The sequence below is a fragment of the Gavia stellata genome, chromosome 4, assembly GCF_030936135.1.
Source record: "Gavia stellata isolate bGavSte3 chromosome 4, bGavSte3.hap2, whole genome shotgun sequence".
Taxonomy (NCBI): domain Eukaryota; kingdom Metazoa; phylum Chordata; class Aves; order Gaviiformes; family Gaviidae; genus Gavia; species Gavia stellata.
Window position 1 is genome coordinate 54,344,088 of NC_082597.1, and position 141,189 is coordinate 54,485,276.

General features: G+C 46.6%; 6 protein-coding genes across 9 annotated transcripts; 3 read left to right on the forward strand and 3 right to left on the reverse strand.

Moving 5' to 3' along the window:
• Positions 1-2,506: 2,506 nt before the first annotated feature.
• On the forward strand, positions 2,507-25,039 carry LOC104257057 (solute carrier family 23 member 1). Its single transcript, XM_059817042.1, has 12 exons — positions 2,507-2,560; positions 5,870-6,019; positions 7,373-7,530; positions 12,442-12,601; positions 13,952-14,133; positions 17,517-17,637; positions 17,971-18,127; positions 18,331-18,584; positions 21,845-22,009; positions 22,367-22,475; positions 23,524-23,619; positions 24,771-25,039. Exons 1-12 carry the CDS (start codon positions 2,507-2,509, stop codon positions 25,037-25,039), a joined length of 1,875 nt encoding a protein of 624 aa, XP_059673025.1.
• A 5,940-nt stretch (positions 25,040-30,979) lies between these two features.
• Positions 30,980-45,230, reverse strand: STRA8 (stimulated by retinoic acid 8). The gene is made up of 8 exons (XM_009811721.2): positions 45,039-45,230; positions 43,251-43,326; positions 41,673-41,757; positions 41,124-41,276; positions 37,758-38,040; positions 36,404-36,480; positions 34,587-34,698; positions 30,980-31,054 (listed from the first exon to the last, which is right to left on the reverse strand). Exons 1-8 carry the CDS (start codon positions 45,228-45,230, stop codon positions 30,980-30,982), a joined length of 1,053 nt encoding a protein of 350 aa, XP_009810023.2.
• A 1,199-nt stretch (positions 45,231-46,429) lies between these two features.
• Positions 46,430-66,440, forward strand: WDR91 (WD repeat domain 91). The gene is made up of 16 exons (XM_059816502.1): positions 46,430-46,552; positions 48,303-48,482; positions 49,944-50,151; positions 51,015-51,097; positions 53,240-53,364; positions 55,856-56,033; positions 56,304-56,462; positions 58,055-58,056; positions 59,395-59,586; positions 60,035-60,185; positions 61,695-61,789; positions 62,114-62,282; positions 63,088-63,196; positions 64,050-64,162; positions 64,917-65,114; positions 65,896-66,440. The coding sequence occupies exons 1-16, from the start codon at positions 46,430-46,432 to the stop codon at positions 66,058-66,060; spliced, it is 2,250 nt and encodes a 749-aa protein (XP_059672485.1). The 3' UTR covers positions 66,061-66,440.
• A 19,585-nt stretch (positions 66,441-86,025) lies between these two features.
• On the forward strand, positions 86,026-87,204 carry CYREN (cell cycle regulator of NHEJ). The gene is made up of 3 exons (XM_059817212.1): positions 86,026-86,150; positions 86,244-86,325; positions 86,678-87,204. Exons 1-3 carry the CDS (start codon positions 86,035-86,037, stop codon positions 86,915-86,917), a joined length of 438 nt encoding a protein of 145 aa, XP_059673195.1. The 5' UTR covers positions 86,026-86,034; the 3' UTR covers positions 86,918-87,204.
• Positions 87,205-87,572: 368 nt separating this feature from the next.
• Positions 87,573-93,107, reverse strand: TMEM140 (transmembrane protein 140). Of its 4 annotated transcripts, none has more exons than XM_059816853.1 (4): positions 92,997-93,107; positions 90,889-90,975; positions 90,162-90,277; positions 87,573-89,354 (listed from the first exon to the last, which is right to left on the reverse strand). In XM_059816853.1, exons 3-4 carry the CDS (start codon positions 90,172-90,174, stop codon positions 88,756-88,758), a joined length of 612 nt encoding a protein of 203 aa, XP_059672836.1. In that variant the 5' UTR covers positions 90,175-90,277; positions 90,889-90,975; positions 92,997-93,107; the 3' UTR covers positions 87,573-88,755. The 4 variants fall into 4 exon arrangements, with proteins under 4 accessions (XP_059672836.1, XP_059672835.1, XP_059672837.1 ...); XM_059816852.1 differs by having other exon boundaries at positions 90,884-90,975; XM_059816854.1 differs by having other exon boundaries at positions 87,573-89,351; positions 90,860-90,975.
• Positions 93,108-99,973: 6,866 nt separating this feature from the next.
• On the reverse strand, positions 99,974-127,251 carry AGBL3 (AGBL carboxypeptidase 3). Its single transcript, XM_059816691.1, is given in 15 exon segments — positions 99,974-100,097; positions 100,099-100,186; positions 100,862-101,070; positions 102,291-102,339; positions 107,852-107,924; positions 112,111-112,177; positions 112,907-112,986; positions 113,149-113,246; positions 113,755-113,881; positions 117,952-118,108; positions 119,045-119,824; positions 120,351-120,456; positions 124,332-124,439; positions 126,009-126,163; positions 127,208-127,251. Coding segments are annotated over 15 exon segments (2,265 nt in total).
• Between the last annotated feature and the right edge of the window lie 13,938 nt (positions 127,252-141,189).

Below are 141,189 nucleotides of genomic sequence, written 5' to 3' on the forward strand. Positions count from 1 at the left end.
CACAGTTGAGTAATTTATTGCTAATCCTGTTATATATGCACAAATACACACATGTACATACACATGTGATGTACACAGGCATTTGCATGCACACAGAGACTTGCTTTGCTTATTTCCCAGAGCAGGATATTCCAGACTGGGGCACTTCACATGAATTCCATAAATTTCTACTTTAACATGTACTTTGTGCTATTTCTTCGTAACCTTCTTCTAGATTCCAGATTGTGCCATTAACCTTTTGTTGGCCAGAGGCTGGTACTGTTGAACTCTTCATTTCTAACAGGTCTACTCTGATGTCTAGGCTTTTGGCTAGGTAGGACTTACTCCCTGCATTTTTCATGAAAACCTGCAGTCTCTTGGTACTCTTAAAGTGCATTTTTGGCACATCAGAGTTTCCCAGAATGGCAAAATTGTTTTCTGCCCAGCTTTTTTGAGAAAAGGGATTGTTGTTGTTACTGATTTTTTAAAAATTATTATTATTTTGTTCTTCTCACCCTGTTCACTTAATACTCTTTGCATGGGCAGTTTCACATGCTATTCTAGATGACACAGGTGTTGTTATGCACCTGTGCCTTTGGGTTGTTACACAAGTTTATACAACCAAAGAAGAGAAGAAGAAACCCTGATTACTGAATGCCTAGGTCTCATTTGAAAACAAGGTTATGGCAGGACTGAGGAGTCATTGAACAGGTGCTGGGCTGAAATTAAGAGGTGAAATTTTTTGATGGGAGGTCTCATAAAAGTCTACTGGGAAGACAGATTAGCCCCAGAGGAATATTGTGCTGTGACTTGGCAAAAAAATTCACAATGAGAGAGACTGTGAGGCACAGAGAGTGACTAATTCGTGGAGTGGGGTTAATGGAGGATACCATAATGGACAGATTTAGATGACTGCTCAGAGAGCTGTGCTGTATTCATCAAGAAAGGCAAACAGGAATGTACCTTCAAAAAAGGAATGGAAAAATCCAATGCTCCTTTTCCTAGAGCCTTGCAGTGGTGCATCCTCACTGGTATTGCTTAATGGACACTGCCGATACATACACTGAAACGGTAAATATGCAATGAACTGCAACCATACAGTGCACCGGATAACAAGAGATGCGTAAGTCTGTACAACAGGGGGGGGTTGTGCTGCTCCCTCTGCACTGGGAATTGGTAAAGTCGAGGGTGAAAGTGTCCAGGGTAGTTTGACCAGGGAAAAAGTTCTCACTTAGAGCTTGCAGAAAAAAGTGGCCTCATGCCAAGATCAGTGGGGCTGGAAATGCACCCCCTGCTGTAAAAATACAGGGAGATCCCTATGTAATGAGAGTTCAGAGAGGACATCTGGTAAAGCCGTGAACATCTGGTGATTTTGATGCCTTAAGATTTGGCTGTCTGGCAGCTCATAGCTTCACTGATGGTATCTAGGGCAAGGTTGTCTCACACTGTAATGCAGTCATGGTCTGAAGAGAAGGTCTGAGAATACCAAAGCTCTACAGGAGAAATAAGGACCAGAGTTTATTTCTGTTACACTGTTTCCTGCGTGGAAACCAGGAGATGTTCCTAATGCATGCATGGCCACTGCATGTAGGTGATAGCATGCCCCTCTGCACAGGAGCTCTCTGCAGCTGGTCTGGGAAGTTGACTGCCTCAGGAAGCCATTAAATTAAATAGATACTTTATCTGAGGAGGGCTGGGGTGTTGTGGCTAGAACAGCTTGATGGAGCATTAACACTGTTTGCTACTTATTAAGAGAAGGGTAACTGTGCTTTGGGCCATCTGATGATGATCACCATTCAGCTAGGATCCTTAGCTGAATGGAGATAATCAGATGACTTGTAGTCATCCTTTTTCACTCTTAAGACTTTTAAATCTCCCTGGTATCATGTTCTGATGACTTGATTATTGGTTGCTGCCTTTAAATAGGTTCCCAGTAAAATCCTCATTCTTTTCATGTTGTAATAGGATTATCATACAAGATGATTTGTACCTAAGCCAAAATACACAGCAGTTTACATGTGGAATAGGTGAAACCATCTAGAAATTGAATTTTCTAAAGATCAGCACAAAGCTCTTCAAACAGGCCCAACCCACGCGGAAAATGCATGTTGCTGTTGAAGCAATAATGAAGAAACAAGTTTCAAGGCTGTGCCAGGAAAACAGGGATATGTCTCGCCTCTCTCCCTCGCATCCTTACCTACGGAGGAAGTTTTTTCTGCCATCAGTTACTGATTCACTCAGTCGAGGGAAGGGCTACTTTCCAGTTTAGTTTGAATGCCGGTCCTCTAATCAGCTGGAGAAAAGGAGTCACTTCTTATATAAGCCAAGGGAAAGGAAATGCTTCTGCGATACAGCTCACATGAATAGCTAGGACTGAGTGCTGGTTGACTCCCGAAGTCCAGCTTCTGCATCTGCTCACCCCGTTTCTTTAGGGCTGTGTTGACTGGGACAAGTGGCAATTTGGGAGGCTTTCCTCTTCTTACTGGTCTTTCTTTTTCAAGGCAGTCCGTGAAGGAAAGTGGAAGGCATGACCCCCTCCTCAGACAAAGAGCTCAACGGGCTAGATAACCCCAGCTTTGTGGTGAGTCTGCTCTTCTCTGAAGGGTAATGCTTGCATAAACGGGTGTGAGCCCTGCAAAAGGAGGAGAAAGGGAAAGCCAGGGGGCTCGGACCGGCTGCAAAGATGCTGGTGCGTGGTAAATGTCTGTCTTGGCTCCTTTATCGACAGGAATCTGAGGAATGATTCCCTCACTACAGCCTGCTGCTGCTGCTACAGACTCAGCATACTTTCTACTTTCTGGCATCCTTTTCACTTTTCTCACCATTATTTCTAAAATGATAGCGTAGATGCGTGGCAGCGCAAGTGTATCTGTACTGAAAAGCAAGCCAGTTCGTGGCTTCTTGTGGCTGTGGTAGAGCATTTTATGTATTAATTAGTAAAATTACAACAGAAAATTAGCCTAGTGAAAAGTGTTTTTCTTTGTCTTCTGGATCTATTTCTAGTGGGGTAAATTGGCAGAGAGGTGGGCGAAAAAAGAGATTTGAGAGTCAGCAGGGGAGAGCACCCTGTAGGGTTACAGCAGGGTGGTAAAAGCTGTAAATTATGTGTCAATTCAGGGGTGTGCGGTGCACTGGAAATGCTGCGAGCTGTAAAAGCAGGGCAAGGGCCTGGAGCATGGCAGCCCCCTTCCTATCTCGAGGCAGGGGTCACCTCCATTAGAAACTGAAAGAGCTGTGTATGTTCTGACAGCAGGCGTGAGAGTGGGGTCCTGACACCGCCTTTGTACATGGACCACCATGTACAGGACCACCGGCCCTGGGGGACCTTGGAGGAGGCATTTAACCTCTTGGTGTCCAGGTCTCCCATTTCTCAGATAACTCTTGTAGAGCTGGCTGTGAGCAGTGGGGCTGCTGTGCCATCTGCAGGCAGAGCCTCAGGGAGGTACTCAGAGCAATGCGTAAGTTTTCTTTCACTATTGTTAACAGTCTCAGTTTCTACCTGTTCTGATATACTGCAGATTAGGCTTGTGACTTCCTCTGGTTTGAATCATCTCAAAGAAGGTAGAAGACAGAGACAGTTGCCCAGGACTGTGGCTAGACAGTTTTTAAATATCTCTAAGGATGGAGATTCCACAACCTCCCTGGGCAACCTGTGCAGTGCTCTGTCAGCCTCACAGTGAAAAAGTGTTTCCTGGTGTTCAGACGGGACCCCCTGTTTTTCAACCTGAGCCCATTGCCTCTGGTGCTCTCTTGTGCTGTTAACTCCACTGTACCCATCTCCTGCTGAGCCGTGCTTACTCCTCTCCAGCTCCTGGGGAGGCTCAGGCATTCATGTGATGGTCATGCGGGGCTGTTACTGGCACAGGCTCTGTCCGGTTGGAATACGCTTCCTGGTTAACGTGGGAAAAGTTGCAGTGCAAGGCAAGGAGCTTACTGCTGTCTGCCTAGCTTAGGATTCATCTACCCACGGTGTTATTCAGGAGTAGCTGTCCCCAAATAACTCTGTGCATGGGCAGTCTTAAGTACCTTGCTGTACATTTGTTAATCCACGGCTCAGGCTGTCTTGTTCTGAAATGAAAAAGTCTCCACAAGGAGTTATACAGGAATGCCTTTTGCTGTTGAAATTCATGCCTGAATTCAGTTTGAATTAACTCTGCCTTCACCTATCTATTCTGAAGTATCTGTAATGCTCCCAGTCTGCCTAGGCTGGATAAATACACTGTGTTTTAAAGGTATTACATAGCACGTTTCAACAGTGTGATCTAAAATGGGACTTTGAAGACTCAGCCGTGAAAATGGAAACTGGAGGTTTCAGGCAAATGATGACGTTCTTCAGGATTAATCTGCCACTCCTGCAAAATTTACAACTGAATGTAACATTAATTTTACATCCCTATTCCCTGACCACAGCATTAGCTGTTTGCCTCCGTCGGTAGGTAGGCTATGAGCATTACTGCAGCCACCTTGCTTTGCTGGGCATTTTGGTGTCTCCAGGTTCCAGCTGGACTTGGAAGATAAAAAAAAAGGAAGTTTCATGCTGACAAACTGGTTGAGCTTCTGACAGCAGGTTTCTGTCTCTGCCTCACAGAGCAGGGCATCCCAGCCCAGAAAAGCCCTTTGCTGCTGGCATGCTGTGGACTCGCTGGCTGGAGAAGGGGTAATCCCAAACCAATGGTTTGGGATTTTAATTAGCTTTTGCATTTGGCTCAGAACGTTGTGGCTTCCCAGGTAGCCTCCCTCTACCACATGCGCGTGAGTACAGGGGGGTGTGTGTATGCACAGGCAGGATATGCATGTGTGTGTGTATGCATGCACATGGGCTGTCTGTGTGCCCAGGCAATGTGTGTGTGTGTGTGTGTGCGTGCGTGCATGTGCATGTGTGTGCTCAGGAGTCACGGTGGGTTGGAAGGAGGAGTGGACAACCGGGGACATTTACTTAGCTTAAAAGCAGTGGCAAGTGAAGCAAAGCAATATTTTGCTTTCCTTGGCAAAACACATCTTTGTATAAATAAACTCTGCAAGGTGTGCAGCTCCCTGGGGAGCTCTGGGGCTTCTGGCTGCCTGGGAGGGGATCTGAGCCTTCCTGGGGAGCTATTTCAGACACTGACACCTCCCTGAGGGCCCAGGTCCCCAAGGTGTTTCCTGGTCCCCACTGCTGCCCCCGCCCTGGGGCATCCCTCCGGGTGCTGTTCCCCACAGCTGGTGACCAAGCTGGGGCAGCACCCCAGTAGCCCTGCTTTGAGTCTGCTCCTTTGGAATGTACTCTGGGACTCCCCGTCCACTGGTGTCCCTGTGTTTCACTCGGTTCCTCTGTAGGAGCGAGGTTTTCTAGTAAGACAAAGGGCAGGTGTTGTTTATCGAGGCAGAACGTTTGTAAGGGTGAATGTAAGGAGATTGGAAAGAGAAGATTTAAGAAAACGAAATATAAAATGTGCTTCTACTCTGTAATTAGTGGTGGACAGGTTGTTTTAGCATATTTTATCAAAAGTGCTGTCTGGGTGGGACAGCCAGGAGGGACAGAGACCAGGGGACAGTGCAGCTTTTTACTAATTAACCCACTGCACAGTCTTTCTTGCTTCTGGTTGCAGTTTCTCCATCCGTATCTAGACATTAATCATACTAACACACTTTGTCCAGATGTCCCTTTGAGACTGAGACACCCCCTAATGTTTCTTCTGGTCTAGACACACACATGCATATAAAAATTTTCCATAGGTGTTTTCACCCCAGTTTTCATTTCCCCCCCTTGCTCTTCTTTTTTATCATGCCCTTGTTGAAAGCTACATATGAGGTGTTCCTGCAAGATGCGGAGAGCAGCTGCAAGAGAGGCACCTGCTGGGTGCCTGTGGGGCCGGGCTGTGGCTAGCGAAGGGTCTCTCCTGTTTGCCAGGATGAAGATGGGAGCCACTACAGTTCCTTGCAGGACCACACTGCCTGGGCTCCAGAGGAAGGCAGGGATGTGGGCCACAGTGGCAGCAAGCTTGCCTACACCATCACGGAGATGCCCCCCTGGTACTTGTGCATCCTGCTGGGCATTCAGGTGCGATGGGGGAGCAGGTGGAGGCTGGGGGGTGGGTGGAAGTTTAATGGCTGTTCAGCTGGTTAATGGGGGTGAAACCTGAATTTGGGAATGCTTCACTTTCACTGGGCATGACTGGAGCTGTGGAGCTGGATGTCGGTGACCTCAAGTTCTCCTCATCGCTTCCTGAGCACCGACTGTTATCCTTGTACCCACAGCTACACTGTGCTCCTTGAAGTGCAAATGGGAAGGCAGAGTCCCCTGGGCCAGAGCCAAATAGTTAATAAGAACAGGTTGGATACTTCGGCTGAAGTTAGCCAAATGTCTAAGGCCTTCTGAATGTCTGCCTTCCCACGGCAATAAAAACTAAGCAGAAGTGCCCATGCTGCTTTGGCTGGTGTCCGTGCCCTGGCGTGTTAAATGACCCAATGGATCCAATGCCACACTGGGTATGGAGCCTCAGGGAAGAGAGACCTCAGAGTGATTAAGGTAATGATGGACTGTGTGTGGAGCTTGGAAGGTATTTTGTACTTTGTTTCCTTAAAAGGTCATCTCAGATTTAAAGTGTATTAGGACAAGGTTTTCTGAACACATCTGCATCATAATTTTAATAAACCATGCCTCTAATGAGCACAGTGAGTTTCTGAGTGCCTCCAATTCCACCACTGCAGTCCTGTGCTCTGAGGCAAGAATGGGGAAGTGACACCGACTGAAACAACCTTGCCTTGCCCATTGCTCACCACAATTAAGGTTAATATTAGAAGCGAAAATAAGTTTGAAAAATTATTTTCACATTTAGTAATTAACTGAAAGTCATTGTAGAAATATGTCTGTGACTCTTCAGAAAAATGCAATGCCTGATTTATCCAATTTTTATGGTTGTCCATGGTTGAACTGTATGAGAAAAGCTACTGATAGCAAAGAATGGGTAGCCTTAATTTGCCAGCTTTTTATTCTATCCTTTGTGATGCAAATGAGATGGACTGAAGCATTTGCACTCATTTTGCCTGATTGCTCTGTCCCCCTATCTTGGGATGTCCCCACCTTCTTGGAAGAGTAGCCCCATCAGCTTTGTCTGCAGGTGCTGAGGATAAACTGGTTGCATCTGACAGCGATCTGGGGAGTCCAGAGTACTACAAAAGGTCTTTGGGCGTGGAAAGTTGGAGAAATTTGTGGGTGTGCATTGCAATTTTTGTAGGTGCCTTGGAACAGCCCCTAACAGAGCATTAAAGTTGTCAAACAAGAGAATGGGTAATACTAGTATCACCCAAACGCAGATCTGTGAGTCACTTTTAGATTTCCCTCAACAACATGGGAATAATATATGACCAGTTCTGTGTCTTTCTTCACCCAGTGTTTCTCTGTTGCTCCTAGCATTTCCTGACAGCCATGGGAGGTCTTGTAGCCATCCCGCTGATCCTCTCCAAAGAGCTCTGCCTCCAGCATGACCTCCTCACCCAGAGCCACCTGATCAGCACCATCTTCTTTGTCTCAGGGATTTGCACCCTGCTGCAAGTCCTCTTTGGAGTCAGGTAGGGTAAATGCAAGAAATGGGACACTCAAGAAGTTTGTAGATGCAATTACTACATGCTTGGCCACCAGTCTGCTGCCCAGTTTATCAGTGAGGGTCATTTGCTACCCTTGCGCAATCAGGGCAGATGCCAAAGCATCCTGAAATCACTGTACATGATAGCTTTGCAGGGCTGCCTCGCTGTTCTGACTTTTGCATCTCCTGGTACTTGATGCACCTTTTGCTGGGCTTATAAGGAATCTGTCCTGCAAAATAATAAAGCATTGAAACATGCAGTAAACAGTATCTGCGTGCTCCTTACACCAGGTATCCTCCAGCTGAGGCAGGACCCTTCTGATCTGGGCCCAGGATCAAGGGAGCACAGATCCCATAGGAAACTCTAGGGCACGGGGTAACTGGGAGAAATTGAAGCCCATCTGCCACCCCTTAGGGACTCGGAGAGGTGCTCTGCAGCACATCCTGTTAAGTGGTGCCACCTCCCATGCTCAGGGATTCATGGCACAATCTGAATGTAAGCACGGTAAATCCTCTTTGCTGCTGAGCTGTTGAAGAGCTGGTGGTGAGGACATGAGCATGGAGTTGCCATTCACTACCCAGAAAATGAAGTACTTAATGAGACATGACTGCAAGCACTCTCCCTTGCCACAAAGACCCTGTATCTGCTGGCCTTGCAAAATTTCTTTCATTCCCCTTGTTGTAACTCTGGGCTGCCTCTCTCTTTCCATAGGCTGTTTTTTCTCCCAATATGGTGGGAGTCCGTGTTTCTTGCTTCAAAGGCAAAAATCACACATTCTTTGGCTTCTGAGTGTGAGGGACGCGGTTAAAACTCTTCTACCATCAAATCACTGGTCAGCTGCCAGCTCCACAAAATGTTTTTACTCCTGTTTCTTTCCCCAGTGCAACTTTTCCATCTCTGTCTGTCTTAAGAAGTGGCTGTAGGCAAACCTCTCCCTGGAGGGTGCTCCCCTTCTCCTACATTCCTACAAGATTAGTGTAGGAGGGGGGACACTCTGGCCACGAAAAAGAGAGGATCGGGTTCTCCTCAGTTTGGTTAAATTCAGGCTGGGGTGCATGACCGTGGCTATGGCTGCTGGTGCGATTCAGGCTGGAAACCTCCCAGGCACATCCCAAACTCCATTCAGAGCTGTGTTGTCCCCTGCTAGCTGTTAGCTGAGGATGAAAGAGTAGCAGGGAGCCTCTGCTGTGGCTGAATAGCTAAATGAGGAGCAACAGATCAAATTAAGTGGTAAGGAGTTGTTCCCATAGGATAACCTTGAACGGCTTTTGCTGTGCTGAGGACGCAATTGCCTTGTTGCTGGCCGCAACTATAATGTGTGAGGACATTCCTGCCAGAAAGGTAGGACTCAGCCTGCAGTGTGGCCGGAGGCGAACCAAGCCTGAGGAGACAGTTGGAAGCAGATTTTTTTTTTCTTCTTTTACTGTTTTCTGAAACCCTGTAGTAGTTGATAACCGTAAGTCACCAACAAGACAGCCAGGAAAGTGGTAAATACAAGTTGGAGGGGATGCTTTTTCCTGGAAAACATATGAGCCACTCTCCAAGGCCCTGGGAAACCCTGAGCTAAGCACTCTGCACAGTTCCCAGTGTCTGTATTTAAGAAAGACTAATTCAGAGGAGAAGAGGTATGGAGACAAAGTGTTGATGTGGTATGGGGAAGGGAGATGGTTCATCTTACAGAGGCTGGCCTGGTTAGCCTGGCAAAGTGGTGGCTCAGAGGGGTACAGCTGCAGCCTGCAACTAGTCTGGGAGAGAAATGGGGGGCATCAGGCAGGGAGAAACCATTTCGGCTGAAAGACAATGGTGGCACATGAACGAACTGATGGGAACTGGCCATGGAGATAGGGAGGTTCCCACCAAGAGCGACTGTAGTTTAGAAGCAGCCCTCCAGAAGCAGCAGCCAAGGGAAAAGCCAGACCCACTGCAACCTGCAGCTCGGTCGTGTTACACAGCATGAAAAAGCAGTGACAGGTCCTAGACGGTCATTGGAGACACTATCCAAGAGGCTCCTGAGGGGAGACAGAGGTCGCTTGCCATTATGGTGAGCCTCCCTTAGGCAGATGCTTGGACATCGTGTAGTGATGATCAGAGCATATTTCCTTCTCTAACCTGCAGCTTTACCTCTTGCAAACCCCGCTGGAAAGAGCTTAGCATGTCCCATATGCATCGCCTCGGCACCCCAGTTTGCTCTGAGCCCACCCCTGCCAGCACCGGCTGTGAAATAGCTTGAGGGCCAACACAGCGGGAGCTATAAATCTACTGTTAATTCAACAGTGGTGGCACTGGGCCTTCTCTGTTTCTTTTTGTTTGTTTTTTGCCTTGCCCAGCAAAATCCTTTGAAGGCTGCAACATATTTGGCCGAATGCCGTAAATAAGCGACTCCACAGATGACTGATATTCAAATATAACTTACTGGCAAGCACTGACAGTGCTTCAGTTGCGCATGGCATGAGTAATTGCAGTGGTATAAATATTTGTTTTAGGTGACAGAGACGTGGTGCTGTTACAGCTATGCCGTCTCTTATTTTCCAGTACTTTCCAGAGAATGGTGGAAACGCCTCTGGTTCAGGGAAATGTGTGCCTTGCCAAGGCACTCACCCAGCTCGCTGCCCTGCTGCTTTTCTGAGCAGGTGCCATGAGAGCTCCTGATGCAAGGAGAGGTTGCTTTGGGGGCTGCTCCCAGGGGTGATTTCTAAATGGAGGAAGCTGAGGCACCTCAGAGGTTTCCCTCAACTTGTTCAGAGCTGCTGTGCCAGCCTGCACCCTTGGGCAGCTTTGGGTTTTTCAAGCATGCTAGAGGAATGGCCAAAACAACTTGCACTGAAGTGGGGGCTTAATGCCTGCGGTGGCTTCTCTGTCTCCATTTCTCCCTGAGTGGAAGGAGAAGAGGCTGGAGTAGCTCACAGGGGCACTGGCTCCACTGTACAAAGCTCTGTACGAAGCCAGTGCTGAGCACCTGTCACATTAAAGGGGCAAAGCAATTTGGCAGAAAATAAACCCCCTTGCATTCCAGCTTGTCCTCAGATATCAGAGGGGCTGGGGGCAGCTAGGCTTAGATTCTGAGTGACGCCCAATTCTCTGTGTTACAAGTCTGGTTGTGCTCAATACATATGTATTGAACTCCCACGATTACGCAGGCACTCGTAACGCCATACACTTTCAGTCTAGCCACGTTGCATGAATTTGCACAGCCACCCTTAAGGAATTTGGTCACATTCAATGAGAACTGTCACAGTTAGATTAATGAATAGTAATATAGCCTGGCTACAAATGCGTTAAATCACAAAACAACTCTATAGAGGTTTCTAAGTCTCCCGAGGAAACACTTGATATAGCCAAGTATTCAAATCTTACCCAAAAGCGTCCCTATGGAGGGGAAGAGAGGTTCAGCCCGTCGACTGATCCCAGATGTCAGAGCAGGTCTGCGATGATATCTTCCCTAACATCCCTCCTCTTTTAAGCCTTTTTATACTATTTTTTACTTTACAGGTGGAGCTTGAGTGACTCTAGTCATGTATTTCTTTGTTGTAATTGGTGTAAAAGTTTCTCACTTTGCTTCTAAAGGTATAGACCAAGAAAAATTCAGAGCGCAGGCTCAGTGAGGGGTGGTCGCACCTTGGAGGTGGGTAGCTTTGGGATGGAGGTATGTTTTTTGGTATTATAATGAGATTATAATGAGCAAAATTCACCCAAGGATAGTATTTTATCAAAAAGGTGACAGACTGTGGGCCCATTCCCAGGTACTCCACTACACACCATTACACACACTAAATCGGTTATTGTATCTTTGTACAGTAGCATTGTCTTTGACCAGGTACGTATCCTAATTATCAGGGTGAGTCTCCATCTCATTGTTCCATAGTACCTTCCAGTTCCCGTCTTATCACAGAGCCTGGCCATGGTGTCTCCACTCTGCTCCACCCTCCATACAGTTTCTCTTAGAGTCAGCACACCAAGCTCCCCTGGCGTTGCCAACATCTAAGGTTGCCTAGGGAACTTTGTGGGATGGAACCCTTGCATGACCGCCATACTCCATCCTGAAAGTTTCTTCAATGCTGTACCTTTCCTTAAAATGTGAATATAGATTTAATTTCTAAGTCACCTCCATCAATAATTCCACAGCACCTCTGGAGGTGAGAGCTCCTTGCTAGCCTGAGGGGCTCTCCAGAGTGAGAGTTGCTCTAAGCCAGGAGACACATGATGTGCAGGGAGAGCCAAGGTCTCAGCCAGACAGCGCACTCAGACACCTCATGTGGGTCTCCTTTCTAGTGTTGGTGGAAATAGGGCAGAGTCATTAGCTTTAAAAAACTGTACTGAAAGCCAAGTTACATTTTCCACTGCCTTCAGTCTGAGGATGGTTGTGACGTGGGAAGTAGCCAGCGCATGTCCTTGTGTTCTTGAGCAGGTTGTGAAGAAAACTGAGGCAGCTGAAGGGGACAGAGGAAGCAACTGGATATTAGGAAGATTTGGGCCTAGGTTGATGCTAAGCTTTTCTTCGGGGTCTCGCCATCTTTCTTCCTTGGTCTTCTCCCCTCCTCCAGCTTTTTTCTTTGGTTGTTGTTTTACTCTGTGCTGCTCCATGGTCTAGTCACACCTTAGGAGGAAAACTTTTTCCTTAATGTGGGGTAGCAGAGTTTGACTCCAGCACCGATAAGCCTCTCCATTGGCAGTGTTTGAACCTGAGCTCTTCCCCCCGGTATGTTGCTCTTGAGTGCAATGGGCAGCAATGCCCACCCATGGTCAGTGATGAGGACCTTCCAGAACATTTCAAAAGATACTGCCAGAGGCCTTGCGCAAACCGATTTAAAAATTTATTTCACTTTCCTTTCACTCACCCCTATGGAGCTGGGTTTCTAGCATTCTTGCTCGTCATCTTTTTTTCTTCTTTCTTTCCAGGTTGCCTATTATTCAAGGAGGCACTTTTGCGTTCCTGACCCCAACCCTGGCCATGCTGTCTCTCCCCAAGTGGACGTGCCCTGCCTGGACACAGAATGCTACCCAGGTGAATACCTCTTCACCAGAGTTCATCGAAGTCTGGCAGACACGGATGCGAGAGGTATATTACATTTTCAGTGGCACCTGCTCTGTATCAGGGCTGTTTGCTTTCAGAAAAGCACCTGACCATGACAGGGCCATCAGTGCTGGAGAACCCACAATTCCCAATGGACCTTGGCCCTCACCCTTTTGCAGCTTCCTAAGCATCTAGTCTCCATTAGGAAAGCAGATGCTTCGCTGCTGCTGAACAGGGGACATGCAGACCTCAGGTGATTTATGGTCCCTGCAAAGTCTCCACTTGTCCAGCCAGATCCTTTCTCCATGAAGTGTGGTTAGCCTTGAGGAAGGAAGGGAGGGAAGATTTTTCCAAGGAAGGGACCCTGTCTAAGCACAGGAAAACTAGTAAAAACAAATGCAAGGGCAGAGCTTACTGTCAATATTAAGGAAAAGTGCATTCTTAGGTAGTCAAAAGAGAGGAAAGGTCAGGGATCTCAGTGCCTTGTCCTACATCTATTGCCTTATCAGAGTAGGTGGCTAAACTTGCCTCTATCAATCCATACATTGGGGTGCTTTGCAAAGTGCACGGGAAGCGTGAGCTCATGAAGGATTTGCTGTGCAGCACAGGCTGCCCTCCCTGCTGACACTCGTAAATCTGCCACAAGGACAGTGCTGCCTTCCCCTTTTCAGGCTGCTTCACCCCAGCCCCTGTGTTTCTCTTCCCTTTGGAGCCAGGTGAGGGAAGGTGCTGAGCACCGCAGAGGAGCCAGCCTGGGTTTATTACCAAATCTGTGAAGGCAGAAAGCAGCCTAACCCCTGAGTCCCCTGCCTGGAGCTGAAAGGAGCAGCAAAGGGCATTTCAGGATGTAATTGTTGGCTACTCAGCAGTGATTGTAAAACACAGGAAAGTTCAGGGTGATAAATGTGTCCCCGGAGGGAAGCCGATACTCAGAAAAAAATAGAGGCTGTAATGACCCACCTGCCCTACCAGTGTGCTGAAATGCCCCAAGCCCTTCCCAGATGGGAGGTGAGTGGAGATGATGGCCCTGCTCCCATTTTTGGGTCAAGCGCTTTCCCCCTGTGTTTTGGGGGAGCAGGAAGAGAGAGTGCAGGGAAGCTGATGCATGCTTGGGTGGCCCAAGAGGCTAGGGAGGAAGGGGTGTCTGGAACAAAATTAGCCCTGGTGAGGACTAAAACCATCACCAACATAAGAGTTGGTGTGTTGGTACTTTGGTGGTCCTTCCCCACATGTAATGCTCAGCCAGGCTTTGCTGTAGTCAGTGGGAAGCCTCCGTGCTGGTCCGTCACTGGAGGCCGAGCTTTGCTTTCACACTGGTTTTGCACTGACTTACAAAGAAAAGGCTCAACAGCTGGAGCTCCTTTCAACCTCTGCTCTCTTCCTCCATTTTTCCAGGTGCAAGGAGCTATCATTGTAGCTTCCTGCTTTCAAATCTTCGTTGGATTTTCTGGCCTGATCGGATTTCTGATGAGGTTCATCGGCCCCCTGACAATTGCCCCCACCATCACCTTGGTTGCACTACCTCTTTTTGACTCAGCTGGGGATGAGGCTGGGCAGCACTGGGGCATAGCGTTCATGTAAGTCTTACTTCCCTGTGGGAAAGCTGAGCGGACACAAGCTGCCTACCTCTAATATGAAATCAAGTGTTGCAGTCTGTAGCAGCGTTCCGCTGGGTTTGAGGTTTATTTGTTGAGCACTAACATGAGGCAGGCTTGTGCAAGACAGCAGTGTGGCATAGTTGTCCCCCACCTGCCCCCCAGGAGGTTAGAGCCCTTGGCAACAAAGCAAAACCCAAAAATGAGTTAAAAAAATCTGATTTTTGTGAAAATCCAAAGTTCACAGGTCAGTAGAGAAACAAGTCTTTCTCATGTGTGGTTCCTGGGGACAGTCTCCGTCACAGTAGGCCATACACACTGTCTTACACACCCATTATTTAAGTTAAAAAAAAATTCCTAAAATGACAAAGTTGAGCACTCAGTTAGGTATTCCTTGAGTTAAAATAGCTGGTGCTTTATGTATTGTTTTCACGTGACGAGGAGGAATTGTTTTCTTCACAGGGAGCCTGTAGGGCTCTGGAAATGTCTGTGCATGTGGCTTTGCAGCATTGAGTGCTGTTTCAGGGATATTTGTGTGCATGCCCTTGTGCATGAGTGTACAAGTGTGCAGGATTTCCTTGGTATTTCAGAAACAAATTCAAAAAGCAGAAATGCCATTGCATGGTTCCCCTGCAGATTTGGCACCTTCAGGCCCCTAATGCAGACTTCAGCTTGGGATAACATGCCAATAGGAGTAGGTTGTTATCCTCTCTGTGGGCTCCCATCAGTTTGTTAGTGCTTTCACAGCACTTTGGAGACTCATAGGCCAGGCTTGACTGCAGCCCCAGGAAGGCAGAGTGCTGTTGTGAGGATGTGCTCCAGTCCACCTCTCGCCGTTTCTCTTCTCCTCCCTGCACCTGCCCTCCCAGGCCCCAAAAGCCACCTCTCTTCTCCACCTCCAGTTCCTCGCTTAACTGGTTTCTTCCACCAGCACCCCATACAACCCCAAGGCCTGCCTGCCCCCAGCTTGCCTTTCACCATTGTTTCTCCCACCACATCTCTGTTCTCCATCTCTGATGATTTGTCCTAGCCCTTTGCTTAGCCAGTCTGAATTTTCCCTTCAAAATGTATATCTTTGTCTGGACTATCTCTGTTTTCTGCCTCCTTTCTCCAGTGGCTCCTAACCTCAGTGCCTCGCTTGACCTCTTTGCCCAGCTGTGCTGCTCCATTAATGGGGTCCCAGCCCTGCAGCCCGTGTCCCTGTTCTCCATCCTGGTCACTCTTTCTGTCCTGTTCATTTCTGTACCATCTTCTACCCGTGCTAATCCCAGTCCTTTCTTCCATGACTCAGAAACCTTAGCCCCAGTCTGATCATTGTGCTTGGAGCTGTCTGAGTTTGTGTCCTCTTTTGCTACCTCCATGCTCCTTGGGTGCCATTAGGGAAAGGGGGAGAGGGGTGATGGAGAAGGCAGAAGACAGCAGCCATGTGGCCTCAGCCTTTCTGTCCAGCCCTGTCACATCCCAGAGCCCCCATGACAGGCCATACGTGCTGTTGCCTCAAGAAACTGGTCTAGTGCGTGCTCACTTGCTCTCTGGTGATGGCGCATCACTGGGCAAGGCCTGGATGTACTCAGAAAGCTCAGAATCTTTATGGGCTGCAAATGCTAAAACCTGAGATGCTGACTGTTTGGGACCTGGGATGAATGATCATTGTTACAGACTGATCATAGTTGAGCAGATTTTTGTGAGAAAGAGCAATATCCCTCACCCCAAAGAACAACTTCTACTAAATCTGTAATTTCTGCCCCAGGTCATAAGCAGACCCTGCTACTGCTCAAGGCAAAATGACCTTAATGCAGGCTATATACTCTATGTCCATTTCCTGAACATCACTCTTTGAAATAGCTTTGGGATATATTTTCCCAGAAATATTTGGCCTGAGGCAGATGTTTTCCATGGAAATTTTCATCCTGAATGGGTAAAGTTAGGCAGAATTATAAGCATCTGAAAATAGCATTTGTTAATGGAATATGTCAGGCAACCTGAATAATAAGCAGTGACACCTACCTGAGATAGACGAGGGCTCTGCAGTGATTCATAAGGCTGCCGAGCACCTTTATTAAAGCAAATGCACAAAACGTACGCTGAGGCAGTCTGTCTGGGCTCTGTAGCTTTAGAAACCACGAATGGAAACCAGTTCCTCCTCAAACTTTCTGCCTCCAGTCATTCAGTGCTTTGAATCATGATTGATAGATAACCTTTGGCTGTATGTTGTGGCGTGTCTTTGCAGAGAGGTGAGGTTAGCATTTCCTTTGCACTGCAGGTATTCTGCCTGCCCATGAATATTGCACCTTTTCATGCATGGAAAACTACCAGTTTTCTGTGCACTGTCGGTGCACTTCAGCTGGTGCAGTTTCTCACCAAATCCTATAGAGATTAATTCACTCAATGTGTACAAATCAGATTTGTTTTCAAATATGAGGAGTCCTTCTGAGGCCTGATTAACATAGGAGGAAAATGTCCAAGGTATTCTACTGGCTCAGCAGTCAAGGTGGGGTGCCAGTCCCTTCCCCCTCGCCTCCATCTTCATCTGGTTGCCCTTTTTGCGGGGAAGACACACGAGGGCAGACAGGGCTTGCTGTGAGCACACCCAGCTGTGCTGCCATTCGTGGGAGGTGCATCCTACACAAGGGATGGGACAGGAGCTGCACCTCGTGGTTGCTTCCACCAGAACGAGCCCTGGGTACTGCTGGGGGCACATGTGAGAACCCCTGCCCTGGAGGACCCCTCTGCTGCGCAGCCCTTGCAGACCGGAGGGCTGTGCTCTCCCCTTTTCTGCTGGCTGGGAGGGCTTTGTGGGCGCCAAATACAGCCCCACAGTCCCACTGCATTTTTTTCTTTCAAAACAGGGAGTTGCACAGCCAGATCAAATCCTCTTTCTTTTCTCTGTGCCACCAAGGAGCTTTTTGCCACTTGCAGAGCAGCATAAGTAAACCTGAAATCAGGAAACCAATAAATCCTGTATTTCCAGTATATCTGAATTACACAGAGGTTCAGGGACAGTTTCCTACAGAGCCTGCCTGGGCCTTGCACATCTCTCAGGTCTTTCTTTTACTCAAGTGTCATTTTGAAGCTTCCTGAAACTGTGTCATACTCACTGATGCACTATTTGGGGGGTCAGTCTTGAAACAAAAAGGGGAAAAAAGATATTTGCAAATGCAGAGGAGCTATCAGTAGAGTATGGTGGAAAGCTTGTTCCACCTGAGGCTTGCTGGAGTGGGGAGACACCCTCTGGTGCTGAGAGCCTGTTTTTTGGGGTCCTCTGGAGTCCTGGGTCCTTGGGTAGCAGGTCTTCAGTTAATGTGGGGACAGGTGGGCAGCTGGGCACCCACTTTGTCTCATGGTCTCATTTTCCCTCCTCCTAGGACTATTTCTTTCATAGTTCTGTTCTCTCAGTACCTGAAAGATGTCCCTGTGCTGCTGCCATCTTACCAGAGAGGCAAGAAGTGCCACCTCTCCCCGGTCTACATCTTCCAGATCTTCCCAGTACGTTGGGGTTCCTGGAGACCCAGTGGTCGTGGCAGAGGGACTGGCCTCACCCATCCTGGGCTGCCTGGGCTCTTTCCACTTGTGTCCAGCCAAGTTAGTGCTTCCCAGCCCATCCTGCACAGCAGGGGGGCAGAGGGGGAGAAGGTCCCTGTGGCCCTGCATGTGGAGAGGGAAGGAGAGGGGGAGGGCCACCAGGACCCCCTGCTATCCCTCTGCCTCCAGTTCATGTGCAGGGGAAAGGGTCAGGCAGGGAGACACCTTGTCCCCCACAACTGTGCCGGAGACATGGCCATGCCCTAACCAGACCCTACTGCTGCATGTGATGGGCAGGTGCTGCTGGGGCTCTCCCTGAGCTGGCTGCTCTGCTACGTGCTGACAGTGACTGACATCCTCCCTGCGGACCCCACTGCCTACGGCCACCTGGCCCGGACGGACACCCGTGGGGACGTCTTGTCCCAGGCTCCTTGGTTTCGGCTGCCTTACCCAGGTACCACTGCCCCCCCCTTTCCCCATCCTGCTGTGCTGCTCCCTGGTCCAGCTTGCACCTCCGCTTATGGCTACCAGGGGAAGATGAAATGCCAAAAGTCAGGCAAACACACACAAGCACCCTTGCTGTTCTTCCCCTCCGCCCTGCAACAGATTTCAGGGCAAACATGCCCCACCGACCTGAATCAAGCTCTTTACTTGCAGGCCAATGGGGAGTGCCAACCGTCAGCCTGGCTGGGATATTTGGCATCTTAGCTGGGGTGATATCCTCCATGCTGGAGTCCGTGGGAGATTACTATGCCTGCGCCCGCCTGTCCGGGGCCCCGCCGCCGCCAAAGCACGCCATCAGCCGCGGGATCGGGGTGGAAGGCATTGGCTGCCTCCTGGCCGGGGCCTGGGGGACAGGGAACGGCACCACGTCGTACAGCGAGAACGTGGGGGCCCTGGGCATCACCAAGGTGAGCCTTGCTGCAGCAGGGTGGCTGTGGTGTCCCGGCCCTCCTGAAGGTTTCCCCTGGGGGTGTATGTACAAAGGAGTGGTATACATGGGTATGTGCTGAACCTGGGACATGATCTTAGTCCACCTCCTGCAAGGCACGCCAGAAAAATGTGCCCTGGCACGTTGGTGACCACCTCAGCAGCACTACGAATCATCTGACAGAGGTGGTCAGTCCCCCTTTTTCTCTGCCTATGGTCTGCATATGGGATGAGTGCACACTGCTGTTACGGCACCTGGCTTAGGTGAGACTAAAGAGAACGTGTTACAGCTGAGCTAACCTGGAAACTTTATCAAAGACTCTCTGTCTGTGTGTGTGTGCGCCTGTCTGTCTTCCTAAATATATTTATGAAGAAAGAGGAGAGGATAGGAGAGGAGAGGAGAGGAGAGGAGAGGAGAGGAGAGGAGAGGAGAGGAGAGGAGAGGGAGAGGAGAGGGAGAGGAGAGGAGAGGGAGAGAGAGGAGAGGGAGAGAGAGGAGAAGAAGGAAAAAGAAAATATTTAATAGCGTTTCAAATTTCAGAATTTTTATAACCTAAGGATGGCAGTCATGTGAAAGGTAGACTATTTCTTTGGGATTATAAAATGTGATGGCAAAGGTTTATGTTTTTACCTCTCTATAAAGTTTTGTGATTCCTTGAGTATCTTATTGCTCTCATAAGGGAAAGAAATTTCCAGAGATAAGCTTGACAATCAGATCATAGATTTTCACTAAGCTTTACAGTCAGGGGACGGGTACATCCAGCATCCAACTGGAGAACATTTTTAAATCATTGTCAAATAAGCAATGTCATGTCAGCAGAGCTGTGAGTCAGTAAATAAATGCAGAATTTGACTTACGGCTCCCACTCTATAATATTGCTTATTTCACTGGATTTTATAACCTCACTCACAATTACCATTTTTCACAGACTGAAGCATTAGTGTTTGACCGAGGTGGCTGCTTCCAGCAGCAAGGGCTGTCTGGATGTCTGCATGGAGTCCAGCTTAGCCTGTCACCCCATGTACCTTGTCACTATGAAATCTGTGCATACTGACCATATACCTGAGCCCGTTCTCTCCTGACGTATAGTTTGCTGCATACGTTGCTTGTATGGGATGTAGCATAGTGCAGAAGTGCTCAGACTCATAATTATCAGATTATAGAACGTTCTTCCCATGTACGCTAAGTCCTTCAGGTGGACATGCCATTCTTGCTGATTCAGGAGAGATGTTTCCCTTAGATCCCACCTCTGTTCACCTTGTTCACACTTAAGAGAGCAGAAAATACAGTCTCTCAGTCAACCTTAAATCAGTGTAAAGACTCTGGCTGGGATAGATGGGGATGCTGAGAGCACAAGGCAAATTTAATTTCATTTTTTACATGGGAAACACATTTTTCCGTAACAAATGGAAATGCAAGGGACTTGTTTCCTCTACTTAAACAGAGGTGTCCAGCACCACCTGAAACATCTTTGGATATCTCAGATATCCACAGAGGCTGTCAGATAAGGCAAAGGAGAAGCTGCTGGAAGCTGCCAAGATGTAACATCTTAAATGGCACTAGGGACCTGTGTTTAAGCTGCTTGATCAAGCCCAGCATGCCAGTACTGAGCTCTCAATTCCAAGAAAAGAAGAGGAGGGTTTTAAGGAGAGGTAAAGACCTCAGAGTCACCATATAGATAGTAGGGAACTGTGCAGTTTCTTTGACCTTAAGAAAGAGAACTGGTTTTCTTGTTTTCCTGACATAATTGAAACAAACTCTAAACTAGAGGCTTTAGCAGCATACGGTCACAATTGTGGTATCAGTGGATTAGGTAATTTGCCTTTAAGGCCAACTCCATATACTGGGTTATTCGACATTTTGGCAAATTAAGAATCTGAAACTTCATTCTAATCCTGGAACAAATATATCTGTTGGCTTTTATTAAATTACAGTTTTGATGGTAATGGTGTCCCAAGGTTTTAAACTGAGGAATATAAAAAGCCCACCTGAAGGCAATGCATGATTTTATTTTGAAACTCCCCACCAAATCTTTTTCATTTATCTTTCACAGTCAAGTAAGACTTAAAATACTTTAAAGGGACATGTTTAAGAAATACTTAAAAAGAGACACTACTAGTTACTGGGAATGTTTTTGTTGAAAGCATTCACAAAAAGCCCTTACTGGAAATATGATATTCTTCAGATATTTAAAGGGAGGGATTAAAATATTTAATTGAATTATAAAATGTTTGCAGACGATTACAGTTTCCCTTTCTAAGACACGAACGTTGTAAATCTTAGCATGATTCTTTAAGCTGTTGAAGTTCTGGTGCAGCAAGGTGTATCTTGAATTGAAAGTCTAATAAATATTGCTGCTTTTCTTTTTAGTTTCCATAATCTGTAAATGTCTCTTTCATTCCTTTTTTTGGCAGATACTCTTTTTCTTTCCTATTTGCATGCTCTTAACAGATCTGAATGAAAGACATGGCTTGGTGCTTCATCCCATCTTTGTTGTAGTGCCCAACCAAGAAAAGTCCATCCTGGCTCTTCCTAGGGAAAAAAAAAGAGAAAAAAATGGTTTTACGGAAGCTAGATGGGTGATGAGAGATAGGGGCAGACCAAGAGACTTCATTGCTTCTTGTTAGCCATTTGTTGACCATGGGAGGGATATATCAGATCCCAGAGCTTGTGATCGAAGCAGCCAGCCTGGCCAGCTCTGCTCTCCCAAATCTTGGTCTCCAGGGAATGGAGGGATCGGTGTGGGACACCTCATTGAAAGCCATTTTTAGATGGCAATCCAAACCCTGGTGGAAGGATTGTCCAGTGAATTGACTGGGTGGTTGCAGCTCCAGCCTGTTGGGTATGTCAAGACATTTCTAGGCTGGAGCGAGAGCAAAGCTCTGTGTGTGTATTATTGTGCTCTTAATTTAATAATAACCTTATTGTTTAATAGCAAACTGTTAAAGTCCTGATAACAATAGGAAAGAGGATAACATCAAGCAAATAGGTGTGGATCCATGATCGCTCTCAGAGTGCCTTTCATGATAAATATTTACTAGTCTGCAAATACAGATGCTTCCCGTGCAGTGCGAACATCCCAGCTCACTGGTGGCTGCATCTGAACCTGCGACTGAACGTACCATTGACCGCTTCGGCCCAAGGTGCAATCCCTGCCCGGCAGGTTGGTGCTGGAGCCTGCCATCCCTTGCCTCTCTGCACTGGTCGGTGCGTGACTGCCTCCTCTTCCTCTTGCCCCAGGTAGGGAGTCGAATGGTGATCATTGCTGGTGCCTGTGCCATGCTCCTGAGTGGCATCTTTGGGAAAGTTGGGGCGATGCTTGCCAGCATACCCACCCCCGTGATCGGAGGCATGTTTCTTGTGATGTTCGGAGTTATCACAGCTGTGGGCATTTCCAATTTGCAGGTAACAGCTGTGTGAGTGCTGTTTCATCCCCAGGGAAGGGGACTTTGGTTTCAAGTCAGGTTCTTACCAGGCTGAGTCAGATATAACCACGCTGCAGCAAATGTAAACATTTGCGTTGGCAGTTCCTCAGGTGAAGATGAGGGCATGCACCCAGAGGGGCTAAATCGCAGAGGGCTCCCTGGTTGGGGCAAGTCTTGCTGGCACCAGGGCAGCAGGATGACTAACACCTCAGCAGCACGAGGGCTGCTGCCCGGGTCCACTCCTGCATGCAGTGTTTACGTTCATGTCTCATGAACACAACAGTAATACATGGATTTGGGTAATTCCAAATGTAATGTATACAATTTCTCTATGCAGTACACAGATATGAACTCCTCCAGAAACATCTTTATCTTTGGATTTTCTGTGTTTGCTGGCCTCACTGTTCCCAACTGGGCAAACAAAAATAGTGCATTGCTGGAAACAGGTAAGAAGCGACATCAGAAGCATTTTCTGTAGCATAAAACTGAAGCAAAGGCTGATCCAGACAAATCTTTTAAAATGCAGGTTTCCTGAAACCTGTTCTTTGACTGTTGCCTGTTTCCTTCTAGGAGGGCTGTTCTTGCCCTTTGCTCTGAGGCACAGCTCTGGTGCGGAAATCTCTGTTCCTGATCAGTGACTGCACCTTGCCAGATTCCTGTCAGGCTAAGGATTGCAGAGCTCTTCCTTGGGACACATTCCTGGGATGGGGCTTTGGGCAGGAAAACACTCCAGGGCTGAATCCTGATCAAGATCTCAGTGAATGAGGCTTTCTTACATGGTCATACACAACAAAACTCTGTGCTTCCAAAATGCAAGAGCAGACTCCTCTACTAAATGCCATCAAGTTCACTTTATTGAAATTTCCAGTCCTCCAACAGTTATGCCTTCATTGTATCTCATGTGACTAATGTGTTTGTCACAAAGGCTGTAGTGTCCTCTCAAGGTATATTTGGCATGCTGGGTGGTGTGTTGAAAGAGCTGGGCCCACAAATCACATGCTCTGTAGATGGTCTATCAGATGCTCTATGTCACTGGGCTATTTTGCTCATGTTGAATAGAAACATCACACCTGATTAACTTGTGGTGAAATCTCATGCTAAATATACCTATATTTCTTTGGGATCTGAAGCTTGTGCTTTTGTAGGGAACTGCTTGGTGTTATGTTGTGGAGGTGCAGAACATGTTCGGAGCAGGAGGCGGCTTTTTCTGGGACAGTGCTGTGGTCTGCACTGTTAATAGGCTCTTAATGTACTTACGAGTCATCTCCTGCCCACTGGCAGCTGGGTCAGTGAATAATTAGGCAGAATAAAACTGTAGGTCTGAAACTGGTAGTGAGATCAATCTCCCTTGCGTTGCCAAATCTTAAGCTCTGCTTTGGGATTTGCAAATCTCGTCTAAACAAGCATGCAGTTTGCAGCCTCTCGTCATGGGGTGTGTTGCTGGTCAACATGCGTCTCTCTGCACCACTATCCAAAGCTTTGTTTTTCTGCTAGGAATAATCCAGCTGGACCAGGTGATCCAGGTGCTTCTCACCACTGGCATGTTCGTGGGCGGACTCCTGGGGTTTATCCTTGATAACACCATTCCAGGTAGGATTTGCTGAAATGAGCTAAGCTACTAGTTTGTGCCTGCCCTAGGGTTTGTTTCCTAGTATTTTTTGTCTTTATGACTACTGCTGTATGAGTAGGAGTTGTGCTAGCAACCATGAAACACCATGTGACTGAACTCCCAGAGAGGGGTGAGGAACAGGAAACATCACTTGAAATGATCTCTGGTTGGAAAACAACAGCATATCAAAAACTAACACATTTAAGGTTTATTTGGGAAAAATGTCTTTTAGGGAAAATGCCAGCCTAGATCCATGTTGCTGGTTGAAAGGAGAGAGAAAGGCAACTACAAGAAGTGGAAGAAGCCAACGCATGCCTCCTTATGACAGCTGCTAAAACTGAGGCTGAACTGGTGCCACAGCAGTGGAAAGCAGTAGGAAAGGCTGATGAGCAAAGATAGGATATAGCACCTGCAGCTGGCTCTCACAGACAGCAAAGAGCCTCTGATTTTCATTGAGCCTGGGGAGGGATGGCATAAGAATGGGGGAGGAAACCCTCTTTTCTGCTACAGAAAAAGAGCACGAAGGACACTGCTAACCAGATTCTTTTACCATCTCAGGCTTCTTGGAAAGCCAATCTCCTTTTGGCTTATTCATTTTCTTGTAGCCCTTGATCTTCAGCTCCTCTGGGCAGAATTTCCAGGTGTGCTCACTCCCTTTCCCAAGAGGGACTCAGCTGCTGCAATAATTACATGCACTTAGCAATTCCTTGGCTAGGGTAAATGCCTGTGACTGACTAGTAATTGCTAGTTAAACCTTATTCCCCTACTCCACAGTATCTGGGCAGTTAACATCCAGCCTTGCTTTCCTAGCACTGTATGACCCCCCTTTGAACAGTTCTTGGATCCCCCATGGCTTCTGAAAACCTGTCTTGGTATACTTGATTCCTGTGGAAAGCAGTGGAGAAGACTGCTTATCTGGAAGCTGTTGCAGGAAGATGGGTATTGTCTAGAAGCTTGTTAGTGAATTTTTGTAAAGAGCGAGCTTTGGAGCTAGAAGGGTTTAAGTGCAAGAGATCTGTATGTTGTGCTGGGTCTGCTGGGATTTGAGAAGTGGGTGTGAGGCACACAAGGTAGTCCTATGATCGGAACACCCGCTGTTTTAAACACAACGATCTCTTTTTTGCTGTTGCAGGAACACAGGAGGAGCGGGGGCTTCTGGCGTGGAAGAACAGCCACAGGGGAGAGGCGAACAACTCTCAGCTTGTTTCCAAGGTCTATGATCTTCCATTTGGCATAGGCACCAAATACTGCACTGTCTCTTGGTTTCAGTATCTCCCTCCTTGCCCCAAAAGCCTACCTGGCGGAGAGAGAATGGATGAACTGAAGGCTGGTAGACAGGACAGCAGTGGTAAAGCAAGCTCAGAAAGAGACTCTGAGATAGGTGCTGATACAAGGGTATAAGTACCTGGCAGGTGAACTCATCTCAGAAGCAGAGGTCTGAAAAGCATGTCTGCAGCCCCCATCATTTGAACATGAGCTGGCCGCTCTTAGAGGCTGGAGCAGGAGAATAATGTCTTTCTCTTCCCAGCTCTGCCCCCTGCACCACTGGTGACCTTGAGGGAGTAATTTTTCTCCTCTCTGCTCCTGCCCACCCACCTCTAGGAAGAACATAATCCCTCTTTGGGGAACACCAAAGCCCAAGAAATGCCCAGTAAAGATGTTCAGTTTCCTTCCTTGCACTGAGCCTTGGGGACCCAGAGGAGCAGCTGTTTAGCTGAAGCAGAGCTCTTCCTGTCCCCTATCCTGGCTGCTCAAGGGGCCACAGGAGAAGGCATCCCTGATATGGGCCCTGTACCACTCTCAGGCATCCCTTGGGCTGAGGCTAATCCCCACCACCTTAAAGATCTCTAATGGCAACACTCACACCTCAGCTTGTGGTTTACAACTCATCCTGGCCAAGGGGAAGGAGTGGGCACCTCTAGGTCATTATTCATCTCATTCCATATTCCCATAATTTAAAGTCAGTCAAATGAATGTTGTTGTAAGAAAGGCATCTTCTGAACATGCCTCTCCCACCTTAGACCACAGAGCGAAACTAGAGACCTTACTTAGGTTCTTGACCTAACAGAAAAACTGAGCATCACTGAAATGAATCCCACCTGGGGTGCTGGGAACAGTCTCAGGGGAGCCAGCTTCTCCAGAGCACCAAACCCTACAAAGATGAAGCAATTGTCATCAAAGATGAAGGAGAAAACTCTTCTGCTCGCAATATCTAATGCATCCCTGCAATCTGATGCTATGTCCTGTGTGTCCCCCCCACTGTATCTGTTTGGTCTGGTGTGGTGATTGTGCGGCGACAACCAGTCTTCTGGAAAACAGTTTGCAGAGTCTTGCTCCTTTCCTCTACCAGCAGGAAGAGCCTTAACCTATATGGCCATATATAATGTGACTGCATGTGGTGCTGGTTGCCAGTGGTGTGTAGTAACATTGTTGCTGTAGCATAAGCTTGTGTTTCCTGCACTGAGATTTATATTTAGATATTTTTTGGGAAAAATAAATAAAATGTACAGTGTAATGATATTTCTCAGGGTGATTGCAATAGTGAGTGGCAGGTAGTATTCAAAGAATCACAGAGTAATTCGGGTTGGAAGGGACCTCTGGAGGTCATATGGGGCCAGCCCCTGCTCAGAGCTGGTCCTGTTGGACCAGATTGCAGAAGACTCTGTCCAGCTGAGCTACGGATGGAAAGCCATAGCCTCTTTGGGCAGCCTGTTCCAGTGTCTGACCACCCTCATGGTGAAAAGCGTTTTCCCTTGTGTCTAACTGGAATTTCCAATGCTTCACCTTGTGTCTGTTCCTTCTTGTTGTGTCACTGTTCCTTTCTGAGAAAAGTCTGACCCCATCTTCTCTGTATGCTCCATTGGACAGCTGAAGGCCACAATACAATGTCCCCTTAGCCCTCTTGTCTCAAGACTGAACAAAACCTGTGTGGTTTCAATGAAAAGCCTTTATTCCTCATGCCTATTACAGTCCTGTTCCTTAGTCCTGTCCTGCAGCTGTAGAGGTATGTGGCTTGTTTTATTGGTAGGGGATATATTGGTTTTTTTTGCTTTGGGAGTGAATGAAGCCTGAATAGATCAATTGTGTGACCGTTGGGATCCTGAAGGAGGAAACATTATGGTATAAATAGTTTGCTGTTATGGGCAGCTTGGAGTGCCTCCGTTGAAGATTTTGTTTGTTATGTCTTTGGGAGAAAAAATGATTTGCACAGTTAAGCATATCTGATCCCTCCCCACCATCACAGATTTTACAGAGATGACTAGTCCCAGGCATCTCAGCTCTGGTATCTTCTTCATCCTCCACAACCTTGACTACGTCTCATTTAGAGCCAGCCTATGCTCCCAGAGGATCTAGCAGACAAACCCATGGCCTTACTCATCATCACTCTCGAATTTACTTGTGCTGTAGCACATGTGTGAAAGCGAGTTTTTAGTTTACATCACCCTGTTCCCATGTCCTGTACCGAAGCTGCCAGGCTGCTGCTGACCAGACCCGCCACACACTGGAGGAGTGGTTTAGGTGGGAACAGGATATACAGCTAATAAATGCACACCATTTAATGTACACAAGCAACACCAACAGGGCCAAAACCTGCTGTACTACCTAGCCCTCAGATGCTCTATCTTCCATGTGAGACTTTTTCCTTTGGTGCTACAGTTGGGATCCCTACATGGAAAAAGCGAGGTGGGAAGCACAAATGGGGAACCCTCAGTAATTTTACTGGCTCTGTGTCAGCTCTGTGGAGGCTGCAGCCATATCTTTTTGCTTCTCCTTGTAAGGCATGTTAGGATACTGGCAAGTGCCAGAGGTGTATATTTGCTTTAGACTTGTTAAAAAAATAATATTGGCACAGGTTTCCTATAAAAATCAGTCTTCAGTTGGCTTTTTGTTCCCCACCCCAAGGACGGAGAACATTGCTCATCTGTTGTGACATTTTCCTGCATGCCCAGCTTGCTGCTGTGTCTGTATGTCCCCATCTTGTATTTGGCTTGCAAGCTCCCTGGAGTAGAGCTGGGCGTGATATTACAGCTTCTGGCATGTGGGGGCCAGAATACCCAGTGGAGGCTCAGTTGTTGCCCTGGCACATCCTATGGCCCAGGAGGTGCAGACAGCTGTGTGTGGGGTATGCTGGTCTGGGGCAGCTGGGTCTGCTGTTGCTAAGGCTTAGAGGCAATTTTCAGAAGCTGCTTATGTCCCTATTTCAAGCTCAGGCTCCTAAATGTCCTTTAAATTCCCCTTTTGGTATGTTTGTTATATATTTATAAAATATCGTTTTATTTGCCTCGGGGGGACACTTACAAATTTTACAATTAAGTAGGCAGGGCTTAGGCTGCAAGTGCCACCACTCTTCCAGCTGCACACAGCCACTTGAGGTTTGGAAACACTTTTGGCTTTGCACTGCAGGGACACAGCTTCTGTTTATTTGCTACTTAATGAAAATAATTGAAAATCAGAGGATCCTCAAGTTTAAAACTGAACACCTGAGGGCTGTTCTGGATTGCCTGGAGAACAGCCAGCTACCTGTCAACTGTATTACCCTTTGTGCTACTCCTGAGTCCTGAGTGCAGCAAGACTTAGTGATTTCAACCAGGTGTGGAGTAACCCTGCTTGCTGCTTTGCAGAGAGGCAGACAGCTAATTGCGAAGTCCAGGCAGATGCTCTGCTGTTCTGTCCAAGGAGATCCGGTGATGGGTATTTGTACCTGGTTGCACTGGCTCTAGAACAGCTAATCAGTGGCTCATTTTCACAGCTTTCTCACAAGAAGATGTGGGGCAGTAGGTCTGCCCAATGTTATGCTCACAGTGTTGTAAAGTAAGGGGCTGCCACATTGCAGCACAGCTGTAATTAATGTACCTGGTCCCACTCTGCCCTGTTCAGCTTGGTCTGCCCAAACCCCTGCAACAGCCACACTTCCACTGATACGTTCATGTTTCCCACTCCTTCCTCCCTGCTGCCTTTCTGCCTCCAACTCCTTCCCACTGCCCTGCCTCCATACCCTACTAGCGTACATTTTCCAGATTTTTTCATGAAAAGTTTCCATCAGACTAAGCACTAAGCGCTGCAGAAAGCAGTACCCGCGCACACGTAGCAATAACGTGCTCAGGAATTAAGGCCACTTCCCTGCCAAGGCAGAGCAGACCTCACGCATGCCAGGGCAAAACAGCTATTGTCTGTGTAGTGTTGGCTCTGCAGGAGAGGGAACTGCCTTCCCATGTTAGACATAGGCCTGTGCCCTTGTAAACTAGGATTGTGTGAGAGGAGGAACCAAAGTAATGTGCTCTTCATTTCCTCCTTCATGCCCTAACACCTCCCACAAAGCCTGCTACCATCTGGAGGAGTTATTATTTTCACATTGCCTGAACACACCTGTTGTTTCACGTTGATGTTCAGGCCAGTCTTAACCTAAAATTCTCCTGGTGAAGCATCAGAAGCTCTGACGTGATGATCGAGGGAATGCATCTACATAGTGTATGGTGTCCATTTAAAACTGTCTCCTCTGGTGGGTGGCAGGCTTAAAGTCATTTATAAATGAAATATTCTATTGTTTAACTTCTGTCCTTTACTGTCCTTCAAAAGGGTGGGACTGAAAGGCTAATAAGAAAAAGTTGTTAACCCTTGAACATTATCTACTCCCATGCTGTCCTACAGTACATGCCAGTATTGCCAAGTTCAACCTCAGCTGATGCAGTAATTAAGATGGATGTGGTGAAAGAATCATTAATGTAACAAAACTGACCAAATGTTGCATGGCAAATGAACTGGAGAGAAGTCTGTAAGATTTCTACAACTAAAAGCTTGTAGAAAAAGTAGCCTCAACACTGAGAAAAACTAACCTATTATTTCACCCAAAACTACACAATGATAAGAAAACACAGGCAGAACACTTAATGCAAACACTTATTACTGTAGGTACGTATGTATGTCTCTTGTACTAGCTAAAGGAAAGACTGATTTGACCTTGGTTTCCCTGCAAAGTCTGTACATGTATTTCAACCAGCATGTGTCCCAAAACCCAGACTGCCCAGGGGATGCATATGCTTGGCATTTTGGAATGAGAGGGAGAAGAGGAGGAGGGAGAACCAGCATTGGTTATAGCCTCAAAGCAATGATAGCCTGTACACATGAAACACACTAGAAAGGCCAGGGAAAGGCAAGGCTGCACCCTGGAGAACTCAGAGGGGCTCTTGAACCCAAACAAGATCTGTAATTGGGACCCCCCACTCCCACTTCCAAACACAGCAGCCTGGCAAACATCCACCCAGGAGTGCTACCACAGCCTCAACTGCAGGGACAGAAGTCGCTCTGGAGGAATTATTCTCCCGTTGTACTTCAGCACTAGGCTCCACATGTGTTTGCTTGAATACAGCTGCATGTATCATGCTTTTATGCACCAAGGCAGTGCTGGGCCACAGCCCAGCCCTCTTGGATTCAGCCTAAAAGCCTGTCTGCTGAAGAGTGATGGATACCTGAGCATGCCAGCTTTAGATTTTAAAATAAAATTTTCAGCCTTTCTGTTTGTGATGGCTGTTAGCATAACCTCAGCATAACCACTGTCAGAACACAATTTGTCCAAGTCTGCAGACAGCCTCTAATGATAGCTCTGAGATGTGAAGGATTTTATTCATCTTCACAGCATTTTTAATTCCAAGACACTATCTGAGCAGCACTACTCATCAAAGAATGAGGTGCGGCAGAAGAGCACAGGGCTGATCACTCAGCTTTACACACTTTAAAAAAGTAAATAATCCAAAGTGTATTACTGTGCCTGCACTTCTCTGGGTGATTTGGGAGTGGGTGGCCACTGCTGTTGTCCTCATAAAGAGATAGAAGAGCCCCATCTCACTCTCTGTGAGTAAATCCCTCTTTCCTTGTCAGCCTGAGCTGAAAAATTGTACAGGAAAAGTAATCACTGCCAGGGTGCAGGGCATTTTGTGATTTCTGCAGGTTGCAGTTTGAGATCTGCATCCTATAGGGGTGTGCAGGCTGTCACTAATGTGCCCTCTCTGCAGCTCTTCCACAGCTTATGCTAGGCAAGGTCACCTAACTGTACATGCCTCAGTTACCTGTGAAGTGAGGTTAAACATTAAAAAGCAATAGACAAAAGTATTTCTTAAGATTTTATAAATATCTAAAACCTGGAACTTTTAAAGGTATAAATTACTCAACTGATATATCAAGAAACACTGATGAGGGAATGGGAAGTCAACAGTAACAAACCACTTTAACATAGTGTCTCCACACTCTCCTTGGAGAGGTGCTTCACTGAAAAAGGTGCAGTCTTGTCACATGCCTGGTACTCCTGGCAATGCTTGGCAAAACATCAGCAAACAGAGATACTGTTTAGAAATCTTCATCATCGAAGGTCTCAGTGCACCTCAGCATCACAGTCTCATAATCAAACTGTAGATCTTCTTCCTGAAAGCCCCCCAAAGCCAAGCAGGATTAAAAACTACAGGAGTTGATTGTGTTTCAAATATGCATTTATTTGGTCAAGCACTGGCATATGTCAGCTAACACGCCATGAGCCCTCCCTCCTCTCTGAATCAGCACTTGTGATTTGTGATTTTTGCAGGTTGCAGTTTGAGATCTGCCTGAGGTGCCTGATAAAGAATGGCTCAAATTTCAACCAATTTCAGGGCTCCACCCTGTGCCTATTTACATAATTTAGACAGGTGTTACCAACTGTGGTAGCAAGTGGGTAACATAACAGTCTCTGAAGATATGAGAGCTTCTTTGAGCCCTTAACTTCTGCTGACTTCAGACTTCAGGCTTTGCTGCTCTTTTAGCAAAGGAAGGAAATGGTCTTCTCTTTTGCCAGCTTATAGAGAGTAAGTGGCTCTTGAGAAATCAAAGTCTAGGAGATGAAAGTGTTCATGCCTGCAGCCCATCTAGTCCACCTTCTGCATTGATGCAAGACTGTAGGGCAAGACTGCTTTTAAAAATAGGTGCTATTTAAAAAACGTATAGCTTAAGGAGCACTGAATCCCACTTGCTTGTAAAGTGACTCGTCTAAAATCCATAATTTTAAAAGAAAGTGTGTCTTTGAAGATGCAAAGGTGCTCATTGCTATTTAGAAAAAAACCCCACTGACTTCACTTAGATATTGTAAAACCTTTGGACTTCAATCTAAATTAATTCTTTACTGTCTTTGCTGCTAAGCATCTCTTATGATGTGACCTTAAGACAACAGCTCTTGAAAAACGACAAGATTGCTTAACTAATCTCATGCTCAGAAATATTTCTCTACAATGTAGCTTCCATGCTCCAGTTCTCATTTTTGAGTCACTGTCCTTTTAAAAGCCCTCCCTTTCCTTGTCCAAATGATTTCCTCCCTCCTCTCTTTTGAGTCTTTCTCAAGCATTTTATACCAGTGGGGTGCATGCCCTTGGCAGCCTCGAGAGCCAGGGCAGCAGCTCAAGAGGAGCTGCACTCTGTATCTGTGACCAAAAAACAGCGAACATACACAATCCGACAATAGTACTTTCTACCTGGACAATTAACCAGAAATGCCATAACTGGCACGTAATGACCAGCAATAAAGCCCAACACCTCATCAGCTCATCAGGAAAGGAGACCATAGGCTGCCTTTTGTATTTCAGTCAGGTGCACATCGCATGCCTTGCCTTGGTACCATACCTGCTACCCACCTCTGTATCTTCTACAAGGTGTGTTCACAGTGCACCAGGACATCACTTGATCCTTGGGATAATTTATCCCAGCACTGCTCAAAATCCTGGGCTAGAGTAGCACCATCACAGGTACTACATCAAGGGAAGGGGAATGGTCTGCAGGGGTTCAGTCACACCCATAAGGTAAGCAGGAAGGGCTCCTTTCCCTGTAAAGTCCAGGAGTCTCTGATGCTCCAAGTAGCCCAATTTCTGGGGTAAGGTGTATAGCCTACACTGAGCTCTCTGCTGCTACCTGAGTTGGTGTGTTTCAAGCTAGCTGGAACGTCTCCTATCCGCACTCTGCAACCACTTCCATAAGTGCCTCAATCTGTTTGATTTGAGATAGAGCTGAATTTCTGCCCTCAAAACAAAAAATTGTCAGTTGTTTTTTTTTTTTTTCCTCTTGGCAGGACTCTCTAGATGTGCTGTACTGCAGTTATCTAAACCAAAACAGATTGTGACCTTCACATTATCAGTACGCTCTAGTCTGGGTGATTTCTGCTCAAACTCCCTTTTTATTGTCTTACCACAGACAACTCAAAGTTCCTGCATAAAAGAAGTGTGCGCAGCCTTTTATTTCCTTTTTAATACAGAGAGCTCACTGAGCTGCCAGTTTGCAGTACTTGAGCTTCTTTTGCTGCCCGTCTTCCCATTGTTCCCATTCTCCTAGTTTTATTTCAAATGTCCCTCTTTAAGGCTTGAAAGAAGCACTACCACTTCTCATGCCACCTTATCTGGGACCTGTGAGAAGGACTTGGGCTCGCATATAGCAATGCAGCACCAAGCAGAAGAACAAAATGGGACCACCTAATCCTGCCAGGCATGACATTCACAAAGGAAATTTAAAACTGGAAAACATCGTATCTTGCCTAAAGCTTTTCTTTCTTTTCTAGGCTTGCTTAGTTCATGGTCATTTACATAAACACAGAAAGAGCTCTGCTCTTACGCAGAACATCATAGCTATTCATAGACCAAAGGGCTGTGTAGATCAGTGCCTGGTGGCTGACAATGGCCGGGAGTGGATGTTTAGACAAAAAGTGCAAGAATTGTGCATGCAGTGTGCTCTGTTCCACAATATATGCTCCCACATTATGGCAAACTGTGCTGTGAGGACCTTCTGAGCTGGAAATTGTATCTGGACCTTCACATTTAGTAATTGTCAATGGATTGATGCCCTGGGAGTTAAATCTGGTAATTTGCACGTACAAGTATTTTTTAATGTGTTGTTTGTTCACTTCATTGGGTGCTTTCTAGTTCTTCTGGTGTTAGACGCAATGAATAATCATTCTGTGTACCAAATCCACACCATTTAGGATCAAAATTCTCTCACAGTACCCTCAGTCTTTTTTGCAGAAGAGTCCTACTCCAGTAGCTCCTGTTTAATGTCTTTTGCTGTGCCTGCTGCCATCCTCTGCACCTCCTCTAGTGCTACTGCCTCCCTGAGATGGGGGGAACCAAATGGCACACAGCAGTCACTATGCAATAGATTCAGATAGTGTTGCAACACTAGTTTCTGCTCTGTTTTCTGTCCCAATTACCCCTCATCACAAACACTCTATTTCCTTCAAAGGAGCATCTGCTCAAGTAACAGAGACTGGGTGGAAGCTGGGTGATAGAAAATAGCAAAACAGTGGCTACCGTGGAGGTTGACTATAAGCCCAAACAAGCATGCTCTTGCTGAGGGATATTACCCTTTCGGTCCTCAACCCATGTGCAAGCTCTGAGCCACCTCCTTGGCAGGAGGGCAAGAAGGGGAGAAAGAACACTGCAAACACAATAACTTCAGGCTCAGCGAACCTACAACGGTAGGCTGAAGTTAAGAGACAGCACAGCAGATGTTTATCAGCTCTTCAAGGACACGAATACCCTACTCCTAAGGCCTGCCAGCGGAGGGCTCAAGGTAGGGAACCTGGCACCCAGACAAGCAGAAGGTGGTCCTACTGAGCTCAGAATGAAGTGGCTATGGGTTAATGGAGAATTGCAAACTGATCTTCACCTGCTCAGATGAGAACACAAGCTTTTCCACAAGGAACTTTCATGCAAACAATAGAAAAAAAAATTCCTCATGTCATTTGCTGTTTTGAATAATATTCTAAGCAATAATAATCCCTCACATTTGCCTCTTACAAAGGCAATCCAACTGACCTTTTGGAATGACACATCTGAAGTGACGATCCCCAAGTTCGTATATGATCAGAAGCACAGAAAACTGAAATCCCTTTCTGACAATGACAGAAATACATTGCTCCTTCTATAAGGAACCCTTTAGCAAAGCTTACCTGGCAAAACTGTGTATTAGCAAAAAAGAGGTTTTTTAGGAAGTCAGTGATCTGCAGATAGAGTCCGTGGTGATCCTCTGGATTTTCAGAAGTGCAGCCTGCGAATGCTGAACTGAAAATAGAACCAGATACTATATTTAATTTCCTGTTCCCTCATTTCTCCTCCTACTTACTTTCTCTCCTCCACATTTTACTTATAAATTAAAAGATTCAAATTGTTTTCAAGATGATTCTGATATTAAAGACAATAGCCAAACAAGACAGGGACGTATTGATGAGATATTGTCTAACAAATGCAAGGAAGATATGTAAGAACAGAGAACAGCAATACAAGAAACCAGTACCACAACAAAGAGATCCACTGATACACGACAGCTATAGTAACACTGTTTTTGGGAAAAGTATATATCCATTATAACAGAAAGCAACAATAGTTATTTGGTAGTGTATTTTGTAGGGTTGTTCAGAGGAAGAGCTTTGACTTCTATTATAAAGTTTTTGAGTGAATGCAGTAACATGTGGTCATGAAATGAAATATTAGCTGTCACTGGCAGGTTTGTACTCAGGTTAACAGGTAACTTTGGCAAAAAGCTAAGATATTCATTCTGGACCTCACTTCTGTGTTCTCCCTGGGATTTTACAAAGTTCTGCCATCACACCTCTGTCCAGAATTACTAGGCACAGAGTGATAGGGAAGGAAGGGAACAGGATAAATGTTCACTACTGAAATACTAATCTAATTTGGGACCTAAAACAGAGTGTAAAGATCATGGTAATACATCGCAGTATTAAGGAATACTTAATCTTATTTTAAAAGCAAACAGCAATTGTGACCTAACAAATGTTATTTAATGGATACACATTTGTTAAGCTTTACTACATATTCAAGTATATTCTGATCAACAACCAAAATAACCTTATTTGCAGTCATTCTGTTCTGGAAGTGAAAGGTGGAATGGTGATGAAAGAGAGGAAGAGATTCACACTAAAGAACTCTCTAAATATGGAAAAATAAGTAGAAAATGGGATTAAAAAAACAGATAAAAAACACTATTTGCAAAGAGAAACAATCCTAATGAAGACTAAGTAGCAAGAATGCATAAAAGATGAGTCATAATGTGATTTTTCCTTTTGAGGAAAGCAACCCTTTTCTTTCTTTGGTCTATTGGGAAAAATCAGAGGCAGTGACAGCTTTGTATCTGACATGTTCTTTTAGGTAACTCATCTGACCTGCAGAGGAAAGAGATGTTATTATTAAATAGGTCTTGTGTATCTCTGATGTTACTGTTTAGGTCAACCACACTTTAGCTTGATCACCTCCTTGTGATTGAATAAGGGTACTTGAAAAAGGTAAGGGAGACAATGTTAAAAAATGATAATTTTTTTCTCATTAAATGAGAGCACAGTTTATGATTAGCTGACTTATCCAGGGAATGCCTTATGGTCCTCATAGACCTGATAAGTGAGAGAGAGAAAAGAAAACATTGCAAATATTGTAATTTGAAAAGATACAAAGCTATGCAGAGTGGTGAAGAAAATCAGAGGGAACCCAGTTATCCTGAAGTGATGGAGTGCTCTTAGTAAGTGATTCTTACCGATTCTGCCGTAAATGCTTATTAGTCGTTTCACTTTTGCACCTTAAGAGCCAGTATTATTGTGAGCACAATTGCTGGAGGCTGCTAGTCTAACCATTTACTAAAAATTAGGCACAAAAAAGGAAGCTAGGCTATTGCCTCACCCCACAGCAAACTTGTGGAGTATTGACAGTGGGCTATTAACTTACCCTGTCTAGCAAAAGGGGTGAGTTTGTAATTTACCTTCTGCTAGACATTCCCTGAGTCTCGCTTCTGTCAAGGAAACCAGCAGCAACGTCAAATGCATCTTCAAACATTACCTATCAGAGAAAACACTTCAGATGTCAACACAACCAGCCACCTAAAAGTTTTACCTAGGGCATCACTTTTCATAATGAAGTCTTTAAAAGCATGATATTCTTTCTTTCCATTTAACAGGTACATTTGTATGTTTACAGCTAGAGTAAACCAAGAGGGTTTTGTGAAGGCAGGAATAATAAGGAATAACTGTATTTCATGACTAAGAACCCAAGGTTTATCCATTCCCTTAGGCCTGTGCTTCAAACTCGAGGAATTAGACTTAACATTACATTTCCCAAAAAATCAGTAAAAAACATGAATTGTATCAGTGCTTTAGAGACTTGATTGTGGGCTGCTGCTTATGGCTAGAGATCTCAGCTGTACTGGCCAGTCTCCCCAAATCTGATTCTAGTGTGTAGTGTGCGACCTGGCTTACAAAGGAGTTTAGATGCTCCCTGTGACAGAGCAATAAGCTCATTAGTTCACTCTGCCATAATACAGTTCACACATTTTCTGTGCCAGAAAGTACTGTACATGCAACAACCCCATGACATTTCCTAAGGAGGTCAGCAATATGAGTTGTGTCCTGAGACTCAAAAAGAACTTGTCAATGTAATTACTTATATGCTAAAGGTGGACACCTGTCCCTCCCTTGCAGCTAATAAAATTACACACATGTCTTTGAGCAGCTAGTTGCTTAAGTAATCAGTGCTCCAGGAACAGTTTACAAAGAGTTGGCTGTTATTTCATCTCTTTTTAACAAATGCCCTGGTCTACTCAGTCACTGACTTCTTGGCTCTGCAAAGGTGCATGGCACAGGCAGTCATTAGCCCTGTACCACTGGAACTGGTCTACAAATACTTTTTCTTTCCTACCAAGTTCTTTGATGAAAAAAACGACCCAACCCAAAACACAGCAGGCCTTGGCAAACTGGGTATTCCTTCTGGATTTAGGTCATCTGTGCTCCTTGGAGAGTTTACAGAGAACAGTAACTGTATAATACCTGTTCTTGCTCTCTCCCCCTGGAGCAAGTTAGAGCAAATTTAACTGTTACTTAGCACAAAAACTTTACAAGTCAGTGGAGACTAGCAGAATTATTACCACTGCACTCCTATAGCTTGCTGTGTATCTTACCAAGAGAGAATTTGCTGCAGACATTTACTCAGACTGCATTCAAGAGGTCTTGGGAAAGCTTAATTACAACTACTGTATGTTTCCAATTAAAAGCTGCAGAGCCAAGTAGCAACTGAAGGCTTGGAGTTTCAGAGGCAGATGATGTATGTTACTGAGCACTTACTTCCTCTGGTGTGGAGCCTGAGGAACCACTGGCTTCCTCACTGTTACCTCGGCTGTCCCTCACACTACCTTCAGTGCATGCAGGCTCTTGGCAAGCAGCCTTAGGATCCATGAGGAAGTCTCTCTGGCTACAGTACTGCAAGATGCTGTCTCTCCTTTCTTCAGAAAGCTCTTGCCAGAGGTGGGAAATAGCTGTGGAGACCTCAGGAAGAGGCACCTCCTCAGTGCAAACAATTCCATGCTCTACCAGCAGGTCCACTGTGTGCTTATAAAAATACAGGTATCTGTAATGAAAGGAAAGGGAGCATCTCTTAAGAGCAGGCTATGAGGCAGCCATCTACTGTAAATCAGCAGGAGACTGGTGAGTAGCTCTGATTCATAACTACTTCACTGACTCCCCCCTCTAAGACTTCATACAATTACTGAAGGTTGCCCAACACTGTTTGAAGATTTTAGCAACTCTGTTCTGCCAAGATTTCATCCACAAAAGGCAGGCTCCAGTGATAGCCTCAGCAGGACTGCCTCACAACAGAAGCTCCAGGTGCTGCAGGCTGAACTTGTTGCACAGGCAAACCTCATTTTGGCATTTAATAAATTTTGAGTTACTTGCCTTTGTATTCTGAGGCTTTTACACTCTAAGTCACTTTTTATACTTTTACTGGCATTGCACTACACTTAAAAGCCTTGGCTGAGGTCATATCCTGACTTATTAGGTACTGTACATGCAGATAGAAAAACACTATCCCAGGCCTGAATGCTCTGATTTAAATAAACATGCGAGATCAATTTCAACATTTTACATCTGAGGAAACGCATCCCTAAGATTGACTTCTATGCAGTCTGTAATGAAACTGGCAACTGAACATAAGCATCATAATTTCAGTCCGGTGACTAAATCTCAGAACGAGCCTGCTTCTTCTGTTAGCATTGTGTGGCACAGTGAACCAGGGATAATAATACCTACTTTGGAAAGCAGCACTGAAGGTTATTTCACGTTTATTAAATGCTTAGAGCTTCTCAGATAAAAATAATAAGATCAAAGGAGTACAAACCAAGAGTTCTATAAACAGCAGTCATTGTTACTAAGTTTGGGCTCAAAATGATTCCTTGGAAGATGTCCCAAATGAGCACATTTCCTGATTAACTGAACAGTATTGCATGAGAAAGTAACTCAAAAGAGTTCAGTCTTCTGTTTTTTTAAAAAAAATATTTGTTCCAGCATACCAATATTGGAAATCTTAAGATAATTCTGCATGCAGCATAAATATGTTTAAATGCCAGTTTCCCTACCCTGGAGTATTTTCCATGATTGCTTGAGACAAAATACCAGAAGGGGAATAAGCGTTACTGCGCTTACCAAGGATTCTGGATGTCCAGCTCCAAACAAAGGATCTGGAGTTTCTCAAACAAGAATATGAATCACTATTAGACTGCTTTGCTAAAGAAACTAAGCTTGAACCATGACTTAACTATTTCCTTCCCAGCTGGAAGGAGACAACCGTATTTTGCACTGGACAGAGTACTATGTAGTCCTACCATTGTAGCTCCTGCTGCTGGACATGGAAAAAACCCCAGTCTGTTGAAGCTCAAAGCATTTCTGATGCTGGCCAAATAATGTGATTAGATGATCACCAAAAGGCTGTTATTTTCTTTGCTGAAGAGTCCCTATTGTTTTATGCTTGTTATAAAAGATAATTTTTAAGAAGAATTAGCTATGAACCAACTGCAATCTGCTGTAAGACTGGGTAAGCGCCAGAGCCCACACAGTACAGGCCCTGGTCTACCTTGTCAGTGAAGAAGGGTAAAGTCAGGTGTTTATGGCTCTGTCTTGCAGTTTTTGATGAAATAGATCTTACTTCCCCCAGAAAATCTTGATTCAGCACATTTCAATGTCTTGTAAATGATAACCTTAACTGCAGCCACCTTCAGTTCTCACAGGAGCAAAAGCAAGAACAGTAGCAGGAGGCTGGTGCCATCTGCTGGCACAGCTACAGTCTCATTTTGATGAAAAACTAATAATCCAAGGGAATTTTATAAATAAGCACCAGTTCAAAGCAAAAGAAAAGAAGGAACTGCAAAAGTTTTTGTTGATGATGGTGATGTTGTGGAAGAGGACACCAGCTGCAGCTGTGGATTCTCCTGCACTGCATATTCTTAACTCTGGAATGGTTAGGGTGAAACTAACTCTCCTTGAATGGTACAGGATAGATTAAACACCCATCTGTTTTTCAAATCTCAATTAAATGATCATTCATCCTTTTGGAAAAGCATCCATGACCTCTAAGTACCTCCTAGTGCTGTCTGACAGCAAGGGGAAGAATGTGATGAATAATGTACTCAGTCTTAAGATATCAGTAACTTTGAAAAAAACAGCAATTTCACCAGTACAACCCCAGATTAAAATACACGGACCACTGACATGAGAATAGAGGTCTTTGATTTTTAGGTCCTGCATCAGGCACTTAAAAGCTGATCCTACAGGGGGTTACAGACTCACACCCGCTAGTTGTAAGTGTAACACACAGGTAAGTGTTTAGGTTCCCCTCCTCCCCCCTCACGTTGCAGACATTTTTAGGAGTGTTTTCTAATATCTTCCAGATCACCACTGAGGACTGATCTTCCCTTGTCACATACAGCCTTACTCTGCTCAGATCCCACAAAAAAGGTACTCCAAGCTGCCAGGAGCTAAGGGTCTATTTCTGGAAGGGGCAACAGTGCTCAAGCTCCTCATAACAATGCCATTAGAGGCAGGATGAACATCACTGTGAGGGAAAGTATCTGCCTACCTCTGGTTCCTGCACCTCCCCAGAACACATACAGCTAGACTCTTGAGAATTTCATCTGGTGCAGCAATTTCTACATTCCTAAAATCTAGGCCCATTGTGCAGGGCTACACTTGATAGTGGTATTGATACCACAAACACACGGGGACACGCACCTGCATAAATCATTCTGGATGCATAACCTCCTATTCCACCTGAGCTGGCCTGTTAAACCACTACTGTTAGCAGGTATGTTGCATCTTACTCTGCAAGCCATCAGTGGTAACGCATGGCCACACAGGGACTGACACACTTGAAAGAAAATTCTTTCTCTTTCTTGAGGATGGCTGGAAAATCTTCAGGGACTTTCCAAGGCCTGGAGTGCTGGGGGCTGCTATGATGCTGGAAGTCCATTCACATACAAGTCGCAGGTAAGGGACTTGGGCGGTTGCTCAGCTTCATCACCAGCAGGGCCAAAGTTGCTGGCATAAGGCTTCTGCAAGGCAGATGCACGCTCCAGCAGGGCTGCACGAACAGCAGCGACTGGATGCACAGTGTTAATGCAAACGAATTAAAAAACTGAAGGCAACATGGGGTGCACCTACCGTTCAAATTCCACCAGATCCAGGGATGCAGTGTCTGGAGACTGGATAAATTCTGGCCTCTCATCCTCTTCCGTTGTTTGTTTTTCACATTCTTCAATCAAATACCAGATGGCAGAGTCACTCTCACTCACAGCTTCCGAGGCTGATGCAGTCCTGGAAAGAATAAGCAAGAAAAAAAGCCACATGAACAACTTAAGTGGATTAATAAGGCCCTTGTCATGGGCACTCCAGAGTCCAGGGCCATTCTTCCCAAGCCAGCTTTCTCCTCTTCCTTTTGCTTTGTAGGCAAATGAGAAGTCCTTGGTGGAGATGAGCTACATAGAAGGGAAAGGAAATACAAGCACTGACTGGAAATGAGACCAACAACATTCTTAGTGCTAATGGACTGTACAGGATTATAGGGGTCCAGGTGAAATCTCTTCATCTCTTCCTCACGATGAAAGGCCTTGGCTTGGAAATTCAGTAGCAATGACAATGAGGTTCAGAGATGCTGGGATGGAAGCAAGTGCAAAGCATTATCATCTTTCCTGGATTGGTATAAGCCCTTACCTGTGATTACTGAAGTGCCTCTTGACATATTCCTCCCTGACTTCCTCCAAGTGGGACGGGTTCCCATCCTCCAAGCTGAAGGACTCTGTTGTCAGCAGAAAGGTTACTGTCACATCAGCGGCAGTTTTGGCTTCCCTCTCACCCTCAGCCCCAATAAAACAGAATAATTTCAACAACTGCTCCTTCATGAGCCAGAGCTTTTCATTAGGCAAAAATGATGTGAAAGGAGACACCTCTGCCTCTCCTACAATGTAACTAGCAATATTGGGAGTTTATGATCATTGAGGAACTTAGAATCATTGCCTTCTTCCTAACATTGGTCTGACAGAACTGATGGTGAAAACAACCAGCAAATCAAAGTCCAGGCAAGCACCAGTCAATACAGTATTTTGTGATTGCCATATAATGAACAAATTGCATGTAAGTACCCCTGACAACCAACCCATGATTCAAAAGCAGTACTAATTGTACATATATGCAAGTAAATACAAGGGGAAGTTTACCTCCAAACTCTCTTCAACCAGCCTCACTGCTTGTGATCCCTTCAATTTTGCTCTGTCAAACTATTCCTTCTACCTATGACTGACCTTTATGGGTTATCCAAGGATGTGGGTTCAGAGGAGATTGCTCATTTTAAGCACTGGGACTTTTAATTTATGTAAATTATTGGAGGTGCAAGTTGCATGAATAGCAACATTTTTTTCCAGATGACAGTAATTTGGACACTTGAAGGGACACAAAAGTATGTCCTAGGCCTCAACCCCATCAGCCCCCAGTCCTACTTGCTTCCACTGGACACAGTGGCCAGAACCAGTAAACAGAAGGCACGTTGGCGAGGGCGTGAAGCCCCTCAGCAGGAGCTGCCTCAACTGCTGACAGCACATGCTAGATGAGCATGATGCATGGTGTCGCAGGTGGTGACGGAGGAGTGCATGAAGACGACCTGCCAAGCTGAAAGAAAACAAAACCACAGCATCTCTCTACTACCCGTTTCTATCACAGTAAATTCTTAACTAAAGGCTTCCATTTCCTATACTAGAAAATCCTCAACAGCTTCTCTGTCCTTCTCCTTTAACTCACACCAGAGCCTGCTGTTCTGAAGTTTAAGCTCTGGCTGTGCTGACTCTGGGTGCTCATGATGGCTGTGACTCGCACTGTGTATCGCTGTGGCTGGGAGGAGCACACGTGCTCCTGCAGCCTCTCAGTGGGAGCCCAAGCATGCAGCCTGGGGACTCACGCCAGCCCCACACCTGCTGGGGGTGAATCGGCAGCAGGGTGACAAGGGCACTCTGCCTGAACTGCCTGCTGCCATGGGATACCAGGAATTACTTACTTCCTTTCTTCACTTAGGCTGGGGAGGGGGCAGGAACGACTGAGAGTCAGAGGGAGATTTCTGAGGTTCAGTGCTCCATGCGTCAATAGACTTTTGTGCTATCCCTTGCTTATTGCTACAACTAAAGCCACAGTTGGCTCTAATGCTTTAATGGACTCAGCCGTGTACCTATCTGCCTCTGTTTAACAAGTAAATAAAAAACAAGTCCAGGCACTCTGTCCAAGGCAAATACTTGCATACAGTACCTTCCATCTTCAGCAAAGAACCCAAGGTTTGCTCCAGCTTCTGGATAGATTTCTTAGCCTTACGCAAAACCTGATACTAAACATAAGAAGAAATCAGAACCAATTGCTCTCTGCTCTGACTAGATTAAAATGTTTTAACATGCCTCGGTTGTTTTCTTCACTTTTCCGTCATTTTGACCTTCAGTTATCTCGATGTCTCTGTGAAAACAACTGTGTTGTTTCATCAGCTAGCCTTATCCATATGAAAAGGGGAAAGAACTAATACCAGAGCAATCTTAAATATAGAATATAAATATTTGGGTATATATTATGCAATACATACACATAATACCCAGTCACATAGACATTTGCTACTTAACTCTGATCTTCTTTCATCAGCAACTGGTCTTGTTTGGATCGTTCTCTTCTTGGAGTATGTCCAGCAATACCATGCTGTGAAGTCTTGTTGGATGTCTACCGAGTTTAGGCATAAGACTTTACTAATGATTTCCCATGAGAATTTTGCTAGGAGAAGCCTTTGCCATGTTCTACTCTCAGCTACACTGATGTAAACTGGAATAACTTCAGTGCTGCACATCATTCCTTCATCATTTATAGCGAGCATGGCCAATTCATTTAAACATACACATCTCAAAAATATTTCAATATTTAGGTGATCGGTGAGACCATCCACAATCACCTTAGACAGGATGTCTACCTTGCAGAGCTTTCACGCTGGATATTTTAGCCAGACACGAAGCACTAGGATCATGAGTGAACTTCTGTATTTAGGCTCTTGAAGATATTAATCTTCCTTGGCCCCCAAAAGTCACACAAGGGGCACATGATACTAGCAATTTTTTAAAAGCAATTTTAAGAATTGGTATGTGAGGATAGTCCCCTTAGACCAGACAAAACAAGTATCTGTTTAGTCTTGGCTTCTGAGATCATGGTGACTTCAGCTTAACTTGCATCTTGTTCAGAACATGGTACACTGAACTCTTACCTCAAACTGCATGAGAGGTAAGGGGTTCACCAGGCACAAGCCCCAGATAGCAGTATTTTGCATGTTCAGAGCCTCAAAGCCCTTTACAAGGGCAATTCCTGTCCTAAACAGTCATTACCCTCTCCATTTTAAAAACTGGAAAACTGGAAGTAACCAATCTAACGAAATGAATTGGTGGCAGAGTTGAGGATAAAAGGGCTCCTGTTCATTCCTCTGCCTTGAGCAGGGTAATATCCGTCTTCTCAGTATTTTGGGTCAATTTAATTTTTATAAACAATTTTGTTTTGATTAAATAGTTTCTTAGTTTAGTAGAGACCAATAAACAGTACTGGTGGTTAGTTGTTTCCTGACTTATTTTTCCAGTATCTTGGAGACAGAGTGCACCTCATAAGGCTGAATGAATTTCTCCCTCCCCTGTAACTTCTTCTGTCCCTAAACTCACTATTCTGATTTCCTAGCAAAATGCTGCGAAATCAAGATAACTTCATCATGGGATCCCTTGGTTTGTTTCCAAAACACTATAAAGAAGCCACAAAGCTATAAAGAAACTGCAAAAACCCTGTAAGAAAAGGGCAGATAAGCCACATGATAAACCCATGACCCAGAGACTACAAAGTGAACAATTTGCTCACGCGAAGCTGGCAGCTTTAAAGTAAAAGGGATCCAGGAAAGATGCACACAGTGAAATTACACACATGCTAGCACTCATAAAGATACAGCGGTCATACTAATAAACCTGGTTAAATTTAAACATACCCGTGTATAATAGCGATACACAGAGAAATACAGTCACTGCTCCGCACCTTTGAGACCGAGTTGTCTGACTGGGATAAAACAGCTACCCGCAAGCCACTGAGGAGTCTTGCCAGCGTAGCCCGGTGGCGTGCCTGTGACAAGCGCCGCTTTGCCACGCAGGGTTCTACCTCTTGCAGGCGTGTCAGGGGATTGGGACTCACTCTCGCTTGTGTCTTCCTACAGTCTCCAGCTGTATCCATCAAAAGCTGCAATGCAATATTTACTTACAGTGAATAAATATATAAGTGAAGAAAAAGAAATCTTGCAGCCTCTGTAGTGGACAGACAAAAAATGGAAAGTTCAAGGTGACTGGCAAGAGCACTCCAGCTCATTTTTCTGTACGAAATCATGGAGTTTGAAACCTTCTCTTTGCCTGAGGGATGCCATCTGAAAACACTGACTAAAACCTAATCTACCACTAACAATAAACTGCGCAGCATGAAACACAGCCGAGACAAGCCTCCTACCTCCTGCACCCTTCCCTGCAATGGATGATTTGATGCTCCATTTCCACGGGCTGTCCAGGGCTCGGCTTCACAAAGTGCTGAGACGACTCAGCTCCCCCCGACGTTACTAAGAGACAGACTTCTTCACAGCATCGGAATTTTTTTCCCAATTAACTGTGACATTGGAGCAGGCAACGATACCAGACATACATATGCGCGGGACAGCCAAATCCACGCCCTGCCCGGCCTGCTGCAGCCACCCCGCCGGCCTGACAGAACCCAAGGCGCCTGCCTGGGAAAGTCCTTCCCGGCAACTGGACCAGTGCCCCCCACCCCAGTACCGACCGCAAGTATGGCCTAGAAGTAAGAACGCCTGCCCCTGCTGTTTCTTTTGCAGCCGGGTGGGGAAAGGCCGGGCCGGGGAAGCCCGTGGGGGCTCACGCCGGATGCCTCCGATGATCGATCGACCGACCGACCGACCGACCGATCCCAACCCAACCCAACCCAACCCAACCCAACCCAACCCAGCCCAGCCCAGCCCAGCCCAGCCCAGCCCAGCCCAGCCCAGCCCAGCCCAGCCCAGCCCTACCCTGCCCGCCCCGCCCCGCCCCGCCATGGCCGCCGTCGCTGCGCCTCTGCCCGCCCGCGCCCAGCAACATGAGCCGCACGTGGCGGGGGGCCAATCGGGACGCAGCCGGTGCCCGGCGGCGGCCAATAAGGAGGCGGGAAAAACGCGGGCTGTAGGCGCCCATGGGGAGGGCGGGCAGGCAGGCGGGAAAAGGCGTGCGGGCCGTGCGCATGTGCAACGGCGGGGACTACAAGCTCCGGCGTGCCTTGCGTTGGGCGGGCATGGCAAGGCACGCTGGGAGCTGTAGTCCTTCTGGCGCTGGGCTAGGCTGGGCCGGGCCATTTCTCTCGGGGTCGGGCGGAACTGGCGGCGCCGCAGGGCCCCGATGGCGGCGGCGGCGGAGCGGACGGACGAGCTGGTGCGGGAATATCTGCTCTTCCGCGGCTTTACTGCCGCCCTGAAGCAGCTGGACGCGGAGATCAAAGCGGACCGCGAGAAGGGCTTCCGGGTGAGCGGCGGCCGCGTCCCCCTCCCTGGCGGGGCGCTGGGCGTGGGTGCCCCCCGGGGAGGACACGGTCCCCGGGCAGGCCGCGGACGCCTCTCTGCGCATCCGCTCCCGGGGCTGCGCCAGGGGAGGGGGCCGGGCGGCGGCGGGGCAGCTCTCCGAGCCCCCGTGCTTAGCTCGCCGCACCCCCCTCCCCCCGGCTAGTTTGCGCGCCGGGGGCCGGACGCACAGGCGGGACCCCCCGCATCCCGGTAGCGGGGGCCGCCGCCCGGCCCTGCCGCCGTTTATGTACGCGCAGCCTCCTGGCGGGGGACTTGAGCCGGCTGAGGGCTCTCCTCCTGCTTGGCTCCGAAGCGGCGTTAGTGCAGGGCAGCGGCGGTGGGCGACAGGCTGCATCGCTTTGCCTGGCTTCCCAGCCAGGGGCTGCGGTTCCCGGACATCCGCCTTGCGCCGGCGGTCTGCTCGGCCCGTCCAAAACCGCCGTCTATAGACCCTACGTCCGACCTGCGAACCACCAGATGTTTCTCAGCTTCGTGCCGAGAGGAACGGAGGAGATGCGTGTAGAAGAGGGCAGCAAGCAGGAGGACGTATCTTTGCCTGGATCTTTTCTTGCTCATGAGATTTTTATCCAGGGGCTTTACAGCCCCACTCTTTAGTTTGGATATTTTAAGCATCAGGTACCTTGCTAGATGTGTGGAAATTGGTGCAGAATTTGCCAGCCTCGAAAACACAGTTTCAGTCCTTTGTGTGAGCTTAGTGTTTCTGTAGCAGCAGTTCTGGGCACTGAATGTAGTATTTTGAATGGTCAGATTTTTCTTTAACCAGCAGTACAACCACTACCTTTATCATTGATAAAACATGTTGCTTTTATTTTTAAAAGACCAGCACTTCACTGATGTTTAGAGGTCGGCAAACAGTTGATTTATTTGAGATAATATTGTCCAAGACAAAATTAAGAAGGGACTGCTGGGGTCACAGACTTCTGTTTCCTTTATCTTTAGGAAGCCACAGAAACAGAGGCTGAGTAATGTCCTAAGACATGAACTGATGAGGGGGGAGCAAACCACTTACTAAACAACTTCGGTAGTTGAATTTTGTATAGGCTGCAGATTTTCTCTTTTTCCAATGCCTATCTTGGCCATCGGAAATCACTGAACTAAAAATATATTCCCATACCACTATTCTGCCTTACTCATATTGCAGAAATGATTTTCAGAGACATAATGACAAAAAAAATTTCTGTTGCAAACTTTTCTGCCTGTCTTGTTAGTAGATGATGTTATTAAAGATAAAGGTATTTCGAAGATTGCAGTACAACAGATCTTTCTTCCTTTTTCTGTTGGGTAAATATAGTTTCTTCCTTTTAGTCTGCAAATAATACTATTTTCCATGTGCTGCACTTTAGCTTTCAACATCTAATAACATTATTCCTGTTTCTTCATTATCAACTGACTTTTTAAAAGAAGTGGAAATGTTTTGCTTACTTGCAAAAAACGTGGTCTTTTTGTCAAAATCTGTTTGGCTATGTTCTTTCATGTTTCTTTCTTTTCGTATTTGAAAGGTGCTGCAGAGTGGAATAATGCTAATACAAAACGCAGAGTGTTTCCTGGATTAGGAAAATAGCTAACGCATAAGTGCTGGATTTGTAGTATTATTTGTGCAGTTAAAGCTTCTCAGCATTAAGTTACAGAAAGTCTCTTGTGCCGGAAGAGCGCTCACGTGACTGCAGTCTTCCCTGTTTTGCCCTCTTTAGGTGGATAAGATAGTGGATCAGCTGCAGCAGTTTGTTCAGAGCTATGATCTGGCTGCTCTGCGGGATTACTGGAGTTATCTGGACCGACGCCTTTTCAGCCGTTTGGAAGATGTGTACCGGCCAACAGTGAACAAGCTGAAAACCAGCTTATTCAGATACTACCTCGTCCATACTGTTCAGGTAGTGTTTGATTTTTAGGCTTCTCTTTTAAAAAGATCCTGGTCTCTGAAACCCTTGTGAGCCTCTGACAGGCCTGGTGGGTAAGGGACAAGCAATTCATGTGTCATGTATCAGGAGTGTAGTAAAGTTTGATGCGAACTCAAATGACAAGTTTGTAAGCAGGAAAGGGAAGCCCAGGTGAGAGGGAAGTATGGTTAGCTGGGAGCAAGATATCACACTCAGACATGAAGGCAGGTTCCCCCTCAGACAGTATGGCTGTACTGCTAGCTCAGTCCTGTTCAGCCTCTGTTACTAACTTGGATACCAGGAGAGATCACAAGATTCATAAACACCTCCTTGGGTGGAATTGTCATGAGGATAGAGGAGGACAAGAATAGTGCTCAAAGCAATCTTTGTAAGTTGAAGAAACAGGCAGAAAAAAGCCCCAAGCACCTGTATGGAGGTAGGAGTAGTCAACTGCTCTGATGCAGATTAAGGAATGATTGAGTAGGCAGCAGCAATGCAGGGAAGGGTCTTACTGCAGTGCTGGAGATCAACAAGCAGGATTGCCTGTCCTTCCACACGAACCTTCTGGCAGGACTCAGCCAGTTCTTCGAGGCACTGTAGTTCTTAAAGCATCAAGGGAGTTGGAGGATTCAGAAGAAAAAAGGTGACTTGAAGGTGTTGGAGTTGAGTTTTAGTTTATGAGAAGGGGGACAAGTGGGCTTCAAATCTGTACAAGGTAATGTGGGAGGGAAAACGAATGAATGTTTTTTGTTTACTTTGAGTAGAACAGAAAATAATCTCTGGTCCATTTTAAGCTCATTATCTTGCTGAAACATTAGGAAAGTCAATGGAATATATTACATAGGGTGGGCTTTGGCCAACTGAATAGACAAACACCTGTCAGAAATTCATGTTTCATTTCATACCATTTAGAAGCAATGTTTCCTCCTTGACTCATTCCCTGTCTGAAAATCTTAAATGATGGGTGTTGGAGGAGTCAAAATCTAATGCATGTTTCTGGAAGTGTGTTTTTTCATGTTTTCTTTTGCCCTGTGTTTACCCTGAGGCATGACTGTCCTGTCTGAATAATGTATCAGATGGAAACCTTTTCAGGCTACATCTGCTGTAGACTTGAGTAATTTGAAGTATACTTTGGTCCTGTATATGAATGCTTGTGTCTTATATCAGTGCACAAACTGCAGTGGTTTAGCTGGAAATCAGTGTGATTAGTTTGATTTGCCTCAGCCTTTAAACAAGTCTGTGGTGACTAGAAGGTCGGAGTGAGTGCATTTGTGAGCTTCTCCTAGCATATTTAAGATCCTTTTGTTCCTATATGAATCTGTTAACTCTAACCACTTGTTCTGTTGGGTAGTGAAAGTAGTTGTTAGTGTGTTCATAACCCAGAGCAAATATTCCTAGAATCCACATGGTGGCATGAATGGAAGTGTGAGCCCTGTTCTTCTTGCTGTGTTTCAGACCGGCCGCAATGACAAAGCGCAGGAGTTTTTCCTCAAGCAGGCCTCTGAGCTCCAGAACCAGGCGGAGTGGAAGGATTGGTTTGTCCTGCCCTTCCTCCCTGCACCAGACTCCAACCCCACCTTCGCCACCTATTTCTCGCGCCAGTGGGCAGATACGTTTATCGTGTCTCTGCACAACTTCCTGAGTGTCTTATTTCAGTGCATGCATATCCTTTTTTGCAACTAACAGTTAAATCTCCCTTGCCCTGGTGTTATGCTTACTATTAACAGTGGTGCCAAGAATATAGTATTACAGAACTTGCTGCTTTCAGGTGCATTGTTTAGAGCCAAGACTTAATAGGAAGCTGGTGTTTACCAGAGGATGTTGGAATAGTTATTGTTCAATTATTTAACAATATGTTACATTCCCTGGGCACAAACAATTGTGGTTGTTGGTAATGCTGAACTCATCCCTATGCTAGTGACTAGAAATCTTGTGCATAACATGTTCTGAAATGCTTTTCCTCTTTGCTTGGCATGGTACAAAACAGGCATGCAACCTTGGGTTGTAGTCCATAACTGAACTAGCATCTCCTGTTAGACCCTTCTCTGGGTACTTATGTTCACAACATTGCCTAGTGACAGCTCACTATAATAGGGCAGTTCAATGTTGGCAGAAATAATAGCTTTTGTCCCGCACTTCCGATTTCTGATGTTGTTTGCTTGTTGGTGGGCAGGTTTACACTGTAGCTGCAATACAGCTCATCTTGAACTGTTTCTTCAGTGTGCACTAATGCATAACCTGTCTTGTCCTCCACTTCTGACATGTAAAAGGGAAGAATCTAAAAATCCTTGTAAAGCCTATGTGAAATAGTTCGTGCAACAGTAAAGTACAAAGAAAGTACAAAGATGGGTTGGGTAACTAAGCTGTTGCTAGTCTTCTGGCCTTGCACGTACATACTTCTTGCTAGTAGTGTGGACTGGGCAGCTTTGCCGTCTTACAGGCAAATGGCCAGTATGAAGTGCGGGCTTTTAGAATTAAGCCAGGTGCACGCAAGTTCTTGTCTTGGTTTTCTTTAACATTCCTCACCAGTTCCAGTCATTTTGAACTTTGAAGCTGAATGTCTCAGGAGCAGTCTCATACAAGAAGAAAATGAATCGTTGCGGCATAAGGTCAGAACTGAAGTCACTCTTTAGTTGCTGACTGTATGAGGCTGTGAGTTTTGTAAAATTGGTTCCATCCATGCAAGAAAGTTGTAGCTGTTCAGTGCAGTTATTCCAAGACAGATTCTGGTATAAGTCCTTTGTTATTTTGGTTTATCTTTCAAATGTCTCGGGCAAACTTAGGTTTGTGATCATATTGTGAAATGTCTGTTTAGGATATTACTGTCCCTCCGCTGGATGTGACTGTCCCTTTCCCTGTGCTCTCTGACAAGTGGCTGGATGCTGTGCAAACTCCTTTCCTGCTACACTGCAAAGTCAAGACAAGCTGAAACTAGTGGCAGGTTAAGTGCATATATGGCTGACTTTGCATGGAAACTTGTGACTAGTCACCTCCAGATTTTAGCTGATGGAGCAATAGAAATGGGCAATAACTTCTGGCAAGGAGGCAGAAACAGTTACTTCTGAAATGGCCACTTCACCATGCTTGAAGTGCACTTAAAGCAATTTAGATCAACTAATGGAAATGTTGTGAATGTTTCCCAACTCTAGACCTTGCATTAAACTGTAAGAAGGGCTGACTCGTTCAGACAAAATGTCGACCAGCTCCATGTCTTGTTTTTGACAGTATCATCATCAGATGCTTAGAGAGTTGGTATAAGAATACATAACACGGGTTGGTCCTTTCCCGGTATAATTTCCTATTAGAGAGATTTGGGAAATCTACAGTTTAAGAACTTTCTAAACTACAGATAGCATGTGGATGATCTCATACGAGTGGGAAGCAGGACTTCAGTTTCACTTCCTCAAACATACCAAGTAAAAGCTCTCTGTATGAATACTTCAGTAAAGTAAGTTTTGTGCTTTACCTCCTGTGTTAACAAAACATTATGTTGTATGTTGTGCTTCCCATTTCAACTGTTTTGGTAGCTGATCAACACTGTTCATTTGTCCTAAAAATGTTGAAGTATAACTGATTTCAAAAGGGAGGGGTTTTTTTGCAAAAGAAAAGCGAGGTTTGTCACTGTACTGTATGGAGTCAGTGGATCAGGCAAACTTGGACAGGAGGGTTCTGCAAAGATGGTCAGCAAATAGGGAAAGCAGGATAAAGTATGTTTTGAAACAGAGCTCTTCTATTTCCTCTGATTTTATATTCTGTCCTTTCATTCAAATTAAAGCTGTTTTTTGTTTGTGGTATGTTGATTAATACCACTTACAGACTGCGTAAGTGTTCTCTGGCAAATAGGCAGAGGTAAAAACTAGACTTGCCTTTTTGGAGAACTGCTCAGGTCAGAAAAGGAAGCAGCTACCTATAGAATACAGGTATAAATAAAAAATGGTATGAATAAATACTGAATTCAATGCTAGTTGAAATTATGTAGTGATTCTGATTTCACTATTGAAACAATGCAAATACATGAATAGCAAGCTGGATTCTAAAGCTCCTTTTTCTTGTAATTTCTTTCTTTAAATACTATGATAAAAGGAAAAAGAAGAATTATATCTGAAAAACAAATGTACAGAAACAGAAAAGCCTGAGGAACCCTTCACGTGAACAAGAGTCACAGGCATAAACCACATCCGTCACAGAAAGCTGCATCCTGAGGTTCCTCTCTGCTAAGGGTGAAAAAGAAAAATATCTCCACATTATGGAGAAAGAGACAAATCTCACTGTCATGCTTGGGAGGGAGCTGGGCGGCGTGTGGAGCTGGATTTCAGGGTGACCTGATGATGTTGGCCTCAGTGCATCCTGCCAGCTCACCAAACCCTTGGCTGTGGGAAAAAGATGACCTTCTAGGCTCAGTGCCCCTGTGTCGCTACTGCCAGTCACATGCATTTCCCTGGCCTTGAACTGCCTGCATGGAGTGGCTGATCAGCTCTGCCCTGGCCAGCTCCCATTTCCCAGCACCATTAATGTCCCTGCAGCAACAAGGAAAAGAGTGAAGGGTTTTAAGTAGGCTCCAGTTTCATGTATGTAAAGTACTGATGGTTTTGACTACTTGGACTAATGTGGTGCTCAGCCCGTCAGAGCAGCTTTCTTCCCTCCCCACCCTTCTAGGGCTGTTGAAATAAAAGGAGTAAACAATTTCAGCAAGTGGGAAGGAGGTGAATCTCAGCGACCCTCTGTTTACTGGCTCTTTTCTTTCGTTGTAGCTGTTTGCTTTGCAGGCTGAATCCTCCCGCATAAAGAAAGAGGAACTGGAGGTGGAACAAGCAGTTCTGCATCACAAGTTGCCTGCATATGTGGCCAACATGGATCGACTAGGGGACTCTGAGCTGTGAGTGCCTGCAGGGGAGGAGCTGGGGACAGGCTCTGCTGTTTTTATTGGGTCAGGGAGGCTCCTGGAGGGTCTTTTCCTTGTTCCCTGCCCTGGGAATCAATGCAGAAAGACATCCAGGCAGAAACTCTGGTGACCTAAGTGGGTTTAATGGGGGAATTAATGACATGCATCTCTCCTGCCATTTGGGAGAGAGATTCTTGCCAATTGGTGAGAACCCAAGCACATATGGAAGTGATTCTGTTCTGCTCTCAGCATTACACCAAGGTGTTCTGGGCAGCCAGGGCACTGGTAGCAGTGCAATACCGTGCAGTATTGCTCAAATGAAGTGGATTGTCTCTTGACTCCTATTTTCTTTAGTGTCTGCGGTGTGGTAGGTGAGTGCCCTGTGTTGTTGGAGACACTGTTACTGTATCACCCAAAGGGGTCATTGTTTGCAGACATGCTTTCTTGCTTTTGCAAAGTTAAGGGAAAGGGAGTTTCTCTTCTGCAAGGCTCAGTTATGCACAAAATTCCCCATAAACTTGCTGCAGTTAAAGTGTATTTTATGGCTACATCTATTGTATTCCTATCTGTGGAAATTAGGCAACATATACAGTGATACACCTTGTTTAATTGCTATTTAAACTCTTATTTTTCCCCATTACATAGTCATGCAAAGCAAGTCTGTGTCTCTGAATTCATGGTGTTCCTGAGATTGCTTTTTTTCCTTGCTTTAAAAGGATCTGGAAGCAAATGTAGCTTAGCCACAAGGTATTAGTAACACTGCTGAGGCTTTGGCTTTCTCATGTGCTTCTTTTGTTTCTATTCAGACAGGAGGGGGATTGATCAAATTGTGTTGCTGACAATGACAAATAGAAATTGTAGCAGAGACCACACACAAAGTCTTTGTTTTAGTCTAAAAACTGTCTGATTAAATAGACTTAAGTGTCTGGTGAACTATCTTGGTAACTGTTCTGCACTCTCTGCACAGGACAGGCTACAGAGTTTAATTTGAGATTTTTTTTTTTACTTAACTACTCTGTGTGGAAGCCCTGATGTTCATCCGCACACGCTGGAGAGAGGGACGTGAGGGATGGGATAACTTACTCCTGTATTAATTTTTGTCCATTTGTATTAGAAAAACTTGCCTCAGAAGTGGCATTTCTTGTGTGTGCAGCTTGTCTCTTAATCTGGGAGCCAGTTCCAGTTGCTTTTTCCATGTCTCTGCCCTACCCAAAGCCCAACTTTGGTAGAACAGTTCCTTTTTAGAAGAGAGGATAGGCACAGTGACGGTGATTGTATTCCCCTTCCCCTGGGTGCTGCTGTCCTTCCAGAGGAAGCTGTAGCAGAGTGAGGACAGACAGTCACTTTCTGGGAAGCAGCTGCTGCTCTTGGCATTGTGGGCTGAGAAGGGAGGTGTATGTAATCATAGAAATAGACCTAAACTTTATTTTCTTTGGGTCCAGTTTTTGAGATATTGAGGGCCTGTGCTTTAAAACTGCTGAACATCACTTGCTGAATATCTAAGGGTGTTCAGTGAAACACTGGATACTGAATGCCTCTTGAGGTAGGTTTGTGTTATGCCTTGAATTGGGAATCCTGGCTGAATAGGTTCTTTGGAAATCTGGATTCTACTGCCTTTCCGTCAGGGTGTTTCTAAACTAACCAGATGGAGTGGAAGGAGTTTGCGGGGATTCAGTAAGAGCTGGACCCACTGTCTCAGTGGCATCTCTGAGAAGTGAGCTTTGGTTACAGTAATTATAATTATCTGCTCCAGGCACTACCAGGATGTTTTAAACCAGTTTTTTAATGCATAGTGGTCACAGAATCACTAAGGTTGGAAAAGACCTGTAAGATCATCAAGTCCAACCAAAAAAAAAAAACCCACAACCACACACCAAAAACCAACCCACCCAACACCACACAGCACCATGCCCATCAAGCCACATCCCACAATGCCACATCCACACGCTCCTTGAATACCTCCAGGGAGGGTGACTCTACCACCTCCCTGGGCAGCCTATTCCAATGTTTCACTACTCTTTCAGTAAAGAACTTTTTCCTAATATCTAGCCTGAACCTCCCCTGGCGCAACTTGAGGCCATTTCCTCTAGTCCTGTCGCTAGTCACTTGGGAGAAGAGAGCAACACCCACCTCTCTGCAGCCTCCTTTCAGGTAGTTGTAGAGAGCGATAAGGTCTCCCCTCAGCCTCCTCTTCTCCAGGCTAAACAACCTCAGCTCCCTCAACCGCTCCTCATAAGACTTGTGCTCCAGACCCCTCACCAGCTTCGTCGCCCTTCTCTGGACACGCTCCAGCACCTCAATGTCTTTCTTGTAGTGAGGGGCCCAAAACTGAACACAGTATTCAAGGTCCATCAGCTTGGAAAGGAACATCTGTCCTCCAGTGGTTCAGACAGCTGGCACTTGGCTTATTGGGTGGTCTTTGATAAGGTTGTCTGGCTACACTTTCATATTCTGTTTGGTGTTTTTTGTTTGTTCTTTTAATTAGTGATATGACCTGCAGCCAGAGGAGTACTTCACATTCTCTTCAGTCCCGGGGAGGCTTTCTGTCCTCTTTTCTCTCACAAAGTAAAAAGGGCCCTTCCAGACCAGCCCATCCAAGTGGGGCTTCTCCAATGCAGACTGGCAATATGCTGCTAGGGAAGAAAGAACCAACAAATCACCAGGTAATTCTCAACTGTGTTTGTTGAAAGGTGGTCAGTATCCAAAGAGTTAACTAGCAGCACAGCACTGCTCCAAGCTTTTGCTTCCACCTGAAAAAAAAAAAGTCCTTTCCTTCCTTGCAAGTGTATGCTGGGCCTGAATGCAGCACAAGAACAGCTGATGTTGTCTGGGGGCTTGTGGAGCCCTTGCAGGTGCTTGGTTTCTTTGCCTCCTCTTTTGTTCTGCAGCCTAGCACAAGTGTAACTTTGCCAAATCATTCCTCTGCCTTCCAGAGTGCCAAAGGAAAAGAAGGAACAGTGAGCTGTAAGGACGGAAAGAGCCACTTCAGTGGGTTAGTAGCAGGCGAGTCAAGTTCCCTGCAGCAGCGGCAGAAGCGCTTACAAGAGCATGGGAAGGAAAGAAAGGAGCTACTGTCGAAAGGGACCTTCCAGGTACCAGGCAACACTGCAGGGCTGGGAAGCGGAGGGCTGGTATTTCTGTAGTTTGTTCTGCTAGGTGGTAAACCAAGTGCAAGTGTTCACGTTAAGCTTCTGAATTGCTACTCAGATCTAACTGTATCAAAGATTAATCTCTGTAGTTAATCAACTCCTTCCACGCTCAGTTTATTTCTGTGTCCCTGGAAGGGAATCAGTATTGACATTTCAAATGGAAGAGGAGTTGTCTTTTGTCATGATCTTTTCAACAGTCTGGTACTGGGGAGGGTGTGTTTCACCCACCTTAATGGTTATGTTCAAATACCTTGTTATAATCCCCATTCTTTAGTGGCAATGGGCTTGACTCACTCATCCTGCCAGAGTGAGTTCTCTCCTGTGGGTTCTTACGCTGGTTTGTGCAGGCTCTGTGTGGGACAGATAAAAATTGATAGAAAGCTTTCCTGGATAGGAGTGGAAATAGCCTTCGTAACAATGTTTGCTTTTTGGAGTTTTTTTGGAGTTTTTTTGTACCATATGTTGCAGTTTTGCCTGGGGGTGTGCCCTGCTTTCTAATCTAATGAAATAAAAAAAACTGTGTTGTGGATGTTAACTGCTGAAGGTCAGCAGACTACTTCTGTTCACCTGTGTATTGTCTGGCTTTCAGCAGCCATGTGGTCGAAGGATACAGAGCACAGGAGGAATGACAGCAGCATCTCAGCCATGTTTATTTTGGCTGTATGAGACACTGTGCCTTGGGGGAGAGACAGTGCTGAGGGACTGTTGCCTATCGGCCCATGTGTGTGGCTGTTGTGTGTGTGGGAGCGCTGCTTTACAGAGGAGATGTTATTCCACCACTGAGCATTCAAGGCTATGAGAGAACTTTTTTCTTCATGGCTCATATAAAATATTTTAATTAAACATTGATCAGAAAATTGCAAAGCCCAGTTTCCCAATACGTATCCTCTGACTTTGCTTTTTCTGTGATGTTCCAGGTTAAGACAGTGTTTTCCTGGCTTTGTAAAAGTTGCTTCTGGTTCTCTAGGGGAAGCTGATACTATTTAGCTTTATGTTGTTCTCGACGCATGTGAGCAAAAAGGAAACTGAAAGGTGGCACTGTTTCTTTCACATGTGTCACTCATTGGTTGTTATCTCCCCACATTAACTAATACAGAGAGAGGCATTCTTGAATTTATTTCCCAATCTTCCAGCTTCGTGATTTCAGATTATTTGATTATGCAGTGTTTGAAGCATTGCTCAAGATGTGAAAGCTACTATAAATAAGACAAGGATGAGCTAGGGAACAGGAAGTCAAAACCATCAATACCAATACCATTTGGGGGCATTTCACCTTCAGAGAATGATTTAGCAAAGGAATGCTTGCAGATGTTTTATTGTCTTATGTGTTGTATCTGCTTCTTATTCAGCTTGTGGTGACAAGGGAAGACTAAGCTGCTTTCAGACACTTCTGTGTGCTGCAGTGCAGATCTTGTCTCATTCAGATACCTTCACCTCCTAAAACTCCATTTGTTCTGTCTGCCCTGTCAAATTGGGTTTTAAGCTTTTGGACTTGTGTGTCAACTCTACCGTTGTCATCAGTCAGTTGGCCACAGTGGTTGACGCAGTGCACACAGACTAAATCTCTGGCAGATAGGGATAATCCATCCACTGGGGCTCACCATCCAACAAGAGCTTTTGTGTAGGTTTACTGAACTGCATATTATACAAACTTAACTTACATTGCTGAATGCAAGAATTCCTTAAAATATGTTGACTTGCTTGTGAATCTGTGCTCTAATGGCTCTAATGCAGAGGGATCTGGACAGGCTGGATCGACGGGCCAAGGCCAATTGTATGAGGTTCAAAAAGGGCAAGTGCCGGGTCCTGCACTTTGGCCACAACAACCCCAGGCAACGCTACAGGCTTGAGGAAGAGTGGCTGGAAAGCTCCCCCACAGAAAAGGACCTGGGGGTGTTGATTGACAGCTGGCTGAATATGAGCCAGCAGTGTGCCCAGGTGGCCAAGGAGGCCAATGGCATCCTGGCCTGTGTCAGAAATAGTGTGGCCAGCAGGAGTAGGGAAGTGATCGTGCCCCTGTACTCGGCACTGGTGAGGCCACACCTCGAATACAGTGTTCAGTTTTGGGCCCCTCACTACAAGAAGGACATTGAGGTGCTGGAGCGTGTCCAGAGAAGGGCGATGAAGCTGGTGAGGGGTCTGGAGCACAAGTCTTATGAGGAGCGGCTGAGGGAACTGGGGTTATTCAGTCTGCAGAAGAGGAGGCTGAGGGGAGACCTCATCGCTCTCTACAACTACCTGAAAGGGGGTTGCAGAGAGGTGGGTGTTGCTCTCTTCTCCCAAGTGACTAGCAACAGGACAAGAGGAAATGGCCTCAAGTTGTGCCAGGGGAGGTTCAGGCTGGATAACAGGAAAAATTTCTTTACTGAGAGAGTGGTGAGACACTGGAATAAGCTGCCAAGGGAAGTGGTGGAGTCACCATCCCTGGAGGTGTTCAAGGAACGTGTGGACAAGGCATTGTGGGACATGGTTTAATGGGCATGGTGGTGTTGGTTGATGGTTGGACTTGATGATCTTAAAGGTCTTTTCCAACCTTAGTGATTCTGTGAAAATGGGGCTCTAATGTCAGCCGAGATATGCCAAACAGATGTTGTAGTTCCTTTAATTCTTACAGGAAAGTGTATGGCTGGGCACATGGAGGGGGATATAAGGGACGCTACAACCAAGGAGGCCATATTAAATGGTGTAATTGTGCAACATGCTATCCTTGTGCTGAGAAAGGTTCCTGGCGGAAGGGGTGTTGAGCTGACAGTGCTTCTGTTTCAGTGCAGCTTCTTGGTTTTTTTCTGCCAGCAGGCTGGGGTGGCTGAAGAGCTTGATCTGGAGCTGCTGCTTCCTTGTATTTCACACGGGATTTCTTCCTTCAGGGCCAAAGTGCTGAGAAGAAAACAGATATTAGCACAGCTGAGACAGAGGCATGCTCAGAGCTGCATGCTGAGCAGATGGAGACTTCAACTAAAACGCCTACCAGCAGTGCAGAGGCTGTGGGGGTCCGGCAGGAGCAGCCTTTCATTGTCCTGAGCCAGGAGGAGTATGGGGAGCACCATTCATCCATCATGTACTGCAGGTAATGGACTGGCAGAAGAGGACTTTCTTGTAGAAGCCTCTGTAGAGGACCAGCTGTGTCTGGCCTCTTTCTCCCAGCCTCTGTTCTGTCCAGCACATTGGGCATGTACTCTTAGTTGTAGAGCAGTTGAGTTGGCATGACTGCAAATAGCCTGTAGCTTGTGCAGTGGGAATGGACAGAGATTTTTGTGCTTGGGAGATGCCAGCCAGGAGGAAACTCCCTGAGAAAGCAGGATGGTATTGCTTAAGGGCATTATGCTTTGCATGTGGAGCTTGGTGTGCCTCATTGTGCCAGTTATTGTAGACTGAACAGGAAGTGGTGCAAGGAAGTTCTGATTCCTGCAGGAGGAATTGGTGTGTGGTCAGAAGAGGAAGGATTACTGGGGTATCTGCTGACATCTAAGAACTTCAGGGAGAAAAATATCCAATCAGTTTCCTTCTGCACATAGGGTTGATTGTTCTGGACGGAGGGTGGCCAGCTTGGATGTGGACGGGGTCATCAAAGTCTGGTCTTTTAACCCCATAATGCAAACTAAAGCTTCATCCATTTCCAAATCTCCGTTGCTGTCCCTGGAATGGGCGACCAAGCGTGATCGGCTGGTGAGTAGTCTGCATGTGGAGCCTCGAGAGTCACAGCAGATGATCTGGGGCTGTGTTGCTATGTGTTGCACATTAACTTCTAGACAGCTGCATTGTGGATAAGATCAGGGCAACAGTTGGTTTCCACTTTAGTCAGACATGGGGAACTGAAGCCTGTAGGGTCTAAGAAAAACTAGAGTGGGGAGTGTGCTCTGTGTATTGAGCAAGGAATTCACTACTGGTTGCCCTGAGACAGAAGTTCCCAAGCTGCAGTGCAGGTACAGCTGCAAGATAGAAGTAGCTCCTTTAAGAGAAGTGCCTCTCTCCAGGCAGAGCAGGCAGCCACTTGTAAAGGCAGGCAGAGGCAACCTGGTACAACAGCCCATGGGAACCCTGCAGCAGGGAGCTGTGGAGCTTTACTCACACCCTAAGCTAGAAGCAGAGAAGGGAGAGCAGGGCTGAGGAGCAGGGGTGTGGTGTCGGCATTCTGCTTGTTGCAGGTGTGAAAAGGGTTTTGTAGCCAGCTTTGTACTGGTGCCTTGTCAGTTGGGGGTTGGTGTGTGCATAAGGAGCTTGGGACTTGTTTTAAAAACCATGACAGTTTAAATGTTTCCAATAGGACTTTTTCTCTAGTTCTGTTACTAGAGAGGAGCCTTAAATTATATGCATTCTTCTGAGTCCTAGAACTGTTGCTAGTGTTTCATGCCCTCCCTTGGTGAAGAGACAGGGCTGTGTGAGAAGGCAGGCCTGCAACTGAAGGAATATTGTTCACACCCTGGCACTGACGATGTGTTGCTGGTAACCCCAGAATACCACCTGTGAAGAGCTGGTGCTGCAGCTTGTCTCTTTCTTTTCTTTTGCTCTTAGAAAGGAAGTTGTCCATGCAATTGTTCTGATGGGTTTTCTGCTTTGTGGAGTTTATTTTCTGCTTGCTGATAGAAAGATTCTTCTTTCTGAAATATGGGGATTCAGCAGCAAATCAGGCTCTGAAGTGAGAAGGATCTGGCTTGCTTAATTTTCTTTGATCATGCATCCCTCCGTGGTTTTACTTTTGAAACCTTTTTTTAATTTTTATTTTTTTTTAAATTGTAGCACCACTGATTAAGCATGTGTGAGCCCTTCTGAATGATTTCATTCTCACCTGGATGAAAGGAGGTGGCTTCTACTTGGTTTTCTCTTAAACTTAGATTGTTAGTTCTGTGTTACTCTTTTTCCTTGCTCCCCTGGATATTGAGACTCCACATATGTTTTGTATCCTATAATGCTGAGCCATACTCTAGAAAGTGGCTTTTACTCCACCTTGGTGCCTATCAGATCTTTTTCTCACTGGAAAGCAGTGCTTGACTTCTGTGGCTCTGGGGTAGTCCTACTCAGCATGATATGCACAGAAAGACAAGATGTACCCTAATGGAGTGATATTTAATTTGAATGCATAAGTAGAAAAAAATTTACTCTGTGGTGTTGATGGTTGTTGGACAGCATCATTGTACTCACTCACACTCCTTCCATCTCCTCCTTGCTGGTTTCAAGCTATTGCTTGGCAGTGGGGTTGGGACGGTTCGTCTTTATGACACAGAAGCAAAGAAGAATCTCTGTGAAATCAGCATTGATGAAGACATGCCCAGGTAACTGTGGAATACTGATTTTTTACATATACATATATATATGTTGTTGGCTTTGACTGTGAAAAGGTAGGTGAAGGCTCAATGTTCCTGCTGCTTTCCTGCAACTGCAGGACTATCTAGCATTCATCCAGAGGGCAGTGCCGGTCTGAGCAGTGTAAAACTGCCTAGATAAACGGGAGACGCTCAAAATCTAAGAACACAAATCCTGCCCTCCTTTACGGTGCACCCTGTCTTGCAGGGTCTTAATGGGAGAGCTTGTACTTGAGTGTTGTGCTTGAGGCAGCTGCTGGAGAGAGGCAATTCAGACTGTTTGCTGTGTTTCAGGATTCTCTCGCTTGCCTGCAGCCCAAGTGGTGCCTCCTTTGTCTGTTCTGCGGCATCCCAGAGCCCCCTCTCCCACATGGACTTCTCAGCAGTCAGCTCTGGGGGCAAAAGCATGAACCAAGTTCCTGGGAAGCTACTACTGTGGGACACTAAAACAATGAAGCAGCAGGTACTTCCCAGGTTTCTTTCCTTTCTCAGTCTGCTTGCTGAGAATGTGTCTTCTGTTTCAATGTATGTATAGGAGCCCTCTTTCTAAATTATGCTTTCTTTTCAATACCCTTCTTTTTCCCCTTTCCTTCTTTCCCCTCTATCACATGCAGGATAAAAACGAATAGTGTAAGTAGCTCCTGGGCTTGGATTGGAGTATTTTTGTTTTGTTGGTGTGTTGGTTTTTTGAGGGATTCTTCAAAATAGTCCATAGCCTTGTTTCTATCCTGCCTGCACAGTTTGTGACTGGAAATGTCCCAAGTGGATTGAACGATGCTTTGCTCAGGCTTCCTCCAGTTGAGCTGTATTGAAGGGTTTTCTTTGCTGCTATTTCCCCTGCCCTCCCTGTTTGAAAGAAGCACTTCACTTAAAGAGGTTTGATCTCATGTCATCATCTCTATTTTTGCAGCTTAGATGGGTCAGATTCTGGCAGGGAATCTTCGTCCCATCCCTTTCTTTTGCCCTTAAGAAATGCTGTCCCTGATGTGTAGGAGAAAGCAACATACTGAGGCTAACGCCTGCCAGAAACTGGTTTTGCAGCCTTGGCCATGGCCAAGAAAGCTGTGGCTTGGCTGAGGTGAATAGTTGGTTTAGTGTCACAGTAAAATGCAGCTGCCAGCCTTGAAGTCTGTAGTCATGAGAGGTGTAGGGCTCCAAACTGGAGGAGTTCTTGCTATTAGATACCGTCTTTCCTCCCTCTCCTGGACATCAGCTCCTCAGCACCCCCAGCTCCATGTCTTGGCATTAATGTAGACTTTCCCTTCCAGCTGCAGTTCTCCCTGGAGCCTGAGCCCATTGCTATTAACTGCACAGCCTTCAACCACAATGGCAACCTGCTGGTCACCGGGGCTGCAGATGGGATTGTTCGCCTCTTTGGTATGTTGAAATTGGGCAGTGAGGTGGCCCCTCGGTGTCCCCAGCTGGCTGCCCCTAGCACCCTTCTGCCAGCAGGGAGGCAGCTCTGGGACATGCCTGAACACCAAGGTGGTGGCTGTTTTCTCTCCTCCACAATGACTCTCAGGCGTGAATTGACATAAGCTTTCTCTGGGGGACATTGGCTGGAGACCCTGGTAATGCTGCTGGATTTGTTGTTTCCCTCCTGCTGAGGAGCAGAGTTAACTTGCCCTTGAGCCATGCGGTCTTGGCTGTGCCATATAGCAATGCCAGAGGCTGAGTCTTGAGGAAAGGAATTAATGTGTGATCTTCTAGTTGAAGGCAAGGGCTTCACATCAGTCCTTCTTCCCTGAGCAATTTCTGTTTCTCAGGTTTTGTCTTCTTCAGCCTGTCCTTGTGATAAAGGCAGTTTGGGCCTCCCTCCTCTGTGAATGAGGGATCTGCTTCTGGCCCGGGTGCTGAGCTGGAGACTGCAGTTTGAGGTCTGTGGGAGGACAGAGCTGGCAGCAGCTGTGGGGGTGGATAGGATAGCAAGGGGAGGAGAAGAAGAAAGGTGGCAATGAGGCTTGGACGCAGAATGCCTGCAGTTGACAGTGAGCATGTGAGCAGCCCTGTGAAGCTGGAGGAGGAAGTGACTAGTTACAGGCCATGATTTTTGAGGCCAGTGTAAAAGCCACATGCTGGAGAATAAGCACAGGGTGCTGGGATTGGATTGGGCTCCCCCAGGCTGGTTTAGAGGGCTGGGAGAGAGACCTTACGAACATAAAGGGCCTCACTCTTTTCACCTCAGCTCTGTGCAAGTATGAGGAGTGTTCAGTACTGGTTCTCCCCTCAGATATGCAGCAGCACGAGTGCGCCATGAGCTGGAAGGCACATGATGGGGAAGTCTACTCCGTTGAGTTCAGCTATGATGAGAACACAGTCTACAGCATAGGCGAGGATGGCAAGGTAGGCTCTGGGTGACCTACTGGTCAGCTGGCAGTGAGATCCCTTCTGGACTCTTCTCCATATGGTGGGGATAGCAGTAAAAATACCCTCAGAATCTGGAGGATCCACGGACTGCTAACTCTAATCTTAGGTGTGCAGCACCACCCTGCTGCATGCGGTCTCTGCGGAGAGAGTGGCTGGGAAGCATATTAACAGCTGGAACTGTTTTGAACCTTGTCTGTAAATCCTACTGTTGGTGACATCCCCTTCCTAGGGAATCCATGTGAAGATGACCTTTCTGTGCCCCTGAGATCACCACATTTGAAATCTGGGATTCACCAGGGAGCAGATCCTTTACCACTTTGCATAAATTTCCTTGTCAGCAGCTCCCTGTTGCTTATAATAAAGGCTTTTATTTCTGCTGTTCCAGTCTTCAGCAGTAGAGGTGTGGCTCAGGGAGGGAGACTGCCTGAAGGTGTGGGTCCTTGGCTGATAAGAGTTATGTGAATTCCCACCAGGATCCTGCATGCAATGTGGAAGGACACATAGGCATCAGTGCTTGTGGAAGGTAGGGCATATGTTTGCCTGGATAGTAGGCACTCTTAAAGCCTTAGCAGCCTCTGTTTTATAAATAGGGCCATTTACATAGATGTCAAAATGCCATCTTCTGTGTTTAAGTAATAGCCACTTTGCTTAAAAACGACAAATGGCCCCCTCTGCTTTCATCTTAGTCAATTTAACTATGGGCTTTTGTCATCTCTTTTTGTCATTCTAGTTTATTCAGTGGAATATTCACAAAAGTGGCTTGAAGGTGTCTGAGTACGATCTTCCCAGCGAAGCTACAGGTCCTTTTGTTCTGTCTGGATACAGTGGCTACAAGCAAGTCCAATTCCCACGAGGAAGGCTTTTTGCTTTTGACTCTGAGGGCAACTATATGTTGACGTGCTCTTCTACTGGGGGAGTAATCTTTAAGGTAAGTCGGAGAAGTGAAGGGGAGTACTCTTACGCATCCATACAAGCTCTTGTTGTTACAAGGCTGCAACAGCAGGCACTGGAAGTTCTCAGGCAGCACCTACCCATCCCTGCTCTGTCAAAAGCTGCTGCTCAGTTTCATGAAGTATGTGGTGTTTAGCAAGTCTTTTAATTTTTTTAATATGTTGGTGCATGCCAGTTCAATGCAGAATGTGTGATTGTTGACTGATGCTCATTTTTAATCTGCCTTGTGTGCTTGCTGGTGTTATTTTTAGTCCCAGCCTGATTCTCTCCTCTTACTGTGTACTGAAGTGAAATGAAGGATAAGGCTGAATGGTTCCAAGTACCCAAATTTCTGTGCCGCAGTAACAAGTGCTTACTGATCGCATGCCCCTTGCCTGCCTCCTCTTGAGTCAATACCCATCAGTATAAGCCATTGCAAGGCAGATGGGATAGAATTTTTGCTTTGCATCTGGGGCATTCAGAGCACCCGCACTAACATGAGCTATAGCTTAGGCTTCTGTGCTCTTAGCCTGCCACGTTCAATTACTGCAGCTTCTGACATCAGCCGAGCTGCTTGAGAACATGTGCTTTTGTCATGAGACTGGAAATTTGCTTCCTTGTTTGTGCTACATACATCTCAACATCTCTCTGATTTTCTGCTTAATTATGTATGCTGATAGGGATATGGAGTTTGTAGCAGGCTTTGGCTTCTCCAGTGGGTGCACTGCACCCACTGCAGAAACTTGCCTCCTTAAAATCTTATGCTTTCTTTCTTTTAGTTAAATGGTGAGGAAAAGGTTCTGGAGAGCTGCCTTTCCCTGGGAGGACACCGAGCTCCCGTTGTCACAGTGGATTGGAGCACAGCCATGGACTGCGGGACCTGCCTCACTGCTTCTATGGATGGAAAGATTAAATTAACAACCTTACTGGCTCAAAAGTCTTAACCTGGACAGTGCTGAAGGGAAAGAGCAACAGACTTGATAAAAACTGTATTAGCTCCACAGGAACAAACTGCATGGGAGAGAAGGCAAACCACAGTCCCTCTTCTCATTGTAGCTTTTGCCTCTTGACAAATGTTAGATACATTTGCCAAAACCACTGTGCAATAGAGTGGCGGTATGGGACCGGATCAGTGGCAGCACTGAAAAATAAGTCTCCACTGACCCATTGTGGCAGCTGGACTCCCTCCATTAGGGACTCTTGAGTAGCTCGTGGCTAGAAGGCTGCTGGGATCACATCAGGGGTTCTGCAGGAGAAGGTGAGGCTGGAGGAGGCATGCATGAGGCAGCACAGTGCATGGTGATAAGGTGGCTCAAAGTGGAAAGGCTGGTGCGAAACCAGAGTATTCTTTTGGTATAGCATTTGTTGTTGTGCTTTTTTGTTTTGTTTTTGTTTTTCCATAAAAAGAAAATACCCCCTTGCACTTGATTTCTGTGCTCTGTTCAGTTGTTGCTGCAAAACATGGAGGGTGGCTGGGGCAGTGATGTGCCAAGAAAGTTTCCTGCATGGAGAAAAGAACTCTGTGCTGTCACTAGGTGCTTCTGGCACTGACACCCACACACAGGAGGCAACCAGTGAAAGACATCCAGGAACAAAAATAGTTGCGTTTGTTTGGATGTATTGCGTTCTCTTGCGATATCTGCTACCAACTAGAGGAGAGATCCCAAGTCAGACTTCTTGAAATGCTTGTGCTGGAGTTCAGAAGCTACATAATGCCTAGCAGCTACCTGATGGCAGATAGGAGGAGAGAGGGCCAGAACCAGTCTGGTCCTGTATAGTGCTCTCTGTCACTGGAGCTGTCTACCCCTGCACCCCCCAACATCAGGGCAAGAAGTGCTGTGCTCAGGTATTGCAGTCTTTGAATGGACTGCTAAGCAGCCAGATTTCATCTGCTTACACATTCCCTTGAAGCGCACTGCTGCTTACATCCTTGGGCTTTACTGGGAGTTTGCAGTACTGTTCCTTGGCAGAGCTCTCATTCTCAATTATATGAACAGGTCCATTTTATTGTTTGAAGATACCAAAGGTATCTTCCAAAGGCCATTTTGGTGTTAGAGCCCGGACATCCATTCACATTCACCGATGTGAAGGGTGATCGCCTGGAGAGGAGGTGGAACAACATTTCAGACTGGTTTTGCCAAGTGTGCTTTGGTGTATTTGTGAAGAGCGGCTTGTCAGAGTTGTAATGCCTAGCTAGCTATCTCTTTCCATTTGAAGAGATGGGGCTTGGATCAGGTGGACCTCCATAGCTGGCATCTTCCACTGCTGCCTGGCCAGACCTGGAACGTGATGGTTCTTCTCCGCTTCCACGTCTTGAACAGCACTGTGGGAAACAGAAGTCCCAAAAGTATAAAAATGCATCTGTCAGCTTGTGGCAAGCTGAGTGAATGTATGCAAAAGCAGATGACTGCAGCTATTAGCAGAAAGCACAATGAGAGACTAGAACAATTCTGGCTAATTGACACTCCAGGACTATGATACAGCTGGTGTTGCTTGGTGAGCAACTGGTGTCGCAGGGCTCCCCTTGCTCTGTGTGAGGCTGTGGCATAATTTTTGGCAGTAGTTTAAGAAATGGCCCCTTTTAGTTGCTTGTTGCTTCCCTCCTGCTGCCTTCTGCATTGAACTGACAAAAGCATTTATGCAGTGGCAAAGGGCTCTACCTGGGGAAACTGTTTCAGGTAAGGGAAGGAGGGAGACTAATTTCTTTTTGCCGTAGCCCTCATTTCCACACTCCTGGCACTGCATGACTTGGCCCTGCCCTACAGAGGTGGCACCCCAATGCCTCTAAGGTGCCTTAACAGTTTTTCTGAAGGTGCACAGAAGAGATGAGGAACTGCTGGTTGGGGGGGTGGAGAAGTCCCCAAAGGCTCTTTCCTCATGACCTGGGCTTGGAAATCAAGGTGTGCTGGGCTAACTCTATGGCCGTTCTTCACTGGTGGCATCACACCTCACAATATGACTTGGTGTGTGAGAAGGATGTTGCCATCTTTGTGCCTGGAGATGTTAGGTACAGTCTGTGGTTTTTTTGTCTGTTGCATGTAGCCCAAGGAAGACTACAGTTACAGCTAAGATGAGGTCAGACTCTGGGAAAAGGCTCATTAAAGCAGGCAGGAGGTCTAGCCGAATAAAACTGGGCCTGCAGTGTGAAATTTCCAGATCACTGGAGACGCTTGTGCCTTGAGAGCACAGCATCACGGAGGTTGGAAGGGGCCTCATCTTGTCTATCTCATCTATCTCTGCCCTGCTCAAAGCAGGGTCAGCCAGGGCAGGTTGTGCAGGGCCACGTCCAGTTTGGAGCATCTCCAAGCAGGGAGACTCCACAATCTCTCTGTGGCACAAATAAGTCACCAGCAGGCTGAACTGGGGCCTCCAGCCCCCAGGAGGCCCACTGAGGCGTAGGCAGAGCTGAGCTCTGTCATGGTGTCCCTGTCTCCAGCTCTGTCTCAGCTATGCCTGTGCCTGGCCAGGGACCTTGCTGCTCCAGGCCCCAGCCTGCAGGCTGCCTTCCCGGCCTGCCCTTGGCCTCCCTGTGGCCCTGCCTGGCCATCAGTGGGCTGCGTCTGACCTTGCTTGCCGCCACCACTGGGCCTGAACCCTAGCCCGGCCTGGCCTGACTTCCTGGCTTACCCTCAGAGCTGCTGCCTTGCCAGGCTCTTGTTTGTCCCTCTGGGCTCTTGGCTGTCCCAGCTGCCTGCCCCAGGACTGCCCTGCTCCCCTCGCTTGCGTAGGCCGAGGCTGGGCACTGCCCTGCTGGCTGTGGGAACCCCTTTGCCTCCCCATCCCTGAGGGAGCAGCAGTAAAAGTAATCACCTCAAATCCACCAAACAAACCAGAGCTCACCTTTCTTCTTAGTTTACGAACTTTGTTGGCCACCTCTGAACAGCTGTTCTTCATCTCTCCCCGGACACTGAGCTGGGACTCTCTCTCTCTCCCTGCATATACCATCAGCTTTATCTGAGATCTCTCCAGAAGCATCTTCAACCTGCACAGTAAATTAGTAGAGGAAAGTGTGAAGCAAAGCAATAATTGGCCTTTTTCACGCACTCCTATGTAAGCAGCACAGTCGTGGCTTGCTTCATCTGTAACGTGTTTGACAGGCCAGGAATTACTGAGAACAGCCAGCCCTCCAGCACCATACATCTCTTGGAGGACGCAAAGTTCACCTGAACAGAAGAAGAAAAGACTTGCTTCCCTCCCAGGACAATTGCAGGCAGCCTGCGTTTGCAAGGCCTTTTGCAGCTTTTTAAAACCATAGGCACATGCACAGAAGCACCTTGCAAGATCAAATGTGAGGCTTGAATTTGCTTACAAATGGTTATGTACATGCTTTTACGTGAGAGTTCAGTAAAGCTTGACTTCTACTCAACGTGATATTTCTTTAAAGCACTAAAAAGGCATGCCTGGTATGTTCTTCTTCCAGTGCGACGTTTCTTCCCTGCATTTCATCCAGAAGTGCTTCTGATCGGCATTTCAACTTGGCCAGCTGCTTCAGGTCATTGCTTTCACTCCCATGCTTTCAAAATAGAAAAGATACATCACACACAGAGCACAGGAACAGGATCCACATGCAGAATGTGCAGACTGTTCTCCCCAAAGAAGATAACATGGATCTCCCAGCTCCAGTCTCCTCTTGCAGCTCTCAACCACAGATACCTCTCCTGTCCACAGCACACAGCCTACCCATCAAAGGAATTGTGCTGATGAATGCAAGTGCCCACATATGGTCCACCAAGCAGATTGAAAATGCAGTAGCACCAGGGGAATGAGGAAACATACAGACTTTTCCCCTGAGGGTGCCCTGCCCAAAAACCTGGGCGGTTCCCCACAGCCCACCTGGTCTTTTCATAAATTACCTGCCCACAAGAAATTCAAAGACTAAAACCCGTCATTTCCAGAAGCCATTCATATACCTGCTGATGTTGGTTTTCCTTTGTAGTCCGCGTTGTCTGAAAGGCAGTTATGAAGTCCTGCAGGCCATTACGAGCCTACAGCAGCATTAAAAGAAGAAAAAAGAAGTCACGCTAGGACTTTCCCAACTGAAGGGCACGCCTCACGGCCTTTTTTCTTCTCTTGCAAGCATCAGTACAACACAGTGTTTGCCTGCCCTGCAATGCCACCCAAGCACACAAAATACTGCCTGTGGAGGTGTCATTCCCTTATTGGTTGTGGATTTTCACTTTCGGAGGTCTTCTTATTGCATTATGGACCCACACCTTCTGGCCAAGGAATCCAGTCACCAAAATGGCAAGATGACCAGAGTACAGGCAACTGAAGAATTCCTGTCATAGTCTGATGATGCCAGTCAGGCCTCCAGAATGAAGCGCTCAGCACCACCAGAGCCCAAGGAAAGTCCGCAACTGAAGGTACCAAATCCCTCTATGGCATGACTGTTTGAAGCGCTGCCTGAGGTCTCAATCTCATGAGTGGTCTAAACCAGAAAATACTTAAGCCAGTGCATTACTGTCAACTCCTTAACAAAGATGGCATTAAGTAGGACTTGCTACAGTCTCATGGGACAACTCTCAAAGCCAGAAAGGTGGGGAATGGGCCAGCCGGACTTTCAGAGCAGCCTGTAGTCAGTAGAACAGAGGAACTGAGCTCTCCTAGGCTCTCCAGGAAAACCTCATCTTAAAATTTCCCCACATGAATATGGAACTAGGTTCTGTAGCTCATGAAAAGGGAAGACTCCGACTAGCTTACTGAGGCAGAAGCTTGCAGGTGTTTCTGAAAGGCTTCAATGGTCTTGGCTTGTTGCTGGGCTGTGGCTTCCAGTCTGGCCTTTTCAACTTGGAGCCTGAAAAAGGAGCACAGGCCTTATCACAGAAGTCCACAAGAGCACAAATCCCAAAAGAGGAGAGTGAAAGAACCTCATGTAAAACAAAAGCATCTTTGAAAATTGTGTAGTATTATCTTGCTGGGATGCAAGAAGACAGTCCTTTTATTTTCACACAATCGCAGAAGGCAAAGCCTTGCTCCACTGTGTTACTTCCTTACCGTTGTATGCGTTCTTCTAGCTCTGGGATAGCCGCAGTTCCAGAAGACACAGCCAGAAGGCCCTGCAGGTTCCTGGAAGTTGTTAGTTCCCTCTCCTTATTCTTCATGGCAGTCTTCAGGGACTCGGCATAATGTTCAGTCCGGATATGCCGTTCTTTCAATTCCTGCAGCTGCCAAACCGCAAGAAGAATCCCCAGGAGTCAGCTTAGGTTTTATAAAAAGGAGTGGACTGCTTTGACTCTCATGTCGACTCTCAAAAACTGTGTTACTTCTTCATCTTTTATACTCGTCCCTCTCCTGCGTCTACATTGATTTCCTACAGCTTTTCCTAAGCATTGCCACAACACTCCTCCTCCTCTCTCAAGGATGCCGAACAGCCTTTGTAGCCACTTGTTGGCTACTCCAACGTGGTTAGAAGCTCCTCCTGCTCCTAAGGTGACTTTGCAACTCCATAACAATGATGACCTGATGAGGGAATACAAAAAAGCACCAGTGCAACACTCCAGTATGCCTACTCTTTCCCCGTCAGCACACACTCTGCTTTGCCAAACACAAGAGAAGCAACAAATACACCTGCTCTGTGAAACTTGAGAAGCAGCTTTTTGAAAGGAATACACACACCCTTCTCCAATTAAGGACAAAGCGACTTCATGGTTAGCGACCTTTCTAATCATAGGCACCAGGCTTACAAAACAAGGACACGTCACTCAATCTACTCCTGTTGCAAAGTTGCCTAGTGTATTAAGACCACCTTAGCGCAGCCCTCCACTGTTAATTCAAGCGGTGCAAATAGGCAGGCACCAAAGGCAGCAGTGCTGTTTCCTCCCAGCCCCCTCATCACAGCTAGCCGCACGTTGAACCATCCTGGGTTGCACAAAATCCCCAAGAAAGGATCAGTTCCCCACTCTGGTTTGCTACAAAAAAGGCCTGGCCCCATGCCAAGAGACAAGAGACAGGCTTTCTCCAAACCTTAGCTTTAGACTTGTCCAGTTCCTTCTGCAACTGCAGTTTCTGTTCCTGCAGGTCCCTGCTGTAGTGCTTCTTAGCTTCTAGTGAAGCTTCTGCCACGGAGTTCTTTTTGAGAGCGTTGGCAAGCTTCTGCTGCAGCTGCCTGACCCATCGCTAAAGAAATGGTATTCCATGAGCATGGAGAAATCAGTAAGAAGATGACAACATGAGAGATGCTTTTACTCATGGGATTATATCATTAGAACGGTCTTCAGGGTGGCCAGCAGGTCAAGGGAGGTGATTCTCCCCTTCTACTTTGCTCTCATGAGACCCACCTGGAGTACTGCATCCAGTTCTGGGGTCCCCAGCACAAGGAAGATGTGGACATGTTAATGCGGGTACGAGAGGAGGGCCACAAAAATGATCAGAGGGCTGGAACACATCTCCCATAAAGAAAGGCTGAGGGAGTTGGGGTTGTTCAGCCTGGAGAAAAGCAGGCTCTGGGGAGACCTTATTGCAGCCTTTCAATATAGAAAGATGTAGAGAGACTTTTTACCAAGGCCTGTAGTGACAGGACAAGGGGCAACGGTTTTAAACTAAAAGAGGGTAGATTTAGACTGGACATAAGGAAGACATTTTTTTGCAATGAGCATGACGGGACACAGGACCAGGTTGCCTGGAGAAGTTTGGATGCCCCATCCCTGGAAGTGTTCAAAGTCAGGTTGGATGGGGCTTTCAGCAACCTCTTTATGCAGCCCTTCTAACTCAGAATGGGAACGAAATAAGGTCTGAAATACAGTTCAGGTCCAGATTCAATCACCTCTCAGCAGCACTCCAAAATGAACTCAGCAGAAAGATCTCCTTACATGACAGGCTCTATTTATGGATATGTGCATCAGCCTCTAATACAGTCACCTGTCTGTCACCTCGACAATCTGCTTGAGTTGAAGCATCCTTCTTTAGCTGAAGCTCTTCTCTCCCCAGTGCAGAAACCTAAACAAGTGAGAACATAGACAGACAGAAATTGAGGAAAGGAATCCCCAGCAACACTGCAGCATCACACTGAATTTCAGCACTAGGACTACAGGAGAGTTACTTCTGCCACAGCTAAAGAATTACTCCCGGAAAAGAAAGTAGCTTAGAGGCAGAAGGGGGGTCATCATCTTCTTCAAGAAAGATCTTCCTAGCAACAAGTCCTGTGAGGAGCGGCTGAGGGACCTGGGGAGGTTTAGTCTGCAGAAAAGGAGGCTGAGGGGAGACCTTATCGCTCTCGACAACCACCTGAAAGGAGGTTGTAGCGAGGTGGGTGTCGGTCTCTTTTCCCTAGTAGGAATTCATAGGACAAGAGGAAACGGCCTCAAGTTGCACTAGGGGAGGTTTAGACTGGATAACAGGAAAAATTTCTTCACTGGAAGGGTCATCAAGTACTGGAACAGGCTGCCCAGGGAAGCGGTTGAGTCACCATCCCTGGAGGTATTGAGAAGACGTGTAGACATGGCGCTTAGGGACACGGTTTAGGGGTGGACTCAGCCGAGTTAGGTTTAAAGTTGGACTCGATGATCTTAAGGGTCTTTTCCAACCTAAATGATTCTATGATTCTGTGATTCTACCTCAGAATCAAAAGGGGAGTCATCGTCTTCCTCTTGTCCTGCTCCTGCCGCTGGCAAGACACCTACAAAGGAGGTAAGAAGAGCAACGCTGCTGTGAGTGCTTATTTCACTCTGGGTTTCCCCATCTGCCTCACCCCAGAGAAGCTCACAAAGGTAACCATTTAGTCTGTCAGGAAATTACCAATGCTGCGCTGCTTTGCAATGGACTGCACGCACGCTCCGTGTCCGTCCGCCACTGGAAGCAGCACGCTGGCTGACGCTTTCCTTGGACCTTCAGAATCCGTCTGCGTGATTTAAGAGACATGCGTGAGAACTGGCACAGACTCCTCCTCAACCCGCTTCCACACACAAAGCTCCCGCTTCAGCCAACATACGTAACGTGGTATCAGGTGACGGAAAGAACGAAAAGGGCAAACACAGCCAGCGTGTTGGGCATCTCTGTTGAGCAGGACTTTCAAAAGGGGCCAAAGTACACCTGCCCAAGATAGAGAGAGGACCTAGGCAGAAGCAGCTAAGCATCTAGACTGTAGGACCTACGGGCCACCGTTTGACACTGACTGGATCCGGAGGAGAGAGCTGTGTAGTGGAAACCAGCAATCCTCACAGCACCAGCCTTCTAGGATTTCAGACGACTGTAACCGGCGGGGAGCTTTACTACTTCAATCCTGTACTAGAAATCCAGGTCAGAGGCCAGCTGCTAGGAGACCCGGGTCATTAGCTTGACCTCACTTCGTCCCAGTCCTAACTGAACAGCTTGCCTGCAGCACTGGCATGTCAAGGTCCCAGTTACGAGCGTGTGGTGGAAGCAGCATCAGAGGGAAAGGAGCCCAAAAGCAAGGGAGCCCAGTGGGGGCCCCACTGCCTCCTTCAGAGAAGGGGAAGAGTGGCTGGAAAGCTGCCCGGCGGAAAAGGACCTGGGGGTGTTGGTCAACAGGCGGCTCAATACGAGCCAGCAGTGTGCCCAGGTGGCCAAGAAGGCCAAGAGCATCCTGGCTTGTATCAGAATTAGTGTGGCCAGCAGGACTAGGGAAGTGATTGTCCCTTTGTACTCGTCACTGGTGAGACCGCACATGAATACCGTGTTGGGTTTTGAGCCCCTCACTACAACAAAGACACTGAGGTGCTGGAGCGCGCCCAAAGAAGAGCAACAAAGCTGGTGAAGGGTCAGGAGAACAAGTCCTGTGAAGAGCGGCTGAGGGACCTGGGGAGGTTTAGTCTGCAGAAAAGGAGGCTGAGGGGAGACCTTATCGCTCTCGACAACCACCTGAAAGGAGGTTGTAGCGAGGTGGGTGTCGGTCTCTTTTCCCTAGTAGGAATTCATAGGACAAGAGGAAACGGCCTCAAGTTGCACTAGGGGAGGTTTAGATTGGATAACAGGAAAAATTTCTTCACTGGAAGGGTCATCAAGTACTGGAACAGGCTGCCCAGGCAAGCGGTTGAGTCACCATCCCTGGAGGTATTGAGAAGACATGTAGACATGGCGCTTAGGGACACGGTTTAGGGGTGGACTCGGCCGAGTTAGGTTTAAAGTTGGACTCGATGACCTTAAGGGTCTTTTCCCACCTAAATGATTCTATGATTCTGTGATTCTACCTCAGAATCAAAAGGGGAGTCATCGTCTTCCCCTTGTCCTGCTCCTGCCGCTGGCAAGACACCTACAAAGGAGGTAAGAAGAGCAACGCTGCTGTGAGTGCTTATTTCACTCTGGGTTTCCCCATCTGCCTCACCCCAGAGAAGCTCACAAAGGTAACCATTTAGTCTGTCAGGAAATTACCAATGCCGCGCTGCTTTGCAATGGACTGCACGCACGCTCCGTGTCCGTCCGCCACTGGAAGCAGCACGCTGGCCGACGCTTTCCTTGGACCTTCAGAATCCGTCTGCGTGATTTAAGAGACATGCGTGAGAACTGGCACAGACTCCTCCTCAACCCGCTTCCACACACAAAGCTCCCGCACAAAGCTCCCGCTTCAGCCAACATACGTAACGTGGTATCAGGTGACGGAAAGAACGAAAAGGGCAAACACAGCCAGCGTGTTGGGCATCTCTGTTGAGCAGGGCTTTCAAAAGGGGCCAAAGTACACCTGCCCAAGATAGAGAGAGGACCTAGGCAGAAGCAGCTAAGCATCTAGACTGTAGGACCTACGGGCCACCGTTTGACACTGACTGGATCCGGAGGAGAGAGCTGTGTAGTGGAAACCAGCAATCCTCACAGCACCAGCCTTCTAGGATTTCAGAGGATTGTAACCGGCGGGGAGCTTTACTACTTCAATCCTGTACTAAAAATCCAGGTCAGAGGCCAGCTGCTAGGAGACCCGGGTCATTAGCTTGACCTCACTTCGTCCCAGTCCTAACTGAACAGCTTGCCTGCAGCACTGGCACGTCAAGGTCCCAGTTACGAGCGTGTGGTGGAAGCAGCATCAGAGGGAAAGGAGCCCAAAAGCAAGGGAGCCCAGTGGGGGCCCCACTGCCTCCTTCAGAGATAGGGAAGAGTGGCTGGAAAGCTGCCCGGCGGAAAAGGACCTGGGGGTGTTGGTCAACAGGCGGCTCAATACGAGCCAGCAGTGTGCCCAGGTGGCCAAGAAGGCCAAGAGCATCCTGGCTTGTATCAGAATTAGTGTGGCCAGCAGGACTCGGGAAGTGATTGTCCCTTTGTACTCGTCACTGGTGAGACCGCACATGAATACCGTGTTGGGTTTTGAGCCCCTCACTACAACAAAGACACTGAGGTGCTGGAGCGCGCCCAAAGAAGAGCAACAAAGCTGGTGAAGGGTCAGGAGAACAAGTCCTGTGAAGAGCGGCTGAGGGACCTGGGGAGGTTTAGTCTGCAGAAAAGGAGGCTGAGGGGAGACCTTATCGCTCTCGACAACCACCTGAAAGGAGGTTGTAGCGAGGTGGGTGTCGGTCTCTTTTCCCTAGTAGGAATTCATAGGACAAGAGGAAACGGCCTCAAGTTGCACTAGGGGAGGTTTAGATTGGATAACAGGAAAAATTTCTTCACTGGAAGGGTCATCAAGTACTGGAACAGGCTGCCCAGGGAAGCGGTTGAGTCACCATCCCTGGAGGTATTGAGAAGACATGTAGACATGGCGCTTAGGGACACGGTTTAGGGGTGGACTCGGCCGAGTTAGGTTTAAAGTTGGACTCGATGACCTTAAGGGTCTTTTCCCACCTAAATGATTCTATGATTCTGTGATTCTACCTCAGAATCAAAAGGGGAGTCATCGTCTTCCTCTTGTCCTGCTCCTGCCGCTGGCAAGACACCTACAAAGGAGGTAAGAAGAGCAACGCTGCTGTGAGTGCTTATTTCACTCTGGGTTTCCCCATCTGCCTCACCCCAGAGAAGCTCACAAAGGTAACCATTTAGTCTGTCAGGAAATTACCAATGCCGCGCTGCTTTGCAATGGACTGCACGCACGCTCCGTGTCCGTCCGCCACTGGAAGCAGCACGCTGGCCGACGCTTTCCTTGGACCTTCAGAATCCGTCTGCGTGATTTAAGAGACATGCGTGAGAACTGGCACAGACTCCTCCTCAACCCGCTTCCACACACAAAGCTCCCGCTTCAGCCAACATACGTAACGTGGTATCAGGTGACGGAAAGAACGAAAAGGGCAAACACAGCCAGCGTGTTGGGCATCTCTGTTGAGCAGGACTTTCAAAAGGGGCCAAAGTACACCTGCCCAAGATAGAGAGAGGACCTAGGCAGAAGCAGCTAAGCATCTAGACTGTAGGCCCTACGGGCCACCGTTTGACACTGACTGAATCCGGAGGAGAGAGCTGTGTAGTGGGAAACCAGCAATCCTCACAGCACCAGCCTTCTAGGATTTCAGACGACTGTAACCGGCGGGGAGCTTTACTACTTCAATCCTGTACTAGAAATCCAGGTCAGAGGCCAGCTGCTAGGAGACCCGGGTCATTAGCTTGACCTCACTTCGTCCCAGTCCTAACTGAACAGCTTGCCTGCAGCACTGGCATGTCAAGGTCCCAGTTACGAGCGTGTGGTGGAAGCAGCATCAGAGGGAAAGGAGCCCAAAAGCAAGGGAGCCCAGTGGGGGCCCCACTGCCTCCTTCAGAGAAGGGGAAGAGTGGCTGGAAAGCTGCCCGGCGGAAAAGGACCTGGGGGTGTTGGTCAACAGGCGGCTCAATACGAGCCAGCAGTGTGCCCAGGTGGCCAAGAAGGCCAAGAGCATCCTGGCTTGTATCAGAACTAGTGTGGCCAGCAGGACTAGGGAAGTGATTGTCCCTTTGTACTCGTCACTGGTGAGACCGCACATGAATACCGTGTTGGGTTTTGAGCCCCTCACTACAACAAAGACACTGAGGTGCTGGAGCGCGCCCAAAGAAGAGCAACAAAGCTGGTGAAGGGTCAGGAGAACAAGTCCTGTGAGGAGCGGCTGAGGGACCTGGGGAGGTTTAGTCTGCAGAAAAGGAGGCTGAGGGGAGACCTTATCGCTCTCGACAACCACCTGAAAGGAGGTTGTAGCGAGGTGGGTGTCGGTCTCTTTTCCCTAGTAGGAATTCATAGGACAAGAGGAAACGGCCTCAAGTTGCACTAGGGGAGGTTTAGATTGGATAACAGGAAAAATTTCTTCACTGGAAGGGTCATCAAGTACTGGAACAGGCTGCCCAGGCAAGCGGTTGAGTCACCATCCCTGGAGGTATTGAGAAGACATGTAGACATGGCGCTTAGGGACACGGTTTAGGGGTGGACTCGGCCGAGTTAGGTTTAAAGTTGGACTCGATGACCTTAAGGGTCTTTTCCAACCTAAATGATTCTATGATTCTGTGATTCTACCTCAGAATCAAAAGGGGAGTCATCGTCTTCCTCTTGTCCTGCTCCTGCCGCTGGCAAGACACCTACAAAGGAGGTAAGAAGAGCAACGCTGCTGTGAGTGCTTATTTCACTCTGGGTTTCCCCATCTGCCTCACCCCAGAGAAGCTCACAAAGGTAACCATTTAGTCTGTCAGGAAATTACCAATGCCGCGCTGCTTTGCAATGGACTGCACGCACGCTCCGTGTCCGTCCGCCACTGGAAGCAGCACGCTGGCCGACGCTTTCCTTGGACCTTCAGAATCCGTCTGCGTGATTTAAGAGACATGCGTGAGAACTGGCACAGACTCCTCCTCAACCCGCTTCCACACACAAAGCTCCCGCACAAAGCTCCCGCTTCAGCCAACATACGTAACGTGGTATCAGGTGACGGAAAGAACGAAAAGGGCAAACACAGCCAGCGTGTTGGGCATCTCTGTTGAGCAGGGCTTTCAAAAGGGGCCAAAGTACACCTGCCCAAGATAGAGAGAGGACCTAGGCAGAAGCAGCTAAGCATCTAGACTGTAGGACCTACGGGCCACCGTTTGACACTGACTGGATCCGGAGGAGAGAGCTGTGTAGTGGAAACCAGCAATCCTCACAGCACCAGCCTTCTAGGATTTCAGAGGATTGTAACCGGCGGGGAGCTTTACTACTTCAATCCTGTACTAAAAATCCAGGTCAGAGGCCAGCTGCTAGGAGACCCGGGTCATTAGCTTGACCTCACTTCGTCCCAGTCCTAACTGAACAGCTTGCCTGCAGCACTGGCATGTCAAGGTCCCAGTTACGAGCGTGTGGTGGAAGCAGCATCAGAGGGAAAGGAGCCCAAAAGCAAGGGAGCCCAGTGGGGGCCCCACTGCCTCCTTCAGAGAAGGGGAAGAGTGGCTGGAAAGCTGCCCGGCGGAAAAGGACCTGGGGGTGTTGGTCAACAGGCGGCTCAATACGAGCCAGCAGTGTGCCCAGGTGGCCAAGAAGGCCAAGAGCATCCTGGCTTGTATCAGAATTAGTGTGGCCAGCAGGACTAGGGAAGTGATTGTCCCTTTGTACTCGTCACTGGTGAGACCGCACATGAATACCGTGTTGGGTTTTGAGCCCCTCACTACAACAAAGACACTGAGGTGCTGGAGCGCGCCCAAAGAAGAGCAACAAAGCTGGTGAAGGGTCAGGAGAACAAGTCCTGTGAAGAGCGGCTGAGGGACCTGGGGAGGTTTAGTCTGCAGAAAAGGAGGCTGAGGGGAGACCTTATCGCTCTCGACAACCACCTGAAAGGAGGTTGTAGCGAGGTGGGTGTCGGTCTCTTTTCCCTAGTAGGAATTCATAGGACAAGAGGAAACGGCCTCAAGTTGCACTAGGGGAGGTTTAGATTGGATAACAGGAAAAATTTCTTCACTGGAAGGGTCATCAAGTACTGGAACAGGCTGCCCAGGGAAGCGGTTGAGTCACCATCCCTGGAGGTATTGAGAAGACATGTAGACATGGCGCTTAGGGACACGGTTTAGGGGTGGACTCGGCCGAGTTAGGTTTAAAGTTGGACTCGATGACCTTAAGGGTCTTTTCCAACCTAAATGATTCTATGATTCTGTGATTCTACCTCAGAATCAAAAGGGGAGTCATCGTCTTCCTCTTGTCCTGCTCCTGCCGCTGGCAAGACACCTACAAAGGAGGTAAGAAGAGCAACGCTGCTGTGAGTGCTTATTTCACTCTGGGTTTCCCCATCTGCCTCACCCCAGAGAAGCTCACAAAGGTAACCATTTAGTCTGTCAGGAAATTACCAATGCCGCGCTGCTTTGCAATGGACTGCACGCACGCTCCGTGTCCGTCCGCCACTGGAAGCAGCACGCTGGCCGACGCTCTCCTTGGACCTTCAGAATCCGTCTGCGTGATTTAAGAGACATGCGTGAGAACTGGCACAGACTCCTCCTCAACCCGCTTCCACACACAAAGCTCCCGCTTCAGCCAACACGCGTAACGTGGTATCAGGTGACGGAAAGAACGAAAAGGGCAAACACAGCCAGCGTGTTGGGCATCTCTGTTGAGCAGGGCTTTCAAAAGGGGCCAAAGTACACCTGCCCAAGATAGAGAGAGGACCTAGGCAGAAGCAGCTAAGCATCTAGACTGTAGGACCTACGGGCCACCGTTTGACACTGACTGGATCCGGAGGAGAGAGCTGTGTAGTCGGAAACCAGCAATCCTCACAGCACCAGCCTTCTAGGATTTCAGAGGATTGTAACCGGGCGGGGAGCTTTACTACTTCAATCCTGTACTAGAAATCCAGGTCAGAAGCCAGCTGCTAGGAGACCCGGGTCATTAGCTTGACCTCACTTCGTCCCAGTCCTAACTGAACAGCTTGCCTGCAGCACTGGCATGTCAAGGTCCCAGTTACGAGCGTGTGGTGGAAGCAGCATCAGAGGGAAAGGAGCCCAAAAGCAAGGGAGCCCAGTTGGGGCCCCACTGCCTCCTTCAGAGACGGTACCTTAGAATTAGAAGGGGAATCAAAATCTTCCTTTTGTTCTGCTCTTGCTGCTGGCAAGACACCTACAAATGAGGTTAAGAATTGCAACACTGCTGTTAGTTCTTATTTTACTCTGCCTTTCCCTATTCCTCAAGCCCTGCTTCCAAAGTATTTTTTATTGTTCTCCTGTGGTCACAGTGATTTGTCCTCATCACCTCCTTTATAGCGAAGGATCTTGTAAGCTCCAGTCAGTGCGGGTCCGCCCAATGTATAATCAGCAGTTGTCTCAGAGCAAGATCTGTCAAGTACTGCTGGGCCTTCTGGGTGTCCCGTAGTACTTCTTCGTGTCCTTTCACAGCTCACGTATTCCTCCAGTTGGTTACGAATACTATATATGGAAAGGAATGAAATGCATTTGGTAAAAATACCCCCACTCTTGCATACAGTCTCTACTGGAATATCAACAGCCATTCATGAGCCATCCTACACATATTCATAGCCAGCTAGTAAAGGGTAACACACAGACACAAGCAACTTACTGCACTGCTAGATTAGTGGAGACTGAAATACTCACTATAGGCATGTTCATGCTATAGGTGCCTATTATTGTCTTTGGAGTAGGTTACCCCTGCTGGCTACAGTCTCATCTGATAAACCCCCTCTCCATTTTAAGGGCCAGTGAGATTAACAAGCCCCCTAGCAGACTGATGTCTAACTACAGGTCTTCTACCTCAGCGCAACGCTATACTAATGCTGCAGCAACTCTTCAAGTCAAGCCAGGGCAACGTCTCCCCAAACCCAGTCCTGACTTTGAAGGGCTTCAGAAATTCCCATGGGTAGTCTGAGGACCTGAGAAGTTTGAGAGCTCCTAAGTGGGATATCAAGAGGCGACAAAGATTGCGGTTGCATTCCAAGCACTGCAGGGGTTAACTACATTGCATAGGTGTTATTTTCTAAGAACCCTGGAAAGAGGGTCAGTTGGGACTCGGAGAGAGACCACTTTCAGGTTTGCTTCATAAGCAGGACTAAAACCAAAACCAAACCCCGCAAAAACAAGGAAAGAAAGTACTAAAAACGTGCTCCACACCAGGGCTGCTATGCAAAATGGTGCATTAGTGCAACATTGATACTGTGCCAGAAGTCTGGAGGGAAGGAATGAACATCTTGTTTTGCTAGAGCAATCCTCAAACATGCTTTATTCCTAAAGGGGTTTTTAGTCCACAGTTTACTCCTACTTCCCATTGATACAAGCTGACAGAAGGGGCAGGGGAGAAGAAATGAAGTCGAGATCCAGTGACAAGAGGTCACAGGCAGTTGTTTATGGCTAGACAAGGCATGCTCATAGGCATAATGCTGTTCATTCACCCATCATTAGGCTACCATCACTAGGAGAGAGGGCTGTTTCCTTCAGCTGAGCTGTTAAGCACTCACAGCCACCTTAGCGAAGGAATGGCCAGGGGTTCAAAGCTACCCACGAGAGGGGGAAAACCGCAGAAGAGTTTAACTCAGGGGATATCAGTTAGATCCCCTCTGAAACAAAAGGCAGGTTGTTCCTAGTCAGTTGCGTTGAGTGGAGCTTAGCAGCACACAGGTGAATTCTCAGAGAGAACTGTGAAGGGAAGTTTTCCTCAACTTCCAAATCCACTCTTGACATAGAAAGAGATGCATCAGAAGATGTCACTGAGCCCAGCTTCAACAAAGGTCTCAACACCTCATTAAACGCCCGTGACGTTACCAAAAAGGGCCATACATCATCAGCATGGACATTCTGACAATGCAGCTGCTCTAATGAGGACATAAAACACTTACTCAGTGTAGCTAGACAGACTGGCATAATACATAGCTGTGTGGCCAAACTGGTCTTCATGAGAAAGATCCGCACCATGCCGAAGAAGAAGTTGTATTACATTCATATTCCCAGCAAGAACAGCAACCATAAGAGTGGTCCTAAAGCATCCAAGAGATGACAGGAAATACATCAGCTTCTACAGACATTGCATTGCTATTACTTCAGTCCCTCTTTGCCCCCCAAACAATTAATTTCCCCTTTCCTGCAGGCAGAGTGAAAGCACAGCCAACCACGTGGAAGCATCGGAGAATTCAGGTTGGTGGGACCTCAGGTGGTGTCCAGGCCAACCACCTGCCCACAGCAAACTCGGGGGGGGGGGGGGGGGGGGGGGTGTGCCGACTTGTGTGTGTGGCACCACAGCCAATGCTTTCTTGCAGTCCTCAGTGCGGAAATCGTCCCCTGAGGTAAGAGAGCAGCTGAGTGTGGGTCTGCCTTCACCAGTCACACAGAAGGAGTTCCTTCCGGGCAGCTCCTGGTTCTTTTTCAAAGCTCATTCCTATGCCTCCCATCAATCCAACTTGAACAATGCTAAGGAGTCCCAAGTGCACTTTTGACAAACCCTTCACCTTCCATTCTTATCTCGAGCATGGACATCGGCTCCTTTTTGAAGGAGGAACTCGACCATCTCTTCACAGTGCTGGGTGATCGCAACGGTAAGCGGAGTGAGTGCCAACTGAAAGAAGAAATCATCTCCCTTAGAATAACACAGAAAAGTCAAGCAAGTTTTGGGAAGAGGAGTCTTACCCAAAGTGCAAGCTTACCTCATTCTGAGCATCAATATGGGCATTGTGCTCAAGTAACAGCTCCACTAGAGATTTGCTAGGAATGACGGCAGCTAGGTGAAGGGCAGTGTTGCCGCCAGCATCTCTGAGGTCAGGGTTGGCACCGTGCTCCAGCAGAATAGCCACGCAGTCTTTGTGCTGGTGCTCTACCGCCTGGAAACAGGACACAAAGGAGGAATAACTTCCAACACCTATATGTCTCTCTGCCAGAGCTCCCGCATCTTCCCAACCCTGGAAAGTACAAGCATCTTCAAAGATTAGGCAAAATATGCCCCTTCCCCACTGACTACAACATACCTGTTTCTACGCAGGCCTACATAAAGAATCATGCAAGGTATGTATCACTCAGTGCATAATCGATAAGCCCAACGTACAAGCGTAACATATTCCATGTACCTTCAACAGCGGCGATTTCTTAAAATTGTCACGAGGGTTTAGCTGGCACTTCCTTCCTACTAGAAATCGAACGACATCTGCATGGCCGTTCGCACAAGCAAGATGCAGAGGTGTCCTGGAAATTACATATGTTCAGTTAACACAGGCAGGCAGCTGAAGACATCGTTTTAGGCTGTGGTACACACCACATTGGGCCACAAGCCTCAACTGGCAAAAAACAAGCAGAAAGCAAGCTTTTTTGTTCCAGAGCCGGTGGCAGCAGTCGCACACCCAAAGCCTGGGGCTGGCTAGGAAAAATCCCCAACGCATCCGTTGAGTCAGGAGGCATTTCCTCAGCTGTGTCAGTGAACCTGCACCAACAGACTCCTGTGCCCAGGCACTGGTCCCTACCTCCAGAAGGACTGCCCAGCCACCCAGCACAGCAAAAGAGACCACATTTTGGCAGCCTGGAATCCATGGAGACTACGCGAGTCTACGGAGTCTACGTAAGCCCCTCGGTTTTCCCCCAATCAGTCCCGCACCAGACATGTCCCAGAGACAGAGGAGATGGGATTTCTAACAGCAACAGGAAGGCCACGCCATGTCTTTCCGCGAATCCATGCCCTGCTCAAGCAAGCCGCTCAGTCTGGCAACCGGAAAGGAGCCGTCTCTGCTTGGACAAAGGCCTGCTGAGCTCCATAGAGGATTCACTACAGGGACCAGGCTGGCAGAGCAGAGCAGGGCAGGGCACAGCAGAGCATCCACTGCCTCCTGCCCCAGCTTGGGCAGGCCTGCAGTAAGGCCGGCGCTGTGGTGCCAGCCCTGCTCCCAGAGCACTTGCGACCCCGCTTGGCTTTGCCGGCTCTTCCAGCCAGGGTGGGTGGAGGCTTTGCTACGGGCACTGCCCTCCCCTTACTGGTTCTTCGCGTCCCGCCCGTTGATGCGGAGTCTCTTCCACCACCAGCGTCGCTGCAGCTGGCCCAGGTCACCGCTGGCGGCCGCGCTGTGCAGCCCGCCCCGGCCCTTCCCCCGGAGCTCGGAGGCCCCGGCGGCGCAGGGCGCGGAAGCGCTGCCGAACGGCGGCCGCTCCCGCACCCTCCTGAAGAGTCCGATGAGCCTCTGCATGCTGCGGCGGGGACGAGGGCACAGCCCGCCCCGGGGTTAGCAGCCGCAGGAGGCGCCCGGCGGGCTCTGCCGAGCCCCGGGTGGGGAAGAGGAAGAGAGGGCGAGAAAAGCCGAGAGCCGAGCCCCGAGCGGTGGCGGTTCGCAGCCCCTGACGCTCCCAGCCCCAGGCGCGCTGCCGCTCCCACCGCGGCGGCGACAACACTGAGCGCTAGCGCCTGCACGGGGTAACCTAAACAGCGCGCGCTGGGCGTCACAGAGGGCGTGACGGGGGCGTCACAGGGGGCGGTGCGACGCCGGCCCGGAACGAGCGGGTCCTGCCTGCCGCCATCAGGGCGCCCTGGGGGCGGGGGCCGAGCGGCCGGAAAATGCGTTTGAACATGTGCCATTTGGACAGCTGCTGTTCAAGAGCCCTCTTTCCTCCCTTGTTAGAATGTTGAAGGATGCGTCCCTCTGTGCGTCGGGCGAGGTTTTGGAGTAAAATACGGCAGGGGTGGCCACGGACAAACCGTTGAACGTGCAGGAAAGCTTCGCTCTGTCCCACCTCGCCACTGGTGCTGCATGAACGGCGGGAGCTGTGTCTGCTCGGGCGCCGACCCCCTGAACCTGCCTGTCCCTGCCAGCTGCCGGGCTCGCCCCGGAGCCCGAGCCCCCCTGCGCGGCCTCCCTGGCTGGCTGCCCGCCTGCACTGCCTCCCTCCCCGCCTGGTCAAGCACCGGGTTCTGTTGTGACCTGGCTTTCTGTGGGGGGTTGGGGTTGTTTTGCTGCTCTTTCGGTTTAGCGAGGAAGAGGGCTCGGAGTGACGGGAGAAAGCTGCCCCAGCAGCACCGCCGCGCCTGCCGTGGTGCGCAGGCACGTCTGGGCGCAGGCACGTCTGGCCCCAGCGCGACGGCGACGGCGGGGGGAGCCCTGGGCTTCCCGCTCGGCGGGGAACTCCCGGCACCGCGCCGCGCCTCCCGCGGTGCTGCCGCGCGGGGGATGGCGGCGGGCGCGCGGCGGCGGCTCCTCCCGGCCTGGATGGGGGCGGCGGGGGACGAGCGGGCGGCGGCGGCGCCCCCCAAGGCCGGGCGGCGGCAGGCGGCGGCAGGGCCCAGGTAGCGCCGTTGGGGCGGGAGGGAGCGGCGGGGGGGGCGGGCGGGCGAGGCCTGGCCCTCCCCGCGCTGAGTGTTTCCCCGTGCGGTGCCCAGGGCTGCGGCGGCGGCGGCGGCGGTGGTGTACTGCATGAACGAGGCGGAGCTGGTGGACGTGGCCCTGGCCGTCCTGGCCGAGGTGAGCCCGGAGCCCCGGGGGTGGGGACGCGGCCCCCGTCGTACCCGAGCGCGGCCGGGCGCGCGGCCGGCCTCCGGGGCGCGGGCAGCGAGCGCTGCCGCTCCCGCTCCCTGGCGGCTCCTCTCCGGGAGGCGGGTCTGGGGTCGCTGCCGAGCGCCGACCGAATTCCCCGGACCCCTCTTCCGCTTCCCGGAGGCTGCTGGGGCCGGCGCAGCTGCCTTTCACCCCGGCCGCCCCGCCGCGCGATGCGCGACAAGAACAGCTTCCACCGCGGACCTGGGGACTGGCGAGGGGTGGTGCTCCCGGGGTGAAGTTGCGCACAGCCTGGTCTGGTTGTTTTCCCTTTGGTCAGAATCTACAGTGCGAGGAAGATGAGGAGAAGGCCCGTTCCGGCAGCGAAGAGGAGCAAGACCTCCAGCCAACACCAAAGGAGGCTCCTGGAAGCACAGCCAGCACGGGGGGAGGCAGCGACCGGAGTCTGGCTCTCCCATCCCCTCCTGACGCGGGTGCTGGTGCCGACGCAGAGAGGACAGGCTGGGAGGATTCCGAGGACGATGTTCTGAAATATGTCAGGGAGATCTTTTTCAGCTAACGTAGCCTACTCTGCGGCTCCCCAGGAGCGAAGGGGACAGTGGGGAGGGTGTCCCCTCCCGCAGCACTGAGGGTGGTGGGAGGAGGGCCTGGAGTGGGCTGTGTATTTGTTGTGTTGGTGGCCTGTGGAGCTGGTAGGAGGCCCATGAAGGCCGTAGGGGAAAAGGAAGTGGGCAGTCACTTCTCCCTGTGTGCTGGGTTCAGTGGGATTTGGCTCCAGATGAGGTTATATTCATTTGTGTTTGGCATCTCAGAACATGGACAGATTAAAGAGGACATTCGGGTTTCTGTGAGTGTCCCTTTGGTGGTGTTGAGACGGGAGGGGAGCAGGGAGTTGCCGGCCCTAGAAGGCCTTTGCTGGTTCTTCAGAGCTGGATAGTCATGGTTCAGTGTTGGGGCTCTCTTGTCCTTGTGGTCCCTCTGTGACAGCTGCAGTGGGGCCTGGCAGGCTGTCCTCATTGGACCTGATGCTGAATTTGCCTCCAGGCTGGGGCAGGTGTCCCATAGCTGAGGAAGACACTGGTGGGAGCAGACTGGCAGGGGCAGGGACCATGCTGAGGGGGCTGACCCCATGGCAGTGTGCAGGAAGGGATGAGGATGGCTCAGTGTCCTCTTCTTGGTCCGAAGGGGGGATGAACAGACCACATGAGGCTGGGCCAGGTATGAGAGCCTTTATTGAAATGAAGAATCAGTCAAACCAGCATCTGGCAACTAGCCACTTCCCCACCAATACTGCAGCAGGAGAGAAAATGGACCCCCATGTCCCCAAAGGGGACCAAAGAAGCAGGTGCTTCTTTGTGCGAGGTTGCAGACATGGCATGGAGCAGTGCTATGCACTGCCACGGCAAAGAGGCCCCATCCAGTGCTCTGGCTATGATGGCCCAGCTGGGGCACTGCACCCCAGCCTTTGGTAGCCCTGGCCCTGCTCCCTGAGCACACCCTTGTGCGGGGTGTGTGTTGGTCTGAGCTAGCTTTGCGGTGAGCTGCCCTCGCACAGAACCAGTTCTCCTCGAGTCTCAAAGGCTGCTGGAGTGCTGGGCTTAGCCCCGTAATATCAGTGGGGATAAACCTGGGGCTCTGCACCAAAATCCTCTGCTTCCTTGTGGAAACCCTCATCATTAGGGCTGTGTTCAGTGTTCAGCAAGTTGTCAGGCTGCCCCTCCAGGTGCTCTGCTGCTGCTGGGGTTGGATGTGGGCCACTTCACCCTAATGAACTAAAGCAGAGTCACTCCAGATATTATTCCAGTAGGTGAAGTACATGTGCTCCTGCTGAAGAGAGTATCTCCAGTGCATCTCTGGGGCTGCCACTGCTGTGACGGCAGTGTGAAGCCACAGCTCCTCAAGTCACAATTGCCTCGAAGGCATCCCTGGTTAGTCCAGGAGGTGGCAAAGAAGCAGAGTCTTTTGGGGCAACTCCAAGAAAGGAAGCCTGTTTGCTTCTCTGCCTGCCTGTACTTAGGCTAGATATGGCCTGAGGGCTGTGTCCACTGTGTGCTGGTTCTGATCCACCCCCTTCACTGTCCTCTGGGTCAGGGCCAGAAATGATGTCGCTTTGATGTTGTGCCCTAGGCTGAGGGGTGTGTTACATGCTGCTGTTTCTGGGAAGCTTCCATGCTGTGCTGTGGGTGTTGATGTCTGCTGCCTGCTTGCTGCAGGAGCGCTGCACACAGCCGTGTGCCAGAGCATGGCTGGACATGGGCCTTTGGACTAAGGATCAAATTTCTGCCAGTGACTAAAGCTGTAGTGGGATTACTGTTTTAAATCAGGTTATCAATAGCTCTTCCATCTTCTTCACTGTCAAATCTCAGTGGGTAGGGCCTCCTCAGTAAAAGGGCTTTGTCACGGGCATGTGTGCTTGGCCCAGCTGAGGTACATAGTGGCAGTGAGAATCTGGAGCAGCAGCAGAACCTGAGTTCCAAGCAGTGCCAGGAAGCCCCCAGTGAAATCAGAGGGGTGAATCCACTGCGAGGTTTGGAAAAGAAACATACCCAGGCCTCCGGACAGGATTATCGTCTTGATGATGAGTATGGTGAGGATCACCTTCCAGCCCTCTCTCTCCTCTGTGCACTTCACATGGGCAACAAAAATGGGGTAGAAGATGCTGAAGACCAGGCAGGCATACACACAAACCCTGGCTAGCACTATTCCAGGTAGGCTGATGCCCATCACCTGCAGATGGTTGTAGTCCAGGCACTGCAGCTCCCTGACTGTCTCATTCCACAGGCAGAAGTTGTAAAAGCCAATGCGTTTGTCAGGGAGGTCAACCAGGTTCCCGGCTTCCCACAGCAACGCGTAGAGCATCAAGGCCAAGGCCCCAGCAGCCTCCAGGAGGGTCAGCGCACAGAGCAGGTGACCAATGCACCTCTGTTGCAGCAGACCCATCCTGGTGCCCGCATGCTGTCTTGATACCATGGTAAAGCCTGCTGTGGGGACTCCTGCTGCAAAACATGAAGGGGGGACCCCTTGGTTGTTGCATGTTACGGCATCCTTCCCAGGATGTGCTCTGAGCCTGTGTCACTGAGGTCTTGGGACTCCCCTTGCAAGTAGAGCAGGAGCATCTCAGTCCTGCCTCTGACTGTGCTGTGCATGTGTTTCTGGGTTCAGGGGGGTGCATTTTTGGTCACAGCAAAAGTGGCTTAATGACGTCCCATGCATGGACTAGCATTGGGAGGACGGGATGAGACCAGTGTGGCTCCCTTAGCCCCTCATACGTCCTTTGCACCATGGTCTCACGTTGGACAAAATAGGCATTTGTCAGCAAACTGCAGTGCTGGGAGGCGAGCAAAACACTGCTGACTGGTAAGGAGGGGGTTAAGAGCTATTCTGGGAAAATGCTTTTCTTTCTGTTCTGGTCAGACAAGGACATCCCTTGTGATCTTTGAACGACTGAGTAAAATGGTAAGGTCTGAAGGTGATATGATAAGGTCTGAAGTGCAGGGCTCCCCCTGCCTCCCCCCCCCCCCCCCCCCCCCCATAGTTCTGGGACACCCGATGCCATTGATGCCACTCATTTGCAGCATCCACATGCCCCTGAGGCCCTTGCATGTCAGTACATTTCTGGGCACAGGCCCACAGCCCTGCTCCCCACTGAGGCTGGCAGACGTGGTGCTCCTCTGTTCTGGTTGCCTGAGGACCGATGCCCCATGCGGACAGGCAGTTGTCCACCACAAAGAGGCACCCCGGACCCACCCACAGCCACTCGCCCTCCTCTGGGGCCAGGGGAGATGGGTGCTACAGAGACAGACCTGCAATTGCCATCCTCCTTGCTCCTCTCTCAGACTGCCTGGTAAACGTGACTCACTGCTTCTCTCCCAGAAATGTGGACTGTCCTCAGTGCCCTTTTGCAGGCTTCTGCTTCACGCTGAAAATCAGAGAAGTGGCATCAGGAAGGGGTATCACTGGCTGCAGAGCCAAGCAGCATCACAGCACTGGCCGCCCGGGTCTGCATAGAGGCACAAACACAGGGCAAGGAGCTCAGAGACCTTGACTTCAAGCTCAGCCTCTCTCTTGAGGCTCTGCAAATAACCCCTTTCCTGCCTTTGCCAAGCATTATATCCTGTGAATCATTTACCACCTTCCCTCAAAAAGTTCACAGCGTCGGTCCTGCTGTCTCCCCTCCACTGCCCATTGCTCAGTGGTATATCATCCCAATGTCCTGGATGTCCCAGGCCATCATCCCACAGCTGCTTGTGGATTTGGTACAGCCTCTTTTAGAGTGCCAGGAGAGACCCCACTGACATCTGTACCCAGTGCCTGGCTGCAGTGCTGGTGACTAGAGACCCTTTAGCATCCCCCTCCCACTCTCTGTCTCCCTGGGCACTTGGGAGTGGGGGACCTATGTTTAATATGCACAGGGATAAAGCTTCTCTCCTCCTCCACACAGTCATAGCCAGGAAAAGCACACACAGCGCATGGAAGGGGGTCACAGCATCCAGACACTGACCTGTCCCTCTCCCCTGGTCAATACCTCACTTTTTCTTGTAGCTTCCCTTGGAGGTCTTCACAACAGGCTTCTGGAGAGACTGGAAGGCCACGTGGAGGATGCCCATTGTTCTGAATCTACAATGAAGACACAAACGACCAGGAAAATATCTGTGCTTGGGCCCAGAGTGTGCTGCAGAATGAGACTTCATTCATACACATGTAATTTCACCAGGGTTTGTCTTGCCCCTAGCATCGCCTCTTGGTTTGTCTGTCTTTACACATGCTCTCCTGCAGCCAGGCATTGCTGATCTTCCCCTCCCTGTCCCACAAGGGCTCACGCCCACCCACCATTCTGCCTGCCACCTTGCCTTGCAGCCCTCAGAGGGAGAACAAGCAGTGCTTGGAGGGGGCTCTCGGTTAGCTGACCAGCTTCCCAGGGACTTCTGTTGGAACTCAAGAGTTGGGACTGGTACAGCCCAGCTGGCTCTTGGCCATGCCCACCCACCAACACTTGCTGTTGTATTTCTTTAGACCAGTTTCCTAAAGAAGGCAGGCTTGTAGAAACATAGGCTTTTTGTTCAGTCATCTCACATTACATTTTATTTACCCGCCCACCTCAATAAAATAGAAAAGCAATTAGAAATGGTCCTAGTTGCACATGTTTACTAAAGACAGAACAGAGAATTAAATTCCTAACAGGTTCGTGGAAATATATGGCAGGGGTGGAGGAGAGCTACAGCAGAGACCCTGTGCTGCTATGTGATCTCTGCAAGTATGATGGCCCAGGGAAATCCCATGGTATCTCTGCTCTCTCCTCTGCTTTGAGGCTCATGTCTGCAAGGATCTATTTTCCCAGCGATGCCCCTTTGTTCACTCTGCCAAATTGCAGGCAGATTTGCCCCTCAGCTTCCTGCTGCCTCCCCAGCTCAGCCCAGCAGGTAAATTCCTGTCCCCAGGTGTGAGTGTGACAGGAACAGAAACACACCTGGTGCGGGTGCCCTGTGCCATTTGGGGCAGAGAGCACGTGGCTGGCCTGGAGGTGACGTATTTTTTGGCAATGAAAGCTGAGACCTGGCGCTCTGCCACCAGCGCAGCCGCAGACATGGCATTCGTGAGCTCTGCAGCTCGGCCCTGAGGCCAGTTTGGAGGCAGCCTGGCTGAGAAGCAGGGGATAAACAGGAAAGAGCTGTCACCCAGTGTCCAGCTGGGGCTTTTCCCAGACACTTGCAGCCCCTCCGCCTCTAAGGAGACGCCTGTGCCTTTGGACAGGAGAGTCTGCAGCTCTACCTCAAAGGTGCAAGAAAGGGGAACCCGAGCATGGTGCAGCAAGCCCCAGTCTGGCTTCACCCCCTTGTTTCTGGGCAGGCATCCCTGAAGCACTGGATTTCGTCATGGGTGAGCTCTGTGTCTCAGTCTCCTGGGCAGAGAGGCTCCATGTGTATGACTCAGGAGCTCCCTGGGGTGTCTCTCTGCGAGGTGGGTCTCGTAGGGACCCTCTGTGCTCCCGGAACTGCACAACCCTTCCCTCTGCTGGCTCTTAGGCAGGTGAGCACAGTCCCAGGCTGGGGCTGTGCCTTCCCCCCAGGGAGCTGCTGGCTGAGTGCCTGGGCAAAGGCAGTGGGATGGGGAGGCCAAAGCATGTAGCTTTGGCGCAGGATCTGGCTTCTGTGCAGGGACAAACATCTCTGTGGAGCCACTGGAACCCGCTGCAGAGAACAGGCTGAATGCAAAGGGGCGAGGGAATGGGCATTTTCCCTGCACTGAAAAGCCCCGCAGAAGACTTGGCTTTCTTGCATCTCCCTCCCTGGCTGCTGGAGGGAGTAATGCCGTGCAAGAGCCGTGGGAAAGGACGGCAGCTTTGGACTTGGCACCTTTCCATTAAGCCCCCCAGGATCCCTCTTTCCCCCTCAGGGAGGACCAGCTGCTGGGAAACCACAGGTGAAGAAAGGCCGCTGACAAGCTAAGGATTGCTGGCAAACAGAAACCAGCCTGCAGCACACAGACCAGATTGTGGAGGAACTGCCCTGAAAGTGTCCCACAGCTGGGGAAGGACCTGCTCCCTCCCAGACGTTTGCACCCTGCAGCACCACTTCTTCTGGCAGCTCCCCCCTGCCAGTGGCATTAAAAAGGTGGGGGACCCAGTGGAGGATACTTACGGGCTGCCCATCTGGCTGGGTGCAGAGCTGAAACACGCTGGGAGAGGGCTGAGGTGCTGCCCTGGCGAGCTGAGCTGGTCCGTGGCTGCTGCCAGGTCCCGTGCCGGCTGGGCTCTGACACCACAGCCCCTGTTGTGTCACAGGCAGCTGCCTCTGCTTTCTGTTTCGGTTTTGAGGGCCATGGGAGCCTGATGCATGCAGTGCTCCTCCCTGATACTGCGTCATCTAAATATGAGCAAGAAAACAAGCTGAGCCCATCCACCGTCATCCAAGCTGGGGGCAGGTTTGTACTTTCTTCTCCCAGCTGTGCTAACCGATGTGAATAACTGACTGTTGCAAATGGGTGATTTAGAATCACCATCAAAGCTATTAGCAAAAGTGGTTTTAATATGATGTTGTAAAAGTGCGACTTAACAAAATTCAATGGCAAAGTTCACTCTATTACTGCATGGAAGAAACATACAAAGGAGAATTGAATTACACTCGAGTTAGAATGATTTGCAGAGAGACCGGAGATGCAAAGGGTGAGGAAAAGCCTCCCATTGAGTCATGAGGTTCAGAGTGGACACCCTTGCTTTCTAAACTCCTTCTCAGACAGGAGTCTAGATGCGGTTAGGTACAAACCTAGTCTCGGACTTGGTCAACAGTTTATGTCTAAAGGGTTATATATGCAAAGGTTATGTAATTTTTCATTAGCATCAATTCAGCATGCAATCAAAGTTACCAAAACAAAATCAAAGTTACCGTACTACAAGATTATGCGCAATATTGGTCACTTACCAAAGATCTGCTGTTGGTAAAAGGTCTCTCTGCCTTGAGGAGCAACCTTGAGAGGTGTCCCAGCTCAAGGGGCGATTGCCGCCATGCAGCCATGCTGCCTAGCAGGGAAAGCTCAAAGAAGGCACACTTAGGCTGTCATATTTATGGATAAAGTGGTTGGCTCGTAGTCCAATTACATACAATGGGAAAGGTATGCATAAGACTCCTTGTACCCACAACTTACTTTGTTCCTTGAGAAATGAGTCTTGGAAAAGCCAGCCACTATTCATGGGTTAATCACATGATTGGTGTTCCAAGCTCATATGCATCGATGCTCACTGTGTCACTCTTCTCCCTTGTGGGTTTTCAGAGAACAGATTGAAACTGGAGGAGTTCACGGCCTGAGGCCTTTACTTCTTCCAGAGCCTGCACCAAACCACTGCCAGTCTGGTCAAGGGGTTGAGCACAACCGTCACACTGGTCAGGCTAAGCTCACCCAGGAAAGTTGTGCTACTAGAGTGGCTTGGGTGTCCGTGGGGGCTGAGATAAGTTTGTTTTGTTTGGACACTTCTGTAGAGGTGACTGACTGTCCCAGTGTTGACCCCAGTACTGCAGCACTGTCGGAGTTCACTGACCACTTTGCCCTTCTTGCACTTTGAACGCTGCTCCCCTCCCTCTGCTTCCCAGACCCAGCTTTGCCCGAGCTCCCCCTTGCCCTCAGACACAATGCCTACACAGGCACAGCGCAGGAGAAGTGGGAAGCTGCCTGCTGCAACAGGAAACCTGTGAAACCTTGAGTGATGTAAGGAGCAAAACTCTCCTTCTTTTAGTCTTCCTGGACAGATCCAGAACCATTTGTCCTGTCCTATGAGCAGCCTTGGTGGTGGGTCTGTTAGAGAGGGGTGTGGTGGGGGATGATACATGTGGGACACCTAGCCACGAAGGTGTCCACAGAGTTCCCCCTAGTAATTCCACATTAGGCATGGTCTGGAAACCTGCAGGTGGTACACAGGTTGCGAGTCTGTAACATTGGCACTCACATCCAAGAGCACAAGAGAGGAGAAAGGAAATATGGGAGGAAGCCCTAAGACAAGCTCAATGGATAGAGCCATCAGGCAGGTGGCGGTGGGGAGGTACCTTTCTGTCTATCTGGCTTGTGAGCATGGAATAATTTTAGCATTGAGAAGGACAAGGATCTGGATCGAGGTGGTTCAGATCACAGATGGCTTGGGCAGGGGTTATGGTGGGAGAAATCAGGGGCGGGGGTGGAAGACTTGCAGCAAATAAAGCCTAGCAGGCCATAGCTGCTGAGCTGAATGTGGTGAATGGCGGGGATACAGAAGGAAGCCTTGGGGCTGAATATGGTCCTCATCTAACGTTGGGGCTGCTGGCTGGGAAATTGAAGTATGAGCAGAGACCACTGAGGCTAGACCTATGTTCCAGTGAGGAAATATGAATTGGCAGGAGGCATGTTTGTGCTCTCAAGAGGGACAGTCATGCCATTTTGCCTCATGCCACTCCCTTTTCTGTCATTCAGGAAGGAAAAGGGTCTATGATTTGGGTCTGGTGATCAGCCCGCTCCTTAGCTGACCTCAGCACCACAGGGGAGGTTGCTGTTTTGCTGCCACAGGCAGAAGGCGCAAGCAGCTTCTTCACAAACATCCTTGCTACGCATTGGGGTCCTGTTTGCTGGGGCAATCTGGATGAGTGCCACAGTGGATCTGCTTCATCATGCCACAGCACTTCTCCCCTGAGCCACTGTCCTCCTAGACAGGTGTCTGATCCCCTTCCTCAGCCTTCATGAGTGTGACAGATGGCCACACATCTTGACTTTAGCCTTTGCATACACCTCCATCTCTCTGGCCTTCTCTGCACTGCTCAGAGCAATAAATACACCATTTGGGAATGTTATTTTTGGAGTGTGGCATCTTCCTGGCCAGAGCTGGTTGCCTGATTGTGCATCTATGGCAGAAGCACTCCTCAGCGTTTCCCAAAGAGCCCTGTGTCTCCTCCCCTGCAGGGTCTTGATCTCCGCTGCTTGTAAGGCCTCCTGGGATGCCAAGGCTGCCTGCAAGGAGAGGTACAGTCAACCTCTAGCTCAAGACTTACCCTTGGTACCACCAGCCTTCTTCTGGCAGCCTCCTTCTACATCTTCAGCTGTCTCTCTGACAGGTAGTTCCCCTGCCTTCTCCTTCTAGGCATTCGGGCAGGGAAGATTGTGCCTGAAGGCTGGGCAGGATGCAATATGCCCTGCTGTTCTCCTTCCTAGGGACATTTTACTGGTGTCCCCTGGCTGCCCCTTTGGCTTCAGATGCTGAAAGTCTATCTGATGATGGAGCAGTTGGGGAGGATAGGTGTGATGGGTGTGGGGTGGGGTAAGCAGGGAGATGATCAGCAACATGTCTCATGGACAAAGAATGGGAAGAGGGAGGAGAAAGAGAGCAGGGCTTCTGCATATGTGTGCCTGGAGGTAGGAGAGATTGGATGGAGTGTTTGGGCTGCTGGGGCCGGGTGTCTGTTGGTGGGAAAGGAGAGCACTTCCCAGGAGCCAGCTTCCACTAAATTCCTGTGCAATCATTTCTTCCTGGAATTGTTTCCTGAAATAGAATTGTAATTTCTTGTGTGTGTTAAGGAGATGTTCACATGGCTTTACACTAGAATGAACTGCTCTGCAGCTCTTGCTTTCTTGTGGTATAGTTAAAGCACACACAGCAACACTGTCAGCAATTCTAGTAATACTAGCAGTCACAAGTAAAGCATGAAATGAGCTGGGACTTTCAAAAGTGTTTTGCTTATTGTAGCCTGCTGTTTTAAAAGTGAGCTGCTGCACTTGCTTCCCAGAAGTTGGTCATGATGCTGGTCCTCATTCCTGAGGGAATCTCCACAGCAGAACTCTGTTCCCTCTAGTTACTCAAAAACCCTCTCAGCTATAGCTAGTACTGCCCCATTGTACCAGACTTGAGGGATTCCTTAGGCTGGTGTGAAGAGAGGTTGGAGTTCACTTCGTATTCTTCTACATTGCTTAGAAATCACTTTTTTTCAGAAGAAATCATAAAATGACTTTTTTTTTTCTCATCTATTACCTGCTGACAACTAAAAATAAATAAATCTCAGTGAAACAAAAGCAATTCTGTGCTTTTCTTCCTATAGCTGTCATGAGGAGGTTTCTAGCAGCCCAAGAGCTGGAGTCCAAGGCAGTGCAAAGCTAAATGGCTTTGTACTGTCTGCACGTGTGCTGCATTTAGGATTCCATGAGACTGAAACCTAATCCCACAGGGTATCAGATGTGAGGCTTCCGGAACTCATTCCCCAGGACTGGTGCTCGGCTGGCTGCAGCCTTTAGCTTGGAAGGTGCCGTTCTTCACCATACTTGCATCAAATTCTAGCCCTGACAGAAAGCTGACCCACTTGTCTCTGGGAGGTCTTGTAATGATGACTTGTGCCTATATGTCTAATTTTTTGTCTTTGTTACTGCATTTGTCTTGCTGTAATACAATATGATTTTTCCTCTTGTCTGTGCAACAGAGGGGCTGCATGGGATATTTCATTCCAGTGGTATGTTTTAAGTATTTTAAGCGTTTGGCCAATTCTTTCTTCTTACAGATACAAATAATTTAGGTTTTATTTGTTATTGGCAATTGTAGCTCAGCCCCTCTCAAATGCTCGAAACTTCATGGCCCTGATTTTGCAGCAATAGGTTCCAACGTACAGAGTGAAATGGAGTATGCTGTAGAGACAGAGACAAGGCAGAGAGAGGAAGCCACTGACTTGCTTACTGGGCAATCCTAAGTGCCAGGAAATTTGAAGGGGACAAAACTCACTACCTGTCTTAAGCAGCGTATTTTTCATCTCTTCTCCCAAATGTCTGTACAATGCTATACACATTAAGAAAATGCAAACTATGCAGGTATATGACTGTAATGAATAAAATATTACCCAGGTATGTAAGAACACATGAATGGCCATACTGGTTTAAGCCAAGGAGCCATCTGTCACAGTTCTCTGCCTCCAAGGTGCCCATGCATGGATGCCCAGGGGAGAGTATGAGCAGAACAAACATATCCAATACTTCTCCCAAGCATTCTCCTAGATTCTCACTCTTTGCAGCTGAGGAGATTTCCGAAGCTGTATGTGTCTATCCAAAAACTCTCAGGGGTCTATCTATAAGATACATGTCCACCTGAATCTAGGTATGTTTTTTGCATCCATGACATCCTTTAGCAAAGAGTTCAACAGACTACTTGTGTACAGATTTTATGTCAAATGCTTTTGAGTATAACATGAATTTGGTTTGTTGGTGAAAGGAGGGAATGATGTTCGTGGCTTATGACTCTCCAGTTTCTCTACTATGACCAAGGAATGGTGGCTTCAGCCTCCCTGAGAACCTTTAGTAAAGCTTTCGACACTGTCTCCCACAGGATTCTCCTGGAGAAGCTGGCAACTCGTGGCTTAGACAGGTGCACTCTTCACTGGGTAAAAACCTGGCTGGATGGCCGAGCCCAGAGAGTTGTGGTGAATGGAGCGAAATCCAGTTGGCGGCCGGTCACAAGCGGAGTCCCCCAGGGCTCAGTTTTGGGGCCGGTCTTCTTTAATATCTTTATCGATGATCTGGATGAGGGGATTGAGTGCTCCCTCAGCAAGTTTGCAGATGACACCAAGTTGGGTGGGAGTGTTGATCTGCTTGAGGGTCGGAAGGCTCTGCAGAGGGATCTGGACAGGCTGGATCCATGGGCCCAGGCCAATTGGATGAGGTTCAACAAGGCCAAGTGCCAGGTCCTGCACTTGGGTCATAACAACCCCATGCAACGCTACAGGCTTGGGGACGAGTGGCTGGAAAGCTCCCCCACAGAAAAGGACCTGGGGGTGTTGATTGACAGCCGGCTGAATATGAGCCAGCAGTGTGCCCAGGTGGCCAAGAAGGCCAACGGCATCCTGGCCTGTGTCAGAAATGGTGTGGCCAGCAGGAGCAGGGAGGTGATCGTGCCCCTGTACTCGGCGCTGGTGAGGCTGCACCTCGGATACTGTGTTCAGTTTTGGGCCCCTCACTACAAGAAGGACATTGAGGTGCTGGAGCGTGTCCAGAGAACGGCAATGAAGCTGGTGAGGCATCTGGAGCACAAGTCTTATGACTGAGGGAACTGGGGTTGTTCAGTCTGGAGAAGAGGAGGCTGAGGGGAGACCTCATCGCTCTCTACAACTACCTGAAAGGGGGTTGCAGAGAGGTGGGTGTTGCTCTCTTCTCCCAAGTGACTAGCAACAGGACAAGAGGAAATGGCCTCAAGTTGCACCAGGGGAGGTTCAAGCTGGATAACAGGAAAAATTTCTTTACTGAGAGAGTGGTGAGACACTGGAATAAGCTGCCAAGGGAAGTGGTGGAGTCACCATCCCTGGAGGTGTTCAAGGAACGTGTGGACATGGCATTGTGGGACATGGTTTAATGGGCATGGTGGTGTTTTTTTGGTTGATGGTTGGACTTGATGATCTTACAGGTCTTTTCCAACCTTAGTGATTCTGTGATTCTGTGATTCTGTGACGTGGCACTGTGGGACATGGTTTAGTGGGCATGGTGGTGTTGGTTGATGGTTGGACTTGATGATCTTACAGGTCTTTTCCAACTGTAGTGATTCTGTGATTCTGTTAGGCTCCCAGCAACTTTAAGGTGGGCAGGAGCAAGTGCCTTTATTTCTAGAAGCCATATTACTTGAGTGGGAATCAAGGGAAATCTTGTTGTCCCGCTCCATCAAATACATGGGGGCACAGATTACACTGGGCTTGTTCCTGACCGACAGAAAAGTAAGCCAAACAGAAGTTAGCTGAGAATACATTTCTGTAACTTCTCTTAGGGCAACTTCCAAATAGAATGAAGAAGGAAAAAAAAACAAAATGAAAAAAAAGAAGTGGGGGGACACATAGCTCGTCACATAGCCCTTTCTGGAAGTGGAGTCTGCCTCACAAAACCAGTATATATTGTTTAAGACAAATGATGCTTTATATTCAGGAGAGTCTCCCAACTAAACTGGTTTAGAATTTGGGATACTTCTTCATGTGGTGAGAGAAACTTCATGTGTACATTAGCCAATGTATGCAAACTATTTTTCAGGAAAAAAAAGAGCAAGAAGAATTTTGATTTCTGCAGGTATCTACTCCCTTGCTGGTAGCGTCATAATCCATAACCAAAGTCTTGGGAATTGTTTGAGCAAATCAGATACATGACACTTTCATGTGCCTTCATTGGCTGAAGAACTGGGGCTCCAAAATACACCCCAATATTTTGCAGCATGTTGTCTGTTCTTTGCTTCAGGCAGTAAGGCCAGACAGAACTGCAGTGGCTTGCTGTCCTGGTTTTCTTGCCTTTGTGCTTTTTGAGGGGAACATCTCCTTCATTTTCCTTTCTTACTTTTTTGAATTGCTCTTTGCACTACTATCATGACCTGAGCCAAAAAGGAGGAAAAGACAAAACCATATCGACTACTATGGAGTTATTACTTACTAAAAAAGTACATGGCTTTGGTTTCCTTCACAAGAAACTGTGGTATTATTGCAGAAGCATTTTCTTTACTAAAGGAGAGCCACAGTATGATTCAAAATCTAGTACTAAAATGTGGAAACTTCAGCCATAGGCACAGGACCTGGTTTTATTGCTCCGGTGATATGATATTCTATTGTCCCTCTCTGGAAAGTTTAATCCCAACATTTCACAGAATCAGACCATACATCCCTTTATGGCATCCTGATACATATGACAAGCAATGAACCGATGGCTAGACCATCTCCTACTAGTAACTGCAGAATGATATTGCAGGGTCAGAGGCATTATCCTTTGCCATTGAGATTTTCCAAGCTCTTTGACCTGGGCTGTTCACAAAGAGGTTAATGAGCTTCTGGACCACTAGTCTCTCTGCTGGGAGGCTCCACGAAACCAGTTCTGGTATCTGCCACAGTGTACCAGCTGCTGCTGAACACGTAGTTTTCCAGCACTGCTAACGTACTGCTACCATCCGTCTTATTGTCTTTCAGTACCTTGAGATAGCTAGACCAAGAAACCCACAAAACAGAACTAAATCCTATTCTTTGGTGTATTTCGAATAGAACAATAACTGAGAAACCTTTTAAATATTGAAATGTATTCTCTGGAGACTTGGAGACACTTTTGCCATTGTGTTTCTTCATCTTCTGGGATACGAGATTAAAGCTGGATGAATGAAAATTTTCTCTTGTGGATAGGATCGTATCACGGCACACACTTTTTCCTGTCTCCTGTGGCACAGATGGCTTTTCATGATTGCCTTTAGCATCACGGGTGAGACTGTCAGAGCTAAAACACACAGAGGTCAGGTTAGAAAATATTTTATCTCCACACAAATTCATGACAAGGTATACATAAAGATGACCATGCAGAACAGAAAATCCTTACAGGTAAAATTCCTGCTACTTTAGTCTGAAGCATTTCCTAAGAATCATATGAGAAAAAAAAAAAAAAAAGAAGAAAGATAAAAGAAAAGAAGTAATTTACTGTATTTCAAACTACAAAGAACCACGATGCCATCATACTATCTTAAGGACACTATTTCCAGTATCGTGTAGCCACTATATCACTATCCCTCTCAGTCAGCTAGAAGTACCCATCACAGAAGCAGCAGAGGGTTACCTTACTATCACAGAAGTAAAAGCAGACACCAAAGACATTTCTTTCTCTTTTATTAGGGGAAAGCCTACAATTTTCAAGTTTGTGTAGCAAAGTCTGAGCTGTAAGGTGCAATCTACCTAGGTAGCTAATTCCACTTTCCTGTGTTACCCAACAACAGCCACATGTATGCCTGGCAAGACACAGAACATTTTATGCTATCAGTAGGTGGGTGCTTAGGAAAGTAGTCATCACCAATCACTGATAGTCACTATTACTGCCAGGGGGCCTTGCACACCCTTAAGAGTGTACAATCTTCATTGTTCATCACCAAAGCACCAGAACCTAGAACTGAAGGGAATACACTAGCAATGAGCTATGCACCAGCACCATGACAATATTGTGATTTTAAGATATCCAACCATTCTAAACTAGTAAATGACTGTTTTGAACTGTCTGTGCCACCTAGCCTGGCTTGGCCTTTTTTTTCCTCACCTCTGCCCTGTTTCTTAGTAGCTGCATGGCCCTATCTTCTCTCTCCCTCCCAAGGCAGCAGCAATCATCCCTTCCTCCAGAAAAGCACCAAATCAGTGCCTGTGTGGTGGTGAGTCCAGCAAAGCTGGGGAAAGGAGCTTCAGCTATGTGCTGAAGGAAGGGGTCTGGTGCTCCAGATGAGATGGAGGAAAGAGGATTCTCTGCTTCTCTAATGCCACTTTCCACTGCAGTCTCAACCATAGGATGAAGTGGCCAAGGACAGCTGTCTAATTTGTGAATGAAAAACAATGAAGCACAATGTCAGAGGAGCATAAAAAAGAGGAGAGTGAATTTGTAGAAAAATCAGGCTGGGATCATTCTCTCACTCCTGCTTTATGAAAAATGCTAGTAACCTGCAAAATATAATAGTATCCTACCTGAAATCCTCTCTTACTTGTTTGGCAGAGGCTGTGATTGGCAATTTTACTGTAAAAAGTAGAAAAAAGAAAAATATTGAAAGTGCCTATCAGATCTCTCAAAAAAAATCAACACGATGAAACATCCACATTTTGTCTTGGCCAGTTCAGACTCAGTAACTGGTTGAGGCTGGTACAGTTACTTACTGTAAGTCTACTTACTGTAACAGTAAGTAGACTTACAGTAAGTAGAGTTACAGTAAGCAGACATTGCTGGACATCAAGCTATTTACTCTGATGACTAGTTGTGGGGATTAAGATTTTCTTCATATTGAGCAGATTCTAATTTACATGCCCACCTGCCCTTCTTCATCTATTGCCTAATAAAGGCTATTTTGGGATGAAGACACTCTAGGTAGCTCCCACTGAAACTGTTCCACCGTGCATAAAACTGTAAATCAGGAACTGAAGGTGCCAAAGGCAACATGATTATTTTGTTTTGCTAAGCATGCAGCTCTGTTGAAGAACATGTTCTCACTCCTGATGTCTGCTCCAAGGAAAGCAAGTGTTTGACAGTCAAATGACACTGGACTAGAGTCATAACAGACACGTCCAGAGCGTGAATACTATGTCGAGCCCCACTGGTCAAGCAACACAGGTGGGAGTGGGAGAGAAGAAGAGCTGGTGCCACCTGACTGATCTTGACAGGCGATATGTGTTCGCTAGCTGCTCAGCTGCTGCTAGTGCTCACTGCAGGGTGGCTGGCTGTGTAAGAACGAGGTGTCCTGGGGCATGCACGGTGCCAGAGCCCCAGCACCCAGGGAAGCTAGAAGTTAGCAGTGTGGCAGCCTCCAGAGCAGTGGTGCCACTGCATTTGGGCAGCAGCTGAACAGGGGTCCAGCACAGATGAGATGAAAGTACATGAGTGACAGCAACATTTGGGCTAGAAATTGTTTTCTCGCAGGTGCCTTTCCTGCACACCCTGCTATAAGACAACTCTGGAAGAGCAGTAGGAGGGAGAAAAAGGGGATATAAAGTGTTTTACAGGCTGTGGGATAGTACTCCAGTCCAAATCTAAAAAACACAGTAACAACATTAAGAGCCAGGATTTGGGTTCCCCCCCCGCAAAGAAACGTCAATTCCAGGAAAGCCTAGAAGAACGTGACCTGTTACATTTTTACCCTTGGGTATGGTACACAATAGCTAGGAACGAACAGCTGCAGCTTGGGAAGAAAGTGCTTTAAAGTTACCCAAGATTGCAAAAACATTTAAAAGTTCATTCTTTATTAATGTCCTCTTTCACGGGCAAGCCCTTATCAGTCATAACACTTAAATGTATTTAATTGCACTGCACTTAAACTGTACGTAAACTGTACTTAACTGGACTGCCTGTCCCACAGAAGCCAATTACAGCTGTAATTATTTGTGCCCCAACTTAGAGGCTGGCAGAGGGGGAGTCACTTTTAACTTCATCTCTCCCTCCATACTGCAGGTGGCTCATGTATCTTCTTTCTCAAGACATGGATCTCCAGCAGTCGGCTCCTGTGACAGGCATGGCCCCGGCACTGATGGCAGGCGAAGACCACATCTCCTCAAGTGGCAGAATCACTGCTGCAGCCCAGGCACCTGGCCTCGCTCTCAGCATGACCTGACCCGGCAGATGCAGCTTCCCAGCCGGCCATGCACCAGGTTAGCTGCAGCTGGCTTTAGTGCTGCGCTGCAGATACCTCACCTGCGGGGTACAGTGAGACAGGAAACTACTTGGTAAGGTCCATGATCAACCAGTGAGATGAAACAGGTCTGACAGTGTATGGGGAGGCATGTCCCTCTGACATAAATAATATTTACAACACTTTGATGTTCTTTCATTCTAAATGAAGAGGTGCTTTATACTGTTGATACAGAATTTCATTAATAATATTTAACCCAGCTGACCAAAATGAAGTAGGGAAGGCAAAACACAGGAAAACCTTCCAATTATTTTTACCTAGGCTTAAAAAATAAATTAATAACACAGGATCCCCTCAATCAATGAATCCAGCCCTCTCCTACCACAGGCACATCCTTCCTGCAAATCCTTTCACAAACCAAATATTCATCTGTTAGTTTTCTAGCTACCATGATACTTTGTTTTATTTTTTTTCTGGTTTAGTTCTCCAAGACAAAACCAAAGTAGTCATAAGGTAAAACAGCTCTGGGTGCATGTCTGAGAAAAAGACGACAGGAATTCAGAACCAAGCACAAAGTCATTACTAAAACATATTGCTACAGCATATGACATTGTTAGATTTTCAGGACGCGAAGTGTGAAAATCACATGAATAAGGATTGTCCTGAGAATTAATTCCAGTATCCTTAATATAGGTAGAGAATAGTATGTTGTCACATTCCTCAGTTTAACTGTGATAGCTCCCTACAAATCCATAAAAGCCACAGATCTATATAAAACCACAGATAATAGGTATGACTATTTTAATATTTCTCATCCAGTCTTCACTGACGAATTCTAGCTCTCTGCTCATGAAAATAACAGCTGAAGTACTGTTCTGTATAATTTGCCGACATGACATCTGGAAAAGATTTTAAAGCTCTTATATCAATGAGAAAAATCCTTTTTTTTTTTCTTTTTGTAATTCTCTGAATATTTCATGAGGCTTGTTTAACTATGTAGGAGAGGTCAGAACTGAAGAGAAATGTACTATTGGCTTTGCAAAATTTTGCCAGTAATATAAGCTGCAAGAATCAAAGAAAAGTGACACAATGCTGTAATTAACACTGCTCAGAGGTGTTTATTGGAATAAATAAAAATTATAATAATGGCTAAAATCAATGAATACTGACTTATGGCACTGTGGGATGAGGACAGGGAACTTGCTATTCAGCACATTTCTACTTTGCTACTTTCTTCATAGGTTAACTTGTTGATTTTGTATGCTTGATAATGGGCTGTTTCATGGCTTTGTGGGTATCTGCGAAGCCACAAAGCTTGACACTAAGGATAACAAATTCCATTGCTTTTCAGTACTCTGTCCACAGCAAAGTTTTCTATTAAAACTCTACCAAAAACTCTACCAAATCTTATCCTTGAACTCCTGGATTGAATAAACTCTACATTCCTGTAAGAAGCATATTCTGTTTTAATGTGAAACATTAAAATTGTAAGTTTATGAAAAACAGATTTCTAAGGCCTGAAAGAACCACAGATCATTTCATAATTTGTTTTGCCTACCATGAAAAATAGGCTAGCAATTTCATTCAGTTTTCTGTGGACCCTGTTGTAGACTGTGTGTTTGACTCAAGTGGGACAGAGAACCCACTACATCTCCTAAAGTTTGCACTCATGGGCATTCGAACTCCCTGCCGAAACATCCATCTCTTATTTCTAACGCAAATTTGTCTGTTATCAATTGCAGTCAGAGCTTCTTGTGCTTTCTTTTTCATGGACTGAGGCTATCTCTGCTACTTTCAGCTGCTCTATTGAAGAACATCCTTATATTTTAGGACACAATTTTCATCCTATAAAGTCTCATTTCATCATAAAGTGGCTGAATTCTCTTAAGTGTCACGACATGAGGTTGTCTCCAGTTCTCACATACTTTGAGGGGTTCTCTTTTGCATTCTTCTTTTTTAAAAAAATGTTTAAAATAATGATGATACCAGAAGTAGTCAAAGCAATTCAGTATTAGTCTCAGAAAAGTTCTACAAAGTTCTACAAAGAAGTCAAGATAGCTTGTCCCTCCCATTTTCACATAGGCAAAAAATGTATTTGTCCTCATGGCACAGTATGAAGGTAACTCATGTTGAGCTACTTGTTCACTTTGTCACCTAAATCTTTCCCAGATTTCCTCATGCTTGCAGTGACACAAGTTCTCCAGTTCTGTTTCCTTAGCCTTCACATTTGCTTCTTTCATATTGTCTGTACTTAAACAAAAAAGTTTTGGTTGATTCCAGTTTTCCAGAGGATTTGGGCTGCCTTGTTTGACTTCAATGAATGTTTTCTCCTCTAGGCTCTCTGGACCAAATGGGCACATTATTACAAATATGTGTACCCTACTGCCAATAGGAACAAATATTTTTTCACCTCTCTGGAATTTGCCTCGGGTTCAGTTTTTCTCCAGTGAAACTGTTCCCAATCAGTAAAGCAGAGTGTAATAATGTGATGAAGACAGTTTATACTAAAGAAAAATGAGGTCTTCCAAATGTTGAGACTGAGTGAAATCCAAGCCAAAGAACTCTGTACTTATCTTTTTGGGACATGCTCTTTACTGAGGTTTGAGATTATAGAAAAAAAATGGCTTATTGGGATTTTAAGAATTAAACAAACATACAATGTTTACCTTTTTTCACTGGGTCAAGTACCTGAAATATGCTAAGATTCAATGCCTTGAGTCTGTGAAACAGAATAGAAACACAAACAAATTATTAATATTTTTAAGCTCCAAAAGATTGAATGACAAAACGGTATTCTCATCTTTATGATCAGGCACTTCATGGCTTGTTCAAGGAGTGTACACTAGGTTAGGACAGGAATTGGGTAAGGGTAAGGGTTCAGTAACTAGTGGGAAAACAGTTAACATGTAAATATCAGGCTTTTTCTTTTTCTTTCTTCTTCTTTTTTTTTTTTTTAAGTAGAAGGCAAGCTAGTCATTCAGTATTTGGCCTGATTTTCAAAAGCTCAGAAAACTCAGCAACTTGTGTTCACTTTACAAGCTGTTGGGTGCTCAGCATTATAAAAAATATTTAAGTTACATTCTGTTTCATGAAAGTAGGAACGTAACATTAGACTCCACTGTTTTCATCTAGGATTTTTAAGTGTTTGTCAACTACAACGAGGCTCACATTTTCTAAATAGCTATGTAGGATGCCAAACAGTAATAATGGAGAAGTGACGTTTTTAAAAAAGATTACATCTTATACCAACTATTCTGACAATGACCTTTTAATAAACTTAATCCCATGGTAGTTGCTAGGGCAGCTAATGCTGAGTACCAAATCACACACTTTGAATGGTAGGAAGAGGCATGATGCAGCTTTACAAATATTGCCAGCACAAGTATTTCAGAGCTGGGCTTGGTAATGATCCCAGAGTTAATTAAAAAATTTACTGCCTGTTTCCCTAGAACATCCTGAGACCATTCCTTTTCTCTTCTCTTCACAGCACTCTACTGGACTGGAAAACACAACGGAAAATGTTTTAATGGACTTGGCAAAAATCTCGTTCAATAAAACTGGAAGTGAAACAGGTCCAGCTGAAGGAGTGAGGTGTTAGTATTTTTGGAGACTGAAGAAGCGCTAGTATAATGTCCAGCTCCAAGGCATATTACTTGACAGAAAGATCCCAATGTATCAAATAATATATTCGTGAGACATAATTTTACCACTTTTTCCTATCTCAGACTTGTTGATGTTGATACTTCATTCAAAGATGAAACAGACAATAAAGAGCAATGGGCATTCTAGGTCAGCAGCTTTTGGTGACAAAATTGTTTGTCCAAAGTTACAGTGGTTGAATTAAGTTGTCATATATCAGTGTCTGGTCAGAAAAAGAGCACAACATGCTTCTACTGGGATGAAAAACAATACTCACATTTTTGCTTTCATGACTTCTGTCCTTAGCAATGCTGTGAAAATGTTCTCCTGATGTTTGGTTTTTTTTCTGCACAGAAAATAGTATGTAACCATTTTGATTCATGAGGGAGTATTATAATTACAAAAAAAAAGAGTTGCAAATAAACATGATAATCACAACACCAGAAGGAACACACGTAAGCAAGCTGCTCAAGACTGAATTCCTTCTGCTGTTCTGTTCAGCAAATATTTAGGAACCTGGACACAAACATATCATATTGACAAGGGACCTCACTTCCTACTCAGTTTGGCTTGTTTATTTTTAGTCTGGGAACCTGGAGAGCCAGACTTTCTCAGTAGTATTAATTGCCACTGCACTGTTTTTCTGACGTCGGGGCTTCTGAAAAGAAAGATTTGCATAAAATGCAAAAAAAGCCTGGGAAGCACTGGTCTACCTATTGAACCAATGAAAGCATTAATAAAGCAGCCAGCATTATAATGTTTATGTACATTAAAAAAAATATTACCCATCAAAATATTAATGTGACTTCTTCTTTCCAAACGACAGTTTGCTTTCTCTAGGCAACAATAACAGTGCTCCTATTTTACAGCCAAGGGCTGTGTAGTTTTCTAGGCTGAACATCAGCAAAGTGCCATTGAGGGCTGCATACAGCTACAGCATGAATTTCTGTTAAAAACTCTACTGTACCTGTGATATTCTTTGCTATTCACCTTTTTCAAATGGCTTTAAGTATTTCTATCAAAAACAACAACAGAAATTTTGGTTAGTCTTTTGATGTAATAACTTTAATTAGTCATTGACATAGATCTACGTGGGAAAACGCACATAATCATGAAAAGAACAAAAGTAAGAAACTTCTTACAGGAACTGTGATGTACTGTTCTTTTAAACTGATTCGATAAACTCTTGTTACCTTCTTTACACAATAACAGTATCACTCTGACATGTTTTGTTGCTAGTATACATTCAGCAAAAGCGCTTTAATTCATTGCATGAAAGATGCGTCAATGCAATTCATACAATTTCATTGCATGAAAGAGGTCTTTGCCTATGTTTCAGCACAGAAATTACAGAACAGGACCTAGTGAAGCTCCACTTAACTAACAGTTTTGCAATGCATACTGGTGTTTATAGGTATTGGCAGGCGTAGCTTTACAGAATCAGGGTCTTAGGTAGCCAAAGCCGTGTTCAGTCCCAAACATACTCATCTTCTCCTAACACAGGCATGTGATGGGATGGGCTCTGTACCCAGAGGGATCTCCGCTGGAGAAGTCTCCTTTTTATTGTGTATTAAATTAGTGACTCATTTCTAAAGTTCTGTCACTTTTAAAATAGGGAGGTTTGAATAATCACCTAAAGCTGTGGTTTCACAGACCGCTGAGATCTCCTAAGGGCTTCCTGCTACTGAAGGAGAAAGTGCATTTTCCTTTGTCCTTGGTCCTGCCTCCCTCACTCCCTACCCTGCCACTTTGGTCCCTGCTGCTAGCTAGTGTTTTCCTCCATCCCTTAAACTGGCTCTGATGCTCAAAAAAATCTTCTGTGAGCTGATTTAACTCATTAACCCAGCAGAAAATTATCTCATTCCTTTTGCTGGGTTTGTTTTCTATCAGATTAATGTGTTAAATCAGGTCATGACAGGGACTGAACATCAGAGGGACGTAAGTAGAAAGAATACACAACAAGGACTGTGGCAGGAGAAGACAAGGGAGGACAGAAGGTGGTTGTTAAATGGCTCATCACATTGTGTGAAAAGTCTGTCGGGATAAGGGATATGCTAATCCATTAGTTAGTACAGACCCTGAAGTAATTAAGCTTTAACGACTGCTTTTGCATGAGTTCTGTACAGCTCTTCTCAAGTGTTTCTAGGAAGGCATCCTTGCCCTTCTTTTTCCTTGGATGTTTCTTTTATGTATATTACCAAGCAAGTCTACCAGGTTTAAAGACTATACTAAATGGATGAGAAACAATACCCTAACTTTCTGCAGCGGTCTTCTGTGTTTGTCTGGACTTCAGTTATCTAAAGCAGTGTTACACCCCTCCAATTCTTTTTCTGAGTGTTGAAGTCCCCTGAAATCATAATTATCCAACAAGGTTCCACATCTCCCATGTCATCTGGATAAATCTCATTATAGGGCATTTAATCCCAATCCCTGGGATGAATACCATGCACAGATGTTTTGCAATAAGCAGTTATGAATGAGAGTTATGTGGCAGCCTGCTCAATCTACAGCTTAGTCACAGACATCAGGTGAACCTGCCTGCCTTGCTTCTATGTACCATTTATAGACCGCAAGGAAATGGCGCTTATGGATGTAAGAAAAAACTGGAATCAATCCCACTGACTGGCATGGCGAGTGTTTTGACACAAACAAGGCTATTTTTAGCAAATGAAGTGGAAAGGCTCAGAGTTCTAGGCAAATCTTTCTCAAGTTGCCAGTCCTCACAGCTGCCAGCCCCATGTCACACCCCCATGCGTAGGCATATTGCCTGCCAGACAAGAGGAGGTAGAGCAAGAAAGCATGAAGGGCTGAGAAGTAATAAAAGGCCCAGGATACTTGGTATTAACCAGAAAATGCTGCTAACTTTAGAGTCCATTTACCATTTTCATTCCAAAGTTTTCATGAATTTTTTTTTTTTTAAAATCCAGCACTGGGAAATGTGCCCGTGCGGGTTTGTCATTCACATATGAATAAACTCAATCCCAAAGGTAGCATTATAAGAACAAACACGACAGAGGGTACATTATGGAAAAAAAGATCTCAAAACTCATCCCTTCTCTGAGTACTTTCACCAACTCTCTGCTACCAGTCCTTGTACTGTGCAAAAGAGACTTTTCACCCAACCCACTACAGTTGACCTTCTGTAATTAATATAGTCCTGGAAATACCATGGCATCAGTGGTGGAAATTCCTGCTCGGTTCTTTAGCACTGAACAGAATAGGGAAAGAAATTTCAAGCTGTGGATAAACATTAGAAGTTGACACTACCCTCGCAACCCTTCCATCAGCAATTACTGCCCTTCAGGCTGAGTGAGTGGAAAGTATGTCTGGACTTCACCGTCCTTACGTACAAAACCCTAATGCTTTGCTTAAACTCTGGATGACAGTGGGACTAAGTGGAACTGTTGGACTTTGCACAAACATGTGTTCTCCATATAACTTCTCCAGGGACAAATGCCTCCGGGGAGGGGCAGAGCACATAAAGGGGTCTGTGGCAGCTTCTCTCACCACAAGTGCACTCACCAGAGCTTGTTTCAAACTACATCATGTTTCAAACTGTCATCTCTGAAACTAGATCTAAAACTCCAAATCATGCAATTTGTCAACAAGCCCAGTCATCTGAAATGCCTATCTGAATGTATTGCAAAGTATTACAGGGCCACTCGAGTTTTACACACTCTTAGTACACAGTCTTGGTACTAGTTTCCCCTTTTACTGTTGTTTATTTACTGTATTTATGTCACAAACAGGAAGCAACAATTTACAGGAACTATGATTGTTGGCTAAAATTCATCCACAAGCTTTCTAGAAGTAATACACACACAGAAGTTTGTTTTGCTTATCTACAGGAAACATCTTGAGTAATATTATGGTAATCACAGGCACCAAAGAAATAAACACCAAGCAAACAAGGACAAAAACCCCCATGTTTCAACCTGTTCTTTTCAGCCAAACAAGGAAATACAGGTTTCAGGAAAATAAAATGTCTCATTGCCCTCCAGTGAAAGCACTTTGTTAAATCTGGGGCTACATTTGCCTATGAGATTAGAAGTAGGCAATGGGATAGTCTGATGCTGACAGCACTTAGCACCAGCGTGATGACTTGCCTGCATGTGTGAGAGGTGAACACAACTCCTGAATGCTCTGAACTGGGTATCTGAAAGTATGGCTGACACCAGTGTACATGGGCACAATACTTCTCGTGCTTAAAGCTGGTGCCTCCTCCTCCTCACCCTGACCCTATGTCTGTTTACTCAGCTGTACTGCAGAACCCAACAGGTAGAAAGCCACCTTCTTTTGGAACAAAACCACTACCTTCTGGACAATCTGGGTTAAGCTATAGGGAAAATTAATACTATTGCTCTGCGCTGTTAATTTGGACTATATCTCTATAGGCTATTGATTTGTTAATTACTATTCTGACTGACTTAATCCCAAGGTTCTTCAAAATAGAGTCTGTTAAACTCTAGTGATTCTTTCCCAGTGGCATTCAGGACAGAGGTGTAAACAGACAAGAAAGAGTCATAGCATACCTTAGTACCTAGTTTTAGCTGGTGTGCAACAAGATCACAGGAGTCTGGGCTGTCAGAAGTTTGGCTGCTGTGAAAGATGAGCATTGTTTTGTTTAATTTCCAAATTCCGTGATTGCAAACAGTATTTTGCAGCATTCATTCCAATCATTAGCAGGTGTTTTCTATAGTAACCCTAGCTGTAGAGATGTAAATGTGTTTTCCACGTGCCTGTCTTCCAGATCCACATTTTAGTTTTACAGACCTACAGCTAACCTGCAAAAAGTGAGCATCATCATTTTAGAGAAAGCTTGGCTATTGAAAGAGGTGTGATCTATGCAGATGGCATCTCCTGCTTCTGCCTAGGTTTCTTTTAGTTCTGCTTCACACACGTTCCCCCTCCCCTCCTACATCCTCCCACAGAACATCATCCTCTTTGTTCCCAGCGAGCCTTCTCCTAGTTCTCTGACAATACATTAAGATCTTGTGTCTTTTTTTATTTCCTTGCAGTTCAGCACTAGTTGTGAAGCTCAGCTCTTGACTTCTATACTCTGTGCACCTAAAGCTTGATGAGATAAGATCCAACCTATTAATGTTTTCCCAAAAAAGAAATGTACAAAAGTTTTACTGCCTAATAAATGACTATAGGGCGACAGCTGTTCACACATAAATGCCCACCTCTCACAAACCACCTGCACAACTGATCTTGCAGTCACTCACAGTCTAATTTTAGTAACATTTCTAACATTTACTCTGGCGCCCTTTATGAGGTGCAGAGAATACATAATAAATTGTGCATATCTGAATAGTTCTACATTACCTGGAATCCCAGCCTAACACATCAGAATTCAGGACCTTGGAGTTCACCCTGGCCTGCTGTTTCACTACTTTCTTGTGTTCCTTCAGGCACAGATAATAACAAGAAACACCACAAATTTAGTTTACTGCTTAAAGTAAGCCATTACCAAACTTATTATTGCTACAGCCCTATAGAGTATTATGTTTTGTCACAGTAGGATGAACTGAGGCAAGAGAAAAGGCCTAGGGGGGGACTTTCCTTACCTCCTTGTTATGAACACAGTAGTTCAAGAGAGCATCACAGAAATGCTGTCCTATTGACTCCAAGCCTTTCAAATTGAAATGGGTGCTTTGTCTGCAGCCTGCAGCATCAATAGAACCAAGAAAGAAATGAAAATGTCAGTCATTCTGCTGACTGCTAGGTATCCGTGATATTTCAGAATGGTGGCTGACTGCAAACTCACACGTCTTTCACTGACAGATGCTAGACAAGTCTATGACTGCCAGAGTTTTAGATAGATGATATTACAGATCATTATTCTGCCTATATGAACAAATCTATCAATTCAGAGGGGATTAACTGATTCCCTATTACAAAATTTCCTAAACCAGCAACTGGCTTTAGTTACTGCTTTTAATTTGCCATCCACTAATGTTGTTTCATGATACATATGCAATAATGCTAGTGGTGGCCTGAAAGGTTGCTAGTTGAATGCCCTAGTTTTAGTGCTTTTTCCAGCTCTCATCTTAAATCATCAGACAGAAAATCAACAAGGGGATGGTAGCTCAAGCTACCATTCTCCATAAAAAATCAAAAGTAAAGGTCTTGTTTGATGATTCCTACTACATAGCTACAGGGAATTGTCTCACCCAACTTAGAGCCACAGAGAGAGGCTTCCAAAGTGTAGCTGTTGTTGATGTCCATCTTCCACATTACTGCTCGACCTGTGCCTTCTTTTCTCTTTCGTACTCTGAAATGGCAGTCTGGGAATGAGAACTTTATGGACAGGTAGAGTATTAGCCTTTTAAGTAAATAGGCAGATGCAATAATTTCATTTTAACCCTGCAAGTTTTTTTAAATCTTATCTACCAGGTAAACAATTGTGAGTTCTCACTCTACTTTACTTGAATATTGCACAATGTATCTCAGAGCATACTGTTATTACTGGTATAATGGAGAAGTAGGTGAAATAACAGCCCTTTGATTAAAAGTTTATTTTACTTTAAAGATTTCAGAGACTCCTGCAAGTAATTTTTTATCTGGCTGTACTTACTGTTTCTAAATGATCCTATATAAACAGCTGACCAGCTGAGTTACCACAAATCTTGTTATATATCAACATGCATATTTACTAAAAAGGTGGAATAGCTCTTTTCTCATGAGTTAATAGATCAACAGTTTGATGTAACCGATCTAGACCTCACAACAACCTCATTACTGATACCTGAAGAAAACAGCATTAGCTGCAATCATGCAATGACATCTAGTAGGTTAGTTTGTGTGTTGTTTTATTCCTGAGCCTTTGCAACCTTTCTGGTTCAAAACAAGCGTACTGCAGTCAGAGTTTGCTGGAGAATGACATATTTTAAAAGTTGTCATTTCCTACTAAACAATTTTTTTTCCTAATTGAAATAGCTTACACAAACATAGTGATTTTGACACAATTTTCAACAGAAAATTTTCAGAAAGATTCAACCTGGAGAAACATTTTTTCTTCTTTAGTTTCCTATTTGCGCACTTGTTTGTTTTTAATTCTACAATGTATTTTAAAGCTGCATTTAAAATACGAATACATAATATTTAATGTTAGTTTTTCACATTGTTACAACAATGTTACTTTGATATTCCCTTTTTTCATTCTTCAAAAAAATTTTTTTAAAAATGCTAACTTTATGTCCCAATTCAGCATGATACATTTTGGAGTGCTGGAATTCTGAGGGAGTTAAAATTTCATATTCCTATCATTTCTGGTTTTAGCCAGTTCACAGAATCACAGAATCACTAAGGTTGGAAAAGAACTGTAAGATCATCAAGTCCAATCATCAACCAACACCACCATACCCACTAAACCATGTCCCACAATGCCTCGTCCACATGTTCCTTGAACACCTCCAGGGATGGTGACTCCACCACTTCCCTTGGCAGCTTATTCCAGTGTCTCACCACTCTCTCAGTAAAGAAATTTTTCCTAATATCCAGCCTGAACCTCCCCTGGTGCAACTTGAGGCCATTTCCTCTTGTCCTGTTGCTAGTCACTTGGGAGAAGAGACCAACACCCACCTCTCTGCAATCCCCTTTCAGGTAATTGTAGAGAGCAATGAGGTCTCCCCTCAGCCTCCTTTTCTCCAGACTGAACAACCCCAGTTCCCTCAGCCGCTCCTCATAAGACTTGTGCTGCAGACCCCTCACCAGCTTCATCGCCCTTCTCTGGACATGCTCCAGCACCTCAATGTCCTTCTTGTAGTGAGGGGCCCAAAACTGAACACAGTATTCGAGGTGCGGCCTCACCAGTGCCGAGTACAGGGGCACGATCACTTCCCTACTCCTGCTGGCCACACTATTTCTGATACAGGCCAGGATGCCATTGGCCTCCTTGGCCACCTGGGCACACTGCTGGCTCATCTTCAGCCGGCTGTCGATCAACACCCCCAGGTCCTTTTCTGTGGGGGAGCTTTCCAGCCACTCGTCCCCAAGCCTGTAGTGTTGCCTGGGGTTGTTGTGGCCAAAGTGCAGGACCCGGCACTTGGCCTTGTTGAACCTCATACAATTGGCCTGGGCCCATCAATCCAGCCTGTCCAAATCCCTCTGCAGAGCCTTCCGACCCTCAAGCAGATCAACACTCCCACCCAACTTGGTGTCATCTGCAAACTTGCTGAGGGAGCACTCGATCCCCTCATCCAGATCACCAATAAAGATATTAAACAAGACCGGCCCCAAAACTGAGCCCTGGGGGACTCCGCTTGTGACCGGCCGCCAACTGGAATTCACTCCATTCACCACAACTCTCTGGGCTTGGCCATCCAGCCAGGTTTTTACCCAGCAAAGAGTGCACCTGTCTAACCCACAATTTGCCAGCTTCTCTAGGAGAATACTATGGGAGAGTGTCGAAGGCTTTACTAAAGTCCAGGTAGACAACATCCATAGCCTTTCCCTCATCCTCTAGGCGGGTCACCTGGTCATAGAAGGAGATCAGGTTGGTCAAGCAGGACCTGCCTTTCATGAACCCGTGCTGGCTGGGCCTGATCCTTTGGTTATCCTGCACGTGTCCCGTGAGCGCCCTCAAGATGAGCCTCTCCATAATCTTCCCCAGCACCGAGGTCAGGCTGACAGGCCTGTAGTTCCCCGGATCCTCCTTCTGGCCCTTCTTGTAGATGGGCTTCACATTGGCAAGCCTCCAGGCATCTGGTACCTCCCTTGTTAACCAGGACTGTTGATAAATCATGGAGAGTGGCTTGGCAAGCTCCTCCGCCAGCTCCCTCAGCACCCTTGGGTGGATGCCATCGGGCCCCATAGACTTGTGAGTGTCCAGGTGGCATAGCAGGTCGTTAACTGCTTCCTCCTGGATCATGGGGAGTTTATTTTGCTCTCCATCCTTGTCTTCCAGCTCAGGGAGTTGAATACCCTGAGGATACCTGGTGTGGCTATTAAAGACTGAGGCAAAGAAGGCATTAAGTACCTCAGCTTTTTCCTCATCCTTCGTGAAGATGTTCCCCCCCCACATTCAGTAAAGGATGGAGATTCTTCTTGGCTCTCTTTTTGTTGTTAATGTATTTATAGAAGCATTTTTTGTTATCCCTTACGACCGTGGCCAGATAGAGGTCTAGCTGGGCTTTTGCCTTTCTAATTCCCTCTCTGCATGACCTAACGAGGTCCTTGTACTCTTCTTCAGTTGCCTGCCCCTTCTTCCAAAGGTGATAAACTCTCCTTTTTTTCCTGAGTCTCAGCAAAAGCTCTCCATTCAGCCAGGCCAGTCGTCTTCCCCGATGGCTCTTCTTACGGCACATGGGGAATGCCTGCTCCTGCGCCTCCAAGATTTCTTTCTTGAAGAAGGCCCAGCCTTCCTGGACCCCTTTGCCCTTCAGGACCATCTCCCAAGGGACCCTCTCAACCAGTGTCCTGAACAGGCCGAAGTCTGCCCTCTGGAAGTCCATTGTAGTGGTTTTGCTGACCCCCCTCCTTACTTCGCCAAGAATTGAGAATTCTATCATTTCATGGTCGCTAAGCCCAAGATGGCCTCCAACCTTCACTTCTCCCACCAGACCCTCTCTGTTTGTAAACAGCGGGTAAAGCAGGGCACCTCTCCTGGTAGACTCCCTTACCAGCTGCATCAGGAAGTTATCTTCCACACACGCCAGGAACCTCCGGGACTGTTTCCTCTCTGCTGTGTTGTATTTCCAGCAGACATCTGGTAAGTTCAAGTCCCCCACCAGAACAAGGGCTTGCGACTGTGAGACTTCTGCCAGTCACTTGCAGAACACTTCATCAGCTTCTTCGTCCTGGTTGGGTGGTCTATAACAGACATCCAGCAGGATATCTGCCTTGTTTGCCTTCCCCCTCATCCTTACCCATAAGCGTTCAACCCTGTCATCACAATTGTTGAGCTCTATACAATCAAAACACTCCCTAATGCACAGAGCCACCCCACTGCCTCTCCTTCCTTGCCGATCCCTCCTGAAGAGCTTATAGCCCTCCATCGCAGCACTCCAGTCATGCGAGTCGTCCCACCATGTTTCTGTGGTGGCGACTACGTCGTAGCTGTCCTGCTGCACAACGGCTTCCAGCTCCTCCTGTTTGCTGCCCATGCTGTGTGTGTTGGAGAAGATGCACTTGAGCTGGGCTATCGATTTCGGCCCCAACATCGGCACGCCGGCCCTAGGCTCATCTCTAGGCAGCCTGGTTTCATGCTCTTCCCCCTTCAAATCTAGTTTAAAGCCCTCAAGTTGAAGATTATTTTACTGAGTGAAGTGTGGTCTTTTAGTAAATGTGATACCTTAACAAAAAGTTAGGGATCCCAGATGGTGCTTGAATTTTCAGGGGAGTAAGTTTCTAGCCAGACATTTGCTTACCTTATGTGGGTAGCTCTTGCTCAGCAAGAGCGGGAAGACTCATGGATGCACGTATGGTGCTTTTGCTTGCTGCTTTCTCTCACAACCATACATGAAGACATTTTGTTTCCTGTTGTGACCACGGATATCACTACAAGTTGTCACCTGGGGCTTTACTCTGGGCAGGAGTTGGAAATCCACAGTGGAACTAAGAAAGAAGCAGTAATAAACATATCTGTCTCAGCTGACAGTAGCTGAATCTGAGGCCGAAGGTCAGTAGCACTTCAGCAGACATAATTAATGTCTGCTGGCACTCACAAGTGCACAATGTCTCCATATAGCAAGACAGAGAGAGGAATTCTCATGGAAGAGGAAAGGTGCAGTGCTCATCCCCTGTCAGCTAGGGATCTACATACCAAAACATTAATTTGAAAGAACACAGATCTTATTTAAAACAGGCTGTAACTAGATGAAAAACATCAAATGTACTAATTCTGACACCGGCTTTTTGCACAGAAATCTTGCTTGTATTAATTTGTTACAGAAGTTAAACCAGAGGGATTTAGTTTACTAGCTGAAGGTTTAGTTTAATATCCGAAGGTTTAGTTTTATATCCAGAATATTAATGTCTCTGTGACTGGAAGTCTGCATAAGAAATAAAACATATTTGTAACAAAACATACAGCAAACTTAGCAATCTTTTCTGTCAAATGGACATCTGGGATCTATTCTGAACCTATCCTCATTCTGGGACATGGTTTATGCCAGAAAAGAAGAAAATGAAAGAAATAAGGAATTTGATAAGTAGATTTTGGCAGAGGATATTGGGGAGAAATATGCTGAAAATGTTTTGACAAAAATTCTTTTACTTTGGAGATGTAACTTATTACCAGGAATGGAGAAAGGATATTGAAGGAAAACATGCACAATACTGAAGAAAAAAATAACCCACTCTGAAATGCATCTGAACATAAACAAAAAAGTCAGAAAGGCGTGGGTACAGGGCAAAAATGTATACAATACCAGAACAATAAGGGACATACAGAAGTCACACTAACAAAGAGACAATGGAAAGGAAAAGAATCTATTCTAAAGTGAAAGAAAATGATGTTACCTTTTGATCATGTTTCGGGTATACCAGCTGGAAGGATAGCATTTCTTCATGTTAGGTCTCTATTTGCGGTTCAAGTCCTGACCTGTTAAAGAACAGTGGTGATTTCCCACAATCACACCATCTGGATTTAACATGGGTACCACTTTGAAGACAAAATTTTCCTGCAGAAGCTGAGCTTTGCCTGAATCACCAAGAACGTAATCCAGAAAGCCCTTCCTTATCTAGGAACTGTTAGTTTCTCCTGGATGCACCCTCGCAGTTAGTACCACAGCCTTCCTCTTGGTATCCTTGTCACTTTTAGAGGGGTTGGTGATAGTTAAAACATACACTAAGTTTCCTACCAGTGAATGGCACAAGATGTGAATCTTGCAGAATTTGGACTTCACTGGGTCTTTAAAGACGGCCATCAGGTACTCAAGCAGGTTGGAGTAGGTGTAAGGATAGCAGTGGGCAGAGTAGCAGGTGTCTCGGTCATGAGGGAACTGGAACGTCCAAGTGAGTGAGAAATACTGACGTCCACCTTGGCCCGCATTGCTTTTGTAATACTTGATTTCATTTCCAGTCCTTTGCCAGCCACCCTTGTGTTTCTCAGCATTGGCTTCTGAGTACAACAGTGGCTGCAAGCCACGTTTATATAAGCTGTTACGCTTGGTAAAGTTGGCAATAGTGAAGCGATACGGCATCCCTGCCTATGTATTGCTTACTTGGAAGTAGTACCACTGCCTGTGTCCGCTTGTGTAGAGGTCAGCGCACAGGGTCAGCTGGTACTCAAATTCATTGCTGGTAGGCAGAAAGAAAACAAACAGTTGTGATGCTGGTCAGTACTGTAGTATGATGCAGTGTCAAATAATGCAGACTGCCATGAAAAAGCACTCCGCAGTGAATCAGGTGCAAATCTGACTTACATTGTCGTAAATCAAAGTCTACACAGGTGCTAGGAAAAAATGCCTAATCACACCAAGCATGTCAATAATGCAACTGCTGTCTTCATTAGGACTTCAAATAATAACTAGGACTTCCAAAAGCGTTCTCCACACCATGCTTTAAAAGGAGGTGCTTAAGAAAAGGTGTTGAGTTTGTGTGGGTGATTATCACCTATAGAAAATGTTCAGTGCTATGGAATGGCTATCAGAGCATTTCATGTGAAGGTTGCCTGAAAATACTTTTGAAGCTTATTCAACTAATGTAAAACAAGTTACAAACCCAGAGTAACACATCCTGCTCAGAAACTGATAGCAGGCTGCTAATAATAACAACTCTGATAATAACTCCATCTTAATAAAAGAAGAAAATATGAGAAACTCACACTTTGACCACCTTCTGCAAATTCCCACTCTCAAACTGTGTTTCAAAGATCAGTGTGTTGTCCGCTTTCTGGTGGAGGATCTGTTTCAAGGGGCAGAGACCTCTCACTTCGGAATACATAACGCAGGAGTTTTTGTTAGCTAGGGGAAGGAGCAGAACAGATGTCTTTCATTTCAGTCTAAGTCATTTTAGGGAACAGACAACTGAATGGAGCTGAACTTCAAAGCATATCTTAGGTAAGCGTAAAAGAAATTATATGATTTTGCTGCCCATTCCCACTTAAGGATTTCAGCCAGCCTAAGATCTGACTGTCTTGGAGGAGCCTGTGTCTCTCTGCATGAGCAAAGGGCAATTCATACTCTGTATTTAGTCAAAGCAACTGAGTTAGGTGGAAAGACTCCAGGACTCAGCTCCCCCAGGTCTTTTCACCAGTCATATGGGCAACTTCTCTACTTAGAAATCATATGTAGCTGACAACTCTTGCCATCAGTTTGTTTTTAAATCATTGTATTCAATTGTTGTAGCCTAGAAGTAAAAAAGATGATGCTCAGACCCAGCAGCAATCACTTTCATATTGCAAGTGATGTTTTCACATCACATTTGTCATGCAGTTTGAGCCCATATCTCCTTTTGCTCTCTTCTGCTACTTCTTCCTCAAATGAGGGGCTCACAGAGGCATAACTGAACTTTTTACTACAATCTTCATTACCATAGTTCATTAAAGACGAGAACTTCTAGATTTGCCATCAGCAAGAATTTAATTTTTTGGCTGACAAGCTGTTTAGGTTCCAGAATATTCCTGGCATAATTTTAACGGTCAAGGATCCTCCCTTTTCAGAACCAAGGCAAGAATTATTTTTAACATTTATTTGCTTTCTCTGTATTGACATCAATATGGTGGCAAAGGGGTGGAAAACCGAGGTAATCAAACTTCTTGTCATCTCCAAACTGTACCCACAAAATAGAGAGAGAGGACGCATCTCATCTTCTGAAAGCCGGGAGCCCAGACATCCTGCTGCAGAGTCAGCGTAGCCATGCTGGCAACTCTGGCCAACCCCAGCAGCAAAAGCTGCGTTCTGATGCTTGGGTTAGGGTCAGCTCAGGGAAAAGGAGGACGGGTGAAAACTGCAGGAATTCCAGGCTGAAACTATGTTCTGTGAGACTGTGAGTTTCACACTGCCGATGTCAAACCAGCTGTCTTATCTGCCAGAAGTGAAATTGTTATGTAAGTTTCTCACTAGCAAAATGAAGGATTTGTACTGGTGGCCAGACATCGATCGCCAGGCTGTTGTATGCTCAGCTCCTGTATTCTTGCTTTTATCCCCTTAGTGCTGGATCCTCCTGAGGAGAAACTGGCTCCTTACCACACTGCCAGTTAGGGCGATTGACCCTGTACCATACAGCAGGGTTAGAGCTGCACAGCAGCCCCCTTTCAGATCAGAGTTGTGTCTGCCCTTGCTTGACTGGGGCTGTGCTAGAGACTTATCCTGCAGCAGTGTGTCTTATTCTCTCCTGTAGTGTTATTAAAGCTCTGACAGTACTACTCAGGGAAGTTATGTAAAGCCAAGATTCCTATAAGTAATTTTTTCATTCCCTGAATCACTGTTGCCATACGCAAAGATGCCTTATTCAGTGTATTGTTCTTCATGATTGAAGTTACTACAAACCCAAAGGGGTCTTCATTAGAGAAGGGCTGTTAGCTTTGCTGGCTGGGATACCCACTTGAATAATTACTTTCTGTTCAGCTGAAATTCCATCCAAAGGTAGTTTCTCTACCCTTCCCTTCCTCTTCATGCTTTTCCATAACATGAAGGAAGAAAAATGTTTCAGTAGTTAATCCAGTAAAACTGTATTTGGAGACATCTGTATCAGTCAAATGCTATAGAATGAAATGCATGAATCTGAGATCTCTATCATGGTATTTTGATGTTTCTGCATGGGAGTCACCATTGGATTGTATTTTTCTCTCCCAAATCAGATTTTAGGAGGGCCTGTAGGAACTCAGCAACAGGTAGTTCCCAGTCAGGCAGTAACTCCCAGCTCCTGCTGAATTAAAATTCAAATTCAGTGGGAATCAGGAGAGTGCCGCTGCTGTCTCCTGCAGGATGCGATGGCTCATTACATGCCAGTCAAAGTCTGTGACACTCAGGTCATAAATCTGCGTAAGTGCAGATGTCTGTCCTACCCTACAGAGCTTCTCTGCAAGGAGGATTTTAGGGTTTCAAAAATTACATTTATTTCTATATAACTTAGACGGCAAAGCTAGCCAGCTGGAGGTTTCTGTCTCAGGAACAGAAAGGAGAAGATGAACTCCATAGGGCTCCAAAGTTCTCCTCCTCCTCCCACCTGCTCCTGTCCCCCCAGCTGGCCACAGTGGCCAGCAGCCCAGTTTGCACAAGGAATCTACTCTCCCTGGTGCAAGCAGAGAAGGGGAAGTAAAGGCTCCAGAGCTCTGAAGTTCTCTGCAGCTCCTGCTACCAGCCAAATCCAAGGCTAGGAGGCAAAGCAGCATGCTCAAGGCAGTGAACGTACAATTACAGTCACTAAAAACTCACCCTGTAGTCAACAAATACTGACTATTACTATCCATATGTTTAGATGCAGAGTCTTCACAGCGATAGCAAGCACTCATATTCTGCTGCAGCTTGATGTCTGCTAGCCCAGGAACTGCTAACTGCCTGTAACTGCCTGCAGAACGTCATTCCTCAGGAGCAGGAGGGAGAACTGGCCATACTTAAAGGCAGCAGTTTTCACCTCCTTGGTTGGAAAGTTTCATTAACGAAGTCTGAGAAACATGATACCAAAACCACACTTTGCTGGAGAGTTGTACAGGCTGAAATAGGAACCACTTCCAGTTGCCTGCGCATGAAGTTCAAGCCAGTAATAAAGGACATGGAAAGTTGCATTTTTAAAGAACAGCAACTGAAGGACCATAACAGAAAGCACTGTCCTTGTTTTCAAAAAGGCAGGGAGCTGGGATTCAGAGTGTTCCTCCACATCTTATCCCTTGCAATAAATCAGCAGGTCCAGCTGCAGAGGACAGAAGTTCCTTCCTAGTCACGCAGCAGTTACCAGTTTTCTTGGTCACCAAATGTAGCAACCTACTAGTGAGTGAGAGGTAATACACCTGTACTGCAGAAGCAGCTAATTTCTAAATAAACACGACGTTAAAGAGTAACAGTGCTTTTCAGTGTATTGCAAGCTTTCACCAACTGTGTTGACCTCAAGAAGGATGCCAGCTTCCTTTCAGTTTTGTGCTTCTGAAAATTTTGTGGCCACATCTAGTTATCCTAAGATTGCAAAATTATTATCATCCTTTCTTATCTATGTAGAAGTAGCCCAAGACCAAAACCAACAACTGCCAGAAGTTCCAAGTTCATCCAAGGCAACTGGATCAACTTAGCAAATACAGGAAAGAATAAATAACTCTGATAATCAACTGGTGATGGTGGAGTAAGGCAACTAACTCCCTTCAGTTCTGTCCAATTAATCCTTGCCAGACTTAGGAGCCTGTAATCAAGCACTGATCCAATCTGGCCAGATTTTGTTTCTAAGTCTTGGCAAAACCACTATAGCAAACAGGATAATAGAATCTTCTCCCAACACAGACTTTAGTGTTGATCCCACAGTTACACAGCTCTCATCTTTTTAACTTTCTCTTTTGGCTGTTAAGTTATCTTTCTCCACTCACATTTTCACAACAAACTCATTTTAGGCTGATTCATACTGTTATTCACTAAGAACAATGGCTTGAGCTGAGCTGGACTTCTGAAATTAACAGTATGAGCAGAACTTGATGAGACAGCTGTGTAACTAATTTCCTTCCCTATCTATAGGAAAAGAATTTATTCCCAAGTGCCATAAAATAACAATAGAAAATCATACTTATTTCATCAGGCTTTGAATTAGGTTCACAAAGGAGATCAAAGCAGCTGCTTCATCTATCTACAGCTGACAGCAAGATTTCTCAGGGTGTTCCCACCTTCTTCTCTTAGATAAATCACAGTGCCTTTGTCAGGAGTTTGGTATGGCAGCATCATCTCCAAACCTGTTGGAGTGTACAATGGCTCAGGGGTAGTGGGTATCCAATCTGAAAAAGAAGGGACACACAGAAGGAGTACAAAGCAGGAAGATTGTATTACTGTCTTTATAATATGAAGAACACATTGAAAAGTGGTTCATCTGATTTATACCAGTTGCACACAAAGGATTAGGGAAGCCCCCTTTGGAACCTCATTTTTTGGATCTGTGAACAAATCTTCACAATAACTCTAAATAAAAATACATATCAATCTGTGCATGGACTAAATTTTGCTATGCAAACTTACCTCTGTTCCCTGTACAGCTTGCTTACCATCAGTGAGGATGACAATGGTGAACATTAGACAGCATTGGTACCATTAGGAGAGCAGATGCTCCAACTACAGAGTGAAGTCATTGATTGCTGACCACACAGATGCTGCATGGCTATAATGCAGTGTCTCCATGTAACTCGCATGACATCTGCTCAGCACGTCAAAAGATCTGTTGAACACCAATTCATTCTGACAGTAGGCCTTTCCTTACTGTAATACTCACAGCAGTCCTGTCCCGTTCCATTCAAGGTACTCGGATCTATTTTCAAAGGTAACAGAATAAGGGCTTAGATGTCTCAGTCTCACCTCTGTGCATTTCTGATTTCTACTGATTACTTCCAAATTGCAATTGGTTGTCATCTGTAAAGCACAGGGACTGTTCAAGTCTTCACTACCTCGTAATAGGTTTGCAGTATGACTTTTGTACAGGCTGCATAAAAGCAATTATTAGCTGACATTCATATTTAACCATATAGCCCTGAAATACAGTACTGACATTGCTAGTAACAGGACATGAGATTTGTACTGAATTTGCAAGACCTCAGGACTGAGGCTTGTCAGGTTTGCTCTGTCTGAACTCTTCTTTATTTGCCTGCAGCTTTGTTTCACTTAATTTAGCTGTGACAGCAATTTCTCTGATTGACCAGGTATGTATGGCTAATTTGTTTTATTTTTGTTTATCTTTGTGTGGTACAACCATAGGCTTATAAGGACAGCAGTATCAAGGAGTTGTTCTGTGTAGAAATGCAGACCTAGAGCTGGACAAAACTTGTTTTAGGGGTAAAAAAGAGAAGAAGGAAATAATATCTAACACAAGTAAAGAACACCGTATATGGTAAATTCAGATGTAACATGGAGCTGCAGACCGATGAAGAAAGAGAAAGGTGTAAGAGTAAGCTAGCAAATGTATGAAAAAGACCCCAGAGTTATTTGGAGTGAGGAAGAAGAAGTCAACAATACAAACATCGTATTTTTGCCAGCAAAGGAGTCCAGAGACTGACAATTTGCAACAAACAACCCCTCCTCCCCACCAGAATGAAACCTCTGCAATGAAACCACTGATCTTAGGACCTAGAGGAGCAGTGGAAGAGGAAGCCAGGAAAAGGGTGTGAACGAAGCATATGTATAACAAGTTTAACTGCATTATTATTTTTTCTTTTTCTGTAGCAATTAGATCTGGGCTAATGATGATTTGTCTCTTAAGATTTCACTTATACTAACAATAAATTCTTGGCTTTATTTATATATAAGGTGTGCTTCCTCTTTGCTCAAACACACATTTTAAGCATAACACAATAACTTACCAATGTGCTTAATTCTGTCCCTGATGACTTCACATTGGTGTGGCCAATACATCAGGAAAAACCGACCAGCAGGTGACGAGTCATCCAGATTCTGAGGCTCCTGAGGATGGGGTACCACTCCCTCTGAGTCAGGTGAAAACAAGATTTGTTTTGCCCTTGGAAAAATATGAGCACATATGGAATCTATAAGAAAGTGAAAGAACCCTCACACCAGTCTCTCTTGCTGTTCTGAGTGGAAACAGGCTGCAGAGGTTATCTATGTGAAATTAACATAATCAAGCACGGCACAATAGAATTACATCCCACTGAAATGTAAATTTAATGCTCCAGCCTATAAATTGCACTGAATTTAAAAGTAGCGTTGAATGAACAGTTAATTCATTAAACCACGAAGCACATCAAGTATTCAACTGCAGCAGGGAATAGCTTATTTGGTTTCCTATAGAAAATGTTGGCACCTTTTATTATTACCGCTTTTATTATTAGTGTGTTATGGTAGGGCTTCAACCTCAATGTCTGAGTCAAAATCTGTGCTGTGCAATATTATACAAATAACAAACAAAGCTTATTCCTACACACAGAGTAAATGCAACAACGAGATAGTCCTGGCTAGCATGACAGGAGAGGTAACAATCTGATGCTATCACAAATTTTGTAAAGCAACAGAGACATTTTGAGGATGTGGGGGAAGTCTTCGCTTGTCAGCAAAGAATTCTTCAAAGTTATGAGAAGCCACTTGAATGAAAACATGATAGGCAGAGAAAAGGCTTTGAAAAAATCTAGTAATTGGATGATTGGGACTGCCAGTACTGTGCACTGACCACAACACTGCTCTGAGAAAATTACTTGTCTTTGTCATAGATATGAAAAGATCCCCTTTCAAAGCATTCCCTGAGCAGGCCAAAAGATAGAAGTTTGGTTTAATGGGAAATTTTTTTGCATTTGCTTTGGGTCTGAATCAGATACCAGCACCTGTAAGACTTATTTTTACTGGAAAAAAGATTCTAATCACCTTTAGACCTGGTTTCTAGACCTACTTCTCCTCACAACAAACAAAATAACACAATAAACAAAAGCGCTTCACCTGAAGGATCTGATTTCAAGTGTAGATGACATCATATATGAAAAGTAAATGAATTAAAAACAAATCTGCTGAACCCATTTTTAAACTCTAGTGGGTACCTAACTCTAATGGATACCTGGCTACTATAATGCCAAATCCATAACTGGTGATCAAGGGCATGCAGCAAGATGGGACTGAGATAGCTACTTACCTAGGTCAAGTACCATAAAATGTCACTAGATCTAACTCCGTTTTTGTTTAGAGCTTGACAGCTATGTGAGCACTAATACCTTCCCCCTTTCCCTTATTCTTCCACCCTGTGGTCTTACAGGGAAGATATAGGGGAATAATTGAAAGGGTCCTAACCTGTAAGAACAGCACACTGCTGACTGTCTTCTGCAACAAATGAGTTAGGGGGGTCTTCATCCTAAACAAAAAAATTAAAACACTGAAATATTTAGTACTGTCCACAGTAGGACAGCTTGCTTTTGTTTATTTTCAGAGAGAAGAGCTGCCTCTCTTTTGGTTTACTGTATGGCCTGCATAAGAATTAGGCCAAATCTGCATGCTCATGTACTCTGTCATTATTCCTGGCCACCGCTCAAAGGAGACATGCTTTCACTTGTCCTCTTTCACTTCCCCAGTGCCTTTCTTGTGCAGTTCTAATATTCCTACTGTTTTGTGAAAAGCTAGAGTGGAAAACTGATATAAGAAAAAAAACGTCTGGTGTTCAGCTGCATTAATTTGCCCTCTGATCCCACTCATCAAACAAGTCTACTGATGTAAGAGCAGGAGCGGCAATGGAAACCAATAACTAGGACAGCCCTTCTGATGGCAGCCCAGATATATGCCACAATTATTCCAAAGCAATAAGGGCCAGAATAGGGAGGTGAGGAATTTGATACTGGGGAATTGAGGCGTAACACTTGGCAAAAATTAAAAAAGCACCACTCTGCAGCCAAAGTGCATGTGGGCCATGAAAAGCAACCGACTACCCTGGGTTAAATTTGAAGCACATTGGCAAGGCAGCACAGAGACAACAGTGCTTGTCCCGTTCACTGAGCATAACATAGAACATTTATTTCCTGGGTTTTCAATCTAGTCCCCTTTCATTAACATTGTATTCAATTAAAACGTGAATTTCCTTCCTGAAATTGGAATAAATGTTGATAACATCAAATGCATTTCACAGATGGTAAAAATACTCTCAGCTTTATTTACTGCTCCTGTTTACATTCACATTTGCAAATATAATACAGGGCTTCTAAAAATCTGCTGGTCCACTAGCTGCTCAGGAGCTTTATTTTTACAGGTCAAGAACTGAAAATAGTTCACAAACCAAAGCACCGATAAGATCATAATGTAGAGGAGGGAGAGGATTTTTCTTTGCTCACTAAGAGTGGTAATGCTCTCAATAACATGGACAGTGCTAGGGGTGAGCTCTCAGGACAGGGTTTTGGGTAGTGCGATATACAGCAAGGGTGCCTGAAGAAATGGTTTGTTACTGGCGCTGCTTACTGGTTTTCTTATGAAAGTAAGAAGCAATTACAACTGATTTCCCCATCATCTGGGACCACCTCAGATGGGGAGCGGGCACCGACGGGACTTACTCAGCTGCCTTCCTCCCTGACGGCGAGCCCCGCCCCGCCCCGCCCCGCCCCGCCGCCCCGCCCCGCCCCGCCGCCGCCGCCGCTCCCCCGCCCCACTCTCGCGAGAGTTCGGTGCGGGCAGCGCCCGCCGCCGTCGGGCCGGCGCGAGGGGGTGGCGGAGCGTCCTCCCGGCGCGAGGCCGCGGGGGGGGGCGGGGCGGGGCGGGGCATGCTCGTTGGGAGCGGTGCCCGCGGCCCTGTGTTAGCCCCCGTTGGTGGCCGGCTGGGCAGCCGGGGAGGAGTCAGAGGTGTTTGCCGCGGTGTCCCCGCCTAGCAAGCGCAGGGTGGGGGTGCAGCCGTCCTGGAGGGGCCTGAGGTGCGGGCGGGCGGGAGCTGTACAGCGGCTTCCCTGCGCCTTCTGGTGCTTCTGCTGGCTTGGGCTGTGCGGGGAGAGCAGGCGTTTTCCTTCTGTTACACGTAAACCTTCGTCCTTTAGGTCAGGGAACGCAAGCAGCGTAAAACGTTGCAGTAACGTAAATACAGTGTTGACAAACCCTCTGCATTTACATCAACAAGGCAACACCTCCTGTCCTAATCTATTAACTGGAAATACCTACAACCTGGCCCGTGAAAGAGTAGCCACTCCTGGATAATACTTGCCCTCCTGTACAGCTGCGGCAGGGTGCTTTTCGGCTGTTCGAGGAGGCGTGAGCAGGCAGCTGGCATGGGTGACACGTGGGCAGTCCCCTGACAGACACACCAGGCCGTGCACCTACTCCGGGCTCTCTGTGCCTGAGAGACAGAAGGATACATTTCACAGTCTTCCCATTCTTACTGTATAGTATCATAGGTGCCTTCTGCAGAGTTTTACTAGCCCTGTCATGGACAGAGGATGTTCTGCTGAGTAATCTTTTCTAGTTTCTTGTTACATTCTGGCAATTACCCTATCACTTCAGTCTCATGGATACAATGATTAGATTTCCTATTTTTTCACAGCATTCCTTTTGTCTAAAATAGGTAGAAGGAGATGTAGGCGGTCACACTGAGCTTTAGGTGTCATTGCCAGGACCACAGCAGGGCTGCAAGCACCACAAGTCACATGTAGTGTGAATCCTTCTTCCTTGATTGCCCTCTTAATTTCTACCTTCCTTGCCATAGTTCTTCACCCTTTCTAGTGCCGGGATGGCTGACTCCCAAATGAACTAGTTTCCAGAGCAAAGCCTCTGCACAAGGGCCGGAGAAGTGCCTGGAGTCCAGAGCCTGGGCAGGGGGCACCCGGGGCCTAGGGGAGGGAGGGTTAACCTCTTTGCTGACCAGTGCCAAATTTGTTTTGGAGACCTGCAGCTTGTTTGCTGGTGCCAGCCCCACCCCTGATGACCAGCCTGGCGTAGGTGCCAGTGGCTCACCATCCCCGGCTGAGGGGATCAGAGAGTGAAGGAAGGCAGAGAGTGAAGAAGAGCCGGCCGATGCATTGATTTCCTAGGACAAGGTCAGTGGCTAAAGAGAGGAACAAAGGCCCAACAGAAAGGGGAATTTAGACAGGAGTTCAGGAGTAACTGTGATGTTGGAGGTCGCAGTCACCTAAGCAAACTAGCTGGACTCCCTCAGCTTCCTCTGTTGTCCATGAAGGCAGGTTCTCCCAAAGAATGATCTAGAGCACTAAATATTGGATTTGCTTGTGTTTGCCCTCTGGAAGACCTGCTTTTCCTCCATCGGTTAGAGAGGTGCTGGTGGAGAGTTCCTTGGCTAAAATAGGAGTCCAAGTTGATTGTGAATATCCATCCCCAGGACTTCTGTGAATTACAGGCAGGTGTGACTGCCCAGTGCCCTGAACTTTGCCCGCAAAGATGACCTGTGGTCACAGAAAGGACTGTGGGGGTAAGCATACTCTTTTACTGAGCAGAAGAGAGAGAATTTGAACCTGCCCCTTAACAGTAGTGACATGTTACCATGTGCTTTTGGTCTGTATAATTACGGAACACCTATTAACTCCACAAATAGTCTCCAGGACTAAACACTCATGGGAGTTTTGCTGTTTGCTGCCACAAGACAAATGCCGTTACCTCTGTATCAACAATATCAGCAGTATGTGTTACGGTTGTATCAATTTGTACATGAAAGGGGTGCGTGTGTGTGTCTGTCACTGCTTCTTAACACATGTAGGAAAGTTATTTCCTCCCTGCAATAATCCCATCCCACGTATACAACCCCCTCTAGAGTCAGATCCTGCATCTTCAGCACTGGAAAGCAATGTATAAGTTTCTCTCTGTAGTGAAGATGGTCCTGAGATGCATGCAGGTGTGGAACATCTGTCCCATGCTATTAAAATGTTTGAAAAAAATAAAGTCTCTGAGGGAAGAGATTTGAACCATAATGTTTCCCTACTTATGATGAGTGAAAACTGTGCACTTAATGTAACCATAGTTAGAGTACTACTGTGTGCCACAAGAAAACTTTTGTAATATGAGCAAATCTTGGGAAAAATCCTGAAACAGGCCTTAAAAATTATTCTGTTTTGCAGGCTGAAAATTAATATTAACTGACCAATATCCTGATATTTCCAGAATTGCTTCTTTGGTTTCCCAAAATGCCAGTTGAATGATCAGACTTGCTTCCTTTGTATAAACAATAGTCTCTGTAATCTAATCACAAAACAAATAAAATCAACCATATGCTCTTATTTAAATTATTCACTTTTATTGCTATCGTCCTGGTACTTAAAAATCATCAACTCAATCAGAATTACATAGTGTTAAGTATTATATTTTGCTGAGTCCACCCTTCCTTTAGAGGGGTGAACAGGAGATGCAGGGAGGGCAGGCATAGGAGGCAGGAGTGACTTTGCCCAGAGGATGGAGTGGCAGAACTGCGAATGGAAGCTGTGTCATAAATCTGCCCTGTCCACTGGGCAGCATTGTCCCTTACAGGAGCTCAGAAGTGAGCTGCTGAGCTGGCAGGGGCAAGTTGATTGCCTAAACTTTAGTCTGGGGTCTCCAGGAACTTTTGGGTACCTCTGGTGAGAAGTTAGGTATTGTTATATTCTTTCTTGGGGAAAAAAAGTTTGTGTTGGTAGCAGCTTGATTTAAAATGTTTTTTTTTTAAGCTTTATATTACAAACTGTTTCTCTGTCTCAGTCTTAATTTGTTCCTGGATGAATCAGGATGAGTGCACTAAAGCTTTGTTTGATATTAGAGAAATCGTTTTTCACCAATTATTCATTTGTTTTTAAAGCATCTGTGCTATCTTTCCTTAAAGAGCACAATGGAGCAGTAGGTGCTATTTTGAGATCCTTGTGTAGACTTTACGAAAAAGTTTTGTCTCATGTTTTTCTTTAATGTTACTTTTTCTACAGTGACACAGTCCTCTCACAGTGCTTTGGGTTTGCTACTTCCTTCCCTAAAAATCATTTATCTCCAGTGCAGCAGCTAAGAGAACGAGGGAAAACAGAATTAGCTTTTAAAGGTTTCGGCTGCTGTTGTCAACATAGGGAACAGAATGGCCACAAGGTGGTAGCAGTCTGTAAGGGAGGGCCAGGAGATGGCTCTGAGCTTTGCTTATTGATACAGGGAGGCAAATACTGCCTGTGTGCGTTATGCCATACAGTGGAGCCCTTGCAGTGTTCAAGCAGAGTTATTTTAGATCTATTTTCTTGAGTTATTTCACTTTGAGGTAATCTTGTGTGAGGTAGCGCAATGGGGGATAACACCATAGCATCTCTCTTGTCAGCTGTAAGGCCCCATAGGCTGGCAGCACGTGACTTTGCCAAGGATGCCAAGTGCAAATCCATTTAAAATTGCCAGTGTAAGATAGCATCTGGGCTTGTGCTGCTGGCCGGTACAGTCTGTCTGCTTTTTGGGCTCTCCTAACGGCATCCAGAATGGCACGGCCCCAGGTTGCAGAGTGCTCCTTCTGCCTGCTCCGACCAGTTCAGAATAATGTAAGGGGTTAACTTCATGGTGCCTGGCTTTGTGAGAGATCAGACTTCATCCGCCCTCCCAGGGCTGACATAAAGTTCGTGTTAATAGAAAAAGACAATGAAAACTCCATCATGTGCTCTGTCTGATTTGACCAAAACGCAGTCACATGCCCACACGTGATCAAGATTAAATTTGTGCTGCTGAGTGATCTGGCAGTGTGCAAACCCCTATTAATGCGCATGAAACCGCAGTTTTGGGCAAAAAATATGCTTTTACTTCTGTTGCTCCTGCTATGAGAGAAAAGAGGAGAAAGAGGAGCTTCTGACAGCTTTACTGGGGCAGACAACTGCAGGGATCATTTTGGTCTGGGTTACAATTACCAGAAAAGATATAGGAGATTGTTCTGTAAACTGTTTCACTGCGAATTCTGCGACAATTTAATCCTTTCTTGATGCATGGGAATTATGGGAAGGTGTGTGAGGACTGGCAGCACTAACCTATTTCTACCCTTTACCAGCTCTACATCATACTTGAGTCAAGTTTGTGTGTGTGAGCAGGGCTTAATATAAAGGCAACTTGAATGTTACAAGATTATAAGGTTAATTTATCTCTGCAATGAAGATAAGCCCTGCATTTCTTGCTGCATTTCTATGTACAAATGCTAGTTGTTCTGTGAATAGCAAGAGTTTCATTTAGATGTGGTGCTCAGACATGAATTCTCAGACACTTTGCAGCATGCAGTTTAAATCTTTTAAAGCAAAAAAAAAGGGTGTTGGTATTAGTACAGCCTCACGTTCATTGTTGTTTGCTTACTGAGAGCCATAACCAACAGTCTGAACTGTTGTTTCTTCCATGGAGTCCATCTTTACTCTTGCACAAGTTTTTCTCCTTAGTGCTAATTATTTAAACACCTATTCATTGCTCAGTAGGACTCTGTCCCCGGAGGCAAAGAAGGAGTGAAAAAATGTCACTTAATGTGGCACAAAACGAAGTCATGATTTGTATTAGGTCCTTTTCATCCAGTGCTGCAAACATGGACACATGCTTTAAATTTCTCTCGATTTCTATAGGACTATGCTTAGCGGTATGGTGAAATGTGCTTATGTTAAACATGCTACAGAGGAGTTTTGAAATAGACCATGTCCTGAATTGACCTGATTCCCTTCATTGTTGTTTTCCTTTGGCTGTAATATAGCTTATGGAATGATAAAATGCAGCACTGAAGGTAATGGTCTAATTTGTTTCTGCCTGATACAATCATTGATACAATTTTCTATTTCTGACTTACTTTCCATGTTTTCTACAATTCTCAAAGGTGCATCCTTCATTTTACAGAAAGCAAGCTGTTTAAGAATTTTTACAGGTGTTTGAGAAGCTCTTAGTCAAGCAAGCTCCTTTAAATCCAGTTATTTCTGTTTTGTTCTTCTCTGTTCTTTCCAGATATTTTATTCTCTCAGGCCATCTCATGAGAGTCATATCCCTAGCTGCCAATACTGATTCTTGTGTCCATGCTTGGGTTTCTTTTTTTTTCCTTTCCCAGCTCCGGCTTTAATAAGTCTCCTGGGCTTTCTTTGAAGATTTCATCTGCAACTGCAAATAAACCCTTGTGTATCTCTGACGCTTCTATTTGGATTAAAAAGCCGAGTGACTTTGTTTTAAAGACTGAACAAAGAGCTCTTGAAGATACATGGAGATAGGTATTCGACACACACCTGAACTCAAACCTGGAGTACAGAAAAAGTAAACAAATTTTAGATTTTTTTTCTGCCTTCATTAACAAATTGTTCTGAGCCTGTTGTAATGTTTAAGTTCCTTCCTGTGTTTACTTAGTTAAAAAGGAGCTCTATAAATATTTTGATTAGAGGGGGTGTGTTTCTTTCCCATTTTCCCCCAAATGCTCTGGTTCTTGTATGTATAAAAAGAGTTCTCCCACACACGTGGGCAATATTTCTAATACTTTTCTTTGTTACCTCATTCTGTTTTAAAGCCTCAGCTGAAGCTTTTGAGACATGTTGAAACAACCTGAGATGACCCAAAAGGAAACCTGAAGTGTTATGGTACAGACTTGGCCTTGCAATGTCAGAAAGTTTGCAAGCAACAATATATGCCCTGTTCTGAGGCAACCCTGTTTTAACACAAGTGCTTCCCAAAATCATGTTACTGTGTTCCAGCACAACTCTTTGAGAGAAATGGGCAATGGGGAGACACCCCGCTTCCCTGCCCCCACCCCCCGAAATGGTTGGGACAAAAAAAAGTCAGAGAAAATGGGTGGTGACCATGCATGGACCTTACTGCTCCTGCACATGTTCTCCAGAGGTAGGGAGTGTCTCTTTATTATACGGTTGTACAGTGCTTAGCACAGCAAAGCTTTGAACCCTGCTAAGGGTTTTTGGATGTTTTGGGAATGCCAGTCAAAATTGTGCTATTTAACCAATGGTTATTGCAGTGCTTTGAGAATTTGGTTTGTTCCCACAGGTTTTATTTTTATCCACATTCTCCAGCTACGTACTGATGTGACTGTCGCTGTCACTGTCATGCCAGGATTGGTTCTCGCTGCATTCTGGACTACTTTATTTTTGGATTCCAAGTGTGACACTTACCTCTAATCACATGCAAATGTCTGCATCTGAGCTAGGCACCTTAGATTTTCTCCCTTGCCCATAGAGGTTTAGTCAATGTAGCTGAGTCTAGGGTGCGACTCATCTCATGCTGAAGCAGATGCCTGTCTTTGGTTAGATGAATACCTCCTTCAACTCCAGTGGTTTTGTTGACTAGCTCCCCCTTGACAGCCGTGCTATAGATACCTAAAGTTAGGAGTAATGAACCCGGTCCTTAGAGACCTCTACTGTGCTGCTGGTATAACTAAGCATAGAAAGTGGATGTGAAGATGGTGCCTTACCTGATCCCAGTCAGAGGGCTGGGTGCTGCAGGGGCTGTGTCCCTGGTTCAGCAAAGGGGCTCCGGTAAGGTTTTCCCTATTCTGTGAATCTGTTGTAACCAGACCCACAGACTCAGCCACATCTGCGGCACAGCGTGAACTCCGGATAATATTGTTTCGCCTTTTTCCCTTCAGCCACACCTTCCCTCCCTGTCTGCCCTGTCCTGCTCTTCCCTTAGGCTAATCTCTGCTGTTGTTCCCAGAGCTCGCACTGCCTTCTACTCAGTCTGCCAGTTTTTCACTGGACATTTTTCACTAGTGTCTTTCTAACTACAGGGACAGCAGAAGTAAGAGAAATTCCTTCCTCAGCTTTTGAGATAGCTTAAGACATAAAACAAGCTGCACTGGGCCAGCCCCAAGGTTCACACGCCCACCATCGTGTTTCTGATAACTGCCAACAGTGAACGCTGGGGGAAAATACAGGGCAAGCCCATGGTGGTACTTCCAGCCTGCAGAGGTCTGGCTCAAAGGTTTTCTAAATCAGAGGCATTGTCTTTGAATCTAAGCACATGAACTTTCACAAACAAGGTAGCAATGTGGCAGTGGGCCTCCCCTCCTCAGTCTTGACTGGGCATCGTTGGCTGTGTGGCTGTTCTGTAAACATGAGATTTACTTACAGGAACCAACTCAATTACTTTTTCTCATTTTTTTAAAATGAATCATAGAATGGGTTTGGGTTGGAAGTGACCTTAAAGATCATCTAGTTCCAACCCTCCTGCTATGGGCAGGGACACCTTCCACTAGATCAGATTGCTCAAAGCCCCATCCAACCTGGCACTGAACACTTCCAGGGTTGGGGCATGCACAACTATGGGCAATCTGTTCCAGTGCCTTACCACCCTCATGGTGAAGAATTTCTTCCTCATATCTAATCTAAATCTACCCTCTTTCAATTTAAAGCCATTCCCCCTTGCCCTATCACTACATGCCCTTGTGAAAAGTCCCCTCCCGAGCTTTCTTGTAGACCCCCTTCAGGTACTGGAAGGGTGCTATAAGGTCTCCCCGGAGCTTTCTCTTCTGCAGGCTGAACAATCCCAACTCTCAACCTGTCCTCACAGGAGAGGTGCTCCAGCCCCCTGGTCATCTTCATGGCCCTCCTGTGGACTCGCTCCAACAGGTCCATGTCTATCTTCTGTTGGGGGCCCCAGAGCTGAATGCAGTACTCCAGGTGGGGTCTCACGAGAACAGAGTAGAGGGGGAGAATCACCTCCCTTGACCTGCTGGTCATGCTTCTTTTAATGCACCCCAGGATACAGGTGGCTTTCTGGGCTGCAAATGTGCACTGCCAGCTCACATTGAGCCTCTCGTCAACCAACACCCCTAAGTCCTTCTCAGGGCTGCTCTCAATCCATAATAGTAATTAATAATAATTAATTTTTCCTTAGCTATAAAATCCCTAGAAATGGGCTATAGCCAGAGAGCGGAGAAGCAGTTAATGAAAGCATTGCCATCTGGGGTGATAAGGGCCTTGTGGCAGGCCAGTGCTAGCAGGGCTAATGCATCTCAGTGTCAGTACAGGGTCAGTGACTTTGGGACTTGCACTAAAGATTGCCTCTGATTTAATATTCAGTCATCCAGTACATGGACCCACTGGGATAACCAGGCTCTGAAAAGCCTTGTGACTTAGGAAGACCTCTCTAAGGTGCAGTCCAGCCAGAAGTCTTCTTTAGCTCAGAGAGTACGTCTCCAAATTGTAAAAATAAAGGCTGATCGTAAGCAACATTGTGACACCAGTGCTGGGAGGAACAGTGACCAACTTTCCAAAATGGCGCAGAAATAGGGGAGGCAGTGGGAAGGGCTGATGGAGGAAGATGCTCTGGGGAGGGAAAAGTTTAGAGACCTGTTTAACAAACGGGAAGGTGGGCAGACAGTATATGCTTACTGATGGCAAGCTCTGATCCTACAGCACTGCATCAATAAACCAGAGCATTTAGAGAACAGCTATCCTAAATGACAGTTAAGGAGCATGAGCCTGAATTTACATTTCCACAGCATGCAGTGATAGCCTAAAGCCAAACCCCTCTGAAGTTAACCCAGTGGTTTGCAGTCTTTTTTCCTGCCTAATTCAATCTGGGAATGACACCAAGTGGTCCTCTGATAGAATGGCAAATAGATTATTTTCCTATGGCTTCTTGTACCTGCTACCTTTCTAATGTACCACCCTTAACACGGGCTGTTTTATGCTGCTGCACAAGAGCATGGAAAATATTTTGTTATTTGCTCATTTATTTCTTTATGCAAACTTGTTGTCTAGAGGTGATGTGGTCTGTGTAAAATACTCAGCATCCCTCCAGTGATATCTGGACTAGCACGAGTGGCATGTCTGTACTTCATAGCTCAGATGTCCTGGAGCTAGCTCCAGTTACAGCTGGAATATCTGAGCAGTGCTGTGCTGAGGTAGCAGTTTGGATCTAGAGAACAGTACAGCAGTTTCACTAGTGATTCCATTTCGCTGCAGGGAAAATTAGCTGGCCAGGCTGCTGTGCTGAGGTGTTATGCTGTTTCCCGATCCAGAGCTATTTTGGTGGGCATTAACTTTGTGATCTTCGCACCAGGCTCTGTTGTACAATGCAGGTATGTTCTGTTGCCTGTTTCTACACCAAACAGATCTGTGATACAACAGACAACATGACAAATATTAACCCATCAGAGGTTATTTTTGTCTGTCTGTTTCAAGACAGCTGTACCCAGATTAGGGCAATATGGAGTAGATCTGGTGATGCTTAATGAGTCAGAGATCCAGAGTGACTGGGTAAATCAGCAAAGCAGACCTTTAATGCAGAAAACAAACAGTTCAATAATGTTCCTACTTCTAAGATGAAAGCAAAGCCTCTTGACTCAGTAAAATAACAACAGCTCAGATAAAGTAGCACTAGAAAGGTGATGAAACCACTGCATTAGCTTTAAGCTGTCTGGCATGGATGCTGCTGAGGAAATTGCTGCAGCAGCAACAATTCTGCATGGGCTGCAAAATGCTGCTGAGAAGCTGTATAACACCACCACAGTTTCATGCTTCATCCAGTTGAAACACTTATGATCCAGAAAGTGGTATGTATGAAGCAGGTTCCTGCTCTTTAGGTGGGTTCATGGACTTCCTAGACTGCCTCCAACCTTGGATGATGTCTTCTATCTTTTTTCAATGTTTCCAAACATTTTCTAATGGATTGTGAGTTCCTGCCCATCAAATTGAAGCATAGTGACAAGCATGTTGCTTGCCTTGGTTGTTTTTCCTGGACCCTTTAGAAATAGTTCATATCCCAGGGGACTGTAGACCACAGACTGAAAATCACTTAATAATTCTGTTTCCTGGTGCCTTGCAGATTCCTGGGACACAGCATCTTTTTCAGCTGAAAGACAAGGGTGATGCATCCACAAATGCAGTCATAGCTTATTTGAGACAGAAGGCTTGTTTTTTAGGTCAGGACAGTGGGGTATGCATGGCAAAAAGAACCTGAAAGAGAACAAAAGGGCTAAGTGACATTTAGTGTATGATATGAATTATTTTCTTAATTTCTTTTTGCATTTAAAACTTTTCTTTGGGAGGTGAGGTGAGAGGTAGGTGAGTTTATAGGGTAGAAAACACTGGTTAGATTTACTCTGCTGTGGCTACTTTCATTTTTTTAATTTTGACTTGGGGTTAGGAACAGTCTGTGGCTGTTTCTTCTTCAATTGTATTTTTAACTTTTGGCAAAGTCACACAGTCTTGAAGATGCTTATTTTTATAGACTTCAGAAAACAAAATAAATAAAACCAAGCTATTTGTATCTCTGTGCTTGTGTCATTCAAAGTCATAACTATGACTTTCTCTGGTCCAAACAGGACCCAACAGCTGTTTTTCTACAGCTGTGGAGAGCTTGGATAATACTTCACAGTGCTAAAGGTACAATACGTTTTCCCCAAAGCGCCCTGTCTTTCCTTCCAGTAAGAGAAAGTTCTTATTTATGGGACAGCTGCCAAAAGATGAAACTGTTGTTATAAAACTGTTTTTTCCAAGTAAGACCGTACCAGCAGCTGGCAGTTCCTAGAGTAGAAATCATTGCTTCCATGTAGGGGGAATTCATCCTGAGATACACACACATCATTGTGGATGAGTATCCCAGCCCCCTCTGTGCTGCTCCTGGCCCCAGACACTACACTATTGCTCCCCTCCCACATGGTGGGGTGGGTCATGGGAGGCAGCAGGGCTCCCTATGCTCTGCATTCGGATGTCAGGTATTACTAATCCCATGGTTCCTCTTCTGTCAGCTTCTGAAAACTCTAATTGTTTCTATGGATGAGGTACTTCCCTGTGTTTCAGTGCCAGCAATGGGAAGCTCTGTTTGAGGATGTAGCGTGCTGCCACGTGCCAGCCGTGGATTTGCAAGCCAACCGTTGTGCTGTCGTGCTCTTCTGGCAGTGCATTTTGGAAGGCAAAAGCTACTCCTGCTCTCCTTTCCCCACTTTCAGCTGGACTTATGGGGCAACAAGAAAGTGGATAAAGGCTGGAAGATGGCAAAGGGCAGTGGGATGGGACAGTGATGCTGTGTCAGGAGGGTCTTCCCTTGGCACAGCCTCACTCAGAATGATTTTGCATCAAGGCCTGAGAAGCATGGGCTGGTAGGGCAGAGGTTTTAGGGCTCTGTTTTTACAGCCTCTTAAAGAATGCCATTGTCATAAAAGGAGCTTTCTGGTATTTCTGGATCTAAAAAGTCCAATAAAAATCTAAGTGGGAAAACATACAAGACACCCTTATTTTCTGTATTTATAGCTCCAGTTCTCACAATACACCACGGACATTACTATCTTTACTAACCATACAAGGCTGTGTCCTCAATAAGAACATCCCTGTATTAAGGAAATTCCCCTTGAATTTGGCATGACCAGGAGCTGAGCACCCAGCACTGTGTGCAGAAGGGACCAGGGCACAGTGACCCTTGGATGAAGAGCAGGCAGAACCAGTACAAGCATGCGGGGAGCCCCAAGAGAGCAGGACATGTTTGCCAGCTACCGTCATCACCCTCCAAAAGGATATTAAAGGAGGCAGTTGCATACATGGGGTGGGGAGTGAGAATTGGAGAGGGTGCCCACTCACACGCCTGCAGCCTCGCTGCCTCCAGTATTAGAACAAAAGCAATGCCAGGTCAGTCCCAGTCTGTGCTTACTGGTACTGACAGCAAATCCAAGGGGTGGCCTTGCTTCTGCAGCTGGAGTTTGCTCTGAGGGAATAGGGGTGTTGTGGTCGCCTTCTTGTTAATGAAATCTTTTTTTCTGCAAATAAATTATTAGCATCTCTCTGTTTTGATCCCCACAGGGATCTGCAGTTCTCCCTCTGATTCAGCTATGTCAGGCGTGGACCCTGCCTGCTGGACACAGTTACCCCATCTGAAATTAAGCACTCAGTTTCTGTCCTAGGTGTGTCTTGCCAGCGGTTCTAAGGCAGTAATTCTCCACCATAGCCTTGCTTTGGGTAACCCATAAAATGTAATATCCTAGGTTAAGATATTAGTGAGCATGAGGCAGTGTCTTCTGGTTTGCTATAGCTGGCTAAAATGTTAAACCAACAAACTACCTTGTCTTCTCTAAAATGCTCCTCCTTGCTAGTTACCTCATGAAGGCTAAGAACTTTACATTTCTTTTCATAGTAAAGCCCTCGATCCCATTGTTTCAACGAGCTTAGCTGGATTTTAGTGCCGGCA

What these genes read in the sequence shown, in the direction of transcription:
- LOC104257057 (XM_059817042.1), top strand. Translation starts at nt 2,507, where the DNA reads ATGACCCCCTCCTCAGACAAAGAGCTCAACGGGCTAGATAACCCCAGC. An exon ending in TAGATAACCCCAGCTTTGTG is followed by an intron (nt 2,561 to 5,869) that starts GTGAGTCTGCTC and finishes CCTGTTTGCCAG; the next exon opens with GATGAAGATGGGAGCCACTA. An exon ending in ACATCTTCCAGATCTTCCCA is followed by an intron (nt 17,638 to 17,970) that starts GTACGTTGGGGT and finishes TGTGATGGGCAG; the next exon opens with GTGCTGCTGGGGCTCTCCCT.
- STRA8 (XM_009811721.2), bottom strand. Translation starts at nt 45,230, where the DNA reads ATGGATACAGCTGGAGACTGTAGGAAGACACAAGCGAGAGTGAGTCCC. An exon ending in AGGCACTTCAGTAATCACAG is followed by an intron (nt 41,277 to 41,672) that starts GTAAGGGCTTAT and finishes TATTCTTTCCAG; the next exon opens with GACTGCATCAGCCTCGGAAG. An exon ending in CTAATACACAGTTTTGCCAG is followed by an intron (nt 31,055 to 34,586) that starts GTAAGCTTTGCT and finishes GGGGGCTTTCAG; the next exon opens with GAAGAAGATCTACAGTTTGA.
- WDR91 (XM_059816502.1), top strand. Translation starts at nt 46,430, where the DNA reads ATGGCGGCGGCGGCGGAGCGGACGGACGAGCTGGTGCGGGAATATCTG. An exon ending in ACCGCGAGAAGGGCTTCCGG is followed by an intron (nt 46,553 to 48,302) that starts GTGAGCGGCGGC and finishes TGCCCTCTTTAG; the next exon opens with GTGGATAAGATAGTGGATCA. An exon ending in CGACTAGGGGACTCTGAGCT is followed by an intron (nt 53,365 to 55,855) that starts GTGAGTGCCTGC and finishes TCTTTTAATTAG; the next exon opens with TGATATGACCTGCAGCCAGA.
- CYREN (XM_059817212.1), top strand. Translation starts at nt 86,035, where the DNA reads ATGGCGGCGGGCGCGCGGCGGCGGCTCCTCCCGGCCTGGATGGGGGCG. An exon ending in CAGGCGGCGGCAGGGCCCAG is followed by an intron (nt 86,151 to 86,243) that starts GTAGCGCCGTTG and finishes TGCGGTGCCCAG; the next exon opens with GGCTGCGGCGGCGGCGGCGG. An exon ending in CCCTGGCCGTCCTGGCCGAG is followed by an intron (nt 86,326 to 86,677) that starts GTGAGCCCGGAG and finishes CCCTTTGGTCAG; the next exon opens with AATCTACAGTGCGAGGAAGA.